At 36.3% G+C, this 144,179-nt stretch overlaps 3 protein-coding genes across 7 annotated transcripts; 2 read left to right on the top strand and 1 right to left on the bottom strand.

The window, feature by feature from the left end:
• Positions 1-3,293: 3,293 nt before the first annotated feature.
• On the bottom strand, positions 3,294-21,243 carry LOC306884707 (PHD finger protein 10). Of its 4 annotated transcripts, none has more exons than XM_079440825.1 (13): positions 21,074-21,235; positions 20,574-20,680; positions 19,848-19,978; positions 19,609-19,692; positions 17,426-17,568; positions 16,736-16,885; positions 16,375-16,484; positions 15,354-15,504; positions 12,848-12,967; positions 6,861-6,969; positions 6,364-6,552; positions 4,092-4,214; positions 3,294-3,698 (listed from the first exon to the last, which is right to left on the bottom strand). In XM_079440825.1, the coding sequence occupies exons 1-12, from the start codon at positions 21,140-21,142 to the stop codon at positions 4,129-4,131; spliced, it is 1,449 nt and encodes a 482-aa protein (XP_079296951.1). In that variant the 5' UTR covers positions 21,143-21,235; the 3' UTR covers positions 3,294-3,698; positions 4,092-4,128. The 4 variants fall into 4 exon arrangements, 3 of the variants coding, with proteins under 3 accessions (XP_079296951.1, XP_079296950.1, XP_079296952.1); XR_013785476.1 differs by lacking the exon at positions 3,294-3,698 and adding an exon at positions 12,493-12,763 and having other exon boundaries at positions 3,955-4,214; positions 21,074-21,234; XM_079440824.1 differs by lacking the exon at positions 3,294-3,698 and having other exon boundaries at positions 3,955-4,214; positions 21,074-21,243.
• A 4,225-nt stretch (positions 21,244-25,468) lies between these two features.
• Positions 25,469-47,194, top strand: actr2b (actin related protein 2b). 2 transcript variants are annotated; one of them, XR_013785477.1, is made up of 10 exons: positions 25,469-25,648; positions 28,386-28,496; positions 33,872-34,087; positions 36,440-36,512; positions 36,626-36,762; positions 38,139-38,288; positions 41,723-41,868; positions 42,066-42,198; positions 44,309-44,583; positions 47,129-47,194. XR_013785477.1 is itself a non-coding variant. In XM_079440830.1 (9 exons), the coding sequence occupies exons 1-9, from the start codon at positions 25,601-25,603 to the stop codon at positions 44,477-44,479; spliced, it is 1,185 nt and encodes a 394-aa protein (XP_079296956.1). In that variant the 5' UTR covers positions 25,494-25,600; the 3' UTR covers positions 44,480-45,048. The 2 variants fall into 2 exon arrangements, 1 of the variants encoding a protein (XP_079296956.1); XM_079440830.1 differs by lacking the exon at positions 47,129-47,194 and having other exon boundaries at positions 25,494-25,648; positions 44,309-45,048.
• A 4,006-nt stretch (positions 47,195-51,200) lies between these two features.
• On the top strand, positions 51,201-93,018 carry spred2b (sprouty related EVH1 domain containing 2b). Its single transcript, XM_079440829.1, has 6 exons — positions 51,201-51,649; positions 73,800-73,983; positions 74,197-74,365; positions 75,875-75,939; positions 88,863-89,003; positions 90,391-93,018. Exons 1-6 carry the CDS (start codon positions 51,624-51,626, stop codon positions 91,051-91,053), a joined length of 1,248 nt encoding a protein of 415 aa, XP_079296955.1. The 5' UTR covers positions 51,201-51,623; the 3' UTR covers positions 91,054-93,018.
• The last annotated feature ends 51,161 nt before the right edge of the window (positions 93,019-144,179 follow it).

Here is a 144,179-nt window from a genome sequence, read left to right as displayed (position 1 = left end):
TAATCATCTTTTGTCACGTTTTTAAGGATGTGCACTTATTTTGATGTGTTGACTTATTAAATTATCATTTTTATAATTTTATTTTGACAAATGTGTGATTACAAAAAAAATGAAAACATGACATATACGCTTTGATACAAATGGCAATAAATCCAGATTATCATACTTGTCCATATATACAGCAGCACACTTTAATCATATTTCAGACAATAGAACTCATTATGAATTTACATATAAAGATGTATTCAAGTCCTACGCATGTCAAAACCACTTTAAAGCTCAACTAACATGCAAATAGCATGCGATTAAAGGGATAGTTCACTCAAAAATGAAAATGCTGTCATTAATTACTCACCCTCATGCCGCTCCAAACCCGTGAGAGCTTTGTTCATCGTTGGAACACATTAAGATACAGTATATTTAATGAAATCCTAGAGCACTCTGACCCTCCATAGACAGCAATGTAACTACCACGTTCAAAGCCCAGAAATGTAAGAGCATCGTTAAAATAGTCCATGTGACATCAGTGGCTCAAAAACTTAATTTTATGAAACTACAAGAATAATTTTTGTGCACAAAGAAAAAAAAAACTACTTTATTCAGCAATTCTTCTCCTGGTTTATTCATATCTCAACATATGGGCCTTAGCAAACATTTCCAATAATTATTATATACGTTAATAACTAGCAGCTATGCAAAATATAGGTTATAGCATGACAATAAATCAGAAATGCATTTGGGTGTTTGTTCTGCTTTTGATGTCTTAGCATTTAAAATATATTTGACCACAGGATATTATGGCTTGACTGATGGTTTTACATAATTTGGCTATTCCTAAAGCCATAATTGCTTATAAACCCACCGACTGCACTGGGAATTTGTGTGGAGGGTTAAAGAGCTCTATTTGTGAATCATGTAAAGAGAGGGTCGCTGAACTCTGTGACTCTTTTACATGAATATGCTTGTGTTGCAATTCGGTGTTTATATAAAAGGTTATAACAGATTTTCAGAATGACTATAGCAGTGATTATTCATCACGACACACAGACATTTTTTGTCATGCTGGAAGTACCAGTTAGCCAATGCTAGCTAGCTTACACAAAGGGTCTCAACCTATTTTTTTTTTTTTTTATATCTTTTGAAAAATTCCTGTGATATTATCAAACAGGATGTGATGTTTTAGATTGAGACCAAACAAATAATGCCACAACTGCTTGTGCATCTGCTATCACTTTGTTTCATAAAGAGGTTTTACAAAAGACAACGGACTTTGAAATTGAGAACAACAGATATAAAACAATTAAAACAATATTACCAAGGAAACATGATTGGTAACACTTTACTTGAAGGAGTGTGCATAAGACTGACATGACACCTGAATATGAAGGAGGTTTTATGCATGTTTATGACAACTGTCATTCGCTCAGTTATGTCATTTTTAATGCAAAGATAACATTATTTGACCTAACCCTACCCCTACCCCATAACAAAGACATCTCAATGTCATCTTTGCATTAAAAATGACATAACTGAGTGAATCAGTTGAGGACACCGGGACTATAAAAGCATGTTTATTACACATTTTGGAAGACACAACAAATGAAATGGGGAAATAAAATATATTTCAATATTCCTATGAAATATTATACATTGCCCTCCAAAAGTTTGGAAACACCCCAACCTTCCAACAAGACAATGACCCCAAGCACACTTCCAAGCTTATCCTATTTGGAGAGGAAACAGTCAGCTGGCATCATGTCTGTCATGGAATGGCCCCCCAATCACCCGACCTCAACCCAATTGAGCTACAATGGGAGGAACTGGACCGTGATGTCTGTAAGAAGTGTCCAACCAGTGTGAATCATCTTTGGGCAATCCTTCAGGAGGCTTGGAGTAATATACAGTATCAAGTCAATGTTTGAATAAACTGACAGCTCGGATGCCCAGATTATGCAGAGCTGCAATAGCTGCTAACGGTGGATATTTTGATTAATCGAAAATTTAAGTTTTTTCTATGTATAAACTGTTTATGTAATAAAATATGTTTTCGTTGTCCCTTATCAGTGCAAAATTATCACTGATTAAAAAGGATTCATGCCGATATTGTCCAAAACCCCACTTTTCTAGGACGTTTCCAAACTTTTGGAGGGCAGTGTATATTATTGTGAAAATCTTGTCAATTATTACTCCCATTATTATACTTCTTTTGTCATTACATGTTGCCCCAAAAACACATTAATATGCAAATTAAACACAGTTTATGGATACATTGTATATAATGGGAAAACCTGTTTATGGCCATTTTACACACATTTTGCTTAAAGAAAAGTGGCATATCAAATCATTCTGTTTTAAGATGAGTGCAGAATAATCTTTATACAAAGTTTGGTATATATATATAAAAAAAATAATCCTGAATCCTAAAAATGCATTGGTGATTTAAAAAAAAAAAAAAAAAAAATCAGTTGTTTTTCCTATGGATGTTCATTCATGTCTTTTTCATTTTTTTATATTGAGTACCTGTCTCCTCTACCGAGGACATAGCTAGCATAACATATGAATGAAATATTATTTTTTTCTTATGCTATGTGTCTTATGCTTTTTTCCGTAAAAAAATGTCTGTGTCTAAGGAGGTTAAGCTATATAGATAATGCACCTGAAATGACCGAGCGCTCGTGCTCTATACTGATGTTAACATATCAACAGAGTAACTGCGCCCTCGCGTGGAGCCCACAGGTTTAACTCGGAATCGCTCTTTAACACCACAACAGAAAAATGATTTGTAAATGCATGTATTATACCTCATCTCTACAGGCAGTAAAAAATATTTGACACCATCACCACCGTCTCAACAGCATTGCATCAGATAAAATATCCAACCATGTAGTATTTATAAAGAAATTTGCTAAACACCAAGTGACGAAAAAGTGAATTTAGCTAGGCTTAGCTTAATTATTACCATTTATTTTTTATAACATTTATTTATATATTATTGTCTGCAAATCAGTATCATTTCTGAAGGATCATGTGACTCTGAAGACTGGAGTAATGATGCTGAAATTACTCTTACGATATTATAAAATAGAGAACTTTTTTTAACAAATAAATGCAGCATTTGTGATCATAAGATATTTTCAAAAACATTTAAAATCGAACCGACCTCAAACTTTTTTTTTTAGTCCTAGAGTATAGGATTAGATAGATAGATAGATAAACACCATGTGTCATTAGATATCTGCACACACTCATTCAATGATTTAAACTTTATGACACCAATAAGACACAATATACCTGGACATGGAGTTGAAATTTAATAGGACATGCTGTAAAAGTTTATAATAAAAGATCAGAACAGCCAAAGACGGCATACAGTAACCCTGGTTGCACACGACTACTTTTCTTTAAGGCTGGCATATCATTTTCTTTCCGAAAGATAGCTTTTGAAACGTTACCTGATGCTGTTCCGCTCAAGTTACACAACACCAAACAACCAGACATCACCTGCGCCTCGGTCAAAACAGACCCTGACTGCTCAATGGAAAGCTGGATCCTTTGTAACGGGGCTTTCACAAGTGTCTCTTTTCCAGGGAGTGGGTTGGCGTGTCCTTTGTGTCTCATACACACTTATCAGATGGCAGAGCAGCCGTCACACACACCTGTTACCTGCTGGTTCACTATTGACCTCCACGTGGCATCTGCTACACAACAAAACACACAGTCCCATTCACTAGACAGAGAAAGTTGAGACGGCTGACTTGTGTTGTTATGGTGTAGTTTAATGTAGTTCCTGCCGCTCAGTTAAAAATACACGAGTCGCCACATAATTACTGCACCGGGACATTTCAGGTCTGAATTATGACTGTCACTAAGAAATAACTATTAAACTCTGGAGTGAGCAATGTCTAATATGACCAAAACAAAAGCAGTAAGACACGCATACACAAAATCTGTTTTCAAATTTATTTTCAACAATTAAACAATACAAAAACCCTAATCTAAAGTGGAAATAATTGTATAAAAAATTACAAAAAATTAAAGCAACATACAAAACTCATATGGACTTCAAATAATAGAAAAATAGAAATTAATACCAAAGTGTTGCCAAAACATTGGTCCACTGTTTGGACCTTATTTAGATTTTTTGGGTGTTTTTGTTGTCCCTTTCTTCTGGGGTGTAGGTAGCTCTTTGCTGCATAAATCACAGACCCAGCAACCTGTGAGTGAGAGGAAAAAGAAGAAAAAATTCATAAAATAATATGGAATACTGGCCTTTAGAACTGTTCAAAAATATCCCTTTGATCCCACCTAATAAATAAATAAACATTAAAAAAAGCTTTTTTTTTTTGTGTTCCAAGGTGACAGTCTCAGTCTCGACAGCTGCTACATTAAGCATCATTTAAAAAGAAAACAAAAATCTAAATGTATCAGTAATGGCTGCTTAAAAGTCACAGGAATAAGTTACATTTTAAAATATATTCAGGTAAAAACAGTTATTTTATTTTAGTCGATACATTTCACAATCGTTCTATTTTTACTGTATTTTTGATCAAATATATGCAGCCTTGGCAAACATAAGAGATTTCTTTCAAAAACATTAAAATATATATCAGTAATGACCCCAATTTTTTGAAAAATAGTATATTTGTCCTATATATGTCAGCGTATGTCCTATACGTTGACAAAATGCACCCAAGCAGGTATATGCTTTTAATAATTACAGTTTTTCTCTTCTGGGAAAATGATACAACTCATCCTGCACTTGCACAGATTTTTGTCTGTGGGGTAAAAAGGTGAAGTAAGATTTCCACATCAGCTTAACATCAGATTACTACGATACAGAGGTGGACAGTAGTGAAGTACATTTAAATGATTACTGTACTTAAGTACACTTAAGTATCTGTACTTTACTTGAGTATTATTTTTTTCTGGAAACATATGACTTTATCGTCACTACATTTCTATCAAGGTCTATATAAGGGCATTACCGTAGCAGCTTTGAAAGTCAGTGGGTGATTATTTTCTTCTCTAAAACGTGACGTTTTTTCCAGACAGTCTATCAGTAATTATTCTTGAAGGGTTACGTGAAGTGATTTCCCAGAAATATTTGAACACTGACCAGTTGCAAATGTGATATTTATTTACAACAATTCAATAAGAAGTTAATATTGTGATATATATTAGACTGATTTTGCTAAATTGTGTAAATGAAAATATTAAAGCCACAGAAGAGCTGTTGTGCGTCTCCTAATAAAACACAATACTGTAGGTGTTCGACTTGAAGCAGCACATCAAAGTACCACCAGAGAAATGATGTCAAATAAATCTTGTTGTTTTGCTTTTTTGTTAAAGCAGTGTTGCTGTTGTAAAGTTATACTTATCAGTCTGTATTTACAGCAATTTCACTGTCCACTCTGTTCAAATGTGGATTAATTGCTACACATTTCTATGAGTTTTTAAAATTCTAAAAGCTCTTTATTCCAAAGATACTACAGGCTAGTAAGTGTATTCAGTAGGCGTAATATATTGTAAGTTGCTTCAGAGGCATAAGGTATTGTAAGTATTACATACAACAATAATAAAACATTGCATTGACACAAAAAAAATTTACTTTTGGTACTTAAACGGATAGTTTACCCAAAAATTACTCACTCTCAGTTCATCTCCGGAACACAAATTAAGATGTTTTTGATGAAATCCGAGAGCTTTCTGACCCACCATAAACAATAAGGATCCTAACACGATCAAGGCTCAGAAATGTATCAAGGAGATCGGTAAAATAATCCATGTGACTTTAGTGGTTCAACCGTAATTTTACGAAGCTAAGAGAATATTTTTTGTGCGCGAAGAAAACAAAAATAATGACTTTATTCAACATTTTGTCTCCTCTGCGTCACCAGCACCATTTTGGAGAGTATCACATATGTAAACAACGTGAAATCACATGGATTATTATGAAATCACATGGATTATTTTACCGATGTCCTTGCTACATTTCTGAGCCTTGATCGTGTTAGGATCTTTGCTGTTTATGGGAGGGTCTGAGAGCTCTCAGATTTCATCAGAAATATCTTAATTTGTGTTCCGGAGATGAACGAAGGTCTCACGGATTTGGAACGACATGAGAGTGAGTAATTAATGCCAGAATTTAAATTTTTGTGTGAACTATCCCTTTACGTACTTTTACAAGCAAGTACCTCAGTACCTTTACTTAAGTACAAATCTGTCTATACAACATTCACTTGTAGTGGAGAAATATTTGACTAGTAGTATCTGCACTTTCACTCAAGTAACATAGTTGTGTACTTTGTCCACCTTTCATTCATTATACACATTTATGATAAAGAATGTAAGTCGGAGGCTCACCCAGAGGAATGGAGTCCATGCCCACACAGAAGGTGTGGAAACCTCGGTCACACTTGTCACAGAACATCATCTCCTCCTCGTGGTGCGGCTGCTCGCACACGGTGCACGTCTTGCACTCCATGCACTGCCAGGGATACATCTTGATCTGGGACACCAGCTCCACACTCATGTCCAAGCAGGACGGGTGACCTGAACACAAACCCAGGCCTCTCATCATCTCCACTATACTCGCAATGTTATTAAAAAAAAAACTGAGTAATCCTGACACTTGAGATATCATAACAGTTTCTTTAATCAAGACAATAGAGACGGTTAACAGTTTGAGTTGGAGTGCTGCCCGTCTACTTCACTGAAGACACATGTTTGAGGGAATAAACACTAGCAGTGTGGTTACATAAGGATATTGCTAGAAGTTAAACATATCTCAAAGATGCCAGCTAAATTGGGAACTAAACGGATACTAAATTTTGCAATAGGAAGAGTGAGTTTGGACTTACCGCTGTTCTGGCACTGGGAGCAGTGGATGAGAGCCTCTGGTTTGCCTTTCCTGTTGGCCTCCTTACCCTTCTGACATATGCCACATATAGCATTGGGAATGACCTTAGGCTGCAAGGGCAGAGTAACGCTATAAACGCCATGGCAACCAAGGTCATATACACCATGTGATAGTATGCTTGAATCAAAACCACTGTTTTTTTTAAATTAAATTCGTAAACATACTAGAGTATGGATGCAGGATCTTAAAAGGTATTAAAATAGCCTAATATTTAAATTTTACAAATAGTTAAAGGTGCACTAAGCAATTTTTGGAAAAACGCTTTTGATCGCAGTGTCAGACCACGTCCCAAAACACACTTGCAGCCAATCAGCAGTAAGGGGCGTGTCTTGTAATGATACAGCACTCAATCTGAGTGCACAGGACGGATATTAGCAAATCAACTATAGATAGAGAGAACTGGAAAATTAAACAGAGGAAAATATTGGAGGAACAAAACATTGTGATCAGGCAAGAGGTAGGACCCGCGTAAATACCGAAGCTGCTTTCCAGTGGTGGACAGAACTCGAGGAGCGGGAAGGGCTCGAATCGGACGCCGAGGTCGTGTTGTTTCTTCATGATAGGAGAGTAATGTTGATTTTGCATTGTTTCACACAACTTATCTGTGTTGGCTTTTGTTTAAATATGCTTGTGTCATATTCGCGTGTTTCCACAATCGTCGTTATGCCACGGTTGTGTACGTACATGCGGGGCGGAGATATCAAAATAGGGGCGAGGTCCTATTGGGCTATGGGCGTGTTTGTTTTAGTGCTTTCAAATATCAACATCGTTTGGCAAAAAACACATAGTGCACCTTTAATGCATATAAATGTATAAATACACAAGCAACAAAGACATTTTTTTTTTTTAAATTCTGTTTCATATATATCAGGATAAAACACACTACTGTCCAAAAGTGTGGGGTCAGCAAGATTTTTTTAATTTTTTTTTTTAAAAGAAATTAATAATTTTATTGAGAAAGAATAGCTACATTAAATTCATGAAAAGTGAAATACATTTATAATAGAATGAAAATATTTTTGAACTTTCTAATCAGAATCATGACAAAAATATTCAGCAGCACAACTTTTTTCAATATCGATAATAATAAAAAATGTTTTGATGACACTGAAGACTGTAGTGATGGCTATTAAATAGAGCCATCTATTTATTTGAACTAAAATTTGAACTAATTATATTTCAAAATATTACCCTTTTTTCATTTATGTATTTATTTTAAATGCAGCTTTGGTGTTCATAAGAGACTATTTTCAAAACATTTTTGAAATGCATCTTACTGACCCCAAACTTTTGAACAGTAATGCATATCATTTACAGTATTTATATCAAGACTGACACACAAAGTGACCGTTTGAATTCAAAATCTTGAAGACCATTTCAGTAAAATAAAAACACGCAGGAAAACATTTAGCAAGGCAGAAAATATTGCATTGTTCAAAATTCAAGTACTCTGGGTAGAGGAAACTACAAAACGCATTAAACTACTATTACACACATACACTGCCGCTCAAAAGTTTGGGATCAGTAAGATTTTTTATATTTTTTAAGGGAGTCTCTTCTGCTCATCAAGGCTGTATTTATCCGATCAAAAATACAGAAAAAAACAGTAATATTGTGAAATCTTATTGCAATTTCTAACATTGAATTTATAATTTATTTCCGTGACGCAGCGCTGAATTTTCAGCATCATTACTCCAGTCTTCAGTGTCCTTCAGAAATCATTACAATATGCTGATTTATTATGAGTGCAGGAACTGTTGTGTTGCTTCATATTGTTTTTTGGAATGTGATACTTTTTTCTTTGATGAATACAAAGTTAAAAAGAGCAGCATTTGTTCAAAATAGAAATCTTTTCTGACAGTCTTTACTGTGACTTTTTATTCATTTAACACATCCCTCCTGAATAAAAGTATTAATACAGACCGTATACTTTTGAATAGCATTGTATATTGTAACACAAAATTATTTTTTTTAAATAAATGCTGTTCTATTTAACTTTTTATTGATCAGAGAATCCTAAAACAAACAGGTCCCAAAAAAATATGAAGCAGCACAACGGTTTCCAACATTGATTATAAATCAGCATATTAGGATGATTTCTGAAGGATCAAGTGACACTGAAGACTGGAGTAATGATGCTGAAAATTCAGCGCTGCGTCACAGAAATAAATTCTATTTTAAAGTATATTAAAATAGAAAACTGTTATTTCAAATTGCAATAATATTTCACAAAATAGTTTTTTTTTTTTTGTATTTTTGATCAAATAGATACAGCTTTGATGAGCAGAAGAAACTTCTTTAAAAATCTTACTGATCCCAAACGTTTGAGCGGCAGTGTATTTGCTACATCATGAACAAATAGATGGCAGCAACAGCCAATTTTAAAGACTAACATAAGTGCATAAAAGGACCCCCAAATAGCACACAAAATAGAAAACTATTTTGTTTTGCTACTTACACTTTCATTCAGTGCTCACAGCCATTAAGAAATCTCTCTACAGTCTAATTTCTTTAAAACCTCTTTATTTCAAAAGGTTACTCTAAATACTGACATGTCAAAGGCCCTACCATAAAAACCATCCAACTGAAAAGAGCAGTGACAACATTGTGGAAAAACAAACTATAAATGTAAAGAGGCAGGCCAGGCTACAGGTTAAAGACACGTTTAGATGTTAGTGAAGCTCACGCTTATGTTAACGGAAGGACAAAATCCTTCATTCGGTCACATTAGGAAAACACCAGCTGAACTAAGAGTATTACATCCAAAAAAAAACACAAGAACATTTAATGTTGTTTAACTACAAACACTCTTAACAAGACTTGAGAGATTGCATAAACGAGGGATGGAAATCAGCCAACAACAGTGTACAGTGAGAGGATCAACAGAAGCTGTACCTACCGTCTTTTAATAAATTAACGCTTTCATATGTGCTGCAGTGATTGGTGACTACAACACCACGTTCAAATTAGATGAACATTATCATTTTGTTTCAAGTGTAACTAGGAAGTGCTTTCAAATGTCCAGAACACACACACACCTCACTGATATCATGGCCATATTCGACTAATTATCGGCACAATATCTACCCATAAACACAGGATAATGAACTGCTAAAGAAAACACCTTAAGCTCCCAGAAACACTGTTTACTCCAAAGACGATAGCTTGTTCAAATCCATATCACAACTATAACGAGAAGAACGATATCACTGGAATCACAATCAGATTTATTCCAGATGATGAATGATAAAAATAATGACATCCAGCTGACTTTAAAAAGCTTGGGTATTTAAACCAACTGCAGCATGTGCTAATAATAAACAGAATGTTATCGTCCGCTGGTGTGTGGATGCTAATATAGTTTGCTATATTTATGTATTATTATAGTTGTCTCGCTAGTTATCGTCCCTGGTGTGAACAGGCCTTTAATCCTGACAAACTAATTGTTAAAAGGCGAAAATAAATGAGGCTGTTCAGAACACTGCCTCAAATCATTTCGACCAGTAGTATGCTACACTGTTGTCACATGACCTTATACGGTTACATATGAATGCCGTATATAGCTCTCATCTTGTACAATAATGGTAAATCCCATTTCAGACTTCAGTTAGAATGCAATGCATTGTGGGATACAGTGCGCACTGTAGTGTACTGGCAGTATTCTTTAACAAATGTAGCAGGTGTTTTGGGTACTCTATGCAAACAGAAAACTTACATACTATGCATACTCGCAGTAGTGTGCTATTCAGAAAATAGCCTAGGAGAGTTTCCACCGCTCACACTTCCTGAGATAACAGAACTACATAAGAACTAAGCATCTAGCTCAAAATTGATTTAAACTGTCCAATAAAATATGCAAACATTTCTTCCACAAGAAAAAAATGACCTTTTCAACCAAACAATGCAACTATTGTACAAAGCATAATTTAAGCAGAAATGTAGCAAGCATATGTGGGAAAGTTGCTAAATTATTTTTTGCATTATAACACTGCCAAATTATTGTTAGCTGTAATTCACTTCGTATAAATTTTGTTTTGCATTGTGGATAATTTGTCACGTGTAAAGGTAAACCTTTTGTTGATCCAGCAAGCAATTTGACAAGAAAAAAAGGCAACTTACACAATTTAATCAGACTAAATCAAAGGAAACACATATCAAGCATATTTAAGGTGCCCATAGAGTCAGTGTAGAAAACCACTGATATTCGGTTTAACAATGTTATACCAAACAATAGTTTGATAACCATTTCATGCCTGAAAGAGAGTAATGCATCACTAGCATGACAAATAAAGGATACATAAAGCTAACTTTAAAAGTGCACTCAGTAAGTTTACTTTAACTGTTAAAGGCAGAGTTAAACGATATTAAAGGACCTGTATGACTTTTCATTTTCTGTCCACACAATGGAAGTCACTGGTAACCAAAACTGTGGTTACCAACATTCTTCAAAATATCTTCTTTTGTGCTTCATAAAAGTCAGTCAGTCGAAATTTGGGTGAACTACCCCTTTAAGACTAAGCGTGCATTACTGAAATTTTACAATAGTTGGAAGAGTTATATTTCAAGTTTTATGAAGATATAACTTTATATGGTCCTTTTATGATGCTTTAATGGGGTCAGAATTGTTTTGCATTTCCCAATAAATAGTTTATAATTCACAAATAAATTAGTGCTGTCAAACGACTAATCGCATCCAAATTAAGTGTTTGTTTACATAAGATGTGTGTACAGTGTATATTTATTAGGTATATAAATACACACACATGCATGTATATAGTTCAGAAAATTATTTTTATATATTAAATATATTTATTTATAATATAAATTATATGAATATAAATATAGACATGTAAATATTTTCAAAATATATACTGTATGTGTGTGTATTTATATATACATAATAAATATATACACAGAACACACATATATTATGCAAACAAAAACTTTTATTTTGGGTGAGATTAATCGTTTGACAGCACTAAAATAAATAGAAAAAGTTTCACAAAATAAACCAATGCACGAATAAATAGAATATGCACAAATATATGTCAGGAGTCTCAAAAATTCACAAATAAATTAATTCCCTTTTGATTCTTTTTTTTCCATCCTTTTTAGAGCTTGGCTTTCAGTCAATGTGACTATGAACTGCTGCTTAAAGGAAAAGAGTTTTGAAAATGTGCCTTGAACACTGCAAACGTGCTTCTTTTATTGCTATTAGTAACTTGGTTGGGTTGCACCCAGCTGGTCATGTGATCTCAACATTGCGGCACCCATAAGGGGGAGACCCGCTCAACGCAGAATGAAATAACTTGACCTGTATATAATAACTTGGTCATTTTCCAAAAGTCCTATTCGATTATTTTTTCTTATACATTTGTAAACCAGGGAAAACATTACTGAGTGCACCCTTAATATTTCTTCAATTGTTTCATATGTATGGATTATTAACACTTTTTTGTGTGTTTAGCAGCCAAATCAAACTGCTCACATGCCCTTCAGTTTAACCGACAGGCAAGCAGGCAGGTAGAGAGAATAATAGAGGTATTTTAAGCTATATGAAGTACTGTATTTACCTTCACAAGTGCATCACAGCAAAAAAAGCCCTAAACTAACGGCAGTACCACACAAAAACTTTATTGCTCCAAAGGTCTGTGCAGAACACAGGAACTGTCACTGGGTTTCCTGGCACTGAAAAAATGGGTGCCATTCTTCATACGGAAAAGGAAGTTCCATTGACACGTGCAGTCCCGATCTATGACCACCAGGGGCAGTGTGTGTGTCTGAGTGAGTGTGTGTGTGACTGATGATCAAGTCAGAAGAAAGAGGACTTCTCTGCTGAAAGTGCTGGAAAAGAGGGGTGGCGAAAAGGGGAGAAGAGAGGTGTTGGGTTATTTAAAAAAAAAAAGATCAGGGGCTTTTTTCTTCTACCTTGTACCCAGGGACAGATTTGTGTTGGATGGTGCGAGGAGTGCCTTCTTTACTCTTGACTTTGGATTGAATTCCACTGTCTTGGCTGTCTCCATCCGAAGTGTTTCCTGATGAACTGTCCTGAAAGTAAACATGAAATAAAAATTCATTTAATACACTTCCTATTATCCGTTGTAATGGTATTTATAATCAGGGGTGCACATAAGTTTTGTACTATAAATAACAAATAATAACAATATTAATAATAATAAGTGATAAAAATATTATTGCACTTTATTTTTTTATTAAATTAAATAAGAGTGATAATACTGTTATATTTAAGGAGTAAAAAATTAAATTATTTTATAGTAAACTTAAAAATATGAATTAGCATGAAATCAGCTAATTTTTATTTTGGTGGGTTGCCAGCAAGTAGTCATGTCAAGTCACCTTTATTTATATAGCGCTTTTAACAATACAGACTGTGTCAAAGCACTTAACAGTATCAAATTGGAGGATAGAGTGTCAGTAATGTATAATGATAAGATTAAACACTCAATTTTCAGTTAAAGGCATTTCATTATTGAATTCAGAGATTTCATTGTCTGGCTCAGTTTAGTTAAATAGTATCGGTGAAATCAAATAATCGCTATAAACGATAAATCGCCAGAAATTAAGTGTCCCCAACTGAGCAAGCCAGAGGCGATAGCGGCAAGGAACCAAAGCTCCCTCTGAGACAGAATGGAGAAAAAACCTTGGGAGAAACCAGGCTCAGTCGGGGGGCCAGTTCTCCTCTGGCCAGACAAAACCTGCAGTTCAATTCCAACTGCAGCAAAGTCAGACTGTGTAAAGGGCTCATCTAACTCCCGTGGTCTTGTCCCGATGGGGCATTTTAATTTATAATTTAATGTATGCATTATATTTGTGTTTTATTCATTATTTGAAGTTTTTCATTTATATGATTTATTCATTTGCTATAATTGTAATGTATAGTTTAATGCATTTATTGTTTCTCGGTCTAAGTAAATATATGCGTTGCCGGGTTTAGCGTTGCTAGATTTAGCAACTTTTCAGTCTACCCTAGCAACTTTTTCTTCAAAAAGCACCAACAAATTTAGCAATTTTTAACATTTATTTGGCAACTTTTAGCAACTGTGACTCAAATGATAAAAATGCACTCATTTTACTCTGAATTACACACAAAAACACAGGAAATTGTCTAGCAGTACACATACCACTAGTTGCAATTGTTCATTTATGATAACACCTTGTTGATCAGTTTAAAAATATTGTAGGAAAAGGGAATTTTCTGCCAGGACATTAAAAAACCTGTGAAATATCAACACAGAAAATTCCTTCAAATTATCACAGTACATTGTGCCCTATTTTACATATGTTTCTTGATTTTACTAACTATTCATACTAACTAATCCACATATAATTGTTCAGAGTGTGTAGTTTTACTAGTTAAGAAAATAGGCCTACATAAAATAAATATAAAATATAATTCAATAATTCAATGTTGTATTTAAAAAATATATTTTTAATATTATATTTATATTTTATTTTTCACTAACAAATCTAAATTAACATTTCAAATCATTCATAATAATTTTTTGCAGAGATTTGAGTGATCTGGTTGTATATTCTATGCAGTTTTGCGTTGTGATTACATGATGCATTTTACAATTTACAGGTAAATCCTAGTATTTTAAATTTGCGATTAATCGTGATTAACGCAATTCATTTTTTTAATCGATTGACAGCACTATTAATATACATACACACATTTAAATTTAGATTTATTTCAGTTTTAGTAATTTTAGCACTTTAGTTTACCATAAAAATAAGAAATGCTGCTTTGCCAACTAACTGTAATAAATAAGTTGAAGTTTTTGGTTACACTTTAGTTTGGGGACCAGTTCTCACTATTAACTGTGACTTTTGCCTCAAACTACTAATTTGCTGCTTAATAATAGTTAGTAAGGTAGCTGTTAAGTTTAGGTATGGGGTGGATTAAGGGACCTAAAATATGGTCATGCAGAATAAAGCATTTAATTTGTGCTTTAGTACTAATAAACAGCTATAAATATGCATGCTAATAAACAACTAGTTAATAATGAGAATTTGTCCTTAAAATAAAGTTACCAAGACTTTTAATAGTTTTAGCTAACACTAATAATACTTGTCCCAGCCTACATTTTTTCTCTTTAAATATCACTTAGGATTTTGGAAATGATTATGAAAGCAGAAGGTATTGCAAACATAGTTTTGGGGTAACTTTATAGTGAACATAAAATCAAAATGAACCCCCATGTACTTTCTTAATACACTTTCTTGTCATTCATGCATGTTATTCCAACAAATAAATTAATTAATCAAATAAATACTAAAATTAAAGTGACTAAATTGCATTTGATATCCTTAAAGCAAACACCTGGCTTTACAGTTGTCCAAATGTAAAAGACAAAAAAAATAATTAACTGAAGTTTTATTAATAACAGGTACTCACATGAAGTCAACTTACCGAGGAACCTTTATTTTTTTTGCCGTCCTCTTTACCATCCTCACCATCATCAGAATCACCATCACTGTCCAGGGCAGGCAGCTCCGGGTCCAGTGGAGGCTCGTATAGAGCGGTGTTCAAGGGTAAGTAGCGGAGCTCATTTGGAGAGTACCTACAAACATGGACGAGGCAAGAAAATCCCAGTCAAGTTCAAGAGTTTTTATTTGTCACATACACAATTATACAGGGTATAACCAGCAGTGAAATGTAGGTATTATGTAAGGCTGCTATTGAATTATGTAAGGCTGCTATTCATTGACTATAGCTCAGCTTTCAACACTATAGTCCCCATCAAGCTGGCATCTAAACTCACAGACCTCGGCCTAAACTCCTCACTCTGTGACTGGATTCAAGACTTCCTCACCGGCAGACCTCAAGTGGTGAAAGTTGGCCAGTTCACCTCAAACTCCATCACTCTGAACGTAGGAGCCCCACAGGGCTGTGTCCTGAGTCCCCTGCTCTACTCTCTCTACATGCATGACTGCGTGTCCTCTCACAGCTCCACATCTATTGTCAAATTTGCTGATGATACTGTGGTTCTGGGCCTCATCTCCAACAACGATGAGACCGCATACTTGGATGAGATAGAGAGACTCACATCATGGTGCCAGGACAACTGTCTCTCTCTGAATGTGGGGAAAACTAAAGAGCTGATCATGGACTTTAGGAAGAGACAGCAGCAGCCCTACACTCCTCTTATGATCAGTAGGACCCCTGTGGAGAGGGTGAGTAGCTTCAAGTACCTCGGCGTAAACATCTCCGAGAACCTGACTTGGACTACACACATCCAAACACAGGTTAAGAAAGCCAGGCAAAGACTGTACCATCTGCGTCAGCTGAGGAAATTCTATTTCAGAGCGCTGAACGAATTCAAGGCGTTCGTCATTCTCAAGTACACTGGTGGCTATAGCAAATCATAAACAGGAAAATCAGAAGCTCAGCAGGATTTTGCTGTAATTAAATAATTTATTACAAAATTCACCTTTTGTAGTACTCTTGGAACTGGCCAGGAATGAGGGCAACTGGGTATGCACCGGTCTTGGTTCTTTCTGGAGGGAGGACTTTGTATCTTCCTTGAGGTACTTGAATAATCTAGAGGTAAAAGAGAAAATGCAAACAAGCAATGAGACCTGGAAAAAAGCACGTTTTCAAAATTGTGCCAAAATGAAATATAGTGCTAACTTAAGGTCTGTAAGTGATTAATTAGGTGTTCAGAGTCATTGCTAGCGTGTTGCCAGGCTACTGTTTGGAAGGTCCCTGAGTTTTCTGGGTGGTGAAGCAGTTTTATATGCATATTACACACCAATCAGATTATCAGATTCAAGAATATGAGCATATCTTACATGTGTTTGAAGGTCAAAATAAGCCCTCCTCTCCTCCATCCGCTCTCGGTTGAAATTACTGTTGAATTCAGCAGCTTTTTTAGCTGCTTTCTTTATGTACTCGGGCACTTTACTGGCTTCAACTTTTTGAGGATTCTGTTGCTGCATTTGCTAAAAAAGAAAACAGTCAGTCCATTAGCACTCACAGCCTTTTAGCAAAGAACAACCAGTATTTATCATTATCCCTGCATATAAGGAAATACCAGACTTTAGAGAAATCACTGAAGCATTTTGTTTCATAAAATTACTCAAGTTTTCTCAAATCTATAAATATTACATAAATATTTTATACAATAATGTTGAAAACATTATCAACATTTTTATTTTCATTTATTCCTGTGATGCAGTTGAATTTTAAACATCATTACTCCAGTCTTCAGTGTCACATGATCCTTCAGAAATCATTCTAATATACTGATTTGCTGCTCAAGAAACATTTATTATTATTATTATTATTATCAATTTTGAAAACAACTGTTACTGTGCTGCTTAATATTTTATGCAAACTGTGGTACTGTTTTCAGGATTCTTTGAGAAAATTTGTAAAAAGCACTTTTGGTCAATTTAATGCGTCTTTGCTGATTAAAATAATTATGAATATAAGATTAATATATACATTCTATAATAAATAAAGGAGTGTGTGTTACTCACCGCACTAAGAGTGCTCACAGAGTATTCCTTAGTGATCCGCTGGCGCTCTCGCTCCTGGAGTATGACAGAGTACTCTGCATGTTTGGCTGGATACTCCTTGATCATCAAATCAATGACTTCATCACTGCGCAGAGCAGTCAGACCTGGGGGAGAAGAGAGCAATTTTGGTATAGCGGTCTTAGGCTGATACACTCAACTTCTTATTACAACTACTACAATAACTCAAGCTACAGAAATGCCAAGTGGAGCAAATTATGAATTAAACCACAGTGTTGGAAAAGTAAACCATTTGAGTTTGTACACTGACACTCCATCGGATATTTTCAGGTAGGGTTATGCGATATGATGCTTTTTGATCGTGGACAATAAAAACATCTCCACGATCTGCTTTTTTGAAGAAATATCGTAGTATCGTGCTACAGCGCACATTCTATCAGTTACAGTTCTGGCGCCTCCGTCTCAAGATACTGTACAACACCACATACAGCGGTAGAATTACTCTCACAGGACACTGCACTTATTCACAATCGCAAAAGTACATTATTTGCATGTGCTTTAAAGCCTTGCTGGTTAAATGTTTCATTCACGCGCTGGTCTGAGGTGCACTTTTTCTGAGCACATACACCTGATGCGCACTAAAAAGCCTGTCGAACAGCGCCTGATTTCTGAACTAAGTTATCTTTTGCGCAAATACTGTCAAAACACACAAGGTTTACATATAGACTACATATAGATGAAAGTAAACAGTGGAGAGAAAAACGGATACATGCCTGTATACAGTGTTGGGTAAGTTACTTTAAAAAGTAATTAACTACAAGTCACTAATTACATCTTCAACAGTGTAATTAGATTGCTGTATGAATTACTCTTTCCAAAAAGTATTTAATTACTTATTAACCTACGAGTCCGACTCTCTAACCATTAGGCCACCAATATCCCAGTAATATTCATGCTAATTACCAACTAGTTAGTGAGACACTAAAGTGTTACTAATATTCTTATTAACTCACTAAAGTACATAAAAAGCATGCATTTCAAGGTTAGACTTTAAATTTGATGTTAAATCCAGTATTGTATATAAATGTTCTACAGTTTATACACCGCATTAAGTTCAATTGCATAAGAAGTAATTATAATTAAATTACAGGAAAAATAAGAGTAATCCCTTACATTACTTTAATTGTAATTAAATTACAGTAACTAATTACACCCAGCACTGCCTGTATATTAGATGCGTGCAGGTCTTAAAGGGACAGGACACTAAACATGCTGCCGACAGTAATTAAAGGGATAGTTCACCCTAAAATGTAATTTCTGTCATTATTTACTCACTCACATGTTGTCCCAAACCTGTATTAATTTCTTTCTTGTGCTGAACACAAAAGAAGATATTTTGAAGAACGTGGGTAACCAAATAGTTGCTGGTCTACATTGATTGGTCCAAAATACTACAGAAGACACTGTGGACCAGCAACTGTTTGGTTTTCCACCTTCTTCAAAATAGCATTTATGTTCAGCAGAAGAAAGAAACTCATTCAGGTTTAAAACAACTTTTGAGTAAAAAACACTGACAGAAATGACAGACAGATGACAATTTTTATTTTTGGTTGAACTATTCCTTTAACGTTAATAAAAACAACAAACCGCAAAGAGAAAAATCGCTCGCTGCTCTTGACTGAAGAACTTTGTTTCCTCAAGCAGCTGTATTAGTCTATGTAGTGTTTTATTTTTAGATTTGTTCATTCAACTTCTTGAATGCTCCTGCTAAATACACCTATTGTACCTGAAAACAAAGCACTGTTTGGTTTATTTGTATGTGTATCTTTGTCCTTATTTTTTTAATAACATAAATAAAATAATGACAAAGATTTTTATCTTTGCCCACTTTGGCCTAAATATCAGGTTTTTGGTTACCTTGAAAGGCTTTGTCTTTATTATAGGGAAATTAGTTTGGCTGTAATGCTCAGACAACTTGCAAAATAGTAAAACCAACAAGACAAAGAATTGTGATAAAATCCTGATATTTCTAAAAAAGAATTGTGATATTTTTTTCCATATCGCCCACCCCTATTTTAAAGGGTAAGAATAAAGAACTACAAGTTTTCAATTTTACAAAATTATTATTTTTTTTTTATACATTCAAGATATAAAAGAAACAGAAATAAGAAAAACTGAATTCTTACCCAAAGTACACTGTGTTTCTGTAATGACATTTTGCTCTCTCAGATAAAGTTTTTCTTTGTGAGACAGGTCTCTTCTTTCCAAATCTAGTATGAAGTTGAAAAAAAAAAAATGCAAGGGATTCAGAAAGTACAAAAATGAATCTGTCATATGTAACCGAATCTGAAAATATAACCACTACTTGACCAATAACGTGAAAACCTCTGTCCTTGCAGACAGTTAAGGCGCTTGTTGTTCATACCTGGATATTTCCGTTTGAATGACGTGACTCCCAAATACTCGCTCACTTGTTCTTGTAACATATAATACTCCCCCGTGTCATCCGGAGGCCACTTGTATTCGGTCAGATTCTCAGCAGGAAAGTATGTTGGTCTGTAATGAAATGGAACGGCTCTATACACAGTAAAGGCATCAATGTGTCAGAGTAAAGAGTAAAAACAGTTTTGCCCAACCAATAAAGCCATGAACAGATGACAGGTGTGGATTCATAGAAATACTCCAAGCTACATAAGTGAAAAATGATGGTTCAAGGAAAAACAGCTACATAATTCCATTGTCATGGGAAAGGAATATTTATAATAAACATAAATAAGATAAAGTTTTGAGACTGGTAAGAAATATTTTAGATACATTATTTTAAGGCAAAAAAACTTTTTTCCCCTCAAGCACAGGTCAATTTTGAGATTTGGGCTTTTCATAAGGTGTTGTTTCAGACTAGTGGGAAGAAAATATTCCAAATCACTTAAGTGTTTCTTTTATTCCACTTTAGTATTTATTTATTGCACTTTCTCAAAATGAGTTGTAGAGGCAAATTACAGCATATATACACGTGTGTATGTTGATGATACCTCATTTGCATATAAGCAATTAATCTGGGGTAGTGTGTTGATATACCCTATTCACCTGGGTGTTTAGGAACTGACAGATCAGCATGGCACAATAGAAAGAGTGTGTAATGATCTCTCACCCCAGCTCGTGGTTGGATGTGTCACAGCTCCTGGAACTGTCTCCTGAGCCCATCCTGCGTCTCTTGGGGGCTTGACTACCATCACTGGAGTTCTCCTCAATGTCATCCTGTTTGAAGAGTCAGAAATATGATTCGGTCAAGGATTTTTCAATCTGGATTGAGTGATATTATGTTTGGAAGGGCTACCCAGGTCTGAAGCCCATAAAATCACATTATGAGGCCTTGGAAACTATCAATGACTGGCCAAAAACAGCTAGACAGGCAGCTGGGTTCCGTTCATATGCGTTAATTTGTTTTAAAAGCATATTTCTCTGAGCATCGTCTGTTCATCTCTATCTTTAGCTTCATCGGCTAGCAGGCTAATAGTAAATAAACAAAGACGACCGTTGCTCACATTCGCGCTGTTATAGACGCGGTAACCGCACAGATGTATGACTTATATACTAGAATGCTATAACAGTGGTCTGTGCAACAAGATGTAACCCTAAACACCCACAAACCTTCCCCGACTGCGTCCCAGGAGTGGCAGGATTGCTATCGCACGGTCTCGGTGAAAGCACAGCTGCCATGTTCCGCTGATGAAAGAGCGTCACGCTCCGACCGGAAACTAGGAGCGCGAGCACAACAAGTCCTGTGCATCACACACGCGCTAATAATCTTCTTCTTCTTCTGGTATTAATGGCGGTTGGCAGACCAACTAAAATGGTGCATTCCCGTCACCTACTGGATAGGAGTGTGAAGCGCATAATGTTTAGGAAGAAAAACAAAACAAAAAATACTAAATAATACTACAATCTCTTAAATTCTGTTTATCAGTCTTGTTTCTTTTAAGAAAATATTTAATTAATTTAATATTCTTGATTGCTTTGGGCCATTTCTTAACATGACCTGAGGTGACAAATGATTTATTCCCAAGGATCTTAACACTTGAATTAGTATCAATCTTTCTCTTTCATATGCATCACTATAAGAACGTGTTGTATTGATTCAGCCGGACCACATTTATCCCACTTTCCCCATTCTATGTAGGCACTGATTTAACAAACAATGTCCAATACACATCCTTGACATTAAAACCTCATCTTTTCTTTTGCCATACTTTCTTCTTTCTAGCCCTACTTTCTCTTGAATGTGATATAAGTGTCTACCTTTTGTTCCACAATCCCACTCCTTCTGCCATTTCTTTCTCATTTCATTTGCGATTAACCCTTTTACTTCTGTTTTACTCATTGGCACTTTAATGTCCATTTGTGCATGTTTCAAAGCCTGTTTGGCCAGATGGTCTGCCTCCTCATTTCCTTCCACGCCCATGTGTGATGGTACCCACATGAGGTTTACTATTAGTCCGGATTGACTTATTCTAAATAAACTCTGCATCACTTCTAATATCATATCTTGTCTTGCTGTTGCATTTCCACTTAACAAGCTATTTAAAACTGAAAGGGAGTCTGTGCAAATTACTGATCTTATTGGTTGTACTTCTTCTATCCATTGAAGAGCTGGGAATATTGCTATAATCTCTGTAGTAAAAACAGAAATATGATCTGAACTTCTTTTTGACATTTTGACTTTGAATTGGGGTATATAAACTGCTGCAGCGGTGAATCCAGATTCAGGATGTCTAGAGCCATCCGTGTATATTTTTACTGTGCTATAATATGTTTGTTCGGTATATAGCTGCACTGCTATATGTGTTAATATACTTCTTTCCTTGTTATGTTTTTCTTCGTAAAGTTGAGTGTCAACTACTGGCATAGGGAGAAGCCAAGGAGGAATTGCTGAAGTTGCCACAGAAGGGGCTATTTTGATGTCACTTAATCCCATTCTTTGTGCCTCCTCATTGGCAGTCCATCCAAAGCTTGATACATTTTTATACTCGTATTCCTAGCAATTCTTCAGAACTTTCTTAATTGGATGACTATCTGAGTGAGCTTTTATATTAATCCAGTATCTCATCTTTAACTTGAGCCTTTTAAATTCAAGAGGCATTTCTCCCATTTCTACTTGTACTGCTGTAATTGGAGATGATCTTATTGCTCCACAATATATTCTAAGTGCTTGTGATTGAATTGCCTCAACCTTAAAAAGTTGTGATTTAGATGCAGAGCTATATACACCATACTACCATAATCAAAAACTGCTCTTATCAGTGCACAGTATGTTCTTTTAAGAGACTGTCGACATGCTCCCCATTCAACTCCTGCCAAACACCTCATTAAATTGATTGCTTTTTTGCATTTCTCAACCATTTTCTGTATATGAATTCTAAAATTCACCTGCTCTAATTGTTTTCCATACAATTTAATCTTTATAATTGGATTGATTTTTCTCTTTGTAAAACATATCACCTGAGTTTTAGAGACAGAGAAACGGAAACCCCATTCTCTAGCTCTCTGTTTTAACAGCAGTCTGCATACACTTCTCCACATGCCCCACATTGCGCCCCCTTTTCCACAGCGCTCCGTCATCTGCATACAAGGACCTTCCTATACCCATGTCTATCTGTGTGAATATATCATTAATCATTAAACTGAACAGAATAGGACTACTAACACTTCCCTGAGGTGTTCCATTCTCTACTGGATCAATCAGAGAAAAAGCAGAACCCACTCTAACTTGTATAGTTCTTTAAACAAGAAACTCTTGATCCAATTGTACATTCTTCCTTTAATATCCATTTTAATAGAAAATTATGTCATATGCTTTTTCAACATCGAAAAATACTCCTACTAGCACTTCTTTGTTAACCTGTGCCTTTCTTATTTCAGCTTCCAAGCAGAGCACAGAGTCCATCGTGTTTCGCCCTTTCTGGAAACCACTTTGGTATGAAGATAAAAGGTTTTTCTTCTCAATGACATGCACCGATCTGCTCATTACCATACGTTCCATCAGTTTACAAAGATTCAATGTTAATGCTATGGGCCTGTAGTTATTAGGCTGAGTATGATCTTTGCCAGGCTTTGCGATTGGCACTATGACACCATGCTTCCAGTCAGCTGGTAACTTCCCTGATTCCCACACCTTATTAAAGAGGCTCAAAATGATATTTAGTGAATTCTCTGATAGATGTTTTACCATCTCATTGCAAATATCATCTCTTCCAGGAGAAGTTTGTTTAACCCCTGCCAATGCTTTCTTCAACTCATACAGAGTAAACTGAATCTAACGTACATCCAGATGGTCCTTTTTCCTCCAGTAACTGAGGGTTCTTCCTCATGATCTGTTCCCTATACCTCCTCATTTCTTCTGATAAATTAGAATTACTATGTACTTTAACAAACGTTTCTGCTTTATCACTATCTGATATTATTAATCTATCGTTAAATACTAATACAGGCATGTTACTATTTCTTGATTTCCCTCCCATGTTTCTTATCATACTCCATACGTCATTAATTGTAATATCTTGACCAATATTACTGCAAAATTCCCTCCAATAATTTCTCTTAGATGTCCGAATTACTCTCCTCACTATGGCCTGTGCTCTTTTATACTTAATAAAATCGTGATAACTAAATGACCTTCTTAAGTGCTTTATTTCTTTTACTTATTGCCTCACTACACTCCTCGTTCCACCATGGAACGGCTTTCTTCCTTTTACCAGCCTTCTTCTTTCCTATTACTTCTTCAGCAGTATTCTGTATCACCTCACATAACTTATAATTAAAAACTTCTACATCTTAATTACAAAATTCAGACATTCTGTTATGACATAACTCCTTACATTTTTCCCAGTTTGCTGCTTTAAACGTCCACCTTGGCATTCTTTCCACCACAGTTTGTTCTATATCTAAACCAATTGTACTGCCGATAGGAAAATGATCACTACCAACTGTACTTTGATTTAAACACTAATAATAAATTCATTTAAAGATTTTATATTTCATTTAAATCACTTTCTTATTTACATTAGATGTACTTTTAATTGGAACAATTCTACTTAAATTATAGGAAATATTTGGATTTTTTGCATTATTCATTAAATAGACATAACTATTTATTAATTTATTAATTATTTATTTATTAATGATTATTAAGGTTTCATTTAAAGTGAGTTTTTTTCTTTAATTTAAGTTTTTATACATATATATAAATTCTGTTTGCACTTCTATTTCCTTATGTCATTTGTCACACTGTTGATGTCTTTTAAAGTCAAACAACGAATGTCTGATAATGTCTTTGTGTGTCTTCTACTTAAAGCCATGGAGCATCCTGATTAATTATTTAAGATTATTATTATTTTTTATCTTGCATTTTACCATTTTAGACATTTAGCAGATGCTTTTATCCAAATCGATTTACAAATGAGGACAATGGAATATTTATATTATTATATTTAAAATGATATATAAGTATATTTGATATATAAACAACATATTTTTCTGAAATAGATACATGCACGGGTTTGTATTTATAAATACATAATATACACAGTATACACACATATATTATGTAAACAAAACTTTTATTTTGAATGCGATTATTAATCGTTTGACAGCACTATATATGTATGTATATATATATATATATATATATATATATATATATATATATATATATATATATATATATAACTAATAGAATAGAGAAAAAGCTAGTTTTAGAGGCTAGTTTAAAAGAAAACAAGCAGTTAGAAAGCACAGTTTTATTTGTCAATTATTTAATTAATAAAAAGAAAACAAATAAATAGAATAACCAATTTTTTATTTTTCTAGTGTACCTATAGATTAGAAGTTACAAATTATTGAAAATATTGATTAATGAAAAAATATTATAGAAAATAATTGACATTACGGGAAATGTGTTCACTGCAGTGAAGTCTTTATGATAGACTCCCCAATTGTCCAATCGCAGACGGCTTGGAAGCCTTTTCAGCCAATCCGAACGCAGGAGGCGGGGCTTGTGAAAAAACAGGCTTTCGCGAGCGTCTCTGTCTGGAACAGGAAGTGAAATCTGCTTCTGCTGAGTGCTTGTAGCACTTTGTTCACAAAGTTGGGCTGCCTTTGACGGCTCCGGGGCTTTGAAAGATGGACAGCCAAGGAAGAAAGGTGGTGGTTTGTGATAACGGAACAGGGGTACGTCCGCAACTCTAACACCTGGCATTTATTTTTGGCTCGTTTAGCTTTTGAGTAAAGTTCAATGAGAAGGAAGACAGACCCTAACAGGAAGTCACGAAAGCTTAGCGCAGCTGTAAGGAATGTCTGACAGCTGCATTTACTCTGCCCTCATATTCTTCTCTGCTGAGACCTCTGTGTTATCCGACTCTAAAGTGATTTATATACTATATTTATCACATTTAAAAACCAGCGTTTACTCATCCCACAGACTGCATTAGACGCTAACAGCACAGTTCCTGCTAAATGTGGCTTGATTTGGTTATATGATCCTAATATATCGCTATATTATAATATAAATACAGTGACACAAGTAAGTATTTCGTTTATGGGTCGGTTGCATTCGCATACACCGAGTTCTGCAGCTAGCAGGGTCTTAGCTTGCTAGCTTGCTCCAGTCAGTCAGCTAACAAAATAGACTATTAAATGAATTTCGCGTCGCTATGGTTGCAGTTAATCCATGAATGCGGCCTGTTATGAAATTATCCACTTGCTTTGATAACGCTTTGAATATATCAAGCACCGGGTGGTGTTACTTCCTCACCTGTTAGAGTTAGTCTCGGTGGAAAGGTGTGTAAATCGAGTTTCACTAATGTTGGCGAAGATCTAGCCTTATAGATTATAAGAGTAAATCATTATACAGAATAGAATTGATGCCTGATATCATTTGGGGGCGTGGTCATGCGTCCTGACGTCATGTTTGGCTAGTGGGTGACTTGGGCAGGTTTTTAATTCTAGGATCTGGAAATAAATGTGGTTCAGGAATATTTAGTACATTTTTGTTTTAGTAAAGAGCTAAATTGTTTAGGTCAGGACAGCCAATGAAACAGAGAGCCATGAGTCAGGCTCAGAAGGAAGTGATGTCACCTGTTAAAACCACAGCTTGCACTGAGAAGTGTCTCTACTTGTCTGATAACCAATAAATGAGCCCGAAAGCTTTCAGACCATTTTTGGAATATGCTTATATGAGAAATGATGGACTTTAGTGCAAACTAATTTGTTGGGGATGCAAGTGCTGTCAGTGAAGGATGAAACCAGTCTGTTCTGAATATTTTGGTTTGCTACGGCTCTAGCTATTTCCGTTAAACATCTTAAACAATATAGTATGTTCTCAATAAGTCAGTTGTTTAGATCAATCACTTCATTACATTCACATTGATTTGTTGTTGCGGCAAGTCTGGTGAGCCTGAATTAAGTCAAGAAACTATATTTCAAACAATTAAAAACACATTTATAAAAATTTACAGACCGCTAAATTAACTATAGAATGCCACAGAAATGAGACCTAAAACACGGAAACTCGCTGTAGGCCTGAAATAAGGTCTGTGGTTAACACAAGCCCAAGATATTTTCACATTTTATACTACAGCATAAAATTCATTAGTGCAGTAATACCCCACTTATTTATTTATTTGTATTTTTTTAACCACACTTAAACTTATAAGTGTGTTTAAAAAGGCAGTTGCTAAATGGGACTACAGTCGAGCAGGAAAACTCATCTACTCATTATTTTGCTTTACAACCTTATTGTGTTTATACTCATGTTCTTGCAGTCTAATGCAAACTTTCCAACGTTTAGATTGGAAATAAAGAGTTGTCAGAAACTTTGTGGTGGTGGTGATACTGAAGACCATTGTATATTTATTTTTAGCCTATAATTCTAGCTTTTTTTTACATCTGCCAATTGCATTTAGACTTCATTTGTGAAAATTGTCATGAGGAAAAATACAGATGCACTGGTCGACTTGCAAATAATAGGAGCTGGATGTTTTGTTTTATTTTGGCCGATATCTGTTTCGAACTTGCAAACAAATATCCAAATGCCATTCGTGTGGAAATATTATGAAATCTGGACAAAAGCAGGAGAGAATAGACACTCATGCTACTTGTGTGCAGCGTCTTTGTTTGGATTGTGATTAAAATACCTCTAATTTAAGTGGCTACAGATATTTTATTGTTTTAGGCCAGTTCGAGCTTTAAAGAACAAATAGTTAACAAATAATTTTGCTTAAAAATGGCAATCGTCAATCAGAATCAGCTTTGAAAAATTATGATCTGTGCTCAAAATCTGTAAGAATAATAAACTTTTGTTGGTCACAGAGGTTATTTTCTGCGGTAATCAAAAAATCTGTGAAAAATCTAATAAAAATCTATTATGTTTTTTCTTAAAGGAAACCAGGGTTATGCCAACTTCTGTATTTTATTATTTTATATCTTTATTTTATAAAACATAGCCTAACCTGTCTGTGTATTAATGAACTTGTAAATATGAGAAAATGTTAAAATTGTGATTTCCAGGCATGGAAAAGTCATGTTAATTAGCTAAATCTTACAGGGTTATTGAAAAGTTCCCCTCCTCCCAAATAAGGAGCTTTTCTAATTATGCTCATCTATAAAATATTTAATAAGCTAGAAATGGCTATTTGTGAGTGCAATCTAATTTACACTTTTATCTGGTAATCAAACACTTGTAAAAGTCAAGTAAACTCATTGGTCAAAAGGTGTGGGAACCCTATTAAGTAATACATAATAACCATAACAATGGCCAATTATCAACATGGAGTCAATTAAATTTTGTTTTTTGCTGTTTTGCTGTCTTGTTGGCTCTCCTGTTTAAAGAATGAGAGGATGAACACTTTCTATTACTTTATAGAAAGTGTATTACTTTACACATTACTTCTCTCTCTCAATCATTTAGTTTGTCAAGTGTGGCTATGCCGGATCCAACTTCCCAGAACACATCTTCCCAGCACTGGTGGGCAGGCCCATCATCCGCTCCACAGCTAAAGTGGGCAACATTGAAATTAAGGTGAGCTCCACACTTAACCTCGACTTTCTGGCTGCTCAGATGATCCATTTGGAGTTTGTTGTGGCATTTTCTGAATGACAGTAGATAATACTACTCTATCTATTGATGGGTTATCAAAGTTCATTTGTGAAACTTATTTAGCATAGTTGTTTTAAAGTAAGCCTTCATTCTCTCCTTTTGGAACTTTTTTTATACTTACACTCTTTCCTTCTTGTTCTTCACATGAAGTAGAATAACAAAAAAATGGTAAGTGCAGCCTGTCGTGTGTTTTGTTAAACACTGATCGCCTGCTGAGGAGAGTGTGTTGCACCATGCAGTATTTCAAAGGTGTTCATATAGTCGCCTATTATTGAGATTTGATTTTGATTTTGTTGAGTATCTCATTCCTTATAACCAGGGCTGGGTGATATAGCCAAAAGAGTATAATATACAGTATACACAATATTCAGTATAGGCATACAATTCTATTTATGCATTTGCTCTAAAATGGCTTAAAAGGTTGTTTTTTTTCCTCTCTCTCTACAGTAACATGAGCCATCCAAACATCTTTTGTAGCAGCTGAATTCAAAATGTTTAATACAATAAGTAAAATACAACATTAATGCAATTTAAAAAGTGAATATTTAGGATAATATTTATTTATTTATTTCAAGGAGATTTATTTATTTATGCATCATACAATACTATACAATAACAAACACACAGTAAGATTTACTTAAATATAATTTTATTAAAGAATTTTAATATATAAAATGCCATGGATAAACAAAACATTTTGAATTGGTTCACTAAAACTGACAGTTTGAGTTCATTTGGACAGAATCAATCTAATTAGCTCAAATGCAGTTTAAAAGTTTAAGTGCTGGCAAAATATATTGTTAGTATTCGATATATCGCCCAGCCCTACTTCTAATCTTAGTTGTATTTCTTGTTCTGTTTGTGTATTGATTTATCTAAAAAGCCATGGGGAATGAATCAGACTTTCTCACTAATATTTAGTTGTCGTTGTTTTTTTTTTGGTCTTGCATAATTTGTTTTCATACTCCAATATTCACCACAGTGCATTGCTCAAAGTGCTCTTACGCTGCACTTTGTCTTCTGTTTCAAAGCTGCAAATGTTTTTCACAGAACTCAGCTCGCCAGCAGACATTTTAGCTTAATTTCTTCCTCCTTTGGTCCGAAATAGATTTAGCAGAAGTTGGCCTTAAGATGCAGGGAAATGTTGATGTCTCTGCACTTTGTGTCTGTCTGTCTGTTCAGTGTCCTCTGGCCTCTATAATGTTTGAGGAACTAGAAGAAATCCTAAATAGATTCTGATGCTTTGGTGTTCACAAGATATTGTTTCACACACAGAGTTCCTTTTAAAACTCTTTTCGAGAAGCCTGCATTTCTCTTCTCAAATAAACAAAATGTTGCTGAAGCCGTGCTGTACCCAGGAAGTTAGTCAGACAGATGATATTGAAAGACAGCAGTGCTCCATTTAAAACACATGGCACTTCCAAACACATCTTGTAACCGTGCCAAAGAACACACAGTACTTGTGCACACCGTGATCATCTGTACAATTAACATCCAGTCCTTCATATTAGAGACATAACTGTTACCAGAGAATAAACTAAAGGCTGAAATACATTACACAACTGTTGCCCCAATTTGCTCTCGGTTAACGTGTTTATTCAAAAGTACTCTGCAGTTTTGTTGTCTGCTGCTTTAAATGCATGAGCTCTCTAAATGTAGGTGGATTCAGATTGGGTGTCAATGTTTTTATCGTTCATCACCTGGAAAAAAAGTGATTCACTCAAAAAAGTGATTATATTGTTTTTCTGTGTCATTATTGATATACAGTGGTGTGAAAAAGTGTTGGCCCCCTTCCTGATTTTTAATTTTTTTGCATGTTTGTCACACTTTAATGTTTCAGATCATCAAACTAATTTAAATATTAATCAAAGATAACACAACATGCAGTTTTTGAATGAAGTTTTTTATTATGACGGGAAAACAAAATCCAAACCCACATGGCCCTGTCCCTGTGTGAAAAAGTGCTTGCCCCCTAAACCTAATAAATGGTTGGGCCACCCTTAGCAGCAACAACTGCAATCAAGTGTTTGCGATAACTTGCCAATGAGTCTGTTACAGCGCTGTGGAGGAATTTTGGCCCACTCATCTTGGCAGAATTGTTATAATTCAGCCACATTGGAGAGTTTTCGAGCATTAACCGCCTTTTTAATGTCATGCCACAGCATCTCAGTAGGATTCAGGTCAGAACTTTGACTAGGCCACTCCAAAGTGTTCATTTTGTTTTTCTTCAGCCATTCAGAGGTGGATTTGCTGGTGTGTTTTGGATCAAGTTCGCTTCAGCTTGAGGTCACGAACAGATGGCCGGACATTGTCCTTCAGGATTTTTTGGTAGACAGCTGAATTCATGGCTCCATTTATCACAGCAAGTCTTCCAGGTCCTGAAGCAGCAAAACAGCCCCAGACCATCACACTACCACCACCATATTTTACTTTTGGTATGATGCTCTTTTTCTGAAATGCTGTGTTACTTTTATGCCAGATGTAATGGGACACACACCTTCCAAAAAGTTCAACTTTTGTCTCGTCAGTCCACAGAGTATTTCCCCAAAAGTCTTGGGGATCATCAAGATGTTTTCTGGCAAAACTGAGACGAGCCTTTATGTTCTTTTTGCTCAGCAGTGGTTTTCATCTTTAAACTCTGCCATGCAGGCCATTTTTGCCCAGTCTCTTTCTTATGGTGGAGTCATGAACACTGACCTTAACTGAGGCAAGTGAGGCCTGCAGTTCTTTAGATGTTGTTGTGGGGTCTTTTGTGACCTCTTGGATGAGTCGTCGATGCGCTCTTGGGGTAATTTTGGGAAGGTTCACCACTGTTCCATGTTCTCGCCATTTGTGGATAATGGCTCTCACTGTGGTTTGCTGGAGTCCCAAAGCTTTAGAAATGGCTTTATAACCTTTTCCAGACTGATACCCCTTTTCCACCAAAGCAGTTCCAGGTGCTAGTTCAGAGCCAGTGCTATAGCCGGTTCTTAGTTGGTTCGACTGGCGAGCGCTTTAAGAACCGGTTGCTTTTCCACAGGCTAGAGAGCCAATATGTTTCATGTTTCGGTTCACTAGCGCGGCACAACAGGCTTGTTCGAGGTGCATCAGCGCCACAACACACTAAAGCACCGCGAGAACGATCCAAAAGCTTAAAGAGCTGTCTGCTTTCCAGTCTCTCCCGCAGCACCCCGATGCCTCGCACTGACCGGTCTGAGCAGCGCCGATCCATCCCGAACAAGCCTAAACAAACTATCAGCAATGGCGGACGTTGCATTGCTATTGATGTTCATGGCTTTGCGAACCTACATCGGCATCCAAACACAGCGAATCAAACGTGTTGGCGTTTAGCTGCTATTTCAAATATGGCGGTCCAAGTTTCTGTTGTCTTGTTGGTCACGGTAACCCCGCCCCCAGCCCCTGACGCAAGCAGTTCTTCCTTCTAGCCCAGCAATGTTTTGGTGCTACTTACGAACCGCTTTTGCTGGTTCGGAGCTGGTTCTTTGGATGTCGAAAAACAAAGAACCGGTTTGAAACTAGGCTCTGGCTCCGAACCAGCACTGGAACTGCCTTGGTGGAAAAGGGGTATGATAGATCTCAATTACTTTCTTTTTCATTTGTTCCTGAATTTCTTTGGATCTCAACATGATGTGTAGCTTTTGAGGATCTTTTGGGCTACTTCAGTTTGTCAGGCAGGTCCTATTTAAGTGATTTCTTGATTGCGAACAGGTGTGGCGGTAATCGGGCCTGTGTGTGGCTAGAGAAACTGAACTCAGGTGTGATAAACCACAGTTATGTTTTAACAAGGGGCCTTTTTCACACAGGGCGATGTGGGTTTGGATTTTGTTTTCCCAAATCATAATAAAAAAAACATTCAAAAACTGCATGTTGTTTACTTGTTATCTTTGATTAATATTTAAATTAGTTTGATGATCTGAAACATTAAAGTGTGACAAACATGCAAAAAAAATCTGGAAGGGGGCCAACACTTTTTCACACCACTATAGTTGTAATGTGGATATCCCTATTCTCATATAATTAGAATGATTATTAAAACTTTATAATTATCTATATACAGCGGGTAAAATAAGTTTAAAACACTTCATTTTTCTCAGTAAATATATTTCTAAAGGTGCTGTTGACTTTTCACCAGATGTCGGTAACAACCCAAGTAATACATACATACAAAGAAAACAAAAAAATGAGTTGATAAATTAAGTTATGTGTAACAAAATGGAATGACACAGGGAAAACGTATTGAACACAAAGGCAGGTGCAAAAAGGCATGTAAAGCCAAGACACCAGTTGAAATCTCTCAGTAATTAGAAGGCAATCCTGCCCCTTGTCAGTGGAAATTAATATTAGCTGGTTCAGTCCCAAGTCCTACAGTACCAGGATGATGAAGATGAAACAAGGGTGGACATTTCTGCAAGACAATGATCCCAGACACAGCCAAGGAAACTCTCAAATGGTTTCAGAAAAAGAAAATAAAGCTGCTAGAATGGCCCAACCAATCACCCGACTTGAATCCAATAGAAAATAAGAACTAAAGATCAGAGTTCATAGAAGAGGCCCCCATAACCTTCAAGACTCTGAGGAAGAATGGGCCGAAATCACACCTCAGCAATGCATGCGATTAGTTTCTCCATACAGGAGGCGTCTTGAAGTCATTACCAACAAAGGCTTTGTACAAAGCATTAAATACATTTCAGTAGTTCAATACTTTTTCCCTGTATCATTCCATTTTATTACACATAACTTAATTTCTGAACTTAATTGTTTTGTTTTCTTTGTATGTATGGATTACTTTGGTTGTTAACAACATCTGGTGAAAACAGCACCCTTAGAAATATATTTACTGCGAAAAATGGTGACGTGTTCAATACTTATTGTAACCGCTGTAATTACAGTCTTTATTGTAAATGGGTCTTAAAGTCAATGCTAAAACTGAGCAGAGAAGCCTGTGAATGAAAATGACTAACAGGTTGTGCATGGAGATCTGCTGTTCTGTGCATGCTGGTGCAGCATCTGTCCGTACGCTCATCTCACCCCAGCGGCCGTGTTTACTGTGCTTGAGCTCTCCATGAGCCGTAACATGAGGCTTCCTCATGCCTCATACTGTAACTACGCACAGAATGTGGATGGCCTTGGCAAATCTGGGACGCGAGATTCCCGGTGCCGTGCATCTGTTGTGGCAATGCTGATGCTGCTGGGCTGCCACATTGAAATGTTTTGGGTGGATACTACTGACCTTGGGTTTCGTCATCATAGCTATGAGGTGAGGTGGTCTTTCTAACCTGTGACCTGTGATCGCTCAGGATCTGATGGTGGGAGACGAAGCGAGTGAGCTGCGCTCAATGCTGGAGGTCAACTATCCCATGGAGAATGGCATCGTCAGGAACTGGGATGACATGAAGCACTTATGGGATTACACCTTCGGCCCAGAGAAGCTCAATATCAACTCACGCAACTGCAAGATCCTCCTCACAGAACCTCCCATGAACCCGACCAAGAACCGTGAGAAGATCATAGAGGTGTGTAGTCAGACCATTCATGTCAATCACTCCAAGGCACATTGCACCACATAATTCAAATAGAAAAAAAAAAATATTTACTTTCCATAAAGACAAATGAAGCCTACCCTCCTAAATTTGTATTATATTGCTATAATTCCTGTTCGTAATGGTGATTTGCATGAGTTTCTTATTTCTGGAGTGCATAAATTACCTCTTTTAGTCTGATATCTATCTAGATTCAAAATGTAACTAAAAAGTTAATTCAAGTATCTGATCTGGAAATTAGTATGACACAAGGTTGGCCTAGCCTCCCAATAGTTTGGACAGTTTTGATGCCACAAACTGTGAATATACACTACCATTCAAAAGTTTGGGGTCAGTACAATTTTTTTAAAGTCTAAAAATAGTTTTATTCAACAAGGATGCATTTAGTGACTTTTGATGTTGTTACAAAACATTTCTGTTTCAAATAATTGCTGTTCTTTTGAACATTCTATTCATCAAAGAATCGTGAAAAATCAAATCATCACGGTTTCCACTAAAATTATTAAGCAGTTTTTAACATTGATATAAATGTTTCTTGAACAGCTAATCAGTATATTAGAATGATCTCTGAAGGATCGTGTGACACTAAAGACTGGAGTAATGATGCAGAAAATTCAGCTTTGTACCACAGGAATAAATTACATTTTTAAATATATTCAGTTATTTTAAATTGTAGTAATATTTCACAACGTTACTGTTTTCACTATTTTTAATAAAATAAATGCAGCCTTGGTAAGCATAAGATACTTTTTTCAAAAACATTTAAAAAATCTTACAGAAACTTTTGTATTGTACTGTATTTTATGTTTTTGCCATTGTCACTTCAGACATGGTGTGGAAAAAGCCTTTTGTCTATTTTTTTTCAACATTTCAAGACTTTTTAATCCTCATTGTTTAACCGTGTAATTTTAAATAGTGGGTAGATGTTTGTTTTTGGTGTTGAAGTGCTGGTTTTATGGGAGGATCTGGTGACTAGCAGCAGCGCAGTCAGTTCATTAGCACGTATAATTAGCTGCAGCTGTGGGCTCATCCCAGCACCCATCATTACAGCAGCGGGTGATGCTCAGAGCTCTGCCTCTCCACCTATAGCACCATCACTGCCTCCACTATCGTCAGCTTCTTTGGCTTAAATGACAATCTTATATTCAAACTATATAGCATGTAAAAGGGGTGGGTGGCTTAAGCAATTCTGACAATGAATAACAGTATTGATTACTCTAAATATAATGATGTATTTCTGAAAATTCAACCCAAAAAGGTTTAAATATTACATAAGAATGCTGTAATTTGGATATTCCAGTGAATTTAATACTTTACAAATGAAAGGTCCTTCTTATTTGATTATTTTCTATTTTTATTAGGTTGATGCAAATCAAAGGATAACTAAAGGTTTTTAGGTAACAAATTAGTTTAGGGAGCAATTCTCACTATTATCTAGTTGCTTATTAGCATGCCTATAATTAACATATTGGCTGTTTATTAGTACTTATAAAGCATATATTCTGCATGATCATATTCTACATCCCTAATCCTACCAATACCTAAATTTAACAACTACCTTACTAACTGTTAATAATCAGCAAATTAGAAGTTTATTGAGGCAAAAGTCACAGTTATATAAAGTGTGACCGGTTTTTATAAAAAAAATAAATAAAAATAAAAAAGCACTTGGCATTAATGTAAAAACAATGCGTCATCTTAACACTTTAGTTAAGACCAGTGACTCTAAAAGAACTAAAAATTTTTACATTATCCACCTTATTTTTAAAGTACACTGTAAAAAAAACAGTTGAGCCAACTTAAAATTAAGGCAACCAGCTTTTTGCAGATTTTTGAATTCTCTCAACTTATTTTTTTGGAGATTCTCAACTTTTTGTTGTACAAACTTGAGAAAACTCTCAAATCTTCTGAAGCTGGTTGCCTTAATTTTAAGTTTGGCTCAACTTTTTTTTTTTTTTTTTTTTACAGTGTAAGAGCAGGTGCAGGTATTTGTAACATTTGTAATTTATAGCTGTACAAAAACAGTGTTATGCTGCTTAATGTTGCAAACTGGTATTTGTTATTATATTATTTGAATGTATTATTGTAATTATTACACTGGTTTGTAGCTCAAATAGTTTTACTGTTTACTGCTTCTATTTAGCTGTAGTTGATGTATGAAGTTTCACACATTCAGAGGAAATACAACACTTATGAAACTTGATAAGTAGTTTTTTGAGAATGTTCTTTTTGAACTGGGCTAATAAGGGGTCTGGTGCTTTATAATGATTTTTCTTAATATTTCTTGCGTTCTTTTGTCTTTGTGTCCGTCCCACTGTCCTTTAGGTCATGTTTGAGACATACCAGTTTGCAGGTGTTTACATCGCCATCCAGGCTGTTCTGACGCTTTATGCTCAAGGTGAGTTATCTGCTGCTTTAAACTCAACATGTTGATTTGGCAAACATTTTATTTTACCTAGTGTGTCAACCATCAGTGACTGTATCAATATTTGTCTGTTGTGCTGCACCCAGGCCTGTTGACAGGGGTGGTGGTAGATTCAGGCGATGGAGTCACCCACATTTGTCCTGTGTATGAGGGCTTCTCTCTGCCCCATCTTACAAGGAGACTGGACATTGCAGGACGGGACATTACACGCTATCTCATTAAGGTGCACAATATTTCAGTTGACATGCTTCAGCATCCTGTTTAAAAATGTTTAACCATGTTTTGATTTCCTCATTTGACACGTCAGACCATAGATGTCCCACATTACCCTGAATTGCCCTGTTTACACATTAAAGCAAACCTTTGGTATAATTCAGTCCTAGGGGCCACATTTTTGTGTTTAAAATTGCAAAATGCAGGGCTGTGGAATGAAATGAGAAAAAAAAAAAAACATGATATAGAGTGGGGGAACTAACCCAGAAGAATAATTCGCCGCAGATTTTCCTATTGGGTTTTATAATGGGGTTTTTCAATTTATGAGTAAAATAAAGCCTGTGGTAAAAATCGAAAATGTAAATTACACACATCTATACCCAAAACACAAATTCTGAAGCACTTATGTTCATTTTTGAAAAAAACGTATGTTTTTAATAAGTAACTAGATACGAATGTTTTGGATGCGCGTGTGCGCAGTTTACATTGTAGAACAAAACGTAAAAGTATCGTCAAGTTATGTTTACCACATAAATTGAAAAACGCCATTATGAAACCCCATAGGAAAATCTCGAAGGAGCCCGTGGCAAATTACTCTTCCGGGTTCTGACGTCATAGTTCCCCCTCTCTATAGACATATGCTTTTTAAGAGTTTAAAGGAATCGTTCTCCCAAAAATTAAAACTTTGTCATTGTTACCTCACCTTTAAGTCATTTCAAACATGTATGCATTTGTTTCCTCTGCACAACATGAATGAAGATATTTTGAAAAATGTTGTGTGCGCTTTGTCCATGTTTTGCCTGCTTGACATCAAATGAATTATATAAGTTGCTTTGTAATACAAGTCACAGCATGTTTCAGATAATAAAACTACTTTTAAGGTTGCATTCAGTCAAAAGTGCATTATTGATGAAATAGCACAGATAAGTCGCATCGGTGTGTTAAGTCACATTTTATTACAACATTCAGAAATAATGTAAAATACTGATCATTTTAAATGAAAAGTTAACAAACATCATAAACGTATTTTAGTTCTCCTCACTCAAACAAATCCATTAATTTGATCACAATTCAAAACAGAAATGAAAAAATAAGTGAATTTATCAGTATTCAGAATAGGAATAAAGGGATAAGTTATTGTTTACATTCATTTAAAACATAAGTGCCAAGCCTAAACTTTTTTTTTTTTTTTAAAGCAAATCTGAAACTACCGCCTAGCTATACAAATAAACTTGGGCTCATGTACCTCTCTCGGTCAGCACGCTTTGTGCATGTTTTGCGTGCTTAATGTTGATTGAATTCTTTAAGTCACAGCACATTTCAGATGATGAAAAACATGACTTCATTACTTAAAATGTGGTAAATGTTTTAAATTTTTTGTCACAGTTGCTCTTGCTGCGAGGTTACGCCTTCAACCATTCGGCAGACTTCGAGACGGTACGCATGATGAAGGAGAAGCTTTGCTACGTGGGATACAACATCGAGCAGGAACAGAAGCTTGCTCTGGAGACCACCGTATTGGTGGAGTCCTACACGGTCAGTTTTATGTGACACTGGAAGGAATTTCACAAACCGCTTTAACACAAGCTTGCGTTCTAAAGGGTGTTAACGGCCTGCGGGGTGAAAGTATCTTTCTCGCTGAGATGTTCGAAAGTTACACTTCAAATGTTACAGTATGTGAGGCAGACGTTTTCCTGGCTGGGGATTTTAGTATGTGGTTTCACAAATTTCCCGCTGGGATGCATAAGTGCTCTGCGTTTCTATGGTAATATGCTCTTTGGATTGGATTTAGCAGCAGGGAAATTCTTCAGTGTACACTTTGAGATCCTGTCTGTGAGAAGCCACACTCTGCTGGATTCTGATTGGCTGCTGGACGTGTGATTAAGCAGATCGGCCTCAAGGGGGCAGCGGTTGCCGACAAGTTCAAGTTCTGTGCAAAGTTCCTTCTTTACTCTGAGTTTGTAGGCATGGGTGGGGTGTTTCTTTCGATTTCCTTTCTAAACCTTTTCTTTTAAAAAAGAAAGACTCAAACGAGCAAGTTTTGAAACAAGGAAGGCTGTGTGGTGTCGGAGTTGCTTAACCAGCATGTAACATAATTTCCTGCGTGGCCACAGTCCTTCCCCAGCTGGGAAGCTCTGCGTTTCCGACCTCTGGACACTCCTCAAAGGGCTCTTTATATACCCGTCGCCGTTTTCTCATTAGTCATCGGGGTTATGCGCGGCTGTGGGTTACCCTTCAGACCTGAGACTTTGCTCAGTGCAGCCAGTCAAACAGTAACATCTCATGATCAAGGTCAATTTGAAGTAGTGAAGCATGTGATAAGAAACCAGACAAATGTTGACACGAGGTGTGGTTGTATACCACAGCATTTATCAGCTAGGTTACTTATCTTAAATCATAAATACTTGCGGATGTCCTGTTGCTGCTGTAGACCGTTTAATAATGCAAGTCACAAATCACTAAGAAATTAATACTTTTATTCAGCAAGGATGCATTATATAAATCAAATGTGACAAAGTAATTTTGAGATATTTTGGAATTTAGAATTTTATATATATATATATATATATATATATATATATATATATATATTAGTGCTGTCAAACAATTAATCGCGATTAATCGCATCCAAAATAAAAGTTTTTGTTTACATAATATACATGTGTGCACTGTATATATTTATGTATATATAAATACATACACACACAATATATTTAGAAAATATTTACATGTATATATTTATATAATTTATATAATATAATAATATTAATATTATATATATATATATATATATATATATATATATATATATATATATATATATATATATATATATATATATATATATGTGTATATATATATATATATATATATATATATATATATATATGTATGTATGCAGATATAAAAGATTAAAAGCTATTATTTAGTTGCAGATCCCTTGCACACAATCACAGCAGTGAGTCTGTGACCCATAGACATCACCAGACTCTTGGTCTCATCCTTTGAAATACTTTAATGCAGCCAATTCCAATTGTTGCTTGTTTTGGGGAGTTTCTGCCTTTACTCTCCTCTCCAGCTGCTGAAATTCATGTTCAATCGGATTTAAATCTGGAGATTGACTTGGGCAATCTAAGACTTTTCATTTCTTTGCCCTTATAAATTCCTTGACTGAACTGGCAGGGTGTTTTGGGTCATTGTCCTGATGCAAAAAGAAGCACTTCCCAATGAATCTGGTGGCATTTTCTTGAATATTAGTAGGCAAGATGGTTTTGTACCCTTCCAAATTCATTCTGCTTCTGTCATCGTACATTAAGTCATCAGTAAAGTTGAGAGGGCCTGTTCCAGAGGCAGCCATGCATGCCCATGCCATGACACCACCTCCACCATGCTTTACAGATGAGGCTGTATGCTTGGGATCATTTGCAGTTTCCTTTTTTTCCTCCACATTTTGCTTTCCCATCACTTGGTTCATCTTTGTCTCATCGGTCCATAAACACAGTTCCAAAACTCTTCTGGCTCACCTTTGTGCTTTTTTGCAAACTCTAATCTTGCCTTTCTATTTTTGGTGCTGGTCAGAGGTTTGCATCTTGCTGTGTAGCATCTGTAATTCTGTGTCAAAGTCTCCTGAGGACAGTAGATTGTCAGAGCATCACCCCAGCTTTCTGGAAGTTGTTGGTGATTTTACAGACACATCTTTTAGGGTTCATTTTCACAGCTTTTATGATTTGTCTGTCATCAACTACTGTTGTTTTCTCAGCCGATCAGGTAGTTGTTGGTTGCTGGTGTCGCTGGTGGTTTCCAAACTTTTGATTTCTCCATGCCCTTTGTTTTTGCTAGAGCTCTAATTGACCTCCTCTTTTAGCATCTAAATTGCTTGCTTTTCTCTCAAAGTCAGCTCCCTCATCTTCATCCTGGTTTGTGTGTCATCATCGAATGCAATATTCAGAATACAGACGTAATGGATATAACAAATTAATGCAACAGGACACAGCTGATCACTTAGAAAGACCTGTGAGGCAACTGTTCAATACTTATGCTCACATCAGATAGAGGGATGAAACTCTAAAAGTGCTGAACGTCTTAGCTGGTAAAACATCTATGTGTTGAATCACCCAATAATAAAACGTGATATTCTGTAGTTTTGTCTCATATTCATCTTTTAATCATATTTGTAAATGTCTTGACTCCACAGCCAACAGAGCAATTTTGTCTTTACTGTTCCAATACTTTTGGAGGGCACTGTATATATATATATACCACAGTTTCCGCAAAAATATTAAGTAGCACAATTGTTTTCAAAACTAAAAATAAGAAATGTTTCTTGAGCAGCAAATCAGCATATCAGAATGATTTCTGAAGGATCACGTGACACTGAAGAATATAGTAATGATGCTGAAAATTCAGCTTTCCATCACAGGAATAAATTACATTTTAAAATATATTCACATAGAAAACAGTTATTTTTAATTGTAATAATATTTTATAACATTACTCTTTTTAGTGCTTTTTTTATCAAATAAATGCAGCCTTGGTGAGCATAAGGGACTAATTTATATTTTATATAAATAATCATGCAGTTTTGCAACAACATTAAAGTTGAATGAATTAAAATTTTTGGTGATTTCTTTAAGAAAAAATAACATCTAATATTCTTAATTTATATGCTGATATAACAATACCTGGTAATAAACAGCAATGTTTACTAAAAATGTATTATGCATTTATGAAATCTAACACTGACCTTAATACTCAATTTAATAAAAAAATAAATGGGGGCGGATTGGAAATCTCATCTAATGACGTCTTTAGGGAAGAAGTCATTTTATATAAGCAGCAAAAGCATCAGAAGTTTGTGACTTTTTAATGTATTTAATCTATTTAAATGTTCAGTAAAACTCTTTATATTTATGAATTGGCAGGGTGACCGATTTAAAACCCTAAACTTTTTCATATCCTCTGTTCTCCAGCTCCCTGATGGCCGGGTTATTAAGGTAGGAGGGGAGCGGTTCGAGGCCCCAGAAGCTCTGTTTCAGCCCCACCTCATTAACGTGGAAGGGGTCGGAGTGGCTGAGCTTCTCTTCAACACCATTCACGCAGCAGACATTGACACCAGGTGAGCTCTAATTCCACTCCTACCAGTTGCCCTCCAGTATGCACTACACAGTTATGTGACACTAAATTAAACAAAGCATCATCTAAAGATGGTCTTGTCGTTTCAGTAACATCACCCTTCACCCCTCCAGTATCAATGAAGCTCACTGTGTGTTTTTATCTGTGCTTCCCTTCTCTCTCTATCTCTCTGTCCCTCAGGTCTGAGTTCTATAAACACATTGTTCTGTCAGGAGGATCCACCATGTACCCTGGTCTGCCCTCTCGACTAGAGAGGGAACTTAAACAGCTTTATCTAGAGCGGGTACTGAAGGGTGATGTTGACAAGCTCTCGGTAAGTTTGCCATTTCTGTGCACGTGTAAATGGGTCACCCAGCTGAGAAAAATAAATAGCCTATTTGCATCTAAGATTTAACTTCTTCACAAGTAGGGCTGTGTGATATAGAGATTATTCACAATGATTTAGCAACATTGTGAAAGTGGCAGAGAGTCAGTGTTTACTTATAGTTCAATATACAGTAGTTGTCTTAAAAAAAAAAAGTTTGAAATAAGTCTGTATTTTTGGTGAGCATCATATCATACTGAAGGAGGAAAAAACATTCAGAGGTCTAAATTGAGAAAAAATATGAAATTTAGTGAGTTGCTAATATTTATATGGCTAAAAAGTAGGAACGTCTATTAGCTTGTCATGTAAATCAATGAAAGTACTGGCATAAAATGCATATAAATGTCAGTTTTCTCTCTACAGTCAAACCAAAAATGATTAAAACGCCAGATATCATTTTTGATGTCTTTTTACTAGCGGGTGCAGGACTGTATAGTTCATTTATGTAAGTGAAGATAGCTAAATAAAGTAAACTGTGACACATTGTACATAAAAATTCTTCATACAGTGGACTACCAGTAAAATTCATAAAAAATTTGGGACCAAAATTTATTCAGACATTTTGACCTGACCATGTTTTGCTTAAGTGTTTTTTCTTTAATTGTTAATGCAACCTTTTTACAGACTGAACAAAATTAAGCATTGCTTGGCAACTGGTTGACCTAAATTGGTATTATGTAATTGTGTACTTAAATTTAACAGCTGACAGCTATTCAGCCGAATTCATTACAAACCTTTCTATCAAAGTTATCTGATATTATCAAGAGGATTTTTTTCTGATACAGTTTAACTCTTGAGTTCTTGTCATATTGTATTACCATTTTCTAAACCATAGAGAATAAACTGATAATGTGAGACATGTTGAAGGTGGCTGAATAAGTTTTGGTTTGACTGTATCTCCAAATAATATGTCATTGTAAGATGATATTTAAATGCTTCGTTTTATGATCAAAAGTCTATAGGTTTTAGTGTGAGGCAAAACATATAATGCAGTGCAATACAATGACGGTTGATTTTGAATAAAAAATGTGAATAATGTAATCAAATAAACCTAAGTTTCTTCAGTCCAGTAAATGTTCATAGTGAAATATTACTAACACTATAAAGGTTATTCTTACATGTACTCTGTAAAAATCAGCAAATTACAATTATACTAAAAGACCTTTTACTTGTAAAAAAAAAAAGGTGTAAACTTAAGGCATGTGGTTGATTACAGATTTTTCAGCTTTTAGACACCTTTGAAATTTGCTTGTCAAATATGATAAGTAGGCTTTATAGCAGGGATATACTCAAATCTGGCTCGCAAGATCCACTTTCCTGCAGAGTTTAGCTCTAACCCTGATGAAAACTCACCTACCTGTGATTTTCTAATGATCCCATTGATTAGCATTCTCAGGTGTGTTTGATTAGGGTTAGAGCTAAACTCTGCAGGAAAGTGGATCTCGCGAGCCAGATTTGAGTATCACTGCTTTATAGGATTAAGCTGGGACAGAAGGGAGTATTTAAACTTCAAAGACACTCAGATGCGTGGTAATGCCTCCTGTGGACCAGCAGGTGGGGCTGCATCACATCACCAAACAGCCTCGGTTACACAGAACGCCCCAGACTGCCCAGCTGAGCTCCATCTCATTTTAAACCTGGCCACTGGCCTGGAAAAGCATTTTGGGGAGCCTCAGAGTGGGCCGCATGTCGGCCCTCTATATATAGATGATCAATTACAGATGGCATGCCCGATACGGTCGAGCGGCGTGTCTGTCTGCTTCTCCCCAAACTGTGTTTAAGGCAAATTAAAAAGCAATCGACTTTACACGAAGGGCTCCATGAGACCCTTTGAGCCACCTGTTTATAGCCCGTTCAGGGTCTGAACACAGGCTCCGTGTACACCGTACACCTCGTTATTCTCCAATTTGGGTTTGCCGCTCGATTCCCAATCGGACAGTGTGCTTTTTATGTGTATTAAAGAGATCCATTCAAAGCGTTCGCTGGTATGTGGGTCAGTGTCCATTCTGTTCCACTCCCCTGAAATTCTGGTCACGCTGTCTATTTAATACCTCCATAGAAATTCAAGATCCGGATCGAGGACCCTCCCCGCCGCAAGCACATGGTGTTTCTGGGTGGGGCGGTGCTGGCTGACATCATGAAAGACAAGGACAACTTCTGGCTGACGCGGGAGGAGTATCAGGAAAAGGGTGTGCGTGTTCTGGAGAAGCTCGGCGTCACCGTCAGATAAACACGCATGCGCTTCTCGGAAAAAACATCCCACGACCCCGGCTTCTCTTTTACATCACCCGTCGCTTTTGTTCAGCCTGTTCTGCCAGTGAATCTTGTCATCAGGTGTGGATTTATGGGTTTGGATTATGAAGGGTACTGGTGGTTTTCTGTTGTGTTGTGTTTGGTCCTCTGTCACTGCAATGACATATGTGGCCCTGGACCACGAAACCAGTCATAAGTCGCTGGGGGATATTTGTAGCAATAGCCAACAATACATTGTATGGGTCAAAATGATAAAGTTTTCTTTTATGCCAAAAATCATTAGGGTATCAAGTAAAGATCATGTTCCATGAAGATATTTTGTAAATTTCCTGCCATAAATGTATCAAAACTTAATTTTTGATTAGTAATATGCATTGCTAAGAACTTCATTTGAACAACTTTAAAGGAGATTTTCTGAATATTTAGATTTTTTTGCACCCTCAGATTACAGATTTTCAAATAGTTGTATCTCAGCCAAATATTGTCCGAACAAACCATACATCAATGGAAAGCTTATTTATTACATGTATAAATCTCAATTTTGAGAAATTGACTCTTATGGCTGGTTTTGTTGTCACACATGTTTTGTTTGCTGTTGGCACAGCATTAGTGGCTATCGGGTCATTCCTGCTTTGCAGTACATTTTCTTGTCCCCTTCATATAATGTAGAATATAAATATAATTTATATCATTAATATATAATTATATAAACTACCATTCAAAAGTTTGGGGTCGCTAAGATTTTATAAATAGTCTTTTCTGCTCACCAAGGCTGCAGTTATTTGATCAGTGATACAGTAAAATATATATATATATATATATATATATATATATATATATATATATATAAGAAAAAAAAATTATTACTCCAGTCTTCAGAGTCACATGATCCTTCAGAAATCATTCAAATATGCTGATTTGCTGTTCAAGAAAAAAATATTATTATTATCAATGTTGAAAAACATTGTGCTGCTTAATTAAAAAAAAAATGTTTTGGAAACCATGATACAGGGTGGTTTGATTTTTCAGGATTCTTTGAGTAGAAAGTTTTCTTTAGTTTTCGTAATGATGAAGTCTTTATTGTCACTTTTAATCAATAAAATGCATCCTATATACAAGTATTCATTTCTTTCAAAAAAAGAAAAAGAAATCTTAGTGACCGATCTTACAAACTTTTGAACAGTAGTGTGTTCTATGAATGACAAATTCTAAATGTATATCTAAATAAAATTTGAAACAGTTTTTAAAGATTAAATTCATATTAAGTTTAGTTTTGCAGCATCATGATTAAGAGTACATGGAAGTTTTCGGTCATTTCAACCTTATTAATTTGATCAATTTTGGAGAAAACCAGCAGCACAAGCATCTTCAAATATTAGCAGTTAATTTAATGAATTCTGTGATGTTTTGTAATTTGCGGCTTGTCGCTCTAAAACATTTCAACGGTTTTAACTACAGAAAATGGCAGAAATCATGATATGATCAAAATCACAAGCAGTGAAGTGTCAATCCCTTTCTGAGCGAAGGCTATCTTTAGCTCTTTCTTTCCGACCTGTTAGACAGGTTTCCTGTCATTCGTCTAAATAATTCATTTTTAATGAATGAAATGACTTTTACAGACACAACAGAGTGACAGTACTGCATGACAGAAATGACCCAATCAGTGATGAGCAATATTTAACGCCAAAGCTTACGAATGTTAATGACAGGCAGCATCATCACGTCTGTATTACTGCTGACTATTATAAGCTGTAATGAATCCTCGCCGCTCCCTGTTCACCATGGGATGTGTTGTACTGCATGTCAGTCCGGTGACAGAGACACAAACGTGTTATCATCAGTGTGTAATGTAATGTAAGGGCAGAAACAAAATGCATTTTTTTCTGTTCTCTGCCAGTGTTTCAACAACTGAAACTGAGCAACCAAACCTTATTCTGGTCATGGAGCTTTAGCCCTGTAGCTGAGGGAAGCCTTTCTGCTCTTTCTGTCTGTCAGTGTGTCATGCGTTCGTCCAGAGTAACAAGAGGGGCTCGCGTTACTCACAAGTGTTTTTTTATTATTATTATTTAGCATTTTGAGAGTTTGGACTGAAAGTCTGTGGGATTTTTACTTATGTATTTATCAAGCAGGCCAGGCTTCTGCAAGGTCTGCCTTTGAAAATTATTTTAGCATTCTTCAACATACTGGTTTCAAGTTTTATGTTGCTCATATATACACATCTCAAAAAAATTATATATATTAAGAAGATGGGATTTGTTTGAAATCTATTAGTCCCTTTGTTATTGTAATTTTTTTTTACTTTTTATTAATTTTCTCTTGCAGTGCTGTGTCTGGCATAGAATAAAATAATAATAAACAATCTTCTGCAATATCAGTCAGACAGTTGCTTTTATTTGACTAATGCTGTTTAGATGTAAATGAGGTTCGATTTAGGTTATATTGTTTGGGACCGATTGTTTATGGACATTCATATAGTGCATAACAAAAACATTGATAATTGAGGTATCTGCTTCTTATTGTCTCATGCATATATTTGAGACACCATCTATTATTTAAAATATTTTTATCGAGTGCCAAGCACAATTTATGTAAGTGGGCCTTTTTTCTCTCTTCTTCTTTTTTTTAGGTCACAGCATAACTGCTGAATGCTGATTTAAATAAAGAATGTTATTTCTCTCTCTCTCTATATATATATATATACATATATTGCTGTGATTTGTACTTTTTTATTACACCAATCCACACTCAAATCCAAAAAGAGGACAATTTAACTTTCTGTAAATGTTTTACCAGATTTCCGGTGATCAAACATTTACCGCAAATGAGCGCTTGGGACTGTCAGTGGTGAAATGTCTCATGATCATGAGGAAGGCATCACAATGGTGTTCTTATCTTGAAGTATGACTGAAATAACTGTAATTGTTGATCTTGGTAACCAAGGTAGTTAACTATTGTCGAGTGATTGAAGCTTCGAAGTGTTAATGGCCTGAAAAAGCACCTACCTGATTACTTTATGGTATCTGAGATACTTTGATAAGATTTCCAAATGGTGCTTATGGCCAGTGCTGGCAGCTGTCTCTGTAAGTCACTGTGTAGTGTAAAGTGATTTCATGAAGAATGCTTCTAAGGAAGCCCTGATTTAAAGCGATCAGTAAGGAATTTGGACACTCACTGGTGACCGTAGTCCTCAGTTCTCAAAATACCTCTCCAGTCCCTTGATCAAAGCATGTCTAATCCTCAGCTTTCCCTCCGAGTCAGAAGTTACACAGATAAGGAGTCTGTGCTGTCCACCTTTGACCCTGATTACACTTTTTAGAGGAAGTGATGCGCTAAAGTAGCACTTAAAAAGCCTTTGTTGTTGTGCAATGTTAGAGATCAATGCTCACATAAGGTGGACAAAACAACAACAAAAAAAACATGAAAAGAAAGGATGAATTATTTCTACAAATAGGTGAATTCAGAAATATGTGAAATCAGAAATCATGGATAATGTCCAGTTTATGCAAATCCCCCCCCCCCCCATAACTAGCTGTGCATGGTTTACTTGAAGAGGATTCAACAGTTCAATGATACTTATATCCATTCACTAAAAGAAAGACCTAAAGACACATGATTTTTCTTTTTAAACTGTTTTTTTGTTGTTGTTGTTTTTTAATTTTACTGAAGATCAAGAAGCGAAGCACAACTATATCAAATTACAGATTTTATTGGGGTTCCAATTCCATTTAAATCATAATAATTATATATATATATATATATATATATATATATATATATATATATATATATATATATATAAAAATAAAAAAAACCGAAAGGAGAAAAACAAAAACGTTTCTAATTCATTGTTATAAAACATTAAAACAGGGTTTATTTTTGCCAAATATATTCTGTTATATATATATATATATAATATATATATATATATATATATATATATATATATATATATATATAATATAAAATTCAACAAAGATATTTGAAATCAGTCATGGATAATAACCAGTTTATGTAAGTTTTTGCTATATTTTTGCTATGCATGGTTTATGCAAACTTGAAAACGTTTCAACAGTTCAATGATATTTATATCCATTCACTAAAAGAAAGACCAAAAGACACATGATTTTTCATTTTATGTTATGATACATTGTTTTTATTCTTTTATCTGAACATCAAGAAGCCAAGCACAGCCGTATCAAATGATCAGATTTTATTGAGGTTCCAATTCCATTTAAATCATAATAATTAAAAATATAATAATACATTTACGGAAAGGAGAAAAAAAAATATATACCTAATCCTTAATTACAAAGTTATAAAACATTAAAACAGGGTTTATGTTTGCCAAATATATTCTTTTTTTTTTTTTTTTTATGAAATTCAACACAATTCACAAAAATAATCTTGTCAAAATAAAGTGCTGCATGACAACGGAAAATAGTAGATTTTTATATAATATATTAATATAATAGATTTTTTTTTTTATCTTTGAGAGAGATGACAATTGTTAATTGCTCCTAAATGCAAAATGAACTTCTTTACAGCACATTTGTACAGCTTTTTGCTCAGCAGCGGTTTTCGTCTTGGAGCTCTTCCATGCAGGCCATTTTTGCCCAGTCTCTTTCTTATGGTGGAGTCATGAACACTGACCTTAACTGAGGATAAAGCTTCAGCTTGAGGTCACGAACAGATGGCCGGACATTGTCCTTCAGGATTTTTTGGTAGACAGCTGAATTCATGGCTCCATTTATCACAGCATGTCTTCCAGGTCCTGAAGCAGCAAAACAGCCCCAGACCATCACACTACCACCACCATATTTTACTGTTGGTATGATGTTCTTTTTCTGAAATGCTGTGTTACTTTTACGCCAGATGTAATGCTCAGCAGTGGTTTTCGTCTTGGAACTCTGCCATGCAGGCCATTTTTGCCCAGTCTCTTTCTTATGGTGGAGTCATGAACACTGACCTTAACTGAGGCAAGTGAGGCCTGCAGTTCTTTAGATGTTGTTGTGGGGACTTTTGTGACCTCTTGGATGAGTCGTCGCTGTGCTCTTGGGGTAATTTTGGTCGGCCGGCCACTCCTGGGAAGGTTCGCCACTGTTCCATGTTTTCGCCATTTGTGGATAATGGCTCTCACTTACCCCTTTTCCACCTAAGCAGTTCCAGTGCTGGTTCGGAGCCAGAGCCTAGTTTCGAACCGGTTCTTTGTTTTTCGACATCCAAAGAACCAGCTCCGAACCAGTAAAAGCGGTTCGTAAGTAGCACCAAAACATTGCTGGGCTAGAAGGAAGAACTGCTTGCGTCAGGGGCTGGGGGCCGGGTTACCGTGACCAACAAGACAACAGAAACTTGGACTGCCATATTTGAAATAGCAGCTAAACGCCAACACGTTTAATTCGCTGTGTTTGGATGCCGATGTAGGTTCGCAAAGCCATGAACATCAATAGCAACGCAACGTCCGCCATTGCTGATAGTTTGTTTAGGCTTGTTCGGGATGGATCTGCGCTGCGTGGACCGGTCAGTGCGAGGCATCGGGGTACTGCGGGAGCGACTGGAAAGCAGACTGCTTTTGGATCATTCTCGTGGTGCTTTAGTGTGTTGTGTGCCGATCGATCGATCGGTCTGCATGGCGCTGATGCACCTCGAACAAGCCTGTTGTGCCGCGAACATGAAACGTATTCAGTGACGTAAGACCTGGCTCTGTATTGGCTCTCTAGCCTGTGGAAATTAAAGCAACTGGTTCTTAAAGCACTCGCCAGTCGAACCAACTAAGAACCGGCTATAGCACTGGCTCTGAACTAGCACCTGGAACTGCTTTGGTGGAAAAGGGGTAACTGTGGCTCGCTGGAGTCCCAAAGCTTTATCTTTTGGGCTACTTCACTTTGTCAGGCAGGTCCTATTTAAGTGATTTCTTGATTGCAAACAGGTGTGGCAGTAATCAGGCCTGGGTGTGGCTAGAGAGACTGAACTCAGGTGTGATAAACCACAGTTATGTTTTAACAGGGAGGGGCAAGCACTTTTTCACACAGGGCCATGTGGGTTTGGATTTTGTTTTACCTTCATAATAAAAAACATTCAAAAACTGCATGTTGTGTTTACTTGTGTTATCTTTGATTAATATTTAAATTTGTTTGATCTGAAACATTAAAGTGTGACAAACATGCAAAAAAATTAAAAAATCAGGAAGGGGGCCAACACTTTTTCACACCACTATAGTTTAAAAATGGACGGTACCATTTTACTTGAGTTTTTGTTTGTTTGTTTTATTTTGCCTTTGTTTGTTTGTTTGTTTTGCATTGGTTTGTCTTGCTTTTGTTTGTATTTTACATTGTTTTTTGTTTTATCTGGCTTTTGTTTGTTTGTTTTTTGCATTGTTTTTGGTTTTGTCTGGCTTTGTTTGTTTTGTGTGTTGCTTTGTTTTGTTTTGCCTCTTTTGTTGCTATTGTTTTGTTGTGCAACTTAAGGAGACTCAGTGTAGCATTCCATCGCCTTTAAATAAAAATAAAGCAGGGCGGATTCTTGATAGAAAACCTGTGCACGTGAGAATTAGCCAATATGCACAATCTGACTCTTCTTTAGGTAGCCTGTGATCATATTTTGATAGACTTTCTTCCAAACAGTCTTGATCTGATTTGAAGGGCGTCCGTCCTGCGGCGTGACGTCATCGCTCCCGCCCTCTCGCCCCCCCTCCTCCCCGCGCGCCCGTGCGCGCTCCCTCCGCCGCTGCACAATAATCCAACATGGAGTAATCAGAGATGGGGCTCTTTGGGGCCACCCTCAGCAACATCAACGCATATTTAATCTAAGGGATTTTCGGAAATACACGGAAGGACTCAATCTGTTGGGAAATTATTCGGAGGATCTGATTCAGCCTTCTTTGATACTCCAAGGTTTCCACTAGCAACTGAAAAAAGAAAAAAAAAGAAAAGAAAGAAACGAAAACCCATCAAGAAGACGGAGACGAGCAGAGGAGAGGAGAGAGAGAGAGAGAGAGAGAGCAATAAGAAGACACACTATAGCCGGAGGAAATGTGAGGGATTATTGGGAAAAGAGCGGCATAAACATGATGAACGAACAGAGTGCACCCGTTGTGGGATGTTTTTGTAGGTGAAACGAGAAAAATGATTGAAGAAACACACCCAAACGAGTAAGTACCTGGAAATAAATGTCGTCTTTTTTTCTTTTTCTCTTTTTTTTGAGGGTTTGTCTTTGTTCTACATCTTTACTTTGTAAGAAAAGTGTTCTGGAGAGTTGGCTAAAGTATTGCACGGTGAGATGTTGAGGGGATCGGGCCCTGTTCCTCTGATATAGTCTGAAGGAGGGAGGGAGAGGGGTGGAAATATCTGCTGAAGGGTTTGGATGTTTTAAAGGTCCTTCCTCTGTGTTTTGCGCGTCACATGTTGTTTGTTTTCTGAACAAGAGAGCTTGCTTAAACATCGGCTAGTCATAAAAACAGAGCTGGTTTATCTGCTGGAAAGTGTTGAGTGCTCCGCCATTTGTTGTTTCTTGCCAGGCGCTTTGAATCATTTGCATATAACTTAGTGCTTCATTCATAAAACACCACTGGACTGCGATGGCTCGTTACAAGGATGAGAAATAACTGCTGTTTAAGCAGGTAAATTGGGAGTGAAAGCCAATAATAGTTTTAACTCTCCTCCACGACTCCAAGGTGGGCTTGCTCTATTAATATGTGTCACGTCTTCAGCTGTATTTGCTAATATACTGGCCATAATTGAATTGCTGTCACACGTTAACAGTAGTGTCCTGTCGGGTGAATCGGAGTCGGTCTGCCAGCTCTTGTCAAGCGGAAGAGAGAGGAGTTGTTGTTTGTGCTCATTCATAAAAGCTGTAACCTTCAGCCCGGACTCCATTCATGACTTTACACGTGCTTGTCAATAGTGTGCTTAGTAAATGAACACACAGGTGCTACTAAAAGCTTGCTTTGCAGTTGGTGACCAAGCTTATTTACTAGTTAATTACCGGCCATTAAGGGATTATACTCTACGCCATGGTAACTAAACCATTTTGTAATGTTTCCTCCGAAATAACAGCTATTTCAGTGCTTGTTACTACAATAAAATAGCGAGAAATAAACATTTATAACGAGTTTGTTCACGTTTATCATGATTAAGGACAAATGTAAGCTATTCTCTTTCCAAAGTGGTATTCATTTTCAACAAGAAGCCTAGTCACAGTTGTGGCTGTTACAGTAGGGCCCACTTTATATTAAGTGTCCCTAAATACTACGTACTAACATTTAAACCAATCATTTCATACAATACATCTATTTTGTGCATGCTATTATTATATATCTAGCCTGTATGCATGCATGCATGTGTTGACCCTACCCTTAACCCACCCTTAAACCTAACCATACCAATAAACTTGTCCCTAATATAACCCCATGTCCCACGTAAATATCAGCAAAAGTGTTTTTAATACAATGTGAACACAGTAAGTACATTGAACCAAACAACAACAATGATAATAATTATTATCATTATTATAAGTAATAGATTCTTTATTTATTATTACACTTAAGTACATAATAGTTAAAGACATTTGTGACCCCGGACCACAAAACAAGTCTTAAGTGTCAGTTTTTTTCAATTGAATAAATAAGCTTTCCGTTGATGTATGGTTTGTTAGGATAATATTTGGCCGAGATACAACCATTTACGAATCTGGAATCTGAGGGGGCAAAAAAATCGAAATATTGAGAAAATCACCTTTAAAATTGTCTAAATTAAGTTCTTAGCAATGCATATTACTAATCAAACATTAAGTTATAATATATTTACGGTAGGAAATTTACAAAATATCTTCATGGAACATGATCTTTACTTAAAATCCTAATGATTTTTGGTAATTTTGACCCATACAATGTATTTTTGGCTATTGCTACAAATATCCCCCAGCGACTTAAGACTGGTTTTGTGGTCCAGGGTCACATTTTGTATAAAATGGGACCCTACAATAAAATTGTTATGGCCACTGTCATCGAAACATAAAATAAAATGAGTGAAATATTCCTAAAGCTTATCACACTTTCGTAATTCAGTATGATTTTGCACTAAAAGTAAAGGTAAATGCACCATGATGCATGTTTCTATACAATCTGCCATGTTATTTAGGGACTAGCACGATTAGGGCCTCGTTCCCCAATAGGATGAATGCGATGCAGCACTCAAACACAGGCAGTCCAGTCATATCAATGGTATTGATCTCAGTAATAATGTTCCCAAACTAACATTTGACTATAAATAGTGTAGAAGACAACAGTGCAAAATGACTTTCAGAAAGGTCACCCCAGCCATTCCCAATCCCCTGCCCTGTGCAGGAAAAATCGATTTCAGATCCTCGTTTTCACTCTGACTCATAGGAACAGGCTCGGCACAGACTGTGTGTGCCGTAAATAAAAGTATTACTTTGTGTATTACTTTCTGTCTGTGGATGATTAATCTCTACTGTTTCTCTTCAAGTCGTATTCTTTGTTTTCTTGGTCTGGTATATTCTGTTTATACACTTTCTATTACACAGCTTCATTAGAAAATAAAAGTCATTATGACAGTTAGCTTGCTTCCCAGCTTGTCTTATATTTTTGACATGCTCGCTTGATCTACAGCAATAATTAACCTTAATGCCTTAAAATGATGAGTCCTCAATGTTACAAGGGCAAGCTCAGCAGTTTTACAGCCGTATGTCTCTCTTTCTATTAATTTGATTTAATATTGGTAATGGTAGCCATTTAATTCCCTTTAAGAGGATGTTGGATTGTATTGCTTTCCCTGGCTTTTGTCTGGAAAAAAAGAGCTTTACTTAAATCTGCCTATATTCTTATCGGGTTGTGTGTTTTGAAGTGTTATAAACCGAGGATTGACTGTTAAGCTGCTATAACCAGAAGTGTATTTTATACTGATTTATTGCTATTATGGGATGTTTATGTGTTTGGAGTGAGTTTTTGAGCTATGGTTGAAATTAGATTTTTAAGGAACATGATACACGGATATGTTTATTTGTTGAGCTCATTTCTCACATCCTGCACTACATTAAATATATTAAAGGATAATAAAAAGAGACAAGTTAACATTAGTCAAGGTCAATGCAATGCACTACACTTGCATTTCACAACACTAGTACACAAGTTTTGGTCCTTCCTTCTTAGTAGTACAAAGAGTCATTCTCAGATTATGTAACTAATGCATTAATATTGAAGCTGGCAAGGATGTGCTTCACATGACAGCATAAGTCAAGCACTTTCTTTTTTTCTCGGTCCCACTTTATATTAAGTGGCCTTAATTAGTATGTACTTACATCAAAAAATAACTACAATGTATTTATTGTGCTCATATTGTATTGCAAAACACTATTGCTGCTATTGAGGTGGGATATGGGTAAGGTTAGGGACAGGTTTGGTGGTATGGGTAGGTTTAAGGGTGGGTTAAGGTGTAAGGGATATTAATTACAAATGTAATTATAGAAATTAATTACCTGATGTAATTACATGCAGGTATTTAAAAAAAAAATATATAAGTACAATGTAAAAACATGTACGTACACAATAAGTGCATCGTACTAAATGATTAATTTAAATGTAAATACATAGTAGTTAAGGTCACTTAATATAAAGTGGGACCCTCAATATATTTAAATGATTGAAATAATGCAAATGTACATTAAAAAAGCTCTGAAGAAAGCTATGAGCTGAAACATTTGCTCTTTGGTCTGTTTTTAACACACTTTCACATGCAGTGTGAAAACATCACAGTGTGTGAACGATTCGGGTTACTTGGTCAATATTGCAAATAACAGTGATTTTAGTACTTCAGAAAGTATGAAAAGTCAAAGTTTTAAGTTGAGAATATATATTTAGCAGAGAATATATGATTGTTTTTGTTCTCCGATGACGTATGCGAGATGATCAACAAACCGTCGTGACACTTTCATAGTGAAATAGCGAAGGCACTCGCAGCTGCTGTCAGTGATTTAGCGCCAAAAGAATTTGAAGCATGCATGTTGATTGTCATTTTCTGTTTTTAAATATATTTAAATATCGTTTAAATTGATTTTACACACTTAAAACTTTATTTAACAAGTTATCGCATAGGCATTTTCCTACAATATTGTGCAGGACTAGTAAAGTGTATCAAAAATTTCACAGAAATGTAGTGAAATAGCTGCCGTTTAGTCTGACAGATTTCCATTTCAGAGTTCAAGAAGTGCTTCTCTTATTCGCCGTTATCAGACGTCCAGCGCTTCTTATGAATGTGTTTCACATCCTGTGGAAAAGACACAAGGGCCAGATGCTCCTGCCCAGTCTTCCAGGCTGTTAATCTTTTATTTGATTATTTCCTTAAATGTTTTCTTGGTCAAGCCAAGTAGTAAAATGTGATGGTTTATTTGTGAAGGCCACTCTGCCGTTGTAAAGCGGCCTGTCCAAACACAGCTCCCAGTCCTCAGGAGAATGAAAGCGTTGTCAACTTCTCACCCCTCTGTGGTCCTGCTGAGAAGGGAACACAGATAGCTCTTCTGTCACGGCCCAGACAGGAAGCCATTATCTGCGCTTTATTGAACCTGTTGTTCTTTTTCATTCAATCAGCCCCTCCCCTCCACCCGAAAAGCATTGCAGAGCCAAATGAGGTCTTGTGAATTTCACTGCTCTCATATGGAAATGCGCATGTGGCCACTGGACAACTGCACAAGTCCTTTTATTCAATGCGTTTCCACGGCCCAGTGACCAGCCATTCAGAAATAAGCCAACGGATAACGAGGAGACTTTTGCCAATGCGTTTCCAAGACGGCAGATAACAGCGGCCGAATGTCAGAGTTCAGTCTTAGTCCCAACTGTTTGTTATCTCTAAATCAGGATTCAATTTGAATTGAATATCAAATGCAACGGGACACCCGGACATGAACAATAGCTTTGGTATTACTTGCCACCATTATTTAGCGCTCTTTGTGTCCTTTCTGGCCTTCAGGCTTGGTTTTCCCCCGTCTCAGGTTGAGGATGTAGTTGATATGACACTAAGATCTGGGGCTGAATAGCACTGTATTCTGCTTGTAACCATATGTTTAGGTGTGTTTTTTACACTGAAAGCCGCCATATAATCTCTATAGCAATCTTTTCATTGCTTATATAAATATCACTTTTTATCAGGTTGTCAGATGGTATAACCATTAGATGTAGAAATGAATGATATTTTGAAAAAAAAATTACCTTAAACATTTTGATTTCAAATGTTTAAAAGCAGTCACTACATTAAAAGTTTTTTCTTTCTTCTTCTTTGTTTATGCCACATTCTTGATGGTTATACCACTTGACACTGCCATTAATGGTCTAATTTTTAAGCAGCCGTTTCTTCAGTCTTAAGTCATTCTAATATGTTGAAAACAGTTGTGCTGCTTAGTATGTTTGCATTTTTTTTCTGCATGGCAAGTTCAAAAGGGCAGCATTTATTGGAAATTGAAATCTTTTGTGACATTATAAAAGTCTTTACTGTCCCTTTTAATCAATTTAATGCATCCTTGCTGAATAAAAGGATTAATTTAATTAAAACATTAAAAATGAAAAAACTGACCCCAAACATTTGAAAAGTAGTTTGTGTTGTTTTTTTAGCATTTCGCTTCTGACACATGCATCAAAACAGTTTAGGACAATGGAGCAGTCATGCATCTGTGGGTGAGATAAGCATCTTGAGCTTATTAGATATTTACATTAGCAATAATAATTATTTAAGCATGTCATTTCAGTGACACATGCTCAAAATTTGCACAAAACTCCCTCTTTTAATAGCCTTTTCAAGATTAAAATTCCTTCATTATAATGCCTGAGGTGTACAAAATAGACATGCTTTAAAAGAGAGTCTTGTTTCCTCTTCCCTCTCTTTTGTAGATGGCTGTAAGTAGGGCCAGGCAGGGTTACACAGACCTTATCTAAGGAAGTAACAGTCTGCCCTTATCAGGTTTGGTACAACTGTTTAACCCACCTGCCAAAAGGGGCGGAAACCACTCTGCCCCACATTTATCGAATTTTTTTTCTTTCTTTCTTTTTATGTGTGTGCCTTGGGGTGCTTGTGTCTTACTATAAAATACCCAGTGTGTTCAGAATATGCATGGTGAAAGCATACAGTGTTTGAACAAAATGACACTGAGCTCTTTGTGTGAGGAACAGACTTAAATTGAAGTCATTAAAATCACTTGCACTCAGTTTTCAAATCCCATTCACGTTATTCATACCAATTCTGTTGGGAGTCAATAATGTCAAACCAGGCACATCTTCATATTTTCTCTTTAGTGTTAAATGCTGTCAGAGATGTGTAAACGTCTATGTCTAATTAAGAGCAGAAGCCGGTTTTGAGCAAGTAAATAAGGTCAATTTTGATTCATGCTCTCTTAAACCATTTATTGAACTTTGGTGTCTTTTATAAATGCAATAAGCCACATAAGGTAGGACTTATATACCTCTCACACCTGCTAAAATCACTTAATGCACCGCCTGGAGTGGCTTATTGCTTGAATAACCATACATAATTTCAGGTAAACACTTTTGGTTTTCCTTATTTGATCATATTTTCCTGTAAGTTTGAGCTGGAAGATATTCATAAGCAGATAACATGATTGTGTCCCATCCCCCAGAATTCACGTGTTTGCCCTAGAGCACTGGTTATCCAACTTTTTACACCCCCTCAGAAAATATTTGGCTTTCCAAGTACCACCATTATGACCAACATTAAAATACAGTATAGCACTATGCACAGTTAAAACAACAACAAAAAACGGGTCAGTTTTATTCCTAATAAGAATATTTATTATTGTCAACCAATTAAAACATTGTAAATACACAGTTTGAACATTAACACTGCACCATGCTTACTTCCAGATAAATTAAAAACTTGATTATTAAATTGAAATATATTGTACCTAAAAGTGAAATAAAAACTGTACTGTACTTCAATGTTAAAAAACTGTACTTAAAGATTAAATGAAAATTTCATTTCATATGTGAGATTCCAGATGCATCTGTTATCATCTTTTTATTAAATTGCTTGTTTTCAGATCAGCTGAAAATATTGTTTTTTGATTTTTCTTTTTTTGCTTCATTTTAAGAGCAGAAAAGCACTTTTCGGTGTATTTATCTTTCCAAAAATAGCAAATATATATCATATTAATTTTATGCAGGTGAGCAGGGCCTCCATCTCCATACACTGCTGTTCAAAAGTCTGGAGTCAGCAAGATGTTTTCTTTGTTTAGTTTTCTCAGCAAGGGCACATTAATTTGATTAAAAGTGCTAAAGTGTTGTGTTTCGAGTAAAATATGTTCTTTTGAACATTTTGAACATTCTAAATGTATCACATTCTATTTGTCTGTGGAGATATTTTGAAGATATTTTGGTGAGTAAATGATGACAATATTGTCATTTTAGGTGAACTATCCCATCCATCTAAATAGCCTTCATTCAACTGTACATGACTTTTCAATATATATATATATATATTGATTATGTTCAATGTTCAATCATAAAGCATGGCTGATTTGAACGGCCTCCAATGGAGAAACCAGTGGGTTCAGCTTGTTAACCCCTCTTAGTAACTGCACCATCTGACTTCAAAAAGCATCTTTCTCCATTGACGGCTCTCTTTTGTTCATCTCCTACATAAGATTGAACAATGCTACACCCTCCAACAGCGTTCAGGACCAGCTTGATTGATGGTTAAGATGTAGGTGTTTACACAGCGTATAGTCAGCTCTCGGCGTGCGTGTAGGTGTTGTTTGATGTAGAGGGGCACAGTAACTATCTGCACTGGTTCATGTTCGGTTGAGCCCACACCCTGTGCATGTGTGGGTGTTGTTGGTCGTAGCTTTAGCTGGAGGTGTAGGCGAGTTGGAGCTTACGCCGCTTGGAGATTATATTCTCTGCACGTTAGACCGTGAGAGAAAAAGAGAGAGAGAGAGAGAGGGAAAGCTGTGCTGTAGGCCACCGGCTCAAGGCAGAAATGGCTGCTTGCGGATGACTCATACTCCAGCACCCGAGTGTTTGTCAAGGAGACTGAATCATACAGTGTGTGAAGAGGAGGCTGGAGCTTTCTCCCTGCTTTCTGGATGCAGACATGCTCGTTCTCCGTCCTTCTGAGCGCGCCCGAGAGATGCTCGTCCCGCCGATGCCGTGAGCGCTGCCGCTAGATACGCAGAGATGACGGAGAGCAGCCGGTAAGCCTAGGCAGGTTTTTCCGGATTGTTCTGTTGTCAAGTGGCCTTTTGCTCTGCGTTTGTCTGTCAGTGCTGCTGTTTCATTCCTTGCAGGTTCGTAAAAACACAAGGTCCTGTTTTGAATGGCAAAGGTGGCGGTAGTGAGGTCCATGTGGCGACGGTTCGGTTTCAGTTGTAGTCTGATTCCAAAATTATCCTCAGTGCATCTCAATTTTTCAGCAACAGAGGTGCAAACCTGTTTAAAGATTTAGTATAAAATATGTCTGCGCTGACTAGCTGATAGGAATAGAATAAGCAGCTTTAATAAAATCAGAGGCCGCTTTCACTCTATGTAAATGATATGCCGCATATATGAGACACCTTAAACTTGGTTATTGTTTATGATGTGCATAAGCATGATCGACATGTCATGTGGACTGGGTTGTTGCTGGTTTTCTTTATAATGACGTTGTAGCATTTTTGCAGAATTGTACATTGCATGACGCTTATTTGTACCTGTAATATTTTATCCTAAGATTTCCAATGCCCAGAGGTATTAAAAATTCATTTTAAATTGCAAGTTGATTTTTTTTGTAAATCGATTCAGAATGATTTGAAAGAGAATCGTGATGTGCCTGTGAATCGTTTTTTGTCTGACACACCTAGCTTCAGTCATAAATGTTCGATTTATGAATCAGATTAGCATTAGAGATTTTGGCTGTTCAATATCAAATCATTAACCAGTGCGTGTGTGATTTTTACCATGGGTAAGGAGTACAGTGCTGGTAAATTTGCTCACCCTCAGGCCATCCGAGATCTAGGAGACTTTTTTTCTTGAGTAGATCAGTAAAATGTTTGGCTGAAAACCTGGTCCTTTGTGATTCATAAAATGCAAGTGAGCAGCTACTAGCACTTGAGAGTCAAAAAATATTATATCAAGGAACGCAAAATTAATACCCATGGCTTCTGGCGACATATTGATGTGTTATGAAGCGAAACGATCGGTCTGTGCAAGAAATGAACATTATTTAACATTATTACCTGCTATCCAAAGCCTCAGACAAACAGGGAAGTCAGATGATTTTCCGCAAACTGATTCTTTCAGACAGTTTGTTTCGATTAACTGGTTCAAATAACTGATTCCCCAGTACGTTAATCATGCAATACTGTAACAAATATGCAATTATATGACTATAGCATCCAATAATGAACATGTGAAATGCATTTTATGAATCACCAAGGAAATCTTCTTTACTGTTCGGATGGCCTGAGGGTGAGTAAATTAACTGCAACTTTTAATTTTTGGGCGACTATCCCTTTAATTGGGTGACTTATTGCTTTTATGGAAACAATGTGATAAGAGATACCAACTTTCAATAAGTAGTTTAATATAATAAATACAAATAATTGAATATAGTATTTAATTAAATCAACAATAATAGTTATGGAAATAAGCTATTCTTCCACCAAGTGATGTTGCATACACTGTATGCACATTAATATAGATGTGCACTCATTGACAACGGTTGACAAAAAGCTGTGTTTATGGTGTTCAGTCTTTAAACGTGCAGTAGATAAATGGTTAAATTCCAGCAGGCCCTTGTAATAGTCAGAATCAAACACACAAATTGTGTAATTGTAGCATAATAATTTCTTTAATTTATTTGACCTGTTTTAACTACTTCATAGGCAAATTGTTTATAAGAAGGGAAGGAAGCAATGATCTTAACATTCTCAGTGGTACAAGCTTAATCAATCAATATCATCAATATCAATTGTGTGTTTTGAATAAATAATAATAATAATTAGCGTAATATTTGCTGTTTTGATTGAAATTATTTGGGAGTTATGTTTCCAGCGTGTCATGAAGATATGACCCTATTGTTTGCCGCACAGGAGAAGATTGCAGATTAATGTGGAGCCATGCTTTTATAATTCTCAGAGTCGTCCATTGTTGATCTCATTGAGACTCTGGGAAGAGGTGGCGACATATCATTTAAAGCCTTGAGAACGTGGACAATTCCACATTGTGCGGAAACCATTGTGCCCTATTGTGATGCTGCCGGTGCCCCCTGATGATAATCAAATAGACTAAACTATGGTGAGACATCCGTCTATCCGTCATTCTCTCCTGACTTCACCCCAGTTCCTCCATGGCCTGCCAACCTGCACGTACACCTAAATGCCCATTCAGTGATTCTGCTGAACGTTTTGTCCTTGTTACCTCTGTAAACTGGAACTTGGAGGCCTTTATCTTTGAGGAAACCCTGAGTGGGTTTTCTGCTGGCTCTCAGAGGGCACCTAAAGAGTCCCAGTGGTTCTCTATGACCTTTTAATATGGCTAGTTTGGAAATACATTGTTGTTTTGTGTCAAGATCATTATGGTTTGTACTTTTCTCACTTCCGTTTTAAAGTGAAGTGTGTAATTTCTTTGTTTGAAGTGCCTGACTGGACTGACCATAATACTAGTGAGTTTGGGGAAAGTCTAGCTGCTTATTGAAGCAATGGATAATGTGTCATTGTTTGGAAACCACAGGGAATCTTCTAAAATCTCCTTGTGAGGTTAAATAGATGCAATGTTATATTAAACGTTCATTTAAAGTGTTGCTTCACTCTAAAATTCAAATTCTGTTATCATTTGCTCACCCTCATGTTGCTGTGTAAATGTCTTTCTTTAGAGGAACGCTGAACGCTCATTTCCAAACAATGACAGCACACAGTGACCAGTGGCTGTCAAGCACCATGAAAGTATCATAAAAGTGGCCCATCTAAGTCTTAAGAAGTCATATAATAGTTACATTTGAGAAACAGACTGAAATGCAAAAAGTTAGTTCACTTAAAATGCAACATTCTGTCATCATTTACTCAAAACATTTTTGAAACACAAAGGATATTTTAAAGGAAATGAGATTTCTGTCCCTCCACTGAAAGCCAATGCAATCAAAATGTGATGCTTTATAAAGTTCATAAAAACCTTAACCATATGAATCAAGCAGTTAATCTAGTCTTCTGAAGGGGCATGACCTCTTTATATGATAGCAACGTTTAATATAGGTTTTTATTCAAATGTAAATATTGATCAATACAAGTTTTGGTTGGACTTTCAATGGAGAGATCTCAGGTTTCATTAAATATATCTGCATCAAAGATGAATGAAAGTCTTAATTGAAACAACTTGAGGGCAAGTAAATTAATGACATAGGTTCTAACAATTTAAATATTTTTGACGGAAAATATTTGAAAACAGGGGAGTTAGATTTGCCCTAAATGGGGTCTAACAATGCAAATAACGTGCAGCTGTGCAACTGTTGGACCAGTATTGAAATATTACCTTTATTTAGCCATGCTACTTTCAGAGTTTTGCCACACATTCTCACTTCCAAAGAAGAGTCTTTATTATTAGTAGTAAATACAAGTCAGACACTTGTTGTCGTGGTTGAGTGCACAATGAAAGTAGATGGGGGTTGTTTCCATTATGATTCCTTCTAAAAGACCATAACAATTGAATGAACACGTGTGATGCAGTTGAATGGAGATGAAACAAGGAAGATGGTTGTGCTCAGGTTGATGGAGTGTCACCTGTGTGGGTTCTTGGCCGCTTACGGCGGGGTGTGACGCTGGCCTGACTCCCACTGTCGCACAGATGGGAGAGAGGCCGCACTGAGACACCTTCCAGCCTGGGATGGCAGCGAGCAGAGGGAGTCGTGGCTTTCGCCGCCTTCGTACATTCTGTTGTGTGTGTGTTTGTATATGTGTGTACGCACACGCTTCACATTGTGTCTATTAAATGCCTGCAATTCTATGACCCTATTTTTTCCCCAGAGAAAGCCAGATGGTTGATGTCCCAGCATGTTAAAGAGACACGCTAAATATTATCAGTTATTTACTTGGAAAAGATGACCAGCTAACGATCATATCACTGGTAAAAGCAACTGCGTAACATGAATGGAGTGAAATTTGTGGATGTGTTTGAATCATGTGGGTTATATTTTGGGTTTCCTTGACCATGGAAATGTCAGGGCATTTTTAATAGTGACTGTTTTTTTTGTAGTTTAGTTGGTTTCTTTGACCATTTGCTCTTTGGTAGTACTTGTGTAGACAAAAACCAATCTGATTACATAATTCATCCAAAATGAAAATAAAATTCTGTTATCATTTACTCACCCTCATGTTGTTCCAAACCCAACCCAGGCTCTGTGGAAAAACGTGCCTGTGGCCGCATTTCTGCAAAATGATATGATGCTTCTTGCGTGTTCTGCGACACTTTCAAAGTGAAATGTCTAGTGAGTTGTGCTAAAAGCATATTCAGTTTTATATGAAACAGATGAGCATGAATCTGTATGTACCGTGGCAGTTCAGAAAATAAATGTTCAGTGAGTGGCGCTAAAAGGTTAATTGCATTAGAAAATAATGTACCAGCTACTCCAAATCTAACCGATAATGTTAACAAAAGCAAATATGAGATAAAAACACAACTATGTAATTTTAGCTTGCTTCTATAAGTCTTTGAGCTCTTATTTCATGGGACTATTGCAGTGCTGTACCAGGTGAGCGACAGAGCAAGTTTACTTCATACATATCTGCTTATGTGATGCAAATGTCAAAATGTATTAGTGTACAAATCATACAACCTGAGGTCACAACATTATCGTGGAACTGAGCAAAAATATGTCTTTATTAATCAATAATCTGCCCTTGTATTAATAATATGTGTGAAAAGGAATAAAAGTTGTAGGTGTTTTACTGCCATTAGTGTTTATTTTAACTGGAAACTGCAGTGAATTGGAATTGGAAGTTGCTTAAACCAGTATGCTGTTATTTTTCTGTGGAAACAAAAGAAAAAAAAAATCCATAAAATTTACGGTAAAAAAACGGCAGCTGTGATTGCCGGAATTCTACCGTAAGAAATACTGTAACAACATTTTAGGTTTTACGTTTTTAACTGAAATTTACAGTTAAATATCCTACTAATATCCTAATACCAACCTATTGAAGTACTGAAATCTGTTTAGTACCTTTGTAATACACTGATAACCACCAAATGCAGGTGGTGATGAGAAAGTCACATGATGAACCAAAGCTCATCACAAGCAGCTTTTAAATGATAACATACAGTCAGGTCCATAAATATTGGGACATCGACACAATTCTAACATTTTTGGCTCTATACACCACCACAATGGATTTCAAATGAAACGAACAAGATGTGCTTTAACTGCAGACTGTCAGCTTTAGTTTGAGGGTATTTACATCCAAATCAGGTGAACGGTGTAGGAATTACAACAGTTTGCATATGTGCCTCCCACTTGTTAAGGGACCAAAAGTAATGGGACAGAATAATAATCATAAATCAAACTTTCACTTTTTAATACTTGGTTGCAAATCCTTTGCAGTCAATTACAGCTTGAAGTCTGGAACGCATAGACATCACCAGACGCTGGGTTTCATCCCTGGTGATGCTCTGCCAGGCCTCTACTGCAACAGTCTTCAGTTCCTGCTTGTTCTTGGGGCATTTTCCCTTCAGTTTTGTCTTCAGCAAGTGAAATGCATGCTCAATCGGATTCAGGTCAGGTGATTGACTTGGCCATTGCATAACAGTCCGCTTCTTTCCCTTCAAAAACTCTTTGGCTGCTTTTGCAGTATGCTTTGGGTCATTGTCCATCTGCACTGTGAAGCGCCGTCCAGTGAGTTCTGAAGCATTTGGCTGAATATGAGCAGATAATATTGCCCGGAACACTTCAGAATTCATCCTGCTGCTTTTGTCAGCAGTCACATCATCAATAAATACAAGAGAACCAGTTCCACTGGCAGCCATACATGCCCACGCCATGACACTACCACCACCATGCTTCACTGATGAGGTGGTATGCTTAGGATCATGAGCAGATCCTTTCCTTCTCCATACTCTTCTCTTCCCATCACTCTGGTACAAGTTAATCTTGGTCTCATCTGTCCATAGGATGTTGTTCCAGAACTGTGAAGGCTTTTTTAGATGTCGTTTGGCAAACTCTAATCTGGCCTTCCTGTTTTTGAGGCTCACCAATGGTTTACATCCTGTGGTGAACCCTCTGTATTCACTCTGGTGAAGTCTTCTCTTGATTGTTGACTTTGACACACATACACCTACCTCCTGGAGAGTGTTCTTGATCTGGCCAACTGTTGTGAAGGGTGTTTTCTTCACCAGGGAAAGAATTCGGGGAAGATACACGGGGAAGTCGTGGCCTAATGGTTAGAGAGTCGGACTCGTAATCGAAAGGTTGCGGGTTCGAGTCCCCGGCCGGCAGGGATTGTAGGTGGGGGGAGTGAATGTACAGCGCTCTCTCCACCCTCAATACCACGACTGAGGTGCCCTTGAGTAAGGCACCGAACCCCCAACTGCTCCCCGGGCGCTGCAGCATGGCTGCCCACTGCTCCGGGTGTGTGTTCACGGTGTGTGTGTGTGTGTGTGCATTTGTTCACTACTCACTGCTGTGTGTGTGCACTTGGATGGGTTAAACGCAGAGCACCAATTTCGAGTATGGGTCACCATACTTGACAATACGTCACGACTTTTTTAATTCTTCGGTCATCCACCACAGTTGTTTTCCGTGGTCTTCCGGGTCTTTTGGTGTTGCTGAGCTCACTGGTGCGTTCCTTCTTTTTAAGAATGTTCCAAACAGTTGTTTTGGCCACACCTAATGTTTTTGCTATCTCTCTGATGGGTTTGTTTTGTTTTTTCAGCCTAATGATGGCTTGCTTCACTGATAGTGACAGCTCTTTGGATCTCATCTTGACAGTTGACAGCAACAGATTCCAAATGCAAATAGCACACTTTAAATGAACTCTGGACCTTTTATCTGCTCATTGTAATTGGGATAATGAGGGAATAACACACACCTGGCCATGGAACAGCTGAGAAGCCAATTGTCCCATTACTTTTGGTCCCTTAACAAGTGGGAGGCACATATGCAAACTGTTGTAATTCCTACACCGTTCACCTGATTTGGATGTAAATACCCTCAAATTAAAGCTGACAGTCTGCAGTTAAAGCACATCTTGTTCGTTTCATTTGAAATCCATTGTGGTGGTGAATAGAGCCAAAAATGTTAGAATTGTGTCGATGTCCCAATATTTATGGACCTGACTGTATATAGAAGGTGCACAGTGTCATTCATATAAGCACTAAACACCATCATGGTGAGACTCATTAAACTGAAATATGCAATAAACATTAATTTAACAACATTAGATGTAACATACAACCCTAATAAACATGACTGATGAGAAAAAAAAATAAGAAGAAACATCAAATTGAAACAAAATTTGAAATGCAACGCAGGGAATTCTGGGAACGTCAGTTTTCTGGTTTTTCCCTGTAAATTTTAACTTACCGTTAACCATTTAACAGGTTTTTACTGTAGCATTTTTACAGTTTTTTACCGTTAAAATCACAATCATTTTTTTTTTGATTCACGCTAATATTTTCTATTAGACACTCAGAGTGACCATGTCTATCAATCTCTAAGAAAGACCTAAAACACTTCTGAAGCCATGCAGAAACTTTGTGTGAGGAACAGACTGAAAGTTTTGTTTTACATTTTATTCTAAAATTTGGAAATCTGCCTCTATAGAAAGATTTTTAAAAATCCTTACAGTGATGATGAATGACTGGAAAGGTCATGGAAATCCATTGCTCAAATGGCACAGGAATATTTTGTTGTTCTCAGATTTTGTTCAGTATATTGCAGCATGATTCTGATGTCTCTGTCTGCATCAAATATCAGAAAGAATATGTAAAGCAAAGAATTCTAAAATATGTTGATGATTTAAAATGCCAAAGATGTGAGTAAAAAAAGCAAGTCTCCTGTTTTAAATGTCTTGTGTCCTTGGAAGGACAAAGGAGATAAACAACAGGAAGCAACAATGACATCACACATGAAGGAAACAGCCGTCTCTAATTTTAATCACACGCTTCCTCATTACATTCACTATAATAAGAGTGTGTTAGAAATGAAATGAAAGAGAAAATTTCAGTATCTTTTTGCATAAAATGTTCAGACCGACAATCAGTCCTATTTGCGCTTACGTTTCTAATATATATCTCACCCATTCACCCTGTCGTGCCCTCCGGAGTGTAGAGGGGTGTGATCTTTTAAACTGTACGAGGGAAAATGAGGAAAAAAGGGCTGTTTTTTGTGTAAATTTCCACATCACAGATGGATAGAATGACTCACTCTCTCACACACACAGACATAAACACTCACACATACTTCAGTGACATTTTCACTCGCCTTTCTGCGTTTAACATCCAGGTTTTTATCATGCGTCCTCTTTTAGATCTGTCGTGAGAGAGCTTATCGGTAATATTAGCAATGCTTTTAATCAATATGCACCAGTCGAATAACTGACTGATATTGGACATTTTGGCATAAAAGACATGATAGCATTCCTTTATGTTTGCTCTAAAACCACCAGCCCTGTAAATGATTAATAATCATTTGTTTTCTGGTTTTAATTATTTATTGGTTTATTGTTTTTTTTCTGTTTTTTTTTTTTTTCTGGTTTTAATTATTTATTGCATAATATCATTAAATATTGTGCAAAAGATAGAATTTAGTAGTGTCTTTATTGTTTTTTATTTATTTATTTGCTATACATTTCTAGGTCTAATTTCACCCACATAATTATATAAATTATATGTTGCCTAAAATACAATTAAATTTTTTTTAGGACCATTATTATTACTGTCAATTAAGCCCCCCAATAAAATAACTAATATATATTATAACTTTATATATATATATATATATATATATATATATATATATATATATATATATACACTCACTCTCTCTCTCACACACACAGACATAAACACTCACACATACTTCAGTGACATTTTCACTCGCCTTTCTGCGTTTAACATCCAGGTTTTTATCATGCATTATCATATTTTACATTTAAATGAGAATTACATTATTATAAAAAGTCAAAAAAAGCCTGATGAAGACCTGAGGGTCGAAACGTTGCTGTTATTAAATTAATTTGGAGCAGCTATTTTCAGTGTGCGGACTTATCTCCTTTTTCTTTGTTCAAATTACATTATTATAACCATAATTATATAGAAATACTTACAAATTAAAAAAATATTTATTTGCTTTACAACAAGGAAAAATGTGTTTAATTGTCATAGAAAAAATCTTAATTTGATTTATATGATATATCAGTGTTAATACTGTAAGTAAATCTAAAAATCTAAAATAAAATAAAATATGGATTAGATGAAAAATCGAAACTAAAATTGCGATAAATGAAAATATTAAATTGAATGAAAACTGAAAATATAAAAATAGAAGTTTCATTTAAAAGTCTTATTTAAAATATTTATTTAAATATTTAAATATTTAAATTGGTGATGGGTGATTTTCCCGTGGACCATGCCCCTTTTCTTCTGTCATATGTAACAGTATGTGTTTATAGGCAGCTGTCCCTTTAAGACCGAATGCACGGATGAAATATAATGATACACATGCTATTTCTTTCTAACTTGTTCACTGAAGATAAGTGACTGCGTTATCGAGAATGATTGTTGAGACGTCCATTTTCACGGCAGAATGAATGTAGCGGAAACACTGCATACATTTTTATTATTGTTTTGAGGCGAAATATGACCTTGACAAGTTCTTGAAAGATTCTACAAATCTATATCATATCCGCACCCTGTGTGCTTTGATCGGACAAAATCTCCATGTGTCTGTTCAGGTATAGTTTAACACCTTTTGGTCCCCAGCACCCCAGACACCCAACGGGACATGAAGGACCGCACCGACAGCTGCAGCTTAGAGAGGAATCACCAGCCCTCTGCTTGTTCAATTATAAAAAAACACCTAGTTTTAATAGGAGTTACATTTGATTTGATTTTAATTAGCCACTGATATTGAATGACTCTGGCATAGAGACAATCCCCTGGCCTGGCTCTCTTAGTGTAAGTACATTAGACGGTGCTGCTCCCACAGGACTTCCTCCCTCATTAATTCTAATCCCACAGACAGCATTTCTCTATTTCTTTCCACTAGAGGAGCCACATCTACGTAGGCCCTGGGCCAGTCACTGTGTATAATAATTACAAATGGATGATGGTAATACCCGCTCATATGGGTGCTGCGGTCTATGCCATGACTCTGTGTTTTGTAGATCATGTCATATTCTCTTTCATTAGACAGAATATGCTTGGATTGGTCTAGGCGCTTTCCAAAGCATCCCAGAGGAGCGTTTTATTGCTTAAAGGTTGCTCTAGTTTCAGGATGTTTCATTTAAACATTAGCTTTTTCTTAGACTCAGTCATAAAAGTCATAAAAATAGAAACAAATTATTTAATTGGTTGTCTTAAAGTTAGAGTATTTTAAGTTTTAACTGATCTAAAATATTAAAATGTACTTTATGTAAGTATATTAAAATCAGTGTTCTAGTACACTGTAAAAAAATTACGGTAAAAAAACTGGCAGCTGTCGTTGCCGGAATTCTACTGTAAGAAACACGGTCACAACATTTTAGGTTTTACGGTTATAATTTAAATTTACAGTTAAATACTGTAATTTCATTAACTGATATACCAACCTGTTAAAGTACTGAAATCTGTTTTGTACTTTTTGAAATACGCTGATAACCACCAAATGCAGGTGGTAATGAGAAAGTCACATGATGAACCAAAGCCTATCACAAGCAGCTTTTAAATAATAACATATATAGAAGGTGCACAGTGTCATTCACACAAGCACTAAACACCATCATGCTGAGACTCATTAACCTGAAATATGCAATAAACATTAATTTAACAACATTAGATGTAACATACAACCCTAATAAACATAACTGATAAGAACTGAGAAGCAGCATAGTTATTTCAAAGAAAAAACATCAAATTCAAACAAAATTTGAAATGCAACGCAGGGAATTCTGGGAAGGTCAGTTTTCTGGTTTTTCCCTGTAAATTTTACAGGAACTTACCGTTAATCATTTAACAGGTTTTTACTGTAGCATTTTCACCGTTTTGTTTTACCGTTAAAATCACGGTCATTTTTTACAGTGTATAGTATACTTTTAAGTATTCCAATACTTATTGTGACTAAACTGGCCCACATTTTGGTTGATAAAAGTATACTTTTAAGTGTACATTAAGTGTAACAATGATAGACTTGTAGTACACAACTACTTTACATCTAAGTTTTCTAACTATGATCTAATAAAGTGATCTGTATATTATACTTTCAGTAAGCTGCTTGTTCAAAAGTTGTAAGATTTCTTTGGTTGAACTGAACAATGATACTTATTGTTTACCTAGAATGTGGTAGAATTGTAAGTAAAATCAGTCAAATGTGTATCTGTTTCTGTGTAGGTTAATAAGAGCTGTGTGCAAAAAAAAGATCCAATTCAGTTCCACCCATGTACTATTTACTGTAAACTTACTTGTTTTTATAAATTTTAACATGTGTTTCAGATAGTATGTACAATGTGCTGCCTAAAAGAAGCCAAAAAAAAGCAATTAAACAGTTTCTCTATCAGCACAACTACAAGCCAGGTATACTTAGAATACTAGATTATTATTTTCTTAAAGGGATAGTTCACCTCAAAGTGAAAAGTCATCATTTACTCACCCTCCTCTTGTTCCAAACCTGCATGAATTTCTTCAGTTGAACACATATATTGAAAAATGTTGGTAACCAAATTGTTGACGGTAGCCATTGACTTCCATTGTATTTTTCTTTGGTTTGGTTACCAACATTCACTCATACAGGTTTGGCACAACTTGAGGGTAAATAAGAAGACTTCGGTGAACTATCCTTTTAAATATGTCAATTAAGATTAAGCACAAGTATAGGCCAAATATTCTTCTTTTCTGTTTACATGTCAGTATAACTAAGCCAAGTGTAATGTTGTTAAGCATATCTCTGATAAAGACATAAAAAGTAGTCTTATTTTTAGTTTAAAATATGTATACTAATAATACAATTGAATAAACCTCTTTTTTGTGAATGTAGAGTTATAATAAAATGGATGTGGAAGCATTTCGCAGATCATTTGGTCTGCGAAGAACTGAATAAGAAAAGTTTGATTTTATACTGAAAAGTTGGACTTTTTTTTTTGCAGACTTGGCAAATCTGAGCCAAATTTCCTTCAAGGCGAGTCAGTTCACTTGGCGGCCATTGTGGCCACACAGTTTTTTTTTTTTTTGTCTAACCAGTAGTCTTGCTGTAGCTCCTGTCTATTTGAATGGGAAACTCTCCTAAATTATTGGCTAAGTCTGTTTTTCAAAAACATGGCAAATCATTATCTGATTAAAAATTAATTTTGCTTTCAAATAATGTGCATGCTGCATTTACTGATTGGCTCTTTTAACTGATAGGCCCTGAGTGTTGTGGTTTGTCCAAGTCGAATCTGTCTTGAGCACAGTTTGAGACACTGTTGAGATCTCTTCTGAAATCCTAGAGGAGACATGTCTGAGAGCTAAGAAGTTTTCATGTGCTCTTCATCTCACTGCTGAGATCTTAAAAAGTGACTTTTCTTTCCTGCTGGTTATTTGTGAGTCAGAAGTTTGAGGGCTTAATGTAGAGTGTGAGCGTTCACACGTACACAAGGCCCTTTCCTTCCTCTGGCTCAGGCTATTGATTTCGTTGCTCTCTGGTCTTGAGATGTGCCCTCACGTCCTCGTCCGTCCGCTCTCCTTCTCTGGTTAATTATTGAACACGGCAGCTCAGGTTACCATATAAGGCTGACTGCTGGCTTTCACCGCATTACAGAGGAAGAACGGTTGAGTTAGTTTGAAAGTAAACCTGGCTCGAGCTTTTGGACTAGTCTGAGTGCAGATGCCTCTAGGGATGACTTTTTTTAAATTGATTTTAATTTTGCTTTCTTGTCCTCTGGCCATGTGTAACACTGTGAATATTGTGAGTTTCTTACTGACAGGCCGTCTTGTTTGGCCTGAGGTGTTGATGCTTGATTTCCCCATTGCTATGTCTGACATCACTGTGTAAAGCTGCAGATGAATGGAAAATACACAGCTGGATTTAGAGTACAGCTGGCCAGTGTGGCTAAAATATGATATTTTATTTATTGAAATAAAATGTGTTTCAGTAATTAAATGAAAAAAAAAAGTTACACTAGTATCATTCAAACGTTTACGGCCAGAACGTTTTTTTTGCTTACTTTTGAAAGAAATTCATACTTTTTTTTCAGTAAGAACGCATTAAATTGATCAAAAGTAAAACAATTCATAATGTTGCAAAAGATTTCTGTTTTAAACAAATGCTGTTCTTTTGAACTTTCAATTTATCAAAGAAACCAGAGAAATAAGTAACTCCACAAAATTATCAAGCGTCACAAATATTTTCAACATTGATAATAATAATACAGTACAGTAATACACCTTGCTAAAATTAATCCAGGCATGTTTTGAGGACAGTTTTTCATTTGTGAATAAGTAAGAATATTTAATCCAACATGACACTTCATAAAGACAGTATTTTACAAATTGTGTGCTACTTTACTCTTTATCTGCTACTGAAATTTTTATCAGAGACAGTATTAAAGGGGTAGTTCACCCAAAAATGAAAATTCTGTTATTATTTACTCGCCTTCCACTTGTTCCAAACCTGTATGAGTTTCTTTCTTTTGTTGAACACAAAAGAAGATATTCTGAAGAATGTTGGTTAGCAAACAGTTGCTGGTAGCCATTGACTTCCATAGTATTTTTGTCCACACTATGGAAGTCAATGGCTTCCACCAATGCTTACCAACATGCTTCAGAATGTCTTATTTTGTGTTCAACAGCTGAAAGAAATTCATGTTTGCAACAACTTGAGGGTGAGTAAATGATCACAGAATTTTCATTTTTGGGTGAACTACCCCTTTAAAAGAGAAAAACATCTTAAAACTAGTCTTTAAGAAACTTTATGGTAATAAATAGCGTTAAAATGTTCATGATTTTTACAGTGTATTGTTTTATCACCAGCAAAATTGCTGCAGATACATAGCAAATGTTAGAAATATGGCCCAGCCCTAATTTGGATTATGTCCCACTCATGTGTCTTTAAAAAATTAAACTTTCTCTCTCTCTCTCTCTCTCTCTCTCTCAGTCTCAGTGACAGTTACATTGTGCGCGTCAAAGCGGTGGTCATGACCCGAGATGACTCGAGTGGGGGATGGCTGGCACAGGAAGGTGGGGGCCTCAGCAGGGTGGGCGTCTGTAAGGTGATGCCTGCTGAGCTGACTGGCCGCAGCGACTTCCTCATCCACGGCGAGCGCCTCAAAGACAAGCAGGTGTGGCACGAATATTCACAGTCGTCCTCCCCAGGGGCTTTTAGGAAATCAAGCTGATTTACAACCCGGGGAGTTTTGCATGCTGGGTTCTTTTCCAAGACAAATCTGGTTACGAATCCATTTGTTATGTGATTTGCAAGACTTTTCTCAGGCAGTGACCTCTAGCAGAGCAGAGCAGAGTCTCTGATATGTCTCACTTGTTTTGGCTGGCAGGTGATTTTGGAATGTTTCGTGAGGAAAGATCTGATCTACACCAAGGCCACGCCCACTTTTCACCACTGGAAGGTCGACAATAAAAAATGTGGCCTGACGTTCCAGAGCCCCGCCGATGCCCGTGCCTTTGACAGAGGTGTGCGGAAAGCCTTGGAGGACATAACGGAGGGTGAGAACATTTAAAGCACAAAAACACTACTTATACTAAACACTACAATACTACCCTTTTCACTCCATAAAAAAAGTTTCTTTAAAATTCTACACAGTCAAATAAGATGAAGACTCTAGTCATATAAGTGGGGTCTCCCCTCACGATGATCTTGAGATCACATGACCTGCTGACGCGAAATAGTTTTCTAAATAATAACATGTGCACAGATAAAAGCCGCCTCTCATATGTGACCTTGCACCACAAAACCAGTCTTAAGTCGCTGGGGTATATATTTGTAGCTATAGCCAAAAATACATTGTATGGGTCAAAATTATAGATTTTTCTTTTATGCCAAAAATCATTAGGATATTAAGTAAAGATCATGTTCCATGAAGATATTTTGTAAATTTCTTACTGTAAATATATCAAAACTTCATTTTTGATTAGTAATATGCATTGCTTAGAACTTCATTTTAAAACTTTAAAGGCGATTTAGATTTTTTTGCACCCTCAGATTCCAGATTTTCAAATAGTTGTATTTCTACCAAATATCGTCCTATCATAACAAACCATACATCAATGGAAAGCTTATTTATTCAGCTTTCAGATGATGTATAAATCTCAATTTCGACAAATTTACCCTTATGACTGGTTTTGTGGTCCAGGGTCACATATAGTGCGCAAACACTGAGTTCAGTTTTCTTTTGCGTCTTTTTCACTTAAACTGAAAAATACACACAAAATTATGTCAAAATATCCTTGTGAACAGAGAGTTTTGTTTTAAGTTGACATAAACAGATTAGAAAAATGCACATGTAACAGTATATTGGATCTGTGCTTTAGGTCTTAAAGTGACAGCAGCCTAATAATACCGCTACTGTCTGTCATTAATGTTAATCAAAGAACAAAAGAAAAAAGAAATATCTCACTGATCTTGACTGGAAAACGTAATAAGGGTTAATCTATATTTTATTTGTAAAAAGAAAACTATGCAGTGTTATTTTACATTTGATTTCACTTTCTGTTCCTGAACTTTGTTTAGTTGTATTTATTTGTGTTATTGTTTATTTGTTTTATTTTATTACTGACTGTTTACTTGTCTTTAATAATGTTTGAAATCTATATTAGTTAGTCTAGCTTATTTTTGCTGTTATGCTTTTGTTAAAACCATCTGTTCTTTAGGCTGCTGGTTTTTGTTTTGTAGGCTGTTGAATTCTGTTCATGGTATTCAGCAGCAACAAAATGTTTTGCAGAAAGATGGCATAAATATGTTTGATATCTAAAATTTCATTTTTTTAATACCGTATTGCGATCGAAACTGAGAATCGCTAAGAAGTGGAATCAATAAAATTCGGGTTCCCAGCTCTCTAGGACATCTGGATAGAGTTGCGTTTCATCCACCAATCAGTCTTTCACTGTCACTGTCTCTTTGTCAGTTTCTTTCTCCAACCTCAAATACCACCATTAACTGACAGGATATGTAAAGGTCTGTCAGCTCATGTCTCCTGTTTGTGTGTTTTATTTGAGGTTCCACAACTTCCTCTTCAACACTCCAGAATGAGGCTGAACTTGGGGATGATGATGTGTTCACAGTAAGAGCCTTTGTTTTATTACCATTATTTAATGCATCATTGTTTTATCAACCATTGACATATACTTTCCAACATACAAGTGAACGAATCCCATAAAAAAACAAATAAACAACACAAATTCCCACAGCATCTGAAAATTAATAGAAAAAATAAATGCTATTTAGATTTTTTTTGAATTGCATTTGATTTTGTCCCTCGTATTTTTATTATCATAATGTGTCCAGACATTTTTTGAAATTCCCATTATTCTATTAATCAATCAATCAATCAATCAATCAATAATAATTTTATTCCGGTCCTCACAAACAAATTTTCACAAAATAAATAAAATACATTGTTACCGAAAAAGGAGTAGGCAGAAGCGTTGCTTATTATGCCTACCCTTTATACATAATTAACTGAATGGGTGACACTTTTCACTAAGTTAAATAACACAAAATAAACAATATAACAAAAACATTTCCCAAAATGTACAAACATAATTCAAAACAAACATAAAAATACATACTCCAGCTATTACTTCATTTTTTTTTTTTTTTACAATACAACCACAATTGATTTGTGATACTGAGTCACATTATTTTTCACCTTGTTTTTATACATTTTCTTAAATTGGAGTGAATTACATGCTTTTAGTTCCTTATCACATTTATTCCATAGATTTACCCCTTTAACAGATAAGCACCTACTTTTTGCATTAGTTCTTGCCCTTACTTTTTTGAACATATACAATCCTCTTAAATTATACTGACTTTCTCTTATTTTGAACAGCCTCTGAATACAATTTGGAAGTAAATTATTATAAACTTTGTACATTAACTGTAATCAACTAAATCTACAAATTTGAATGCATGTAAATTAATAAACTATTTATTTGTTGGTTCGTAATAATCAACCCTTTTAACAATCCGAATAGCTTTCTTTTGTAACCTATATATTAAATTTAAGTTGGTTTTATATGTGTGACCCCACACCTCCACACAATAAGTTATGTATGGAACTATGAGCGCACAATACAATATATAGAAAGTTTTTTCATTCAAAATATGTTTTATTCTATTTAATATTGCAATGAATTTAGACATTTTTGTTTTCACATGATTAATATGTGCTTTCCAACATAATTTATGATCAATTATAACACCCCAAAAATTATTTTTCTATCTATTTCCTCATTATTAATCATTAGTTTCACTTTATTGTTACTTTGTCGATTACTGAATATTATAAACTTTGTTTTACTTAAATTCAGTGAAAGTCTGTTATCATCAAACCATTTTTTTTGAAAACCTTCAATTCTATTTCCACTGTATTCAGAAGCTATTCCAAACTTTTCCCAGAACAATATAAATTAGTATCATCAGCAAACAAAACCATTTTTAATACTTTAGACTCTTTACAATATAATTTATGTACAGTACAAACAACTTAGGGCCTAGCACTGAACCTTGCGGCACACCACAAGTAACTTTCATTAAATCTGATTTAACATTATTAATTTGTACAAATTGATGTCTGTCATCATTATCCAAACAAAAGCTTTCCCTCTTATGTCATATCTCTCCAGTTTCATCATCAATAATCCATAATCGATAGTGTCAAAAGCTTTTTTTAAATCTAGAAACACCCCCACAGTATATTCATTATTATCCATAACCATTATCCAAAACCATATTTAGGTTTTCATTTTAGTAATACAACAGTTTTTACTGTTTTACCATAATATATTTATTGATTGATTGATTGAACATATATTAAAGGGAGTGCAACAGATACAAATATAATGGGTAAAAACTTCAACAATAAATATAATTTAAGTAACATTTTAAATATATAAGTAAATGTAAATAAATATATTCAAATACAATTTAAAACACATTTGAAATATAAAAACAAATTAATATAATGCATTTCTTTTCACAATTACAGTAATGAGAATATTTGAATCAGATTTGAGGGCAAAGTTATTAAATAATAATAAAAAAAAGTCCTAAAATGTGCTTCCTTTTTTAAGCTAAATATAATTTCTTATTTCTTTCTTTTGAGTAAAATATTATGGTGCCCTGCACATGACATGCAGAGGAAAACAATAAATATATTCATTTGTGGCTACGTGGTTTTTCTTCTTCTTCTTATTATTATTATTATTATTGCTTTTTTATTTGTTCCTTTGTTTTAGTTAAATACTAATTTGTTCCCTCATGTTAGTTTAGTTTAATTTAAAATTTAACTAGATTGAGGAAAAACAAATAGAACAACTAGGCCACATTTTGACAACTGTACACTGAAAGAAAAATTGGTGTAGAAACAATTTCATTTAGAAATTGTTAGTGAATTCAATGTGTTAATTAAGTAACACATTGAATTAAATGTCTGAAATAAAATGTCTGAAATAAAAAAACATTTGTAAAATAGTATTTTCTTGCTCCAGTAATCTTTATTTTATGCATATTTTATGCGTTGTTGGAATGAATATGACCACAATATCTTGTTTTTTTCACCTTATGACCCAGACATGTTTTTGACGTCTCATGATTTTCGCCGAAACATATGGGGTGTGTGTGTAATTCGGCGCTATATGGGCACGTACTTTTTGAAAGCAATATTTAGTAACTTCCTCTTCCCTTCAGCTTTCATGTCTGCGGGTTTGGTTTGAGTGTGTGCGAAGCGTCCCAGAAAAGGCAGAGTCCTTGTGATATTTTTCCCCCGCCGAGGCTGCCGTGGAAGAGACGGGCCTTTGTTTTTTGAAGATGGTGGATGCGATAGCAGCGCAGGCAGCTTTCCTGTGGCGCTTTCAGTGCAGGCTGTGGCGACGCTTGGCTTTTGCCCACTTACTGTCCTTTTGTCACAGTCACAGGAGACCAGGAGCAGCAGGCAGGGTCAGGAGATGACTTCCTGCTCTCCCCAGTAAAACTATCATTAACAGCTGCTTCCTAGCTAACTGCCATCCTGATTTACTGCCGCCCAGGGTGGAAAGAGGGGGGCACGCACAGGGGAAGCCTCATGGCTCCTCTTTCACTCGATGTCTGTCTCACTTTCAGGCCAAAAGGGTAGACTGCTAAGCCAAGGACCCCGAGCTTGAAAGGAAACTTAATCCAATGCTTCTTTCCATCCTGGAATTTATGCTCTTCTCGTGCTGTTGGGTGCGTCCCTGCATTTGGAAAACAGAACGAGATTTACTGCCGAGACGTTTCTTTTTAAAAACCTACCTGTTTAGCGGGACACACGCGCATTGTGAAGAGAGTGGACGCGCACTTTCACGTGAGGTCGTTGGCGCAGAGTTGTTGGGACGGGGGCTGGTGTTGATGATGACCTTTCCATATATTGCCGTGTGAGGCAAGTGGCCGCAGACAGCAGAAATGCGGGTCTGGATTTACAGCTCGGGGCGATTATGTCGAGGGGAGTTGTTCCTCTGCTGGGATGTGCATTCCTCCTGATGGTTCCTCGTGAGCTAACCTATACTTAACCTCAGCTCGTTTTAGCTCGTTCAGATCAGGCAAAGGACTTGTTCTGCATCTCTGAACGCTGGGCATTTAGCAGGGTGTGTCGCATTGAGACGCCTGGTTTTGGGATGCTTGTCCTCACGCAACACCTCAGTCTAGAACTGATCAGAAAGCTCGTTTTCACGTCTTTTCCAGTCATTTCAACCAAACCGCCAAAGTAACCAAGCAGATTCAAAACTTTTAAAGATGTAATTTAGAGTTTTTAATCATGAAAGGAAGAATATTCCATTTTTATGCACCAATGCACACACATAGATTTGCACCAATACATACATATATAATACACATTATTACATTTAGAATACAGCATTAAATAGAAATTATTGCTGTGTTGATTCATTTTATTTTACCAGCAAATAAATAAATAAATAGAAATAAAGAGATAATATGGGGGGAAAAAAATTATATTTTGCACCTCATTGTTTTATAGAAATTATTTTTAAACGCGTGACATTTATATTTATTTATTGTATATGTGCTTGAGAAAGCCAACATACTGGTGTTATATATAAAGTTGTATCTAAAGGAATAATATTTTATTATTTTAAATTATATACACCAATGTAACTATACACACATATGCAATACATAGCATTACATTTATAATACAACATTATATGTCATAGAAATGATTGCAGAATTGATTCATTGTATTTCACCAAAAGAAAAGAAAATGAACAAAACAATGAAAGAAAACAGGAATGTGAATACTGGATGTACAGGGCTCGCAAAATTTCAAAATCCCTGGTAGCCCTTCAGGCAGGTACTCTTCAGATTTTGGTAGCCTGAACATTTATTTAAATAGCCCAAATAAAAAAGACCATTTTTTAAATATAGAAAATCAGATAAGTCTAAATGTCAATCAAAAACATTTTCAATGCACAAATATCAACAAGTACCAATGAAAGAATTTTATTTCACTATTTACAGGGTATCTGCTCAATTTTTAAAAATCAATTTAAGGCAATATATTAACCTTTTTTAGAGCTGCACAAGTAAAATGAACACTGTATGAGTGGGGTTGGACAATGTCTATGGTAACATTTTAAGCCACAAAATGACATGATTTACAGTTTAGTTACAAGTTTTCTCACACAAAAAGAAATCTTGTAAAATGGCCTTTCATCTTTTAAACCATTTTTATGAAAAGGGACAAGTCAAACATATTATTATATTAATTTAAAACATAAATATTACTGTCTTAATTGTTTAGATTTTTAGAAGGCACATTAAATTTTCACATTTACAACTCTGTTTGCTGCATAAAAACATGGGTCGATATTCGCATTGATCTGAACATAAGATAGGCACACTGTAAATGCAAATTCACTCTCTGCCACGAGGTGGCGCTTTAGGAGCAAATAGCGGCTTCTCCGATACGCTAACAGCAAAGCAGCACCGCGCTCATATATACGCTGCTTTAAAAGGCATTATAGGCAAGATGACATGAAAATGCCAACGACACGTTTCTGAAGACAGACCGTTTCCTTCAGAGACACATTCACATAAAAACATCTGCGCCGTGTTTTGACTTTCAAATGCGCAGTGCTCATATTTATTCAGTGACATCATTGCCTTTTGAAGTTTAATCCAGCTGTATCGCGGTTCTTGTCTTTCCATCCCCAACTGCAAGACTTCTTTAAATTGTAATTAAGACTTTTCTTATACCATTTTACGTATTTAAACCTTTGCATGGCCTTAAATTTTATACAACTAAATTGAGAGTTTTAAGGACCTGTGGGAGCCCTGTATTTTAAGGTAGCCCGTCGGGCAGGGCAGTGATACATTTTGGTAGCCCGACTGGAAAACACAATAGCCCCGGTACGTCGGGCTAACGATTTTGCGAGCCCTGATGTATTAAACAGTATTAGACAAAATACTTTTAAGTGCATTACTTTTCTATTTATTTATTTTATTATGTGTGCTTGAGAAAGCTAAGTTTCTGATATATTTTTCTAGCTGATCCCAGAAGCAGAACTAGATTAGTAAATTAGAGAATTGAAAAAAAAAGATTCTCCTCTGAATTTACTAAAGTAAGAATATATTTTTTTATACACCAATGCAACTATAATAACTGTTATTTCACCAAAAGAAACGAAAATGAACAAAAGAATGAAAGAAAAAAAAGTGAATTGGAATACCCACTTTTTTGTCATGATTTCGTATGAATTATTATTTGTAAACACATTACTTCTCTATTTATTTATTGTATTAAATATGCTTGAATTTTCTTTTGAGACTAAAATGTTTTAATTTTTCTTTTTTTTTGAACCAATCCCACTTTCAGAAGCGGAATTCCAAAGATGCCAAAATTCCGTGTACTTACATTGATGGACTGTGTAAGAGTAGTGAGCACTAAGTGATTCACGAGCTCCAGAGGTCATAATGCTGACATAAACCCATCACAGCATCGCCCTACACCATGATACATGCATGGAGAGAGTCGGACTCGTAATCCAAAGGTTGCGGATTCGAGTCTCGGGCCGGCAGGGATTGTAGGTGGGGGGAGTGAATGTACAGCGCTCTCTCCACCCTTAATACCACGACTGAGGTACAATACCCTTGAGCAAGGCACCGAACCCCCAACTGCTCCCCGAGCGCCGCAGCATAAATGGCTGCCCACTGCTCCGGGTGTGTGTTCACGGTGTGTGTGTGTTCACTGCTGTGTGTGTGTGCACGCTGGATGGGTTAAATGCAGAGCACCAATTCCGAGTATGGGTCACCATACTTGGCAGTATGTCACTTCACTTCACTTCACTTCACTTCACTTCACATGATGCTCAAAAAATGTCTATGATGAGTCATCAGTTATGAAGAGTAATGAGTGTTTTGTTTGGGATTTTTCAGGCAATCTTGGGCGTACTCATCATTCTACACACAGAATGGAACTGGTGAAATCATCTAGAAAGAATGATGATGACCAAGGCAGTTTTTGATGGAAAGCATCTGAATAGTCAACATTATGTTCATTTGTTAGCTTAATAGCAAAGAACCTTATGCTATACGTAGCATATAAATGTATAGGTATATTTAATAATTATAATAAATATATATATATATACATACTGTATATATAAATGACCAAAACACACAACAAAATACATTTAAAACAAAAATTTAAATAAATGACTTTCTTCTGTGGAGCACAAAAGGAAATAGTTAATGTCCAAACCACTAAGACAGTCTTGTCAAGCAGGTTTGTCATGACAATATTTTTAGTGAACACATTTTTTCATAAAGATATAGTATGACTTATAGTGTTGTTACATGTGCTAAATTCATTTTTAGTTTGGTTATTTGAGCTGTTCGTATAAATGCCGTATAAATGTTTCAGGTGTGTGTCTAACTTTCAGAATGCAAGAATAGACGGTTTACTGTACACTTTAATAGAGTAAGGTAGCGTTCCAGACTATTTTGGTTGTGTGTGTGTCTTGGGGGAAATATATAAATGACAAAAAACAACTTCCTGTGCAGCAGTCAGGCAGGATAAGGCTTTGCTGTATAGAGAGCTCCCAGCCAGGGCCCTGGAGGATGCTCAGAGGAAGTGGGATGTGGAAGACTAACAGTTCTGGGAAGAGGGAAAAAAAATAAGGTGGAAAGAATCAATGCTCCTTTATGCAAGAGGTAGAGAAGCTTTATTCCGTTATCCTCTCCGGTCCTTAGCAGCACTGGGCATCTGTGTGTGGAGCATGTGTACGCAAAGGCTCGCAGCTCTAATCACAGCAGTGGAAAAGGTACCGGTGCCCTTCCACCCTCCAGGCCGCCTGCCTCAGACTCAAGGTGGCTAATTACAGGCAATTTGACTTGAAACTCAATTAGTTCCAGCACATTTTGGATTGTCTTATTGAATAATTATAGCTGAAGACACCACAAAAACCTTGTTGTCAGTGGTTTGGAGCCCTATAGGGAATATAAAAACCCTTTCCAGATAGCATCGGTCATGCACGTAGCTGTATAGCCAGGCGTTTGGAGCGATCAAATCTGATTGCTTGCAGTTGACCTGAGCAGTAGGAAAGCTTTTGATGGATAGCAAATCCTCAGACCTAAAATGCTAGCTGCTAACCTGTAAAGCATGCAGCCCTCAAGACACGTTCCTCTGGCTAGGCACACAGACCTTAAAGGTCCCTATTTACTCATGCCATAGTTCACTGTTTCAAACTCCTTTAAACTATTTGGCCGGATTTTGTTCAACATGATGTCACACCAGTTTGTGCTTCAACTTCTTGATAAAATCTGGTTGCATCACGCACATAAAGAGAATCTTTACAGATTGTCATCACTCAAAACTCTCAAAAAAATTGTGGCTTATCACACACTACAAGATATTAAGATTATCATGCTAGAAGGAGCACCTCACGTGATCTCGGTTCTTCAATGGGAACTGGAGGTGAGATTTATTAATATCTGTTAACCTTAGTATGCTAGCTAATATTAGCTTCAAGGGCAACAATGTTTACCGTTGATTAGCAACACCATCAGCATGTTAGCTTATAGCGCTAACAGCTTTCTAAACTCACCCGGTATGTTCAAAACTGAAGTGATTTCTCCCAAGCTCTTCTCTTTGTTTGTACAGTTGTGGTGCATACGTTACACAGGCAGTCGTGTTTTTGTCATACTTCCACAAGCCATTCCTCCATCTCCATTGTCCATCAGACCTGTACGGCAGCTTATTTTGCGGTTGCTGTTTCAAAACTTCCCTCATTCAACTCTGTCTCCTTACAGACTTGTCTTCATTGGCTACTTTTAAAGTACTGATGTAATCAGAGTCATAATCATTCGGATTTAAAATTCTTCTGATTAGCTCTCAGACACATTGGGGCCACCCAAATAATGTTTGATATTATCGGGGTACCCAATATGTCTGAGAGCTGATTGGGAGACTTTAGATTCAGTCTGAAAATTGCCCAAATATCGGAACCAACCAAGGTCCTGTACAAGATGTTTTCTCAGATTGTCGGGAGGAGTAATTTCGGGATAAATCGGTCCAAAACTCCTGTTGTCTGAGCTCGGCCTTAGCATACAGTTGAACACATAGCCTTTCAAAGTGTACTCCATGTGATAGCATGCAAAAAAAGAAACTTAATGCACAGAAGAAAGACACCCTAGCATTCACGCAAAGACCAAAGTATATGGTGGACTTAAAAGTCAAGCAATAGGTGAAAAAATACCCTTTCACTTACATTAAAGAAGGGACCTGAGGACTCTAGAGGCCAGAATATCTTAAGACACTTGGGGGTGGGCTCACAACAACCCAGAAAACCCTACAACCACATAGCATCATGCTAAAAACACTCAGAACTTCTTAGCAACCTTCTTTCAATATCCAGGCAACCTTCCATGACACCTTTGTATTAATGTAGCAAATTTTGTATGAACAAAGACCACTCATTTCCTTCAAAAAATAAAAATAGAGCTTATAATATAAATATTAGCTTTCCTTTATACTGTCTTTACTAAAAGTGCGTTTTTGTTGTTGCTTATGTAGTCCTTGGTCCTTTCAATATGTTGTTGATGGCTTACATTACTGTTACTAACCTCTGTACTGAGTTGTGGACTATGTATGGGTCTGGTTTTGACCGCTGCTTCTATTTTTTGTGCTCTTCATGCTGGTTCTCTCTCAGCAGGTCCTGTGGGGCCACATTAAGTCCAGTTATAGCCAGTTTATTGCTCACACAGTTCTGGCCGGCCCATTTTGGATTGGTCTGGTGTGGTTTTGTGCTACAGGGTGGCCAGCCTAGGACTTAATGAAGGGGGCCTATTTGTGAAATTACCTAAAAGACTTCAGGTCCCCAAAGCTTTTGCCCCCCTCCCCTCATTATCTCTCTGCCCTCCCCCACTGTGCCACTGATTGCGCGTCATTAACGGGCCGGCATCAGCTCTGCTGCTGGGAAGGTATGCCTTTGAATCAGAGTTGGGCCACATGTGCCTTTGAACTCTCTTGTTATCTGCGCTACACCACACACATTAGAGCTTTTCGATAAGCTGCTGACTTTGTGGTGGGGGTTGGCGATTTACTTAAGTGTGCCATTTTTGCTACATTTTTGGTGCTCTGTTTCAAAAACTAGTGAGCTGCTTAAAGAGTCGGCATTTTACGGCATCATAGACATGTTTCTGTCATGAAAACACTTTGAAAAAGCATATTTAATGATAATGCTGCCTACAGAAGCCCAAAGTATGCTTAGGTTTTTACGCTTACGCAAGGGTTCGCGTACAGTGTGTGTGTCGCAAATTTCATCACCAGAATAGTATGCACAACATTAAATATTTGTAACTGTGTATACTTTTTACCCGCAGGTCGCACATGCGCTTTGACTTGGTTTTGCACTAATCAGTTCTTCCACAAGGTGGCAACATTGGACTAGTCATTGTTTCATAGTGGAAAATGAAACTAAAGAGACAGAACAACAACAACAAAAAAGTGGAAACCTCAACAACCGATAGTCACATTGACAAGTGCTTTTTTGAGAGGTTTATGTGATAGCAGCAACTTTAGTTTAAAAGAATATGAAAACATTTTCATCGGTCATATCTTGAGCAGAAAAATAGAGCAGATGTTTGACAAAGATGAAGCTTTCTAGTGCGCACGTGTCGACCACCTGCGCCTCAAATGGAAAATGTAGTATAATCAAGCATAGCGTCAGTTCTGGCAGGTCACGTTAGTCAAGCTTGCATCAACTGACTCTCAGCTGATCCACGTCTGCCTATAGGATACGATGCCTATCTCAGCATTCCTATGTAAAGTCCCTCAGCATTATCAGCAGGTTTCGTGTTGCTCAATAGCTAATGACCCCTCCCCCATCCCCAGCTCCTCCTCTCATCCAGTCAGGATTCGGCTTTCTGATTCTCTTTTGAAGGCAAAATTCTAAAATGTGTAAATTAAATCATTCACCATAAATGATCTCTGCATGGGGGGGGGGGGGGGGGGGGGGGGGGGGGGGGGGTATTGCGCTTTTCCACCAGTTGACGATAGTGGTCCTGACAGAACCAAGGTCTTTAGTCTTCATTTGGTTGTGATGCTGCCTCAGAAGACAGCTGCCTATGTAGGCGGTAGACAGCAAGGCAGCTCACTAGTTTTTTAATATCTATTTTGGCCTCATACTGCTTGAGTACTTTGGCCCAGAGTTTTTTAGACCTGCAGTGTAAACATCTGAAAGGGTCTGTGTTTTTAATTATCTCCAGCAGTCCGGCCCCAGCTATCCTCCTAAACGTATTTTTAAGTCATGTCGGCCCAGGCTTTTTTGGCAGTGCTTTGAGGGACGCCTGTATTATTTTTGGCCAGCAGTTCTGAGGTCTTTGTATGAAGGGGAAACCAAGGCCTGGCCAGGCTGGACTCGGACAGAAAGAGAGAGAGAGAGCTTGGGTCAGGGTGCAGGGACACAGCCAGCCACCGGAGACTCCTGTTCCTCTCGCCCAGCTGGAGTTTAGCCTCAAACATGGAAAACTCCGTTTGAGTGGCACAACATTATCGTCGATAATGTTAGCGATATCGTCGACCTGATTGCAAAGACACTATTTAAACTGAACTGAGCTGGATGATGACATCACTGAATTCAATAATGAAATGCCTTTAACTGAAAATCTTTTTTTTAATCTTTTCATTTTACATTATTGACACACTATTTTCCTTTTTTGATATTGTGCAGTTGCTTTGACACAATTTACATTGTTAAAAAACGCTATATAAATAAATGTGACTTGACTTGACATTATCAGATGCCAATGATCTAACAGTGGATGGATTCTACAGACCCCATGAATGGCTTGATAAATGTGGTTTATCAAGCAGAGTTTAGGTACATCGCAGCCCTGTGATGCTATTGCTAGTCAAAAGCACTATCATGTATTTTTATTGTTCATTATTAAAATAAAATCCCAGAATACAGGCCGAGGTGCTGGCATAGGTTCCAGCATCCCCCCAATTCTACACTGGACAAGAGGTGTGGAAAATTAATGAATGTATCATAACAACATCACATAACATAAAATAGAATCTCTCTCACTTTCAGCTGCTCCCATTGCAGGCCACCATTATGCATACTTAATAATCGCTTATCATCCACATATTTATTTGGCATCTTTTATATAAAGGGAAATTGAAATACAATCTCTCTCACATTTTTAGCTACACCAAGATAAGAAAAGATAAGATAAGAAAATAAGATTAGATCCAAGATAAATAGTGAATATTTTTGGTTTATTTTCCTGGAAGAGAAAGTTTCAAATGTCTACATCTGCTAAAAGTGAGTTTTGTCAACCTTTCGGAGTACACTAGCACCTCAAAGCTAACAGATATCCACGAACAACCAACATTTATCTGTCGATCTCTCACTATTCCAACAAATTTCTTTTAGTGATATTTACGCTCTTCTTACTACAAAAATCTTTTTAAAGCTGGAAGTAAGTAAGTGTGTGTGTGTGTGTGTTTGTGCTCACACTCCACCTGGCAGGTGGTTGTTGAAGGCATCCGGTTCAGTCAAAGGAAGGATAACGTCCAGACTCTCAGCCACTAATCACTTCCCATCCGCCAAGCCGCCTTGCCTGCTTGCCTGCCTGTCTGTCTGTCGTTTTGCCTGTCTATTTAGTCCACCTCCACAGGCAGCTGTCTCTCTGCACCATTCTTATGTTTTGTGTTTAACGACTAGGCTGGAAACTTTTCGCTGGAGCTCATTCAGACAGAGAGCTGAAATCCTGCATTTCCGTTCATACATTTTCATACATTTCCACTGACCTCTGACAGACTGTTTCAGAGTCTCAGTTTTACTCCTACAAGAGCAATTCTACACAATGTGAAATATATTATACATTACATACAGTTTTGTCGCTCATCATAGACTGAATCGGTGCACTTAAGAGTGACTTTTTTCCCCAAAGTAGCATGAGAATATCTTGATTTTGATATGTTTAGCACAAGCACTGAGGTGTTCTGTAGGTCTCTCTGGTGATGTTATGGACCAGAGCTGTTGGTTTTGTGTGTGATGGCCTATATCCCAGCATGCTGGAATCATTTTAAGTTCCTCTAATAACAGGGAGACTTCAGAGGTTTTTACAGATCCTGCGGCCTGAGGCCTGATTTTTTTTGTTTAATTGCACACTGAAGTTGAGCCACGTCACGTCGGATTGACTGCACTGACGTCTGCGTGTGTGTTTATGTGCAGTGTATGGTCGTGTGTGTGGTGTATTAATGTGTAGCTGTGAATCAATGCCAGGCACCCATGACGTCATGGAAAACTACATTTACTCTGCAAAACACCTGTCTGTGATCGGGATTGTCTTTTTGTCTTAAAATTTCCTGGACAGTACATGTACTGTTTTCAACTCTTTTTTTTTTCTGATGTGTTTTTAGAGATGATGGTTCTTCATTTGCAAATGTCTGTAGGTCGTTTGAGACTGAGTTTGTCTTTTTTATCTTTTGTTGTTCAGACTGCCACCGACAGCTCCTCAAACTCATCTCAGAAGAAGGAGCTCGCTACACAGCTAGTGGCCACCTCCACCTTCTACGAGCCTCATCCACATCGCTGCATTCTGCAGTACCAGCCGCCTGAGCGCTACAGCCTAGATCAGGTGCGTCAAGTAGAGGCATATCTAGGAGCTGGTGGAGCCTAGTCAATATTTGCATGAATTAATGAATATTCATAAGTCATCTAGATCAGGGATACTCAAATGTCATAGGTCAGAGTTTTGAATTTTCTTTTTTTTTTTTTTTTTAAGAAATTGATACTTTTATTCAGCAAGGATGTGTTAAATTGATCAAAATTGATGGTAAATACATTTATATTGTTACTAAATATATATATATATATATATATATATATATATATGTGAGCAATAATCTTATTTATAATTATAAAATGTATTATCTTTTTCACAATTATTGAATTAATTATTCAATATCTTATATACTTCTTATTTATTGAAGAAAACAGAATAACTACAATACATCTGTGAAGTCAGTGTTTAGTAATACAATGTAATGGCAAAGAGGTGAATTCATTGGGGCAAGTACCTCACAACATGACTACATTTTTCAAAAAATTATCCATACCTCAAAATATGTCTCCACCAGTCAAAAATTGTACTGGTGGGCCAAAACTTTGATTCCTAATCTAGATTAATGAATGAAAAAAACTGATACTCAAAATAAAATTATTTATATTTAAATCTTAGCAATATTTAAATAATATTATTAAAGGCTAGAATGCACCACATGACTAGATCTTTTGCAGCAATTTACCATCTGGACAAGTCAACATTAGTTGCTGATAGTCAGAGTTTCACAGAAAATCATGTACTGAATGAAGGACAAAGACTTTTTAGATTCAAACTTTGATTCCATCCAGTCAGAGGATATAAACCAATTTTAGATACACATATTGTTTACACATTGTTTTCATGTCACTCATCTCCTAGAAACAAGGCACACAAGTCTGTTGCGTTTGGAAGAACTTGAAAGTCTGGTAGTGTGTGATTCTCATTCTGATTTTAAAAGCCGTGTAGTGTATTCCAGCCTTAAATCAGATTTAGTGCTGGCAAACAATTAATCACGATTAATTGCATCCAAAATAAATGTTTTTGTTTACATAACATATGTTAGTGTACTCTTTATATTTATTATGTATATATAAATACACACATGTGCATGTATATATTTAAGAAAAATGTTATATTTTTAATATGTTTATATATAATATAAATTATATGAATATAAATATATACATGTAAATGCATGTAATTACTTTCAATATATACTTTATGTGTGGGTAATTATATATACATAATAAACATACACAGTACACACACACATATTATGTGAACAAAAACTTTTATTTTGGATGCGATTAATCGTTTGACAGCACTAATCAGATTACGTAGAGTGAAAGATGAAACATTTAAATTAGTCACACAATGATCAGTCATCACTTTTGTGCTCTTGTTTTCTCTTGCCTCTCAGAAGTTCTCCAGGAACCCCTTCCCGTTTGAGGACGAGGAGATCGTCCGAATCAACCCCCGGGAGCGCTGGCTGATCACAGGCTACGAGGACTACCGATACGCCGCCGTGCCGGACAAGTTCATCCAACATGAGGACTCGGACTCGTACGTTCACATCGCTAAGAACGAACCCTTAAAGCACGACTACAACTACCCCTACATGCCCAGCTCCGACTTCAGCCAGTGCGACCTCAAGAGCCACTGCGGGGGCGACGGGGGCATAGTGGCCACCCAGCCGCGGGCATTCAAGCTCAAGGGCAAGCGAAGGAAAGAGGACGGAGAGCGATCGCGCTGCGTCTACTGCCGGGACATGTTCAACCATGAGGAGAACCGGCGCGGGCAGTGCCACGACGCCCCCGACCCCATCCGGACCTGCATCCACCGGGTCAGCTTTATGTGGTGCGCCGACAGCATGCTCTACCACTGCATGTCTGACCCAGAGGGAGAGTATTCGGACCCGTGCTCGTGCGACACCAGCGAGGAACGCTTCTGCCTTCGTTGGACGGCCCTGCTGGGTCTGTCGCTGTTGGCGCCCTGTCTGTGCTGCTACCCACCGCTTCACATGTGCCACCGCTGCGGCGTGGCCTGCGGGTGCTGCGGAGGGAAGCATAAGGCGGTCGGCTGAACGAACCCTAAACACGCCCCTCGGAACACTAGCACTGAGGAGGGCAGGAGCGGATGGCGCTTTCACTGTCCTTCACTTTACGTTCTCTCCTGGCTCCAGAAAACAGTTGGTGCGTTGAAAACGTTCTCTTTTGGTTGTTTTTATAAATATGAAAGTATATAAATGTGTATGTTCTTTTCTTTCCCTTTTGTTGTGGATGTTTCTCTCAGTTCCTCAGCTCTCCTGGAGCCCTCATGTCATGCATTACTTATGCAGGTACTTTATATTTTTTACACTGATTTGACTTTTCAAGAACTTGAATCGCTTGTCGTTTTTACGGCGCGCAGTCGTCTCTGTTTTGCGTTCGTTTGCCGTGGCCAGCAAAGGGAGGAATTCACTGTTTACTCTTCCTGAACAGGTCTGTACATTAACTGGCATTTATATCCAAGCCCTTTAACCGTTCAGAACAATAACAATGAGATTAGCTCGAGACACTAAACCTGTAGTCGGAAGCGTCCGTTTGTAGTGCGATTGTGGGAGAGCTTGTGTCGATTCCTGCGTGCGTGTTGTAAAGGAATGATAACATTGTATCACAGCATAGTATTGTCGTTATTATATTTAAGCCAAATTTACATAAGCTGCATCCAGAGTATATGTAAATACTGTATACTCATATGTATATGTTTCAAATCGAATTATTGTAATCACCTTCGACAGCCACAGCTGCGCTTCAGACATGGGACAATTTCCTTAGAGTTGACTTCTTTTGGATGCGAGGGTGGGTTTTGAGTCTGATGCATATTTGATATCCAAAGATTATTTTTGTCATATTTATTCTCACGGTCAATTGAATCACCAGCCAAAGGGAGAAAAAAATAGAGAGAGAAATCATCAGAAAGTGGGCAAAAAAGCACAGCCATATGGGGAAAGAGGAGTTTCCAGTGAGCCAATTATGATTTTTTAATCATAATTTTTGTCTTGAAAAACATAATCTAAGTATTCTCACAACAAAATACTTAAAAAAATTTTTTTTTTAGAAATAAACTTGAATTTGGTTGAATTTTACCTTATTTTTATTTATTTATTATAGATTTATATTGATTTAAACAAACCTCACACAGTTTTAATTAGATTTATGCTTAAAACACAGAAAAAAATCAAGCAGTTAACAAGTCGATACAAAATAATATCTTATACAGTTTTGCTTCTCATGTAATTTAGTTTTAGTCGACTGTTGAGATGTTTTACTGGAAAACAAGACAAAAATATGAATTAATGATATTTGATTTCATATATTCTCTGGAGGGAAAACACTAAAGCGCTATATTTTTTCCCTTATTGACAGATGGCTCATAATTTGTCTCTAGAAAATGGAAGGAATTGTCTCAAAGATGTTTCCAGCTCTCTAAGAAAAACAAAAGGAAACAGAAAAATAAGCTTAATTTTAAGGGTGCTTATAGAGGGACGTTTGCCAAACCGATCTCCAGTTTCTTCATGACAATAACTTAACGCCTTAATTTTTGAGAGGACATTAAAATGAATCAATGCAGTTCTTCAAAGAAGAGAAAATAGTGAAAAGATATTTTTCTATTGTATAAAAAGAACACCCCAATAGATAGGCCTTTCTTTAAAACAAAAAAATTCTAAATTGCTCCAGTTATTGCGGGAATCAAATGGCATGGTACAATCGGCGAGGCGGTTCGTATGTGTCGAGTCTGTCTCCATCACCTCACCCAGCCTTGTGAAGGACTTCATGGCTAACCAGTCACCTTCCCCTGCTCATGCTTTGTCTGAATAAATCATCCACTGACAAAGCAGTGCTCTCATAGTTACTCAAAGTGTATGTGAGCAATCAAAGAATGTACAGTATATGTGCGTCAGATGCTTCGTCATCTTATGTAAACGTTCAGCCTCAAAACTGTTTGATGTGTTCTCAAACGACAGTGAGAAACTCTTAAAAATAAAGGTTCTTTAATGGTTCCTTGCAGAACCGTTTTTTGTTTTAAAGGTTCTTTGGAGATCAAAACAACTTCTTGATGTCACATTATTGGTATAAAGATACGGTTCGGAATCGCATACTACTCTTACTATTGCTGCAGTATGTAATGTTTTTTGTATGCATATGTCCAAACAACATTCACCAGAATTTGCTGTATGGAGCGCAGTTGACTTGACCTTCCATTTTCAATGTGATGGATGAAAATATAAATAAGGCCTGTTCACATTATGAATTATAACTATATTGTCCACTCTGTAAAGTCTGATTGGCTTCCAACCAATTCTGAAAGAGATTCCAACAATATTGTTCCTCTGTGTCATGATCATTATGGCTGTTGTGAACTTCGCTATTCTCATAGAATGAGTGCATATAATGATTATTAAAACTTTATAGTTATAGTTAGCATCTGAACAGACTTAGAAAGTCAGCCACAATTTTTAGCATTTCTTTTTAGACTCATCGTTTGATCGTATTGGAAATAAATATATATTTAACACAAAATTGGATTGAATTAAAAAATAATGGCTTATTCAATTATTATTATTTATAAAAAAAAAGGTGTATCGAAATAATTATTTATGCAATGTGATGTGTCAATAATGTGATTATTGTGGAATTACATTGCATCCAGCAAAATGACTGTGAATTACTGTGCTGTATGCAAAATAATATTCTACAAGTATTCAATTCCGAACAGTCTTTGTTTCATCTGTTTTGTGTTTTTTTGAAGTGCTTCTATTTTGTATTTTTCTAGGGGGACATTTTTTTTCATTACATATTCTGTACACTGTAAAAAAATAAATTATGATCAGTAATTCATGGCAACTTATGTTTATACATTACTTAAATGATCAAAATAATTTCAACCTTTTTATAAAGTTCTATGAAATTCAACTTGATTTTCAAGTCAATATACTTTGTTGAAATGGTTTTAAGGCATGAGCTTAAGTTGAAATGGGTGGATTTTTTTTTACAGTGCAGAAAATTTTGTTGAAACATTTAAGATTTAGTGCCTCTTGTACTTACTATGTTCCCTTTTTTCTTTGTTTGAACTTTTCCGAAATATCTAATGTTCAGGTTTCAATGAAAAGCAAACATTCAATGTGGTCTTAGACTTTTGTAACTTTTCTAAAGAACCGTAGAACTTAAAAAGGTTGCTGTTGTAAAAGCCTTTATTTTTAAGAGTGAGGTGCTTGCTGTGTGGTTTCACTCTCAGAAAAAAAGGTACAAAAGCTGTCACTGTGACGGCTTTTTTTTTCTTTTGAAAAAAGGTACAAATTTGTACCTTATTTCCCCCTAAAAAGTGCATTTTAGTACCTTAAAGGTACATCAATGGTACATTTTAGTACCTTTTGAAAAGATGCTGCCCCGGTGGCAACGTTTGTACCTTTTAGTCTGCGAGTGTTGGTTAGTGTGGAGGCGTCTGACTCGCGCCCCTGTCGCTTCACTGGAGTCCTCTCGCTGATGGGTGGCGGGGAGGAAGCTGTCACTGTGTCCTTCAGTCACCACGTGTCCTTTCTGTATCTGAGTACGTCAGCTTCTGCAATACCGCTGTCATCCGAGCTTAGAGAAGAGCTGCGTTTTATTTTTCTATCTGTGGTAATGGAAAGTTAACCAAAAGCATTCTGTATGAACGTCTGTGCTGGTGCGACACACATTTACCTGTTAAAAAGTGCCTGAAGCATCATGTTAATCTATCTCCTTGTATACTAAAAACGAGAAAAGATAAAAAATGAAATAAAGCCTATTGTATTGATTAGTTTTGTTTTTTACAATGCAAATTTTTACCTCTGTAAAAAGCAAAAATATCTATATCAAGTGTATGATGTACATTTTTATTTCTATTTTTTTTAATCGTTTCTAACATGTATGATCAATGTAGCTCCTGCTTTTAGGAAAAGATGGAAAAAGCAAGTACTTTGTAAATACCAGTTGATCATATCGGAAGTACATGACGGCCTGGCCGCTGCAGTTCTACATGTTTGTCATAGGTCCCAATAAAAATGAAAGAAACCAGTAACCCGTCTACATTCATGCTGTTTGCCGAGCTATTGTTCACTTAAAAATGCTCATTTGATCAATTTGGTTGGGTTTAGACTTTGAGCCAGTATTACTTTAGTATCATAGGGATACTATTATAGTTGCAATTAATACTTTGAATATTTAAAATATTTCTGTTTATTTTAAAATATTTTATTTTTATATTTTGTTTTAATTTTAAAGTATTAGTAGTTTTTGTCATTTTTTGTCTATATAGTTTGTATTAATATTTTGAATGAGTTTTTTTATATTTTCTGTTTTGTTTTCATTTTAGTTAAAGTATTAGTTTTGTCGTTTTTTGTCTATATAATTTTTATTAATATTTTGAATTAGTTTTTAATATTTTCTGTTTTGTTTTCATTTTAGTTAAAGTATTAGTTTTGTCGTTTTTTGTCTATATAATTTTTATTAATATTTTGAATTAGTTTTTAATATTTTCTGTTTTGTTTTCATTTTAGTTAAAGTATTAGTTTTGTCGTTTTTTGTCTATATAGTTTTTATTAATATTTTGAATTAGTTTTTAATATTTTCTGTTTTGTTTTCATTTTAGTTAAAGTATTACTTTTGTAATTTTTTGTCTATATAGATTTTATTAATATTTTGAATCTTTTTATCTTTATATTTTGTTTTAATTTGAAAGTATTATGGATTTTTGTTATTTTTTGTGTATATAGTTTTTATTAATATTTTGAATTAGTTTTTATATTTTCTGTTTTGTTTTCATTTTTAGTTAAAGTATTACTTTTGTCATTTTTGTGTATATAGTTTTTATTAATATTTTGAATGTTTTTATTTTAATATTTTCTTTTAATTTTAATTTTAAATAGTCATTTTTGTCATTTTTTTGTATATAGTTTTTATTAATATTTTGAATTATGTTTTAATATTTTCTGTTTTGTTTTCATTTTTAGTTAAAGTGTTACTTTTGTCATTTTTCTGTGTATATGGTTTTTATTAATATTTTGAATTAGTTTTTAATATTTTCTGTTTTGTTTTAATTTTTAGTTAAAGTATTACTTTTGTCATTTTTTTGTATATAGTTTTTATTAATATTTTGAATTATTTTTTAATATTTTCTGTTTTGTTTTCATTTTTAGTTAAAGTATTACTTTTGTCATTTTTCTGTGTATATGGTTTTTATTAATATTTTGAATTAGTTTTTAATATTTTCTGTTTTGTTTTCATTTTAGTTTAAGTATTAGTTTTGTCATTTTTTATCTTTATAGTTTTTATTAATATTTTGAATGTTTTTATTTTTATATTTTCTTTTAATTTTAATTTTAAATATTAGTCATTTTTGTCATTTTTTTGTATATAGTTTTTATTAATATTTTGAATTATGTTTTAATATTTTCTGTTTTGTTTTCATTTTTAGTTAAAGTGTTACTTTTGTCATTTTTCTGTGTATATGGTTTTTATTAATATTTTGAATTAGTTTTTAATATTTTCTGTTTTGTTTTCATTTTTAGTTAAAGTGTTACTTTTGTCATTTTTCTGTGTATATGGTTTTTATTAATATTTTGAATTAGTTTTTAATATTTTCTGTTTTGTTTTAATTTTTAGTTAAAGTATTACTTTTGTCATTTTTTTGTATATAGTTTTTATTAATATTTTGAATTATTTTTTAATATTTTCTGTTTTGTTTTCATTTTTAGTTAAAGTATTACTTTTGTCATTTTTCTGTGTATATGGTTTTTATTAATATTTTGAATTAGTTTTTAATATTTTCTGTTTTGTTTTAATTTTAGTTTAAGTATTAGTTTTGTCATTTTTTATCTTTATAGTTTTTATTAATATTTTGAATGTTTTTATTTTTATATTTTCTTTTAATTTTAATTTTAAATAGTCATTTTTGTCATTTTTTTGTATATAGTTTTTATTAATATTTTGAATTATGTTTTAATATTTTCTGTTTTGTTTTCATTTTTAGTTAAAGTGTTACTTTTGTCATTTTTCTGTGTATATGGTTTTTATTAATATTTTGAATTAGTTTTTAATATTTTCTGTTTTTTCTGTGTATATGGTTTTTATTAATATTTTGAATTAGTTTTTAATATTTTCTGTTTTGTTTTAATTTTTAGTTAAAGTATTACTTTTGTCATTTTTCTGTGTATATGGTTTTTATTAATATTTTGAATTAGTTTTTAATATTTTCTGTTTTGTTTTAATTTTTAGTTAAAGTGTTACTTTTGTCATTTTTCTGTGTATATGGTTTTTATTAATATTTTGAATTAGTTTTTAATATTTTCTGTTTTGTTTTAATTTTTAGTTAAAGTATTACTTTTGTCATTTTTTTGTATATAGTTTTTATTAATATTTTGAATTATTTTTAAATATTTTCTGTTTTGTTTTCATTTTAGTTTAAGTATTAGTTTTGTCATTTTTCTGTGTATATGGTTTTTATTAATATTTTGAATTAGTTTTTAATATTTTCTGTTTTGTTTTAATTTTTAGTTAAAGTGTTACTTTTGTCATTTTTCTGTGTATATGGTTTTTATTAATATTTTGAATTATTTTTAAATATTTTCTGTTTTGTTTTCATTTTTAGTTAAAGTGTTACTTTTGTCATTTTTCTGTGTATAAGGTTTTTATTAATATTTTGAATTAGTTTTTAATATTTTCTGTTTTGTTTTAATTTTTAGTTAAAGTATTACTTTTGTCATTTTTTTGTATATAGTTTTTATTAATATTTTGAATTATTTTTAAATATTTTCTGTTTTGTTTTCATTTTAGTTTAAGTATTAGTTTTGTCATTTTTCTGTGTATATGGTTTTTATTAATATTTTGAATTAGTTTTTAATATTTTCTGTTTTGTTTTAATTTTTAGTTAAAGTGTTACTTTTGTCATTTTTCTGTGTATGTGGTTTTTATTAATATTTTGAATTAGTTTTTAATATTTTCTGTTTTGTTTTCATTTTAGTTTAAGTATTAGTTTTGTCATTTTTTATCTTTATAGTTTTTATTAATATTTTGAATGTTTTTATTTTTATTTTATTTTTTAATTAAAATTTTTAAGTATTAGTCATTTTTGTCTAAATAGTTTTTATTCATATTTTATTATCGTTTTGTTTTTCATTTTAATTCAAGTATTAGTTTTGTCAGTTTTTGTCTATAGTTTTTATTAATATTTTGAATTAGTTTTCATATTTTCTGTTTTCATTTTCATTTTAAAGTATTAGTAGTTTTTGTCATTTTTGTCTATACCGTTTTTATTAATATGTTTTTTTCAGTTTTTTTTTTCATTTTAGTTAAATTATTAGTTGTTTTATCATTTTTTGTCTATTTAGTTTTTATTCATATTTTGAATTAGTTTTGTTATATTTTCTCTTAATTTTAATTTTAAAATTTTTGTCTATACCGTTTTTATTAATATTTTGAATTAGTTTTTATTTTTATATTTTCTGTTTTCATTTTCATTTTAAAGTATTAGTAGTTTTTGTCAATTTTGTTAGTTTTTATCTATGTAATTGTTTTTAACATTTTTAGTTAGTATTGTTTATTTTAATTTTAATTAAGGCATACTTTAAGTAATTTTGTTGTATGATTTTGTCATTTTATTTTATTATTATTATTTTAAATATGTGTATAAAGTTTTTTTATTTCAATTTTATTTTTAGTTATTTTAGTACATCATATTAAAATGAAAATGAGAAATGCAACTAGCTGAAATAAAACATTTTATTCAAATGTTAATATTTTATTAAATGTGTTAATTAGCTATAGTTATAGATAACCCTGCTTTGGCCTCCTATGTGTCCTGTTGAACTAGGTGACCATATGAACTGGTCACCGGCCCTCGGTAAGCTGTGATCAATCAAAATTGCAGATGGACCACGTGACGCTCTTCCCCCGGCTCCTAACGTGCTTCGAGCCAGACGTGACTGCAACGCTTGCATCTGCACCCAGAAGTCTTTGAGCAGCTCAAACATGTGAAAGCCATACAGAACATTAAGCTGTTTCGCTCAGGATGTTTCTGAAAAAGCATATGGACGATTATCTGGCAAGAAAAGAGGGGGGGGAGAAATGTCCCCAAAGGCTTGGCCTGCTATGCTGCTTGGTGACTGCAAATAGCATCAGCCTGCACATGTGCAAACATTTAAGATGTATTTTCTCGTAATGAGGTCACTTTTTTCTGCTTTAAAAGAAAGGAAGCAATTCCTTACCTCTGCTAAGGGCCCTTTTGGCTGCAGCTTTTGGAATTCTGATGAAGATACGAGGTCCCTATAAAGTTCCAAATGCACCGATTCAGCCTCTAAGAAAGAATCGCAAAAGTTGCAGCTTACAGTTTAAAAACTAACACTAGTTCATTCATTTAGTTTATAGTTAAATAAAAGTTCTCACCATCATATTTCAAATTGAATAACTTTCTTCTGTGTAACAGGCAGTGTTGGGGAGTAACTAGTTACATGTAATTAGATTAGATTAGATTAGATTCAACTTTATTGTCATTTATGCAGAGTACAAGTACAGAGCTAATGAAATGCAGTTAGCATCTAACCAGAAGTGCAAGAATATAGTGTTTTATATACATATAAGTGCAGAGTAAATGAAGATAAGATTTACAGAATGTACAGTGGAATTGCTATATACAGTATTGAGCAGAGTATATACAGAATATAAAATAGTAATGCAATGTAGGGATTGTATGTACATATGAACAGAGCAATGTAGATTATATAGATTACAGATTATATATACACATTATGAACAGCAGAAACGTGAGAACAGTGGTAATAAATAAATACAGCTGGATGAGTGTGCAAAGTATTGATAGAACAATGTATTCTATGCAAAATAGCAGTAGTGCAATATTTTAGAAATAGTTTACTGTGCTTGTACAGTAACAACTTTAGACAGTTTATAGTGTAATGACTTTGACAATGTGCAGTCTGTGCAAAATATGAGTAGTGCAAATGCATGTGTGTAAAGTACTGTGACCAGTGCAGTAATAAGCAGGTGCAGGTTAGATTGGTGGTGTGGCGTTCAGAAGTGTCACAGCCTCGGGGAAGAAGCTCTTCCTGAGCCTACTAGTGCGAGAGCGTAGGCACCTGTAACGCCTGCCGGATGGAAGGAGGGTGAAAAGTCCATGGTTAGGGTGAGAGGCATCCTTGATGATGTTTCTTGCCCTGCCCAGACAGCGCTTATAATAAATGTTCTCAATGGAAGTTAGCTGGGTGCCGGTAATCCGTTGAGCAGTTTTCACCACCCGCTGGAGTGCTTTGCGGTCAGATGCGGAGCAATTGCTGTACCATACTGAGATGCAGTTCGTGAGTATGCTCTCAATGGTACAGCGGTAGAATTCCACAAGGATCCTGGGATTCAGGTGAACTTTCTTAAGACTCCTTAAGAAGTAAAGGCGCTGCTGTGCCTTTTTGACCAGAGTAGAGGTGTTATGGGACCAGGTGAGGTCATCAGAGATGTGGATGCCAAGGAACTTGAAACTCGACACACGCTCCACTTCAGCTCCGTTGATGTAGATGGGTGTGTGTGCATGACTCCTAGTCCGCCTGAAGTCCACAATGATCTCCTTTGTCTTCTGGGTGTTTAGCTGTAGATTGTTGGTGGCACACCACACAGCCAGGTGCTGCACCTCATCCCTGTAGGCTGACTCATCGTCATCCTTGATCAGACCTACCACCGTGGTGTCATCTGCAAATTTGATTATGGTGTTGGAGCCATAAACAGGAACACAGTCATGGGTGAAGAGGGAGTACAGGAGAGGGCTCAGTACGCAGCCCTGTGGCACGCCGGTGTTCAGGGTGATGATGGAGGAGGAGAGGTTATCTAACTTGACGGACTGAGGTCTGTTAGTCAGAAAATCTAGAATCCAATTGCAGATGGGTGTGCTGATTCCAAGCTGGCTGAGCTTGGAGATCAGCTTGGAGGGGACTACTGTATTAAATGCAGAACTGAAGTCCATGAACAGCATTCTCACATGTGTGTTTTGACTGTCCAGGTGGGTGAGGGCAGAGTGAAGCGCTGTTGAGATGGCGTCCTCTGTTGACCTATTGTGGCGATAGGCAAATTGGAATGGGTCTAGTGTAGCAGGGAGACAGGATTTTAGGTGGGATGCAACCAGTTTCTCAAAACACTTGGCAATGATGGGGGTGAGTGCAACAGGACGGAAGTCGTTAGGGACCGAGGCAGTGGAGTGTTTCGGTACTGGTACGATGGTGGAGGTTTTGAAGATAGTGGGGACAGTTGTTTGGGCCAGGGACAGATTGAAAATGTCCGTGAAGACCTCAGCTAGCTGCTCCGCACAGGCTTTAAGCACACGACCAGGTATTCCGTCAGGGCCAGCTGCCTTCCGTGCATTCACCTTACGCAAAGTGGAGTAAACATCTGATGTGGAGAGTGTGAGAGGCAGTTCACTGGGTTGATGCTCAGCTTTGAGTGAGATCTCCTTATTATTTTGATCAAATCGAGCATAAAAGTGGTTGAGCTCGTCTGGGAGGGAGGCAGAGCTGGAGGGGGGCACAGAGTTAGGTGGTTTGTAATCCGTGATAGATTGTATGCCTTGCCACATACGTCGGGGGTCTGAAGAATTGAAGTGTTCTTCAATCTTCTGTTTGTGTGTGAGTTTGGCCTGGCAGATACCCTTCCTCAGGTTGGCTCTGGCTGAGCTGTAAGCCTCCTGGTCTCCAGACCTGAAGGCTGCATCTCTTGCTTTGAGCAGGAGGCGAACCTCTCTGTTCATCCAGGGCTTCTGATTGGGGAAGATTTTTATTTTTTTGTGTGTAGTCACTCTGCTCACACAGCTGTTGATGTGCTCCATGACAGAGTTGGTGTACGTGTCAATGTTAATCTGAGAGTTTGTGGTGGCCTGGGCAGCAAACTCACTCCAGTCTGTGAGCTGGAATTGATGTTGTAGAGTGGAGTCAGCACCTTCCAGCCAGATTTTAACAGTCCTTGTTGTAGGTTTCACACGTTTGATGACCGGGGTATACTTGGGGAGCAGGAACAAAGAGAGGTGATCAGACTGACCCAGGTGGGGGAGGGGTGTGACTTTGTAGGCATCACTCACATTAGTGTAAACGTGGTCCAATGTTTTATGTCCTCTTGTAGTGCAGGAGACATTTTGATTAAATTTAGGGAGAACAGATCTAAGAGTGCAGTGATTGAAGTCCCCAGCAACAATAAAGGCTCCATCCGGGTGCAGGGTTTGTAATTTGCTAATAGCAGCACAAAGTTCTTTCATAGCCACGTTAGCATTAGCGTCCGGAGGTACATAAACTGCAGCAGCAACAATGCAAGTGAACTCACGTGGTAGATAGAATGGCCTGCACTTGATAATCAGGAACTCCAGCTCAGCAGAGCAGTAGGTATCAACAATGACAGAGTCTTTGCACCATGATTTATTTACATAAATGCATACTCCACCACCTTTGTTTTTACCAGAGGTTGCTGCTACTCTGTCAGCCCTGAAGAGAGCACGTCCATCCATATGCACCACACTGTTTGGGACATCGTTGCAGAGCCATGTTTCAGTGAAGAACATAACATTACAGTCCATAAGCCATTTCTGTGTGAGGGTCCAGATCTTTAGTTCGTCCATCTTGTTCATCAGAGACCGTACATTGGCAAGGAAGATGCTGGGCAGAGTTGGTCGATGTGGGTTTAGCCTTAGCTTAGCACGCAGCCCTCCACGCTTTCCCCGTCTTTGTTTACGGTCTCGACGCCGACGCCGAGCACTTCCGGTCGGTACGAGTGATCCGCTTGTCCGCGGTGATCTCAGTAGCTCCGGCGGGAGTTCGCTGAAGTCGAAAGGATGATCTAAAACTATGTTGGAACACTGTTTGTTGATGTCCAAAAGTGATTGTTTACTATAGCTGTAGTTCGCATAACTGGATCGCGCGAACACGAGTGAAATAACCAGGTAAATTAACACTATTTTCCAAAATCTGGTAAGACGCTGAGCCTCGCGATGTGTTCGCGCCGCCATCTTGTCTTATCAATTACGTAATTTAATTACACAATTTTTGGGTGAAAAACAAGGCATTTCAAGTCACTTTACAGTAAAATACTGTTAAATGTACAGTTTTAGGAAGTGAAAAAGAAGTCATCTTAAAATTTACATTTACATAGAATTGATATTCTCAGATTTATTCCATATGTGACCGCTCATGTTTGATGATTTTTCATTGAGATAACTGTTTATTCTTCGTTTTTCTTATCAGTTATGTACATTGGGGTATTATGTTACATCTCATGTTGTTTAATGAATGTTTATCGCAATATTTTAGCATCATGTGTGTTACCATGATGGTGTTTATGTGAATGAAACTGCACCTATATGTTAACATTTACATCAGCTTGTGGGAAAGCTGTTTGTGAACCCTTTTAAACTCTGATTTTAAGGTTGTCAGTACATTATAAATGTAAAAAATATAATTGTGACCCTGGAGCACAAAACCAGTCTTAAGTAGCACAGGTGTATTTGTAGCAATAGCCAAAAATGCATTGTATGGGTCAAAATGATAAATGTTTCCTTTTATGCAAAAAATCATTAGGATATTAAGTAGAGATCATGTTCCATGAAGATATTTTGTAAATGTCCTACCGTAAATATATCAAAACCTAATGTTTGATTAGTAATATGCATTACTAAGGACTTCATTTGGACAACTTTAAAGGTGATTTTCTCAATATTTTGATTTTTTTGCACCCTCAGATTCCAGATTTTCAAATAGTTGTATCTCAGCCAAATATTGTCCGAACAAACCATACATCAATGGAAAACTTATTTATTCAACTTTCAGATGATTTAGGGTCACAATTTAGTGATTCGATATATATATAAGTTCTGTAAAATGTAAAATATTGCTGCTGTACTTTTTAATATGGTCAAGTTCTGGCAATCACATTTTTTTTAATGTCAATATCATAGATTTTTCCCCACACAAAGTGACTGTATGTCATATAATTTATAGTGAACTACATGATACCCGGTCACATTCACTGGTATTATGTGCAGAAACCAGGATGTTCTTTAACATTTTGTGATCTACAGAAGTCATCCTATGAGTTTGGAATGACACGAGTGAATGTAATTATTGGTGGAATGATTCGTTTTGGCTACCGTGGACCTGCAAGCCGCAGTAATCTGCCTTCCTGTTTTTTGTCAGGCCGCAGTGCTGTTTGAAGAGGAGCGCGGCGAGCTCTGAGCTTTTGTGAGACAGCTGCTTCTGCTCTTTCCTGTTTGCTTGTTTGGGCTTGTTTCTCCACCTGTTGTTTGTCTCCTGCTGTAGGTGTTGTTTTTAGAGTCATTCAGGCGCAGATACAGCCGTTCTTGTCTGGACCCATCAGGCAGCGCACTAATCATCAGCTCGACTGCATGGACGACTTCCCCACAGGCTGAATCTCATGCCACATTTCACCGCAAAATCAAAAGAATATAAAATAGGAAATTATATTCTGAATGAAGAAAATCAAGCCTTTTTAGGGCCTTTAAGATTTTTGCACTGTAACATTACTTTCCCTCAAAATGACTTTACAGTAATGTTTCTGGATGTTTAAATGTGAAGTTATTTTGTTTTTATAATTTCTATTGTTTTCAGTAGTGATATATAAATTAGCATTTACACACACACACACACACACACACACTACTGTTTGAATGTTTGGGGTCAGTAAGATTTTTAGCTCACAGAGGCTACATTTATATCACAAAACAGTAATATTGTGAAATATTATGACAATTGAATAGAACTGTTTTATATTTTAATATAGTTTATGATATAATTTATTTCTGTGATAGCAAAGCTGAAATTTAGTCTCAATGTCACATGATCCTTCATAAATCATTCTAATATGCTGATTTGGTCCTCAAGAAATATTTCCTATTATCATCATCAAGGTTAAAAACAGTTGTGCTGCTTATTTTATTCTTTTTTTCTCTCGCAGCAATACGTGTTATTTTCACAATTCTTTGATGAATAGAAAGTTCAGAACAACAGCATTTATCTAAAATAGAAATCATTTTTAACATCATAAATGTCTTTACTGTCAGTTTCGGTCAATTTAATGCATCATTGCTGAATAAAAGTATATATATATATATATAGATGCTTGTTTGTCATGAAAATGTTACTGCACAAAAAAAACAATGCTTCTAAATATATGTTTCTATTAATTTTCTTTCTGCAAATTATACATTTCTTTTTTTTTCTTTTGACCCTATTCTCTGCAGTTTCATATAAACTCTTCAAACATGTCTGGGCTGCATACTGAAGACTTTGGAAGTAATATTTCCCTGCTTTGACCGCAGTAAATGGCTCTTGTGTTTACTGTCTCTCCCTCCACCCCTGTCCTTGATTGTGCCGTCTTTTATTTGTGTCCAACTTCCCTTGGACAGAACAGTGTGGTATGCACCAGGATGTTATTGTGAGCAGATAACAGCTTTGAGCCTCCACATCCTCTGACGGGACGGGGAGGGGCGAGCGATTTCCCACACCGGCTAGCTGAGGAAAAGCCACAGCGGGCATTGTCTCTCTTATCACTGTCAGTGGGCACCAGGTCACACGCTGTCTCCTTCATGACCCGAGACACATCTAGTGATCACAATACCAGATACGCTTTGTTTCTGAGAGCTTTTCTGATACATAACCACTTGGTTATGTGCTAGTAAGCTCTACTAACGCCTAAGCAATGCCCTGGCAACCACCCACAATGGCAAGTTTGCACAGCTAAGCATCTCGTGTTACAAGTTCATCCCAGAATAAGGTTACTTTGTGGCAGTTGGGTTTTGTTTCTGAGCTGCAGAAACGGCCATTGAATGAGATAGTTTGGATTTGTTTACTGAGGCCCGTCTCAGCCTGTTGTCATGGACAGGAAGGGAAAAGTGTCCAGATCCTGATGAAAGTTGCAGCCCAGGGGAGAAAAGCTGGACTCCATGTGCTGACTTAATAAGTTCTTCGTGTGTAAACTCTCTCTTTGTTAGATGCAGTTCAGGCTTGTAATTTCAAAGTCATTTCATATTTCTTTAATCATTGATTTTTTCCCCCACTCAGGCTAACTTATGTATATTATTTTTTTATCCTCTCTCTTTCTCTCTACTACATATTTTAGTTACAGCATCTTTGCAAAATACACATTTGGTTCCATGAAGAAACTTTAAAAAATCTATTAAACAAATAATAAAAACTATGATACATATCACTTTATTTGACAATTCTATTCTGCATGTACTATGTACTTGTTATAGTAATTACAATAACTAGGTACTAACCATGAAAATACCCATAAACCTAACCCTAACCCATGTAGTTACCTTGTATTATCAGTATACTGTAAGTAGAGGTAAGTGCATGTACTGTAAAATAAATAGTACATTAGTACAAATAAATAAATAAAAAATCAGCACTACTTGACACTAAGAGAAAACAGTTTCTTTTAGGAACAGTTCACTGAAAGGTTCTTTGGGGAACCCAGTTATTCTTACATGGCATCACTGCAAAAAAACCTGCTTTGAATTTTATTTTATTTAGCCAATTATTAATTGCTTAAAATGTTAAATCAGGATCTTGTTAGAAATCAACTTCAGCTGCTTATAAACAATGAATGAATGAATGAAGCTGCTTATAAACAAACTTGATTCGTATTCTTTGAAAGGAAGTGCAGAGCATTAGGTGCTACACACAGCCAGAAACAGCACAAGATATGATGGGCTTTTCTTTAATCATTAGTTGATTTGGCATTGACAACAATATTTTCTTACTTCCTCCTTATTACCTCACCATGACTGCATGGACCAAGTTTCTGATTTCCCAGTAGGTGTTTTTGCTTCGAAAAATCAGAACATGTTATTTTTAAAGTTTACTTCTTTTTTTCACATGAGATGAAGTCTTTAGTTCTGAAAGTTTCAGAACGTTTTTTAAACAACAAACTCTTTTCTCAGAAGATCAAGGCAGATTGGATTCCTCATGATACGACCCCTTTAAACCAAAGCACAACTTGACTGCAGCACATTCTTCACTAATGGATGTGCCTCTCAGGTCATTCATTATGAGTGGAGCAAATCAAGGACGGAGCTTAAACTCGCTCCCACACTCCCTAGAATGCATGATATCATTCTTGGGCTCAAGAAGAGACTGGAGAAACCCTGCTGCATCTGAGCACTCGCTCCCTATTCCCTTAATGTATGTGTGTGTGTTTAAGGACTCCATTCCTTCCCACCAAAGCTCTGCTGTGTCTTCCAGCCCAAAACCAGGGAATGATTATTAAAACAAAAATAATTGTTATAGAGACCAAACTCGGAGACCATCAAAGGGCTGCTTTTGATTCGATTTGGGCTTTGCGAGAGGCTCTGGGCTTGTGGATTTGACAGATCTTATTGGGGCCTAATTTAAACGGGCCCCAGCGTGTCTGCCTGCCTCCCTTTGTTTACATGACTGAAATCTGAAACAAATGTGAACATGATACTCCCTGTCCTCTGCGCAGCCGCTCTCGCGCAGTCAGGAGCTTGTGTGTATTTACATGTGCATCCATTGTGTCTTTTTTGATTGCGGTACTCGATCATCAGCGTCTACAAATACACTCTTCACAAGTGTGGCTGTGAACAGCTCAGTAACAAACCCTCTCTGACCCAGTGTTTATATAGGACCAGGAAAGCTCAAATCAACTGATGTCTGGAATGAAAGATATGATGGCCTTTTTAGGAATGTGTCTTTTTTTGTGCATCCATTTTTACGGATGCACAAATACATATATTGTTATTTTAGTAGAAGTGATGTATTTGTATGTCTGCATTATATAATAACCCTGCAAACATTTGTGTGTAATATATATATATATATATACAGTATATACACACACATACACGCATCTGTATATACACATGAAAAACACATTGAAATAGTCCTAGATTCCTATATATTCCATGTATAAATCTACATTTAGTCAGTTATTATTAAAATATTAAAACATAACTGTAGATTATTTTTTGTTATTATAAAAGGTATTATAAATAATTTAATAAATCAAATAACTTAGATGTATTTATTTATATTATTTAAAAATTAAAATAATTTTATATATGTTCTAATTTCATTGTAAATTTAGGTACTTTAGTAATTAGTCATTTTGTTGCCCTTGTCACTTATACAGTGGGGATCGAAAGTTTGGGAACCCCTTGCAGAATCTGTGAAAATGTGGATAATTTTACCAAAATAAGAGAGATCATACAAAATGCATGTTATTTTTTATTTAGTACTGTCCTGAGTAAGATATTTTCCATAAAAGATGTTTACATATAGTCCACAAGACAAAAAAATAGCTGGAATTATTAAAATAACCACATTCAAAAGTTTGGGAACCCTTGGTTCTTAATACTGTGTGTGGTTACCTGGATGATCTACGACTGTTTTTTTGTTTTGTGATGGTTGTTCATGAGTCCCTTGTTTGTTCTGAACAGTTCAACTGAGCACTGTTCTTCAGAAAAATCCTCCAGGTCCTGCAGAATCTTCAGTTTTCCAGCATCTTTTGCATATTTGAACCCTTTCCAGCAGTAACTGTATGATTTTGAGATCCACCTTTTCACGCTGAGGATGATTGAGGGACTCAAACACAACAATTAAAACAGGTTCAAACATTCACTGATGCTCCTGAAGGAAACACGATGCATTAAGAGCCGGGGGTGAAAACTTTTTGAATTTGAAGATCAAGGTAAATTGTACTTCATTTGTCTTCCAGGAAACATGCAAGTATCTTCTGTCGCGTCAGAAGGGCAGTACTAAATGGAAAAATATGATATTTCAACAAAATAAGAAAAATTTGGACATCTTCATCCTGTTCAAAAGTTTTCACCCCCCGGCTCTTAATGCATCGTGTTTCCTTCAGGAGCATCAGTATGTAAACATCTTTTATGGAAAATATCTTACTCAGGACAGTACTAAATAAAAAATAGCATGCATTTTGTATGATCTCTCTTATTTTGGTAAAATTATACACATTTTCACAGATTCTGCAAGGGGTTCCCAAACTTTCGCATGCCACTGTATATGTATATTTTATATATATTTGTATGTATGTATATGTGTGTGTAATATCTTTTTTATTCAAATTTATTACTTAAAACACATCATTGTAGATTATTTAAATAAATTAACATTTAAAAGATTCTAAAATTGAAAAAATTTGAAATGTATTTTATTCATAATTTTATTATAAATAATGATGTACAATTTAAAGGTTTATTTATTTATATAATATTTTCTGTGTGTGTGTTTGTATCTATCTATATATATATTACATTTAATTTATGTATTTATCATTTATACGTATTATATTTTATTTATAATTATAATTTTATTACTATATTAATATATTTAACTTGTAGCTTGTGGTTTTGCTCATTGTGACTGTTATTCACAGTTCTGGAGCTCAGAATAAACGTGTGAGGAAGTTTTCCTGTCCGTTGGGCCATCAGGACGTCCGCTGTGGTGAGATGGGGCTGCTGTACCTGTGTGCTGGTGGTTTGGTCGGTCAGTCGTCGGTCAGGCAGGAGGCAGGTATTGTGTGACAGCAGGCCATAAAGCAAACGTTTCCCCTCTATCTCTATTCCAGGCACGGATATCGAGCCTCTTCCTCTGATGGTTCCTCTAGTCCATGCCACATTTACATTTCCTTATTCTTTGTCCATCTGCCTTTGTTTTCTTTTTCACAAACTGCCTCTTTTTTTTCCAGAGGCCTTTTCTGTTTTTGTTCTGAAAATGACTTCCTTCCTTCCTTTACAAGCGGACCCCCTGAGGCCGGGGGGAGGTGTGTTTGACAGTCTGCTGTGTAATTACGGCCCCCTCTCTCCCTCTCATCTCAAACTTCATGCTGAGCTTTCTTCTCATCTTGTTTCTTCTCATAGTTTTAAAAAGGTATGATATTTGTGTTTAAATACGCTATAGATTGCCTTGAGCTTTTTCAGTCTCACATTGCAGTCAACGAAAGAACTAATCTAAGATATAATAAATTGATCGTCAATTTCAAAAGATCACTAAAGTTTTGACACCTCATTCTTTACTAAAGTAATTATGCAGCAACCAAAAATGATGAAAATGTTAGACAAATGAAAGCTGGTTTATTGGGAAGGTTTGAGGCCTGCAGTCGTCGGTTGCTCAGGAGAGCAGGGCAACATCTGCGTGGAATTCATGCCACATCAAAGACTCAATAATGAGCTGCTCTCCAGCCTCAACTGTGCCGATCCGATGAGTCCACAATCAACTGAAGCACAGACATTTCCAATTGTGATTTCCCTAATTATTCCACAAACCCTACATCTGAGATCTAATACCATGTGCAGTGGGCATTCTTTGCCTTTCTTTCTTCTATTTAAAACATAAAATAGTTTTTTATTAAGCTCAAGAGTGTAGGTCCCTTTGAAATGAAACATGTATGATATGCACATATACAATTTTATTTAGCAGTGATGCATATAATTGATAATAATGCATTACAATATTGTGTTACTCCATAAAAAAGTAACTAAATGAGTTACTTAGTTACTTTTTATGGAACGTAATGAATTACATTACTTTTGCATGACTTTTTTCACCTGGAATGGGCATTTTTTTAATAACAAAAAATGCAAAAGTTATATTTGTGTCAACTGTAAAGCCTCAGCAATAAATTACAAAGCAGTTATTTTAAATTGCAATAATATTTAACAATATTACTGTTTTAAACTTTTTAACAGTGTCTATTCAATGGATCCCATTTTAAATACATTATATTATATATAAATATATATATAATAAGTAATTAATCTATATGTATATATTTGTAATTATAAATGTAATATATTTATATAGAATATTACATTTGATCAAAAGTGATAATTTATATATATATATATATATATATATATATATACATATACATATATATATTCCAATAAATAATATAAATAAATATTTATAATTTATATGTATTCTTTGTGATTTTTTTTATTTTTATTACTTTTGACATTTTATTTATATATTTTATGAAATGTTCACTTATATATATTCCAATGGATTGATTTGTTTGAAGCAATATGTCTGGATTTAATTTTTTTTACCTATTGCTGTTGTTGCTGTTTTCTAATTACATTCTGATAACGTTATTATATATTTTATTTAAATTAGAAACAAAATTACAATGAAAATGTAACGATGTACGATTCAAATATATATATTTTTTCCATGTTACAAATGTGGAATACGCTTCATTGTCATGAACAAGTGAAAAATAGGCATTATTGTATTTAAGCAACATATAATGCAAAATTGGTTTCAAAATATGTCCAGGTTATGTTTTTGACAGGTTTCTTAAAGCTCAAACCATAAAAATAGTGTGTCCTTAAATAATGCATGTCCTTTAGCGCCACCCTGTGCTGAACTTTGGTGCTTGCGACAAACATACATGCAAAAAGAATCAAACTTTAAATCTGAGCAATAACCACAAATTTGACAAAGTAATTAACTATTAAATATCGACAACAATAATTATGGCATTATAGGGCAATAAAAAATAATTTATTATCGTAATGAATGACAAAATATCTAATCTTTATATTGCATTTCAGTCTGGCTGTAGTTCTTGTCAACATTATAATTGATTATTTTCCATCTGATTTTATGTATGAATGTCTAAAGTAACTATGGGGACAATTTTACTCTTTTTTTGCCCACTTGAAACCATATATGATATTCTGCCACGCTGTTATGAACAAAACGTCAAGCTAAATCACAGCAGAGCATGTAGAAGAAAACACACACAGAGGAGCCGGTTAAACCAAACCACACATTCATTTGGCGTGAGTGATGACATGACACTGAGCCTGTTGTCTTTGGAGGACTCGGGGCTCGCCGTGTGTCTAATGTATAATTACACTCAGAGTCGCCCGCGGGGCAGTGAAGAGCGGCTGGAAATATGTAGTTTGACTGGTCCCATGGCAACTCTCGGGTCAGAGAGGACATATTCTTTGTTTAGGCCTTTTGAAGGAAGAAAAGAAAGCAGCTTTGAGAGAGGAACTGCCAGGAGATACAGCATGCTATCACATGAAGGAGGACTTCATTACGCTGGTGCAGTGGGCCGAACAGTAACCTTTGAAACCAGCGCTAACCTTTGGGCTTTCTAATGCACCCTTGTGGGCCTGCTTCTGACGTCCTGTGGAATGCTGCTTCTGTAAAACAACACAATAGACCTATCATGCATGCGAAGTGACATTTCACAGCAGAGCTACACTGAACTATTAAAGGAACAGATTCTGAGACAACTGCCACACAACAAGCTTCATTCACAAACCAGCTGGAGTTACTATTATTCTGCACATGCTCAGTTCAGCTCTCTGAGACCATTTAACAAAAAGCTGATCTATCCTCTGAACTTTATTTCAATGAGGTTGAATATTCTGTTAAAACTGAGTGTATTAAAAATGAATAAATACCTATTATAAATTAACAATATGGTGACAATGTTTCAAGTATATACAACTTATAACCATATATTAATGTTGATATAATGATTATTAACTACTTGAGCTACTTGCTAAACCATAGCAAATGCTGATAACCACCATAATAATACAGGTAGTTCAACTGAAGCTTCAGAATTCATTGTAAGTGGTCTATGCATAAACCATGGACATTACTTATATAATGACGGTGCACAGGGTCATACAGACAAAATGCATAAAAAATAAAATATAATCATATGCAAGGTTTTCTGGAAATGTGGGTTTTCACCATTAATTGTAAGGTAAAAAACCATTACATTTGCAAAAACCATACATTTGACTGTATTTTATGGTGAAATTAGCTACATAGTGTGATGTTAAACCATTGGAAGATATCTGTTCGATAAGAGTTTAAAAAAAGTACCTCCCCTCCAGTTATGTTGAAATACCATTCAAAGGAACAACACAAAATACAGAACAATTACAACTCTACCACTGCAACATATACAATATAGAAAAAGTAACAATGAATAATAATTATTAGTTATCAGAACAGTATCTGTTAATGTTCATAAAGATAATAAATAAATCTCACATCAGTGATTTGTTCACAGTGATGATTTAATATTTCACATATGTGACCCTCGACCACAATCATAGGGGTCAATTTGTTGAAATTGGGATTTATACATCATCTAAAAGATGATAAATAAGCTTTCCATTGATGTATGGTTTGTTCGGACAATATTTGGCTGAGATACAACTATTTGAAAATCTGGAATCTGATGGTGCAAAAAAATCTAAATATTGAGAAAATGGCCTTTAAAGTTGTTCAAATGAAGTTCTTAGCAATGCATATTACTAATCAAACATTAGGTTTTGATATATTTACAGTAGGAAATTTACAAAATATATTCATGGAACATGATCTTTGCTTAATGTCCTAATAATTTTTGGCATAAAAAAAAATCTATAATTTTGACCCATGCAATGTATTTTTGGCTATTGCTACAAATATCCCCCATGCAGCGACTTAAGACTGGTTTTGTGCTCCAGGGTCACATATGCTTGTGAAAATTAAAGTGGGTGCTTGTCTTACTAATTACATCTACTTTTTCTAAATTATACGTCAGTTTTCCATGATTATTGCAAGATCACAAGACATTTCTTCAATCCATTGAGAAGAGGAAGGTCCTTGAGTAATTTCCCACACTAAAGCAAAAACATCCTTAGCCTGTGTTAATCTGAAATGCATATAAGCTTGCGTTTGCCAACTACATTTACAGGGTAAATTTGAGCATTTTACAGTTTTTTTTTTTTTTTACAAATTATTTATTTTTATTAAGTATTATTAGTAGTAAAGTATTAAGTATTTTTTATTATTATTAGCAAAAATTATTACGCCAATCTAAACGAACTTTAAATAATTATAATAGGCTATACCACTCAGACTTGCTTCAAACGTGCATTATTCCTGACAGCTGATAAAAAGGCAAAATAGCCCCCAGCTGCTGTAATTGTAGCTGTATATTTCAACATTAACATTATGATCAAGTATTTAATGTTTAAAAAAATTATGCTATTAATGTTGGCACAATATTTATTATATACAAAAATATGGCAGATATTATGGTTATGATATAAAATATAAAACATGACCTGGTTTAAACTGTATTAAAATTGAAAGAAAATCTGCTGTTATTTATTTATTTATTTAATAAAAAAATAATAATTAATTATTTTGCCTAATAAAAGATGCCAGATCATAACAAAGATGTTGACTGCACTCAAATGTGACAATTACAAGTTGCTGCTCTAATCCTCAGATAGCTCAATTTCAAATTGCCCCTGATGCTCTTCAGCGTGTTTATGGAGCTGCCAGCGACTGGCAGAGGCGGTGTGGAAATTCAATTTGGTAGCAGTGCATGGGATTCATGTACTGGAAAAAAGATGGAGGCAAGGGGAAACTTGACCTTGTTTACAGCCGACTGCTGCTAATCTGCCAATAAATAAAGGCTGATCTTATTCAAGCTTTCATCCATATTATTATTATTTTTAATTTCAGAATAAACATGGTATAAAAAGCTCAACGTGTCTTGAGTGTAAGAACGTGAGGTTTTTAATGCATACACTGTAAAGTACATTTAAAACTCAACACACACACACACACACACAAATGAGCGTCCCGGTTCACTCTCACACAGTTCTCCAGTGGTGTTTCGGGCTTACCTCCATGTGTTTGTAGAGGATGATTGTTACAGCAGCATAATCACAGCCCCCCACGACTACAACACAACCATAATGACTCCATTCACTAGTTTCTTGGGTTCAAATCAGTCGAGTTTTAAACCGTTAAAGCTGCCTTTTGAGAGAGAGAGAGAGAGAGAGAGAGAGAGTCTCAAAACAGGTAAAATTAGGACCTTTGCTGTCAAATCTTCATACACAACTCAAATTGCGTTAAAATAATATGAATTACCTTAACGTTTCTTGAGGGTTGCAAATAGAGGGAGACAAATCTTCAAAAAAGCTTGTGGCCAATAGGGGGAGACATAGACTAAGCCACAATACAGCAATTCCCAATAAATGAACAGTAGCCTGTTTTTCTTTTTTTCATCCTACATTTGTGAAAATTGACGATGTGTAAAAAGCACAAAGGAGAGTTGAAGTCTATATATGAAAAGTCATTTTAACAAAAGTGAAATGTGAATTTAATGAGGTTCAAAATCTTGCTTTCAATGTCTTATTCGGAAATCACTCTACTTTTTGCATGTCACGTGACCGATCCTGACCCCGAGGAGGCCGCTGTGAAATTTGAGTGCTGATATTTTATTTCCTGTCACTCAAACAAAGCTTATCTTACGGATTCAGAACACTATCAATTTTGCACATAAGTCATATGGACCCACTGTTATGATAGCCTACTTATATGATGTGTTTTGACATTATTGGAGATTGAAAGCACCAGTCCCCATCCACTTTCACTGTATAGAAAAGAGCAGCATGAACATTCTCCTAATCATCCCGTGTTCCCCGCAGAAAAGAAGTCCATCAAGGTCTATAACAACATAATGCTGAGAAAATGAATTTTAATTTTCATTCAGGAAATTATCTTAGGATCTTAATCGGTTGTTCTTCATCTCCTCGGGGAGAGTTTTGAACTTGTGATGCTGTGGTTATACAAGTTGTGTTAGCTTTCATTGAAATATGCTACACGTGATTTATCCAGTAAATCAACACATCTGCCCTCACTAGTTCACATTGTCAGTGATTATGCTCAGCTCAAATATCCCTTAACCTGTAATAAACTCAGATCGGCTCATGTGAATATCGCCTGCAGTTATTGCTCTTATGATGGCAAAGGTTTGCTGTAGTGATATGAACGTATATGTGTGTCATAAGTACATTTGTGGAATGTTGTTTAGCGAGACTTTGCACTTTTTAGAAGCACAAACAATGTATGAGATTAGGAATGACTAAAATATTGAAGTTTACCAGAAATGTAAGCGTTGAGGTCAACAGGTCAGTGCTACATATAGAGATAATAGTAAATGCTTCTTACTGTTTCTGTAGTGTAGAGTTGGGGTACTCGAACTCGGACTCGAGTGCAATTATGAATGAACTCGGACTTGTCACGTACTTGAATTTGCACTTGGGAATACAGTCGAGTCTGCATTATGTGTAACATGAAAAACAAAACAAAATAGACAATGTTACTTGCCTTCTTGGTACCACACCAGCAGGCAGCAGTAACGTTAGACTTGTGCAAAACGTAGGCTAAATCCCCGAATTTGGCGCCTCACATCTGCACACAGCAGCAGACCATGTCATCGAAATCAGCAATAATTTGTTTTGCTTATGAAAATCACAAGGAATTTATTTGCAAGGCATCCAGTAAAAAGAAGCACTCGGCGAACTGCAAATTTTGCAAAACAAAAATTACTGAGGTGTCAGGGACAACTTCAAACTTCTGCCGACATGTTGAAAGAAAGCATAAAGAAAGGTATGTTGATTATTGCAACCTTTAAATACCAACGTAATCCCAATAGCATTAGCTTACTAATGCTGGGCGATATGACAATATGTCAACAGAATATAGGCTAATATACATATCTCGGCATGCAGTGCTTGACATTAATGCCCGCTAATTGCGGGTGGATTTCAGCAGCGGCTTTGAGGCTCGTGAGGCCTGTGTGAGAGAAACTCTTGTGGAGAGCTGAAAATAAATGAGCACAACAACACACACAAACCCACAGAGGAAACATATTGCTGTAAAAATTTAATTTATATATATATATGTATATTTTAACATTATATCGACAAAATAAGACAATCCGAATGAGGACAACTGCAAATTTATTCTGATTTTATACAAGAGTTAAATAAACGAGTAGTTAAAGGGACATACATTTTAGACAAAATATTGATGACTCTTTTTGCTGTTTTTATTCATTAATTCAAGAGTGCCAGAAAGACCAGAACAGTTGTGCATCTGATCTGAGCAACATGACGTTTCGTTATTGAATGATTCAGTGTTTTTGAAGGACTCGGGTCAATGATCCATTCGTAAAGTCAGGCACTTGCTTCGTTCTTGAATGAATCATACATCTGAATGAAGCTTTAAAGGGCATATTGCAGGTTAGAGACTCCAGTGAGTCGATGTAGAGAAAAATACTGTATCAACTAGATTTTATTTAAAATATACTTTAAAATACGCTATTAAGACTTCTGGAGTCGTTTTTGTGAGAGAATTTTACTTCCGCATCTGAAACGCCCAAAACCGGAAGTGACGCATCAAAAGGGAGAGCGGTCCATTTAAACCACAGGAAAACAATGGATCGCAGACAGTTCAGACGCTGAGGAAATGTTAAATGTGTATTTACACTCGTATGACGGACCACAGATAAAATGATGAGCTTGCTATACAGCCAAGAGAGCAGGACAGGCCAGGATTAGACAGAACAACGGTCAGAGAAGACTAATTGAGTTGATGTGAGGAGAACAGGGCTGGTGTTTGGTGAGAGATCAGTGTTAGCTTACAGATATACACACGTTAGCTAATGTAATCAGGCAATAGCAATGCTAGTATTGATACTACCAGTAATAGAAACTAATAAGAGTTGATCAGGCGTGTCACACTCGTTAATATCGACACTAACGTTATGTGATAGTGGTTTCTTATCACCGCAGGAGAGAGAGATAAACACGTTTTTGATTCATAGGTGCTTGTGTGGGAAATGCGAGGCCATGGTCACAGCTGAGGAAAGTCAGTGCTGCAGGGAGTTAGATACGTTATATACTGGGTCTTAGTGGAGAATGTGACCCCCACACTTGATGTGCAGTGTCTGACTCTACACCCAGGCTTTCTTGCTGTCTGAACCCATATGTGCTACAGATAGCCTATATGAAATTATTATTATACAAGTTAACTCTATTTAGGCCATGACTACCTATAAGTAACACTTTTTGATGCCATTGGTAAAACGCAATCAATAATTACAGCATACAGACAAGTTGTCCCTTACCTGCATGTGTTGTGTCAGTCATTAGACGATAGTTTACAGAGGAAGGAGGACTTTATAAAGGTTTTGAATGGCCCTATTTTGTTGACAAGCAGATCTGCATTTATGGTTAATTCAATTCAGTTTTATTTATACAGCACTAAATCATAAATATTATTTCATAGCACTGTTAATACTCAATTCAAAACACAACATTTCAACTGTTTATATATATATATATATATATATATATATATATATATATATATATATATATATATATGTAGATGTACCAAACATATATTACCAAAATAAATACCATCTGACCCATTTAAAAACATTTAACAATCTTTCAGTCTGGGTATCACACTAATGTGTTGTTAAAGTGTGTTAAATGGTGAAGGCTGTGCTAGAGATACAGCAACAGTCTCATCATGTTGATCCTCTGACTGGAGGGATCTGGAGAGAGGAGCAGGTGTAGTGGACATGACAGTGCTGTGTTCTCCTGGAGCCTGTGGTGACCTGCAGTATTCCTCTCTCAGACGGCATATGCTGGGAGAAGGAAACACAAGTTTAGATCACATTCACTGCTGACCACGCTTTTCCACTTGGCCTCCATCACATCTGCGTCTCCATTAGGAGTGGAAGCTGTGGTCCAGTAGAGGTGGTTCATAACAGCTGGCCTCCACTGCTTCAGATCTTCACACTCCCATCTCCCAAAGCCTTAAAAACACACAACATGACAAAAAGAAATTACCAATTAGCTGTGCAAACAATGTCACTAAGCTGTCACTAGACTTGATGGTAATAATATTAGCAAAATGAGGTTAACTTACCAGTTATGCCTTCTCATAAGGTAACATTTTTACACGGTTTTAAATATATAACGATATTGCAAATGCTTACAAACTAGCGTCGGTGCTTTACAACAACTCATACACATCTCGTTGTGTACTTATTTAAATAATTATATTCACTGATTTGGTAGTTAACAAATGTAAAAAAAAAAAAAAAAACAAGACTTACGGTGCACAGTTGACATTTTCGTGGAGCTGCATCTCTGAGGGATCCGTGAGCATCATGTCTCCCGTCGGCGGCCGAACACAGGCTGACCGGGACCCGATGAAGGTGCTGTGTGCACCGAGTCTCACTAAGTTCTTGCTTCAGCATCTCATGTGAAACTCATATCGCCTGGATGATAATTCTCCGGTGTAAAGTGATCGTTAAGTTACACATCACCGCGGTGTTTGAAGCAGATGCATTAGTGAAGTCCAGTCTCTTCACCTGCACTAACGCACCGAGGCCTGGAAGATACCGTCCTATTTCTTGTTAGGAAACCTGTGGACTCGATGTCCTGACAGGCTGGAGTTTGTGCAACCTCCGCAAACACAATAATTTACCATGAACTCGACCGGACTCGACTCGGACTCGAACATTAAGGACTCAGACTTGAGTCCAACTCGGCACCTTTTGGACTCGAACTCGGACTCGGACTCAATAGGTTACGGACTTGGTCTTGACTCGGACTCGACAAAGGTGGACTCGAACCCAACACTACTGTAGTGTATAGCATGCTTGCTATGAACAGTATGCAAGCAGCAGCCACTGTAAAACTGGACAGCCACTTTTGCACTGCATGGCTGTATCCAAAATCTCATTCTTCCCTACTATATAGTAGGCAAAAAAACAGTATGTGAATCAGGCCCGGCGCCAGAGGGTGGGGCTGGGGGGGGGGGGGGGGGGGGGCGCTCTTTGATTGCTGTATACGATAATATATTCAGAATTTAAATAAAACTTGTTTTTCATGCTTGACAAGTGACCACGTACGACACAGAGATATCTAACTACTACGCTATATAGATCAAAATAATAATTTCAGAAGCACAGTGATGTGATTCTGCAACCGAGCCTGGTCCAAACGCAGGATTTAGGTAAGGAAACTTTCCGAGATGAGCTACTGCTTCTGGCGAGATTCTGAAGTGTGCATCCAGTGTACACTTTACTATTCCATGGGGTCATTCATTTGTGAATGATAGTGAAGCAACGCAACTGACACTAGTAGGTCACATGACAATGATAACATGGCCGATGCAGTATGTCTGGATTAAATTCATAATATACACATTCATACTTTATAGAATAGAACATACTGTTTTATACTGTTGCAAAGTATTTACTTGTTCAAAAAAGTACCTACTCATAATAAATTTTATTGTAGGATTCAGTATTCCATAATAAAGCATATATTCTGCTATATACTGCGCATTTTGGAAAATATAGCATACTCATTTGAAATGTTTATCATTGCAAAATGTTTATTGTTTACATACTTCTACTTCTTTAAATAGTAGATAGTGTATACTGTGAAGTAAGCAGCTGCTCTTCTGTTTTGAATATTTTTATTTTGTACTGTTTTGGAAATTCATTTAGCTTGTCTCCTTTTGTGCACAATGCAAATAAACTGATATTATTTGGGGTCAGCTGGAAGAGTTTTACATTTTAGTACATTAGAATACTCTACCCTAGGCATATCTAATATCTTATTAGATTCATATTCAGCAAAAAACTGCACAAAGATGCTTATTGCTCATTCAGAATTCAACTGTGAAAGGGCAAATGTATAATTTCTGGGAAAACCATATTATCCTGCTTAAAGTAAATTTGTAGCAATGCTACATTTTGTGCTGAAATATGAACAAGCTCCTCTGTACCATACCGTATATCTCATGTCAAATTTATATAGCAAAATCATGTCAGTTTCAGAATTAGTGTTGTTACGATACTGGAATTTCTAAGCGCGATACAATAGATTTTATACATTATTGACAGACAGAAATGCACTACCTGGCCAGAAACAAAATAAAAAACAAAATACTGAAGAGTCTAGGATTCAGTCATTATTGCAGTGATTATTAAGTTTCTGTCATATTGTATATTTGGCAAATATATATTTGGCAAACTAATTCAGTGTGTAGCTTTTCATTTCTTAAAAAACCATGTTGGAAGACATACCCTTGTACATATTCCAGGATGGTAAAATGTGAATGTTTTGCATTTATTGAAATATTTCCATACGCTGTTACAATTCTTTCAGGACTTCACAACCTAAAGCTTTATCAAGTAAGCCAAGGTGTTTGCCCTCCTCTCAGCACCTTCACCTTGGCTTTCAGATGCTAAAAACAAATCCGCCTGCAGCAGGACAAGAATTAAGCCAAAGACACTGGACCGTTTTGAAAAGAATCCACTGTGACGATGTTCTTCCCCTTAAGATCCAGTTTAGAGGTGGTTTGTGAGGATTAAAGGGTGTTTCTGTAGTTTTTATCTTGTATTTGAGCACTTGATCACAGAGGCATGCCCTAATCCGAACATCAATGTAGCCCCATCAGCGCAATGGCTCGAAGCTGCCAAGTGACAATGGACCACGAGGTTGTTTGGGGCCGGCCGTATGCGTGCTATTAAAGTTTCGGGCTGCTCGCTTTGATAGCTCTTGTCAAATGTCTAATCTGATAAAATTCAGGCCTCTCTGCACGTTGAAGTAAATGCTGCATCAATGGAGATTATATGAGGAGCTTTTTGTTTTTGTTTTGTGAAGATTAGGTTAGCTTGGTTGAACATGAATAGGTTTGCTTACATGTATTAGTCAGAGCTGATTTATTGTGTGGGATTATGAGTTCTGGATTGCAGATAAGGCTTTCTGTTGGTGGCACGATTAATGGCACGACTTCAACAGCGAGTATCGGATGCGATAAGATCGAATGACTGCGAGCACATGTCTAAAACAGGATTATGACAAGGCTGCGTGTAAGGCTTCGTAACTTCACCTCACCAGTGTGTTTGTGAGGCTGATGAGCGCTTCATATAAAAGAACAACAATCCATGGTCAACATAACTAGTTGTGGCCAAAGTGACAGCCGTGTGAATCTGTGTATGACAAAGACCAGATGCCGGTAAATTTCCTGTGGGAGAGGAGTTGTGTTTCAGTGGTTCTTGCTGGATGTGTGTCACAGGGGTCAGGACTGTTTAGAGGCTGACCTGGATTATCACATAAAACAAAAGCTCTTGTGATCACCAAGACTGCATTTATTTAATCAAAAGTACCATAAAAAATGTGAATACTATTACTATTTAAAATAACTGTTTTCTATTTTAATATATTTGAAAATGCAATTTATTCCTGTGATGCAAAGCTGAATTACTCCAGCCTTCAGTCTCACGTGATCCTTCAGAAACCATTCTAATATGCTGATTTGCTGCTCATTTCTTGTTGTACTGTTTAATATTTGTGGAAAGAGTGAGGAAAAACTTACCCTAAACTTCAGAAATCATTCTAATGGGCTGATATGCTACTCAGAAACATTTCTTATTATTATCAGTGTTGAAAATGGTTGTGTTGCTTAATATTCTGAGGAAACCATTTTCTTTGATGAATGGAAAATAAAAAAATAGCATCTATTTGAAATAGAAATCTTTTGCCAGAGAATTATAACTGCCTTTGCTCTCAGTTGTCAAACTGCCTTTACTATCAATATAATTAGATCCAAGTGGATGCTGCAAACTGGTGGTGGCTGAGGATAGACCCCATCATGATTGTAAAGCGCTTTGGGTGTACAGAAATACACAATAAAGCGCTATATAAAAAAATGCCTCATTCATTTATTCTAGATTTCAAATTTATTGTAATTTAATATATAACTATTGAGTTACATATTAAATCTTGTTAAAATGGCAACAAAATATTTCTTGTCTTAATTGTTTTGGACAGCTTGTGTCCCATTTTTCAGTCACATGGCATTAGATTATTTTCTTGTTCATTTTAATTGTCAGTGAAACGACTCTTTTCGGGAGGTCAGGGGTGTGAGGAGCGCAGGGCTGTAGGTTTGTCCCTTTGGTGATCTTAAAAGAAAAACTATGGTCTTTTTTTGGATTCTTGGGAAATCTCTGTCATATACACAAGGTTATGTGGGGGTTGGCTGTGGAGTCAGAGGCTGTCCCAAGAGTTCATTACTGGGCTGGTGTAGTCTGAAGGGGCGGTTGTGAAAAGTGGCCAGGTCAGCAGTCGGGTCAGTATTGTTTAGTCTATAAGCTGCTCCCCCCACAGGAGAGCAGGCACCAGCTTTCCGTTTCTAAATGGCCAAGATTTATGTACAGGACTTCCAGTCTATGAGATCACACGGTCTCGAGCTCCAGGAGTTCTGAGTGTCTCTTACATCTCAGTATCTGAACACAAACACACGCACACGCACGCACACACACACACACACACACACACACACACACACACACACACACACACATGTTGGTTTTTGTGGTTTATGGGGACTCTCCATAGGCGTAATGGTTTTTATACTGAACAAACTGTGTGTGCTATTGCCCTACACCAACCCTACACCTAAACTTAGCCCTCACAGGAGACTTTGTGCATTTTTAGATTTTCAAAAAAACACCATTTAGTATGTTTTTTAAGCCTTTTGAATTACGGTGACATAGGCAGTGTCCTCATAAACCACCTTCATATTGTAATACCTCTGTCATACCCATGTCATTATACAATTTTGTGTCCTCATACACCACATAAACATGCACACACACACCTCCCTTGTTACACAAGACTCTTTTATAGGCTGTAACAGTGGTAACAGGCTGGATTAGATTATAAATAAACTTTTCTTGCTTATTTCAATCAAAACTACTGTTATTATAACAGAGATATTTATACACACAGTTGAAGCCATTGTAAAGTAGCCAGAACAAACACACCTGTCACCACACACCAGTTCTGTAATACTGAAGCAAGCATTTAACAAATAACGACACACTTTATCCATAATAAAATTACTGTAACCAACAGCTTCTCATCACTTATTAACGATTCACCAATATTACTGTTGAATGATTTAAACGGGCCTCTGACCATGTTAAACTTTAGCATATAACTCGTCCCACATCATTTGTGTTAGAATACATCAAATCATGCAGCTTGAGGTGTAAATGAGTTTAAGTAGTGATGTGTGTCCACTGACCACTTGCAATGAGTGGTACATTGTCCCCAAAAGCATTGTTAGCCAACTGTGGTCTCAAGCTCTGTCATAGTTCAACGATTCGGTGTTTCCCGAAACCATACTTTCAACAAACATTTGCAAATGGGAACTTGTGTGGTTGGAATTAAAGCTCTTGACCAGTGGTAAGAAGCATATTTTCTTGTTAGTAAGACTTACTGACTTACGTAAGTAGATCATGTTCTTGAACAAATGAATCAAGTTAGCATGCAGTACAATCTATATATTTCATTCTATATATATATAAAAATGTCATTCTCCGTTTCTTAGGGGGTGTTTACACAACACTGCTTCCAACTAAAAAGGGGAAAAATATGCATTTTGGCTGCTCGTTTACACAACAATAGCATTTTTGGGGCCTGAAATCGAGCAATCGGACCATGATTTCAGCCGAGGGGGGATTTCACCACCACTCCATAATCTGGCCATGTACAGTGTGTGCGCAGGTATGTAGTGTTTTTTTACACAGTGACATCGACATCTACTGGCCTAGCATGAATAATACAGCGTTTTTTGTTTTCGCAGATCCGTGTTATTTTGACAACGTTGTCATCTCTACCCAAAACTTTAAAAAAATGCAAAGAAAAAGCTTTTCTGTTTTCAGCAAGTGTGCCACACATGTCCTGAAAAAGAAAGCCAAAACATTTTGATCGCCACCTAATGGCTGGCTCCAGTATAGGTCATAAACCCCACCCTCTTCATAAACGAATGGGACATAAGCCGAACTAAAAAAAAAATTAATTAAAAGTTTGCTTTTAGTTTGTTATTTGATGCTATAAAAATGAGATGTGGTGTCATGATTTTGAGCTTGTGATTGGGTCTGTGGGAGTTTGGGCGGGACTTTGATACTGAGGCCCCACCTTATGATCAGTACTGAGCCGATTCGGGCTGCAAATGAATCACCGCTGCCCAGACTCTTGCTCCAAATGAATCACCCCTTTGCAGACTCTGGCTCCAAATGAATCACTTATACGCAGACTCTGGCTCCAAATGAATCACCGCTGCCCAGACTCTTGCTCCAAATGAATCACCCCTTTGCAGACTCTGGCTCCAAATTAATCACTACTACGCAGACTCTGGCTCCAAATGAATCACCGCTACGCAGACTCTGGCTCCAAATTAATCACTACTGCCCAGACTCTGGCTCCAAATGAATCACTACTACCCAGGCTCTGGCTCCAAATGAATCACCACTACGCAGACTCTGGCTCCAAATGAATAGCCGCTGCCCAGACTCTGGCTCCAAATGAATCACTACTATGCAGACTCTGGCTCCAAATGAATCACCGCTACGCAGACTCTGGCTCCAAATGAACTACTCAGACTCTGGCTCCAAATGAATAACCGCTGCCCAGACTCTGGCTCCAAATGAATCACTACTATGCAGACTCTGGCTCCAAATGAACTACTCAGACTCTGGCTCCAAATGAATAACCGCTGCCCAGACTCTGGCTCCAAATGAATCACTACTATGCAGACTCTGTCTCCAAATGAACTACACAGACTCTGGCTCCAAATGAACTACACAGACTCTGGCTAAAAAATTAATCACTACTGCCCAGACTCTGGCTCCAAATGAATCACCGCTACGCAGACTCTGGCTCCAAATGAACTACACAGACTCTGGCTCCAAATGAATCACTACTGCCCAGACTCTGGCTCCAAACGAATCACTACTACGCAGACTCTGGCTCCAATTGAATCAGTACTGCCCAGACTCTGGCTCCAAATGAATCACCACTATGCAGACTCTGGCTCCAAATGAACTACACAGACTCTGGCTCCAAATGAATCACTACTGCCCAGACTCTGGCTCCAAATGAATCACTACTATGCAGACTCTGGCTCCAAAGTAATCACTACTACGCAGACTCTGGCTCCAAATAAATCACTACTACCCAGACTCTGGCTCCAAATGAATCACCGCTACGCAGACTCTGGCTCCAAATGAACTACACAGACTCTGGCTCCAAATGAATCACTACTGCCCAGACTCTGGCTCCAAATGAATCACTACTACGCAGACTCTGGCTCCAAATGAATCACTACTGCCCAGACTCTGGCTCCAAATGAATCACTACTACGCAGACTCTGGCTCCAATTGAATCACTACTGCCCAGACCCTGGCTCCAAATGAATCACCGCTACGCAGACTCTGGCTCCAAATGAACTACACAGACTCTGGCTCCAAATGAATCACTACTATGCAGACTCTGGCTCCAAATGAATCACTACTACGCAGACTCTGGCTCCAAATTAATCACTACTACCCAGACTCTGGCTCCAAATGAATCACCGCTATGCAGACTCTGGGTCCAATTGAATCACTACTGCGCAAATTCTGGCTCCAAATGACGTCATTTTCACAAGACGACAGCGCCATACTGGGATGCTTTGGCTTCACTTTTCTATGGTGGAATGAAGTGGAGATGCATCGTCCATCTTTTTTTACAGTTTATGGTTTTTAGTACATTGCTGTGATGTAAACTTACCTTTAGTTTATCCATAAAGCATGAAAACAGTTTTCGAAGAATGTGCATGTGTAAATGTGCTCTAGTAACCCAGAAGTATGACATAAGAGGTTAATACGTGATTGAGTCTAACATCTGTAAATATAGCAAAATAGTATTCCTCGTCATCTTCATTTTTTATAGCAATAATCTGACATTAATTTGATCTAAAACTGATTAATTAGCAGCTACATCACATGAAATCATTCTTGAACCAACATGGTTTGAATGATGGATGTGCGACAAAGGGTTTTGGGAAACAGTTGTGATTAGCTAGTTATTTTCTCCAACAATGCATTGTATTATGGTAGTTAAGCAGCAAGTTAAGCCAGCCCAGATGGATTTTAATAGCAGGCATAAAATGGGCTGTAGACACTTGGGAGTCTTGGCCTGGTAAAGAACTATGTGGAAACTGCCCAGAACACTTTAGCAACCATATTGCAATGTGCAAACAACTGCTCCACTTAGCAACTGCATAGGAACAACCTAATAACTAACCTGACCACCCTAGCACCGTGGCATCTTGTTTTTTATACAGAAAAATACAGAAAAAAGGGACTTTATTCAATATTTGAGTGTTCTGGTGAGCGGTAAGAGAACTGCATTGACAACAGAGCAGAAAATCAAAGTTGAAATCATGTAATTTCCTAAATCACCCATATCAGTCAGCTACAAGCTTCAATATATAGTCAGATTTAACAATGCATCATAATACGATTCTTTGATCATTAATATGAGATACAGCCTGAGTTTAATCAGCTTGCAGAAATCAGAGAGAGCAATCAAGCACTCCTGCATTGATCTTGATAGTGATGCTTGACTTACTAGGAAAACAATCATCCATGAGATAACAGGGAGTGTTCAGAATGATGTTGATTATCTAGAGTTGTAATCTTGAATTTCATAGTTGTCTGGGTAATTCTTCCACGCAGCTCCAATTTGGTAACATGATTAGATGTTGTTATTTTTAAGGGCCAGGAGGAATCAATCACTGGTTCAGTCTCTATATTTTTAGACTTTTTGGCCCTTTTGAGCAAAACTCCAGTTGGACCATAAAGGGAAAATGAGGGTTGTGTTTCAAAACAGAACCAAAATTTCACATTCTGATGCTTGAACAATATCCGATGTTGGATATTTTTCAAGCGTGTTACGGTGGGATGCTTAATATGAAGTCCCATCCTGTTTGCTTTGTGTTTCTCAGCTGAAATGAAATCCTTGCGGTCCACTAAACAAGTAACGGTGATATATGACAGGTTAGTAATACACTTGATTTCTGTTATGGGTTTCAAAAGAAAGGTGGCTGATTGTTAGGTCCAGAAAGAATATACTCTATGATGCAATAATTAAATAATGTGTGCGTGGAAAAAATACTAATAAAATTAAAATAGAATATTAAGAAAGTTATAGTTTGTAGGCTATAGAATTGAAATGCAAAATGAAGTTTCTTGGTCGATGGGAAATATTTATGGTAAGTTTCCTGCCATAAGCAGAGGTGGAAAAATCTTGTTGTATTATATTATTGACCCTTTTTTATTTGAAGAGGTCATGAACTACCTCTGTTTTTTTATCTCGCACTATATATATTCACTCTATACATATACACATATATCTGCACAGTTTTGTTTTATTTAACTGGTTTGCACTCTATCTGCCATGTGCCTCATGCCACTTTATCTACCTCTTTCTTTATTTTTCTACAAATGTCCTCATTTGTATATCTGTACAGTTGTATGTACATATGTTTAAACTGTATTTATCCGTATTTGAACGTCTACTGTCAGTGTCTTAAATGTTAACTGTATGCACCAAGGGTTTGAGAGTAACGCAATTTCAATTCTCTGTATGTATGTGCCGTACATGTGGAAGAATTGACAATAAAGCAGACTTGACTTGACTTCTTGTCACGAGTCTGTTCTATTTTGAGGAACTGTTGGACATCTTCGAAGAGGACCTTATTGACTGGTTTGAGGAGGTATTACCCAGTCCTGAATTTCCCGTGTCTCCACTGGTCCCGTCCAGCCCTGAATCTCCTGTGTCTCCGCTGGTTCCGTCCTGTACCCCTTCCTCAGCCAGCTCCTCGAATGTCTTGAAGGTCCCTCCCAGCCTCCCTCTCCCGCCTCCTCTGTACCAGTCTGCCAGTCCATCAGTCCTCCCTCAGCTGCCTCAGGAAGACCCCTCAGCTCACCCTCAGCACGCCATGTCCGGTGGATCGGTTGAGCTTCGGGTCTCCCTGCAATCAGCTACCTCGGGGTTGGAGGATCCCCAGTCCTCGCCTCCAGCCTGCGAGACCCGGACTCCACCTTGGCCCTCCGATTCATCGGCTCCACCTTGGCTCCTTCGTCTCCACCATGGCCCCTCATTCCACCAGCTCCGCCGGGCTCCCTCGTCCCTCCGGCTCCGCCTTGGTCAGTCGTCCCCCTGACTACTCCACGGAACTCCACTCCTCCAGCTTCGCTTCATCCCTCCATTCCTCTGGCTCCGTCGGGTTCCTCCCTCCCTCCGGCTCCACCTTTGTCCTCAGTCACTCCGGCTCCACCGTGTCATTCGGGATCCCCGCCTCACCTGAGCTGCCGGCTCCGCCGTGGCCCTCCGGTCCATCGGTGTCACCCTGGCTCTGCGGCTGCTCAGCTCCATCTTGGGCTCCTTCTCCACCGGCGTCATCTCCGGCAGTCGGCCCCCTGGTGTCGGTGGTTCCATCCCCACCATGGCTCCTCCCGCCGTCGACTCCGCCGTGGGCCGCCATCCTGGCCTCTGGACTGCCATCTGGCTTCTCCTGCTCCTCCCACCCTCCACTCCCCCCTGGCTTCATCCTTTGGACTGTGTTTGTTCTTGCCCCTGGTCAGTGTCACGTCTCCCTCCTAGTCCATGCCCGCCTCCTGAACCCGCACCCTCCCTCCTCTGTCGGACTATGTTTTTCGGCGCGGGGACGTGCCGTTCTGGGAGGGGGCGAACTATCACGAGTCTGTTCTGTTTTGGTTTAGTTTTGTCTCTATCAGCCCTCCTAGTTTTGCCAATGATTATCAGTTAATTAGTCCCGCACCTGTTTCTGTTCCCCTGTGATTACGTTGAACCTTTTTAAACAGAGTTCTCACTTGCTCCCATGTCCGCTATTGTATGTTACTCATTACTTTTCTACAAGTAAAGTTCATTGTTTGATATATCTACCTGCCTGCCTGCCTTGTCCTGCCTTGCCTTCGAAGGAGCACACACGTAACAGTTCTCTAAGGTCTACTTATAATTTTACCAAGATTTTTACACCAAAAAACATCATAATTTAGAAGTAATAGGCTATTTTGTGTCCCGTTTTAAGCCCCCTCATCAGAACGCTCTGTTTGAATAGGTGTGGAGGATTGTAGACTCATTAGTAAACGCCCACTGCTTAGCTTGTGTATGTTTGACAGGCTGTATCTTTCATAGATGGACACTGCTGTGATTCAGGTTGAAAACCCATATATACTCTGTACATATAAAACTATCTGTAATAACTCAAAGCAATGGTGACTATGTAATAAAAACAGTAACTCACACGTGTGGTGTGACATCGGATTCCAATATATTCGGCACAACATCGTCTTTTAGTTTTGATCTTTCTGAAAATCCTGTGTCGAATTGTGCCTTCTTTGTAAACGACTCTGCAGTAAAATGAAGTGAACAAAGGACCAAGTTCTTACTGACGTGGTCTGACACTTCATTATAAAAATGTAAACAAAGTTTATCGTTTGATTTCTGCGTAGAACTGTTTGCTGTCTCTTGTCATTTATCTATTATGTGCACGAATCGGTGGACAGGGCTAACTAGGCAGTGATGTAGAAGCAGGCGTTGATCTTCTTCTGCGAAGGCGGTGTTTAGCCACACTATTACATCATAAAGTTTTGGCAGACTGGCTTTTAGCTGTTTTTAGATTTACAAGAAAGTTTTGAGTGCTGAAACATACAGAATGTTTTTATAGTACTATCTATCTATCTATCTATCTATCTATCTATCTATCTATCTATCTATCTATCTATCTATCTATCTATCTATCTATCTATCTATCTATCTATCTATCTATCTATCTATCTATCTATCTATCTATCTATCATCTTTTTGAATATTTTTCTGTGCTTGCAAAATGGGGTTTGTATGGATACCTTTCTCTGCCATGGGAGGAAAAATGCACTGTAATTGTGACATTTTGTCTCACAATTCTGACTTTTTCTCACAGTTCTGAAAACTCTGAAAATTCTGAAAACTTCTGACTCATTTTCTTAGAATTGCATGATATAAAATTGCAATTGCAAGACATAAAGGTAGACTAACTTGCAGACTGATTTTCTCTCATTTTTTTCTCGCAATTTTGACTTTATATCACGAAAATCACGAATATCACGGTCCAATTCTGAAGAAAAAAAGTCAGCTCTCAATTGTGACAATAAGTTCATATCTCACAATTCTGACTTTAATCCTTGCAGTTGCATGTTATAAAGTCAATACAATACTCGCAATTTTAAGAAAAAAAAGTCTAAAATTGGTGCAGGTTTGTCGGTGCTGATAACCTAGTGGTTAGTGCACTGACACATAGTGCAATTACTCCACTAGCGATTTGTGTTTGAGTCCTGACTCGTGGTCTTTTGCCAATCCCGTTCCCAACTCTCAACCCCACACTTTCCTGTCATTCTCTACTGCCTTGTCCACTAAAAAGCATGAAAAAAGCCAAAAAAAATAAATAAATTGATGTATATATATATTTTTTTTAAACGTACTAATTTTATTACAGTTCCAGTTTTCTGTTTTCTGAGATGCCTCTCTCAGTGCCACAAAAACAGCCTTTTCTCAAAAATAAAATGTAATAGTACATGTAGTTAAGGCAAAATGTCACAAGGTCACTGGAATAACAGAGAGCACAAACACATTACCCAGGTGTCAGCATGATGTTTGACTTTCTGCTGTTTGTAGGCCGCAGGCGGTGAGAGGTGAAGCACACCTGGGAATAATTGGTGAGCATCTCAGGAAGAGTGACCCAAGCCTCTCCACTGTCAGCAGCAAACTCATATGCATGTTCAAATTCATTCTGAATTGAACAGACACTTTATGCTTTACATATTTGTCTTTTTTTGTCAGCATTACATATTCAGTTTCATTGAAGTAAAAAGGATTAGGCTACGAATGCTGTTTTATGTTGGCTTTAATGTAATATAATATAAATTAAGCAAAGCTATTTAATGTTTTCTCATCTATAAAAAATCTGTAAGGGAGAAACTGACCGCTGTCATAGAGCATAGAGCATCTTCAGTGCTGCATTTCACAGAGACAGAAATCAAAACATAAATATCTACAATGTACCTGCTGGCAAAGAAGGCCTTTATAATGTCTGGTGAGATGGTGAGCCTGTAGTGTACAGTAATTATAACATATCAGTGATGTTAAAAAGCAACTTGATATTTCCCCAAAGAGTTCAGTGTGATTAACACAAACACTCGCCTGTTTGATATTCAAGCAACAGATTAAGGAGGAGCAGATATGCTGTTTTTTGTCTTTTTTCTATGCCCTGCCCCGAGCTTCTGTAAGCTGAATGCATAAAACATCTTGGTCCCTGGTGTCAGCACAATTAGCTGCTAAATATATTGCCACTCTCTGTTGTGTGTGCTGTTTTAATTATACAAACTGGGCGAATTAGTGCCCCATTTAAGTGAAATAAACAGCCATGTTTGCCAAGACAATATTCCCCCAGAGAAGTGAGGAAAGAGGGCAAATTAGTTCAGGAAATTCGAAATATCAGCACATTAACTTGGAGGTGAATCAAGAGTAAATCTCCTGGCAATTTTCAGGAAAGAAAGAAAGCTCAAATCAGTAGGGCATAAGTAGCTGGAGGACTGTGTTATTGCTCAGAGGTTGCTCTTTCATAGCTCAGGAGACTTAATGGAGTGCTTAGTTATGTTTAGGTATCAGCTTGGTCTTGTTTTCTTCCCAAGTTTCTTCAAGTTTCAGCGACAAGAATTTGTCTGCACCAGAAAGGCAAAATCAATGACAAATCAAGCCAATCAGAAGTGCGTGTTGTGTCTCACAACAGTACACAAGTTTTTAATGGTTAATTAAAAATTAAACATTATTCAAAACATACACTGTATCAGTGTGTGATGGAAAATACTTGATTGTTCACAGTGGCTGCATGAGTTTCCTTCTGTTAAACACAAAAGAAGATATTTTGAAAAATAAATATCTTAAATAACACTATAGAAGTCAAGAGAGGTGAGATTACTGGGGAAATTTTCAAAAGCATAAATCATAATCAAAATACTTTTTTTCTTTCTTTCTGAAACTCAGACTAGGTGATATTGCTATTAAAGGTGATAACATGTATACAATCAATCAATCAATCAATCAATCAATGTGACCCTGGACCACAAAACCAGTCTTAAGTCGCTGCATGGGGGATATTTGTAGCAATAGCCAAAAATACATTGTATGGGTCAAAATTATAGATTTTTCTTTTATGCCAAAACTCATTAGGATATTAAGTAAAGATCATGTTCCATGAAGATATTTTGTAAATGTCCTACTGTAAATATATCAAAACTTCATTTTTGATTAGTAATATGCATTGCTAAGAACTTCATTTGGACAACTTTAAAGGAGATTTTCTCAATATTTAGATTTTTTTGCACCCTCAGATTTTCAAATAGTTGCATCTTAGCCAAATATTGCCCTATCATAATAAAGCTTATTTATTCAGCTTTCAGATGATGTATAAATCTCAATTTTGAAAATTTGACCCCTATGACTGGTTTAAAAGTTAAATTTTTAGGCTGGTCAAGATGTCTAACAGCACTCCTTAATGTCAAACATGATTGAGATGACCAAGCAAATTAAAGTAAGCAGAGTTTGCTTTTCACAAAAGCAGAGCATGCATTCTATTACAAAGTGTCAGTTTTAATATTGAATAAAGTGTGGTTAGATGAAAGTATAGCGAAACAACAGAAATGTTAATATCCAATGTAATATCCAGTGATGCAGTGATATATTTTTCCCTTTAAATTTCAGTTTTTAATAGAGAATATGATATAATTTCTATGATTCATGTAATTTCTAACGGAATATGAGGAGACATGCTACGTTGTCTTACTTCTTAACTAGAAATAGACCAAGAATTCCCTTCACCGTTTTATTTCTTATGTAAAAAAATTTCTAAATACGATTATTTGTCCAAAACCATCACAGGGTTTCATGTTGGAATATGAAATCAGTCCCAAGCACCTCAACTCTAAGGAGACAGAATTAGGATGTTTGGAAGGACAACAGGAAAGTATCATATAAACACACACTCACTGTCCTTTCATTAGTACTTCTAAATTTTAGATTGATCCTGTCAAGCAAGCACACACTGACATGCTTGGACTGTAGGAAAATCAGCTTTCTTGCAAAGACCTGCCAGTCTTAACCAAAAGCACTATTCTTCAACAAAATCCTTCACATGAAAAACAAGAAATCCGTAGCCAGGGAAAGAAAAAAAAAATCCTTCTATGCTCTCAGACCCTAGACGGACTACATTCCATTCCTTCATTACTGCCAAAAACATCCTTAGTCTCCCCCAAACATGGCACAGGTTCTGTCCCCCTCTCTCTTTCTCTCTCCCTCGAGCGGCGCTCAGCGTGGCTGAATCTGCGTCACGCAGATTTTCCTCTTTTGGACAGTCACTCACATTATATTCACATATCTGAATAGTTTACGCTTTATTGGCATAGCACCTACTAATGAGATTTCTCTCTGGCAGTGATGCAGCTCAGCACTTCCCTCTCAGACTGCACACAGCTGGATGAGGGAGCGAGAGGAAAACATCCCTGTCTGCTTACCGCTCTGTTGTCATTGTCCACAGTTTTCCATTTGCATCCTTTCCTGGGATTGTTTTGTTAAACTTGAATTGCACAGAATCCCTACTATTTGACTTTTTACTACAGATTTCAGATTTTCGAAATGGCCAATTTTAAACTGATACTTCAATTTCAGGATGGCAAATGGGACTTACAGTATAAATACTATACTTGAATACCATACCTATAATACTTATTTTGCAATATTTACAGATAATTAACCAAAAAATTGCAAATGAATTAAGTTAAAAATGGGCTTGCCAGTGGCAATGACTGATTTAATGCTAACATATTATAAAAAATGTATTTAATGACGGGAAATTACTTTATTATTTTTTTATTAAAATGACTTAAAATTAATGAATGCTTATTTTACACGTTATTCACTCAAAATACATACATATTAGTACTGTTAAACAATTAATCGTGATTAATCGCATCCAAAATAAAAGTTTTTGTTTACATAATATATGTGTGTGTACTGTGTATATGTATTATGTATATATAAATACACACACATCCATGTATATATTTAAGAAAAATATGTTATGTTTATAGATTAAATATATTTATATATAATATAAATAATATGAATATAAATTTATATACATAATAAATATACACAGCACACACATATATTATGTAAACAAAAACTCTTATTTTGGATGCGATTAATTGTTTGACAGCACTAATACAAATATAACATATTACTTAAAATATAAGGCTTTTCTGAGGGAAATAATAATAGTATATTAAATTTAGCAGTATATTAAAAGCATTAGTATACACTGTTAAAAATTAAAAGTTGAGAAAACTCACAAATCTGCTTAAGGTGCTTGCCTTAAACGTTTAAGTTCTCTCAAATTTAGATTTTTTTTTTTTTACAGTGTACCTTTATTCAGCAAGGACACAAAAATGATCAAAAGTAAAGACAGCATATTAGAATGATTTTTGAAGGATCATGGGACAGAGACTGGATTAAGACTGGAGTTATGATGCTGAAAATTGAGCTTTGACTCACAGGAATACATTACATTTTAAAATATATTCAAATAAAAAATGGTTTGTTATAAATAATAATATTCCTCTATTTTTACTGTATTTTTGATCAAATAAATGCAGCCTTGGTGAGCATAAGTTTAAGCAAAATCTTACCGAACTGATTGCGCTGTATTTTATGTATAATCATTTTCTATTTTTAAACTCATTTTAAATTCAATTTAAGTAAATTTTTAAATATATATATATTTTTTTTTAATTCCTTGTTTTATTGTTGTGATTATTTTATTTTTATGATTATTTTACTTCTGTTTATGTAAAGGACTTTGAATTACCATTATGAAATGTACCATTATGAAAATAAACTTGCCTTGCCTTGTCACAAAACTTTAACACACACACACACACACACACACACACACACACACACACACACACACACACATGTTGGGTTTCCATGTTTTATGGGGACATCCCATAGGCGTAATGGTTTTTATACTGTACAATCTGTATGTGCTATTGCCCTACACCAACCCTACACCTAAACTTAGCCCTCACAGGAAACATGCTGCATTTTTAGATTTTCAGAAAACTTTATGCTGTATGATTTATAAGCTTGTTTCCTCATGGGGACCAAAAAATGTCCCCACAAGATTAAGATTTACTGGTATTACTATCCTTGTGGGGACATTTGGTCCCCAGGACGTGATGAATACCAGGTGCACACACACACACTCTCACACACACACACACACACACACACACACACTTTATATATACTTAAGTTTAAAATTTAAATGGATAATTTCAGAAAAGCCAGATATCAGCCATCATATTAGTCTTTTAAAAAGTGCATGTCAACATCATCAGTCATATTTTTCTTTTATTAGTTTTATTAGTAGTGTTTGCCGAGGCAAGTGGTATTTCTCTTCTTCAGTAGTATTAACCTCTCAGTTGATAATTTTGTCAAATTAACTGGTGAACAAAAACCCCATCGACTTGCACTGCAGCAGCAAGCCGTGACATCTCTAGAGACCAGAATATCATAGAGACGTGGGCTGTTCTGACTTGTAACAGTGACCTAACCAGTCCTGGCAATGGTCCACCACATCTAAACACTGTAGTGTTTTGCACAGACAAGCAAAAATCTGACCTGATGTATTTCTTATATGTGCAACAGTCTTAAAATGTCTTTCATATCACAAAGTTTGGCTGTCGGCTGACAGTCCTGCCTTTGCAACCTATAGCGGTCTAGCACTCCTCAAAAGATTCCTGATGTTTCCTCTCACTTGTTTTCCTTGGCGTTCCCTAGCCGACAATCACTGGCACAGATTCTCATGATATCATGCCACGCCTGGCATGAGTTATCAGCCCATGTCACTTCCCATCCCTGTCGCACTGTCTAAAGTGCTGCGTGTCAAACATGTCAAAACATATCTGTCTCCCCGCGGTGCGATCACGATGACACAATCATTTGCTCGAGGAGACAAGCGGCTTAAAGAGGCAGTTGCCACAGAGACATGTCCCCGTCGGAGGTCGTGACCCTCACTCAGAGTTACGGTCCTATGGGTAAATAGAGGCCCGGGCCTTGCGCTCTGCTGTTTGCTGTCACTGCATGAGTAGGCGAGAGTCGTCCCGTGGTATGTGTTACTCTCGGTGTGGTTCTCTCACGGTGCCCACCGTTTGCACAAGGAAAACGTGTATTTGCATACTGTAAAAATGGGCATGTCTAATTTAGTTATTTTTTTTATAACACTCGTTGCCTGAGGCTTCCTGCTCAGCTGCTGCGTGTGGAAACTCTCGTATGTTGGTATGTAAGTGTGTGAAACGGTTACTGTTGTTCTTTTGTTTGAATGTATGTATGTGGGTGTTTTGGTAATCTTCGTGCACGTCAGTGCTGGGCTCTCAGTTGAAGAACAGGTTGTGTTACAGGTTTTACAGAGAATTTCTCTCTGCTGTGTTGTTTTAATGTCTTTGTTTGTTATGAACCTACGGTGCAACATGTTTCACTGCGGTTTTTCTTCTTAACTTTAATTAAAAGTATTTGTGTGTTTTTGCATTTTTAAATGTTTTAATTGTTTTATTTCAGTTTTTTAGTTTCAGTTGTTAAAAATGAGAAATGAGAGACGACTGGAAAAATATAAATTTTTTACATTTAGTTGAAATTTATTTTATTTGAAGTGACAGGTTTTTTAAAAATGGTTTTAGTTAACTATCATAATCCTGCATGACAGGGTTAATTTTCAAATGGTATAACCTAATATTCATGATTCATGAATAGTAAACAATGATGTGTGTGAAAACAATATATTTTTATTTTTTTGCCTTGAATACAGTGTGTAGAAAAAATGTGTGCCGTAAAAGTATTAAAATAAAATATTTATATAAAATATTTTAATATAAAATATTTTATATTTTATAACATATTTAGCAACCTATTTTAAAATCATTACATTAAAGGTGTATTTTTTTTTTAATCCAACATGAAATATTTTTTTTTTTTTAAATATGTGAACCCAACATGAAATATATATATATATATATATATATATATATATATATTTTTTTTTTTTTTTTTTTTTATATATGTGAACCCAACATGAAATGCAAGATTACAGGAACTTGGTGTAATATAGATTCTTTTTTTTCATTTTTTTAATCTCCATGTCACTTCTCTGACACCTTATTTGTCATTAACCTTTCTGCCACTCAAGCCTTTTATCATGAGCAGGTGCCATGTGAACCTCTTGAATTAAACCAGATTGTTTCTGTAGAGTGAGTTGTGTCATTAATATTTAAGGGTAGATGTCATGACTGTATTCACCTTTGTTTCAACTAGGAGTTTCAAAGCCTGCCTTATTTTATGGGTTACCACCATAAAGCCAAGGGAGTTTTACCTACACACATGGATGACGTTGGGGAATTCATTGTTCCCTGCCGATGCAGGGGTTGATCAGGGTTCAGGGGCATGAATGGAATGTTTCTGTGTTGGGCCCTGGAGGGTGAATTTACAGAGGTGGAGCTGTGTCATACTAACAGCTAAATTTACAACCACCAGCAGCCAGAACCCACAGCAAAGGAAAGAGCCCTATACAGTGGCTCCAAAAACTTTGGACGCTTTAGACACACTTCAAAATATGCACAGTCCCTCATTCCTGGAGTGTTGGGCTCCTGTTCTGCTCTTTATGGATGGAGCAGCTTTGGCCACTGGAGGGCAGTATCAACCTTACTGTAAGGCAGGAGTTAATGGCTTTGTGTGCAGGGAATTCCATGTGCTCTAGTACAGTCTGGTCTGTCCAATACAGAGATACAGAGTTTTCTGTCACTGAATGTGTCTGAATAGGCTGATTTGGGGAAAAGGACGTCCTGTAAGAGGGGCCGGCACCCATAAAGAAGGTGGGAAATGACATAGGAACCCGTTGTGTGACCATTTATTTTAAAAGCAAGAGCTATTCTGATGTAATGATGATAGATTATATTTAAACCCCAAATCAAAAGGAGAAAAAAACTAAACAAAAAAACAAAAATATAATACAAAACAGGAAATCGTAAGGAAAACCTTCTAAAATGTTGTTTTTATTTTTACACACACACACACACACACACACACACACACACACACACACACACACACACACACATGTTTTACAAGAAATGAGAGTCTGATGAGAAATACAAACAAAATCTTAATGCAGAAGCATATTATGAAAAAAATATTGTAATAGTTTATGAACTACAACAAATATCCTAAATACAGTGGAGTGCATTACAGTTTTTTTCAACTGCTTACACACAAAAACTTTACTTGTCACACAATTTCTGAAACCTGACACTCAAACAGCAGAACCACACACTAAATCTACAAAACCATACGCTAATTCTCAGCCTTTGACTCAGTTTTCAATGTCGTAAAACACTTTTTGCAAAACACAACACACAATTCTCTATGTAACACACACAAATCTAATAGGAATTGATATTATGGCAAAGGTGTTTGCTTTTGATATGTGTTTGTGATATTTTGAATGCAGTGCTTCATTTTGCAAGACGTGAGGCATTTTGCATTTTGTGCGTGCAATTCTTGGATTTGTGTGTAAAGTTTTGAAAATGTGTGTATTGCAGTTGAAACTGTAATAAACAACAGTGCAAATACAAAAAATGCATCTCATGTTATAGCTAACTTGCATTGCATTGATGAAAATGAGTTGCATTTGCATTGCAGTAAGGATTTGTGGGGAAAACGTGCTTAATTGTTATCAAAATACTGCTAAACTTAATGGTCGTGCAAGTAGGCTGCTTCACTTTCTTTATGGAAAATATTGCAATTTTGAGGTGAGATGTGACCAGGACCCGCATATGTAAGATTCACACAAATAAGAAAAGTGGAGGGAAATAAATACATGTTAAATTAGACAGTGATCAATAACTTGGGAATATCTAATTAACTCTAAATAATCTGTTCAGTAATTTCCTGAATAGCATCATAGGTTTGTTTAAGAATGCTTTGAATTTGCACCTTCAAATGTAGTATTGACCAGTGTAAAAATCAATGTTACACATTTCAAAGAAGACAGATTTATTTTTTATTGCACAATGATTTAGGCACGTTAAATGCCCACGGCAGCTTGTATAGATGTGCAGACCGAGAGCGGAGAATAAAAAGATATTAGAGACTCAAATAAAGGAATCCCAGAAATATTTGATTCCAATTCAGACCAAATGATGCTTAAGTCTGATGAATTAATAAAAGGGTGGCAGATGGGTCCCTGGAGCACTGTGTGTGTGTGCACGCCTCACTAAGACCCTTAAAAAAATCGCTACAGTTGCTTGAGATTAGAAAAAGGCAAGGTGTGTACCATGAGGCATAACTGCATGAATAAAATATGAATGTCTCTGTGCTTACAGCTTAAGGATCATTATCATCTCCATGAGCAGCATCAGCTTCATGCCAGACTAGGCTTTATGTTGTCATCTGAACACCTTTAATCTCACCAGGAGAAAACAGTGGTTTTGAGAGCCAATTAAGTGTGTTTGGAAAAAAAATGATTGAACTTTGATTTATGAAGCAATGTCAAGAGATTGTTGAGGTATGAAGCTACTGTCAGGTCACTTGCATTTGATGGTTATCCGGAGAGCTGCTCTGAATGTGATCGGTGCATTTGTCGGCTCTTTCTCTATGCCTCGGTAGCTACACCGCAGTTCTTGTTTAGGGTTTGTAATTTTAAAAATACTCTTAACTCTAGTATCCAGCTCCAGTGTGTAATATGTTCTCCATTAATTCAGCTGGTTGATGAGAGGTAAATGAGTTTTTTTTTCTTTTTTCAAAATTATGATTTGGATGAAAAATCCCATAGATTTGAGTTGGAGAAGTGAACAGAGCCATGTCTAGAGTTATTAGCGTGGGCTGATTTGACCCAGAAAACATGATATTAGAAGTATGTTATGGCTTATGGCTTAACTTATGCTTTTACATTAACTTATCGAATTTAGCAATTTTAGCTTTTTTGTTATATATATATATTTTTCTTCAGTTTAATGTCATTGAAGTTGAAAGGACTTGCACAACAAATTATACTTAAAAACTTAAGGCAGCAACTGAAATTAAGTTTTAAATTGAAATATTTTACAGTGCAGCGTTTCAATTTTTTTCTGGATTCGGGTTTAATTTTAATTATTTTTTTATCTATTACATTCATAAAACTTGAACTTTTTACCAATTGTAACTGTAATATGTCATGTGGATATTGCTTGATTGCTTCATTCATTTTATTTCTAGTAAATCTGTGTATCTATTTACTTTGATTAAATACAAATTTATTATCAAATATGGTAATCAAATGAATTGATACAACTTTAAAAATTGAATTAATGATTTAAAATATAATCATATTAAATTTGACCAGTCATTTTTTGGCAAACAAAGTGCTGTAGAACAGAGTTTTACTGTTTAAATTAAAAGTGTGATATTATTTAATTATGATAAACTGTTATTATGTTATTATGATAAAACTTGTATTATTATTATTATTACCACTACTACTACTTTGGGAAATACATTATGCAATAGTAATATATTTCTGCTATAATTTCTTCAAGTTAAACCAAACTTTTATTTTGGTGGGGTGTCCTGAAGTGACTCTCATAACTGAGTTGGAGATGTTTTTTTTTAAATTCTGTAATAATATAAATCATACAATAAATTAGGTGAGTAAGTACCACTTAAAAAAAAAAAACAAAAGACTAAAATGCCATTTCCCAGAATGCACGCTGTTATTCTCCACCTTGTTAGAGAATGCTGGGAATTTAGAGGTGGTGTCTTTCCTTGTTCGGTTGGCTTTTTTTTTTTTTTTTTTATGTGCTGGAATGCACGACTCGGCCAAAAGCAAAGCTACTATAATGACAGATTAATGTCTCATAGACTACTTATTTATCTGGTGACAGCAATAGTGTTTAAGTATGTCACAATGCATCAAGATTAAAATCCACCACTTTGTTAGTCTGGTCTCATTTTTGGAGTCTGAATAATTGAGCATGTTTGGAGTTGTGCAGAGCTGCCGGTCAGGTTGGGCTGAGACGTAGGCTGCCGTATAGAGAGGAAAGGGGCAGGTCTGCTGCTGTTTGTCTTACTAATGTTCATGCAGCAACTGGACTCCTGGCTTTTCCTGCCCTGCCAGAACATGGGAACAGGCAGCATGGTTGGAGGGGATATTTATTTATTCATTTCCCTGCGGCTCTGTGGTTTCATGAGACGTAGCTACACTTGGCCAGGCCCCTGTCCCCCGACTCATTCTGGCCATGCTCAGAGGAGTCCTGCCAAATCCTTCAGATCACAGCCTCACACACATCTGCGCATGCAGACCGTCTCCTCTCATTAATGCTGCGCTGTTCATTGCAGAGCGAGTAATTCATCACTTCAGCCTGTTGCTGCATTGAATTCATGGGTTGTTTTGATTAGGGACACATGATACAGAATTTGTGTGCCAGTGTCGATATCAGAAATGTATATAGCAGGTGTATGTTTATGGTCATGTGACAGATTGTGAATTGAAGAGACGTTTGACAGTGGAGATGTTCTCAGCTGGTCTTCAGCAACAGTTTGTGTGGTGGTCTCGCAGGTCAGAGACGGGGGTCGCCCGCGAGAGCTGTGCATCGCTGCGTCTCTGTGATGCGATCCTATTCACACCTCCGTTTCTATTCAGCAGCCGTCCAACATTCTCCCGCAAGGTCATCCTCACAGGACTCAGATGCCATTTACAAACCCGCACATGCTTTATTTAGACCTATATTTAGCCCTCCGGCATATTTAAGGCGTATGGAGTCTACATGCTGTTGTGTTTGACAAACCAAATGCAAAGTTCTGTTAAGCAGTGCTCTTAAGTTTAGCTTTGTTTACCACTTAAATTAATTTGGATTCATTCTTTTGTGTTTAGAGCTGCTTTACAGCAGAATTTAATTCCGTTTGCATCACTGAATCATTATTTTCTTGTTTATCACTGTAAAGCTGCATTGAAACAACCTGTATTGTAAAAAGCTCTATATAAACAAAGCTGACTTTAAGTAATGTGCTTACAATAGAAGTCTGTGGGGCAAGACATACAATTTAAAAATGTGTCTTAAGTATTTTTTTTTACATGATGGGACTACTTTCTAATAGCTTAGAGCTGTAAGAGAGTTACATTACAGCCGTAAAATACTGTTATTAAAATAGTATTACTTTTAGCTATTACTGCAAATTAAAAACATTAAAATATTAATAAATTAAATTAACTGAGTTAAATAAAAGAAATTATTCATTTTTTTGAGAAAAATATTAATTGAAAAAAAAAATTCTTCTGAAAATTATAAACATATGTTGCTCAAAACATTTTAAGTGGACTAGTAAAAATGTTGGCAGGGCAAGTAAAAAATTGTGTCTTGCAAACATAACTGAAATTATGAATACATTTAATAAATGCAATTATATGAAGTATAATATATTTTTTTCAGGACAATGTTTAATGAAAAAGATGAATATTGTAAATTATTTAAGGTAAAGAAAATATTATTTTATTTTATATATATATATATATATAAATTTATTAATAAAAAAAAAATTATAAAAAGGTCTTAATGTCTTGTGTAAAAATCAATTAAGTTAATTAGATTATGTTATATAATATAAATGATTTGTTGTATATTTTCAGGAAGATTTTTGATAAAGTAGTTGACTATTTTAAATTATTTTAGGTAAAAAAAAAATCCGGTAACACTTTAGAATAGGGAACACTTATTCACTATTAACTACGACTTTTCCCTCAATAAGTTCCTAATTTGCTGCTTATTAATAGTTAGTAAGGTAGTTGTTAATTTGTGAAGTGAGTGTGAGTGAAGTGACATTCAGCCAAGTATGGTAACCCATACTCGGAATTCGTGCTCTGCATTTAACCCATCCAACGTGCACACACACAGCAGTGAACACACACACACCATGCACACACACAGCAGTGAACACACACACACCATGCACACACACAGCAGTGAACACACACACACCATGCACACACACAGCAGTGAACACACACACACCATGCACACACACAGCAGTGAACACACACACACCATGCACACACACAGCAGTGAACACACACACACACCGTGAACATACACCCGGAGCAGTGGGCAGCCATTTTATGCTACGGCGCCCGGGGAGCAGTTGGGGGTTCGGTGCCTTGCTCAAGGGTATTGTACCTCAGTCGTGGTATTGAGGGTGGAGAGAGCGCTGGACATTCACTCC

Source organism: Barbus barbus (genome assembly GCF_936440315.1).
Source record: "Barbus barbus genome assembly, chromosome: 18".
In the NCBI taxonomy this organism is placed as follows: Eukaryota; Metazoa; Chordata; class Actinopteri; order Cypriniformes; family Cyprinidae; genus Barbus; species Barbus barbus.
This window is presented reverse-complemented; position numbering and strand designations above follow the sequence as displayed.

What these genes read in the sequence shown, in the direction of transcription:
- LOC306884707 (XM_079440824.1), bottom strand. Translation starts at nt 21,142, where the DNA reads ATGGCAGCTGTGCTTTCACCGAGACCGTGCGATAGCAATCCTGCCACT. An exon ending in ATTCAAACGGAAATATCCAG is followed by an intron (nt 19,693 to 19,847) that starts GTATGAACAACA and finishes ACTTCATACTAG; the next exon opens with ATTTGGAAAGAAGAGACCTG. An exon ending in CATGGACTCCATTCCTCTGG is followed by an intron (nt 4,215 to 6,363) that starts GTGAGCCTCCGA and finishes TCTCACTCACAG; the next exon opens with GTTGCTGGGTCTGTGATTTA.
- actr2b (XM_079440830.1), top strand. Translation starts at nt 25,601, where the DNA reads ATGGACAGCCAAGGAAGAAAGGTGGTGGTTTGTGATAACGGAACAGGG. An exon ending in TTACACGCTATCTCATTAAG is followed by an intron (nt 36,763 to 38,138) that starts GTGCACAATATT and finishes TTTTTGTCACAG; the next exon opens with TTGCTCTTGCTGCGAGGTTA. An exon ending in TATTGGTGGAGTCCTACACG is followed by an intron (nt 38,289 to 41,722) that starts GTCAGTTTTATG and finishes TCTGTTCTCCAG; the next exon opens with CTCCCTGATGGCCGGGTTAT.
- spred2b (XM_079440829.1), top strand. Translation starts at nt 51,624, where the DNA reads ATGATTGAAGAAACACACCCAAACGA. An exon ending in CTTGGAGGACATAACGGAGG is followed by an intron (nt 74,366 to 75,874) that starts GTGAGAACATTT and finishes GTTTTATTTGAG; the next exon opens with GTTCCACAACTTCCTCTTCA. An exon ending in GGGATGATGATGTGTTCACA is followed by an intron (nt 75,940 to 88,862) that starts GTAAGAGCCTTT and finishes TTTGTTGTTCAG; the next exon opens with ACTGCCACCGACAGCTCCTC.